We start from the raw sequence: 144,179 nt of genomic DNA, 5'->3' as shown, positions 1-144,179 counted from the left end.
TACAAGCATGTGCCACCACACCTGGCTCATGTATATTTTAATTCAACTTAGAGGGCCAGCAAGGCCGAGATTGGAGCCTGCCTTGCTGCAAGGCAGGTGCCAGAGCATCCAAGACTGGGATCGGAGCCTGCTGTGCAGCGAGGCTTGGTGTCAGGGTCTCTGAGGCCGGGATCAGAGCTTGCCTTGCGTTGAGGCCGGTGCCGGGGCCTCTAAAGCCAGGATAGGAGAATGCTGGGTGGCGAGGCTGGTGCCAAGGCCTGTGAGGCCGGGATCAAAACCTGCCATGTGATGAGGCTGGTTTTGGGGCCAGTGAGGTTGGGATCAGATCCTGCAGTGCAGTGAGGCCGGTGGCGGGGCCTGTGAGACTGGGATCAGAGCCTGCCAAGCAGCGAGGCCAGTGCCAGGGCCTGCAAGGCCAAGATCGGAGCCTGCCATGTGGCTAGGCCAGTGCTGGGGCCAGCAAGGCCAGGATCGGAGCCTGCCGTGTGGCGAGGCCGGTGCCAGGGCCTTTGAGAGTGGGATCGGAGCCTGCAATGAGGCATCCACCGGGAAATATCACAAAAAATAAAAAATCAGATGCTTTCCCTAATATGCAAAAACTAGGAAGAAATGGGTAATAGGAAGAACTCTAGTTGAAGAAGGGGCCCTATAGAGGAGCAATTAAGGTGACCTATCTGAGGGCATGGGAGGGGGGAAGATGGAATCTCTTTAAAACACATGATGTACTTAAATATATCAAGGTCAATCACTAAATCAAGCATGAGATCGAGGGAGGGGAGAGGGAATGGGATGGGAATTGGATAAAGGCTAATTGGGTAATGTGTGCTTGTATATCCTCACAAGTCTTGTATTCCATTGAGATGTCTGATTACAATGCACCAATAAAATATATATATATATATATATATACACACACACATATATATATATATATATATATATATATTTTTTTTTTTTTGGTGGTACTGGGGTTCCTGGAAGCCCTTCTACCTCCAGGCTACACTCCCAGAACTATTTTTACATTTTTATTTGGAAACAGGGTCTCCTAAGCCAGCACGCGTGGCTGGCTTCGAACCTGCGCGATCCTCCTGTCTCTGCCTCCCAAGCGCGGGGATTACAAGCGTGCGCCACCACGCCTGGCAATAAAAATATATTTTAAAAAATAAAATGCAGCCAGGCGTGGTGGCGCACGCTTGTAATCCCTGCATTCAGGAGGCTTAGACCAGAGGATCGCAGTTCGCGGACAGCCTCAGCTACTTAATGAGGCCCTCTGCAACTCAGTGAGACCCGGTTTAAAAATAAAGAATAAAAAATAGGGCAGGAGGTGTAGCTCAGAGGTGGAATGCCCCTGGGTTCCACCCCCAGACCCACAAAAAATAAAATAAAATAAGATACAAAGATAAAAAAATAAATTCAACTTAGAGACTTAAATTCAACTGGAGAGCATCTCAGGCAGTCTCCCCACTAAATAGCTAAAACTCTGATATGATGAGAAGGTAAGGTGGCCAGGAACAGGACGGAAGTGTCACCAGGTTTAACTTCTAGAGAGAAGCAATAGGGTTCCAAGCGCAAGCCCCATGCCAAACACAAGAGCTGATCTTCTGAAGAGCAAGGATCCATTACATTAGGTCTTTTCTATGTAGCTAGTGAGAAAGTACAGGGATAATTCTCGCAAGTACTTCGGCAGAGACTAGCTAGTATATCTATGTGTAAACCTCTCCATGACAGTCAAGAGCACATTTTGAAGCATCTGACACTCTGTTCAATAATTTAAAAGTACCAATCCAATTTTTCTGAGCATGAACAAGAATGCACCAAAGGATGGAATTGATATTGTAATTTTATAAGAATATAACATGGCCAAGTCTGAAAATGGACGATGGCCTAATAATATATGACAGTAAACTCAGACCCACAACTTCTGCATCAGCCAGGTTTGGAAGACAAACCACAACCTTTGCAGTAACCGGCTCAAAATGCCCAGGACTTGGTTGGTGACTGCCAGCTTTCCTAGTTTTGCCCCACTTCCAACTCAGGACCAATCAGAGAAAACCAAATATGTTCACCAAACCAATCATAGATTCCAAGCTCAATAGATTCCATCAGCTCACTTCCACCCCTCCCATACCAACCACCTCAGAGCAGAGTATACCTGGTCCCTTTTTTTCCCACCATAGTTTTCCCACTCTGAAAAACACTAGCAATGAGGCTGACACCCTTGCTGCAGCGAACTCTGAATATTCAAATACCCTTTGTTTGTTCTGATGTGGGTTCCCTTTATTTCCACATAGCTAAACAATATTTTTAATTTTTATACATAAGTGAATCAGAATGAAAGGTCTGTGTGTTCAAGTGTTTTTCCAGGAGCTGGGTGGCAAATCAACATGCAGGGATGTACAAGACCATCCCCTTACTGCAGTCCCTGGACAGGAAATTTAGAAACGTGGGATACAACATTTATCTATTATTCACTTCCATTCTCCTTTTGATTATTGCTAATTATCTTTTCTTTTTGTCAAATCATCCGAACTATACTATATAACAACCACCCTCTTCTGTATTACATTTAACTAGAAAACCACATTTTTCCTACTTCATAACTTAATAGTTCATACTTTTTAAATACTTTGTAATATATTTATTACTTTGTAATATATTTATTTATACTTTGTAATATATTTATTAGGCAATTTCTTAACTTATCCAAGATAGCTGCATTCTGGACCTGCTGGTTTAGATTTCACTGTCAATATATTCAGTTGCTTTGTTTCTTGCATGTACCAATAATTCAATTGTTAGCCCTTCCTTAGTTAAAGTTTAAAAACTGTACGATGCTGTGATTTTTTGAACAGTGGTAAATGGTTTTAGGATGCTGTGATTTTTTTACAAGAATAATTTCTTCTTTTTCTCTCATCCTCTTGTCTCCTTTTATTCTTCTTCCCCTGTTCTCTTCTTTAAAAAAGATAAATTTAAGACCTAAGGGATTTAACCTGCATCTCTTATAGTTCCAGCACCTAAAAACAAAGCCTGACATGATCTAGTAAATGCTCAATAAATTTGATAAATGAAAACAACATATTTAATGAAAAAACATTTAATGAATAAGCATTGTACTATTAAAAATCATTAAAAAATTTGGTCAAAATACAAGATCTCAAAGTTTCAGTTCCCAATCAAGTATCAGTGGTCACATACAAAGAAAGAGAAAGAGAAAGAGAAAGAGAAAGAGAAAGAGAAAGAGAAAGAAAGAAAGAAAGAATCCAGTAGTTGGATTTACCATTTGTTTATATGTGATCAAAAGAGCAATAAGTGTCCCTCTAATAAACAGGGGACAGCAGACCTAAAACATCCTTGATGCAGGAGAAGGCAGGAGCAGGAAGGGAGCCAAGACTAAATATTTATTGTCAAACAGCCACCATTTTAAGCCATTCTAAATCCACTAATGTGGAATGAACATATTTTAAGCCCCTCTGATTCTTAGTTTATCTGGGGAAATTTTTACAGATAATAATGGCACCTCCCACAGAGTTGCCCTTAATGCAATGAGATAAAGTCTGCAAGGCATATAGTTTAGTGCCTGGCCAAATTAAAAAAATAGCCCACCAGCCATGCATAAGTAAAAATACCTGTAATTCCGGTACTTGGGAGGCTAAGGCAGGAGGATCACAGATTTGAGGCCAGCCTCAGCAACTTAGCAAAAGACCCTCAGCAACTTAGTGAGATCCTGTTTCAAAATAAAAATGACTGGGAGTATAGTTCAGAGAAAGAATGCCTTGGGTTCATTCAATCTCAGGGATTGGAAGAAATACTAGCCACCATCAACAGATATGTGGAAACATGTTAAATTGGAGTCCCTGTCTCAGAATTCCACAGCTCTTTAGTCGTCATGCACGGTGTCTCTGTAAGGTTAGTGCAGATACTGGAGCACTAAAGGGAGGTAAGAAAGAACAGCCCTGCCCCGGGACAGTTGCACTCCTTAGGAAATGATTCAAGAGCACTTACAGAGTAACTTGAAAATGAGGAGCATACATTTCCCTGGTAGCAGAGGAGAAAAAAAGGATTTTCCTGTCAGTATCCTTGACACCGCCTCATTTTCACCGATGATAAAGAAGAATGATTTGACTTAGAAGCCCCTCTCTCTGCCTATCACATGCCATGCACCTAACCTGACCTGGATAGAGAAGTGACAGGGACAAGGATGGCAAACGCAACTGTGGTCCAGAATAAGTAAGTGATGGAGACACAGACATGGGTCGGAGGAACTCACCGACTAATGAGGAAAACATAAAGCTCTGATATGTGATAATAACAAAGTACAACGGGGTCCGGCTGCAGTGAGGATGGGAAGGACACATCAGCCTGGAGCAGAGAACTCAAAGGCAGGGAGAAGGGAGGCATGCTGGGAGGGAATAACAATCTAGAGAGAAAACAGCATTGGCCAAGACAAGGAGGGAAGGGAAAATGGATCATGGTACAAACTCCAGGTAATGAGAGGGACACAGAAAAGGAGGTGATGTCTCAATTTTAGTTCTCTCAAAAACAACTAAAACAGAAGTTGCTATGATACCACTCAAAAAAAAAAAAAAGAAAACTGAGATGTGGATAAAGTTTATCTTATCACATAACATCTAATCATTATTGTTTCAGCAATTTCTGTATATTCCCACATGAGACACAACGCTAAAGGAGATAGGTAAAACTGTTTTATCCTTAAGAAACTTGCTCATGGTAGATGACAAGAATTTAATAAGACATATAAAAATGTTCCAAGAAAGGGCATTTAGTGTTCTAGTGAAGGTAAGAATTTCATCTTGTTGGCGAGACCAAAAAATGATTCATGAAAACAAGCTAAAGATTAGCTGGGTTTTGATGGAATTTAATACGGCAAGGGAAGACAGAAGTGAGAGAGATCACGTGGGAAGTTCAGGGAACAGCAAGGAGCCTTGTTTGGCTAGAACAAAGCATAGAGTTAAACGGTGAGAGAGACTGCAAGAAGTTAGGACCATTCAGAGATCCATTCAGAGAACTAGGCCCAGAGGGGAGCTCTGGGTAGCCGAACTACACCCCTTTCGTCACCAGCACTCGCCTGCCTTGTTTCCACTGTTCATTCCACTTCTCTGGCTCCAGAGCCCATGGTGAGGAAGCCAGGAGTATAGAGCCCTTGGGCAGGTAAACACAGATGGCCACAGCACAAACCAGGGCCTGCCAATAAGGTGTTCTATTAGCAGGCATCCGGGAAAACAGTACACCCTGGCAAGCCAGCTAAAATATTGTAATTACCAACTCTGAGTAATAACTGTTCCCCAAATTTATTCTATATACACTTTAAAAATTAAGTAAGGGAATACTTCCCCTATTTGGCAATGTCATAGCCTATCAACATCAAATACACAAAAGCTAAATTTACTTTTTTGAAGAAAGGCCAAAATCATCATAGATGAGTCTTTGGTGCCTCCTTGTGGGGCATTTTGGTGTGGTTTTTTGAAATGTTCCTTTATGCAGAAATAATAATGGGCATTTCCATCTTTTAAAACGTTTTAAAGCATTTTATATGCATGTTACACTATTTTAACTGAATACAATTTAAAATAAAATCAGGAGCATAACATTAAGTGTCAGAAATATTCAGCAAATTTCTGTGCCACAAATTTGACAATTTTGCTTTGTGTAATAAATTAAGCAAATGGGTAATTATAAATTAGGCAAAGGTAATGGAAAAAATTAGCTTTACCCAGTGCCATGTCAATATCAAATATGTTTTCTCAACAGCATTTCAACCCTTATTGCTAAGAAATCCAAAATTAAACTTAATTCTTTAAATAGCTGGCATAAATTTAAACATTCATATTTGTATACATAGGAATGCCAGTATAAAATGATCAGATAACTCTTAAAGTGCAGTTTCTCTTTGTATTACTTGCCACATGTTTCTGGCCATTTTTCTAGACTAGGAGGTGAGAACCAGGAAATATCTGTCTTTCCTGGAACCATGAAGTCAAATAGAAACATTTGTGCATATTAGCTGCCACAAGCTGTCAGAGGAACAGATCATGGGGCAGGGTGGGGGGGTGAGATTGAGAGCTTCATACCCTTAATCAGAGAAGACCAAGCATGAATTGGTTTTTTCCTCTGAACAAATATCCATTCTTTTCCTCATGTCCTTTTAAAGAAGTGACACAAAATACAAAACAGAATGCCAAATGTGATGCTTGCTCTTGTTTGGGAACTTCCTTGGGAACAGAGTGCTGCTATAAATAACTGGTAAGTAATTCTTACTGCCTTTCCTCCCCCAGTAAGCAACCTAAAAATGTAGAAGCAACTGAAATGGGGTAATACTTATTTTTGTTTTCATGCTCCTGAGACTGGAACAGTGGCTTTTCCCTTGAACTATGCTCTCAGATTATAGTATATTCACTTTTTTTTGGGGGGGGTACTGGAAATTAAACCCAGAGGCATTCTACCTTCTAAGCTATACTGCCAGCCCTTTTTTATTTTGAAAGAGAGTCTAAGTTGCTGAGGTTGCCATTTAATTCCCTTATATTTCAAGTGATAAAATTGTTTAAACAACTCCTGAGCTAAGAGACTACTTTATTCAAAAAGAATTATAAATTAGATTTTTCCTGGTAGTCCAACAGATTTTCCTTAAATAGCAAAACAATCTGCCATTTAAGATCTTGTATTATATGTAATTATGCTGAGTTCACCAACAGAGTTGTACAAAGAATTCTGTTATTACTGATAGTAGACAGCTTCTGCTGGAATCCTGGTTCCTACTTCCTGCCTGTATGATCTCAAATTATTTAACCTCAGTTTCCTGATATATGAAATGAATAAAATAATAACTTTCCTAGAGAATCATTATGAAGAATAAGTTAGCTATTCACACATAAAGGGCTTAAAAGAGTGTCTGTACATGGTAACTGCTCAATTAATAATGTGTTCTATTTCTTTTTAGCCACTCTTTGCAAGCAGATTAGAAGCTGACTTTATCATTTCATTCAGCATGATGCCAATGATATCAAGATCATATGTCCTATCACCACCCATTCATATTATTCCATTCATATTCAACCAAATATATAGCAACACAAATTGGTATGACACCTCAGAGCTTCCAGAATGATTTTGCAAAATAAATAGGCTCTGAATCAATATGGAACCTGCATATGGGCTCAGCTAACAAGCAGTCTGGTTAAAAAGCTTACTAACAGCTGTCAAGCTTTTTTACTCCTAACCTAGTGCTCCATCTATTATCCTAATTGGTTCTAAGAAGAATCAGCTAAAAGAATGAGTAGAATAAACAAATTCACTAAGTATGTTTAAATGGAATTTAAGAAGTCATTTAGATCCTACTTTTGGGTATTAAAGCATTAATCAGTGAGATCAAACATTAGGAAATTAACAAATTATTAAGACATATATATATATAGTTGTGTGTGTGTATGTGTGTGTGTGTGTGTGTGTGCATGTAACTGAAGATTAAACCCATGTGCATTCTACCTCCTATTTTTTATTCTTTATTTTTAAAACAGGGTCTCAGCCAGGCATGGTGGCACACGCTTGTAATCCCCGCGCTTGGGAAGCTGAGACAGGAGGATTGCGCAGGTTCGAAGCCAGCCTCAGCTACTTAGTGAGGCTCTCAGCAACTTAGCGAGACCCTGTTTCCAAATAAAAATATAAAATAGGTCTGGGGTATATAGCCCGGAGGTAGAAAGCCTCTGGGTTCCACCCCCAGTACCACAAAAAAATAAAAATAAAAAAATAAAAAATAAAACAGGGTCTCACTAAGTTGTGGAGGGCCTCACCAAATAACTGAGGCTGGCCTTGAACCTGCGATTCTCCTGTCTCAGCCTCCCAAGTACTGGAATTACAAGTATGCACCACTATGCCCAGCAAGACATAATTATTTACTTATTATTTATTTTTTTATTTTTATTTTTATATTTATTTATTTATTTATTTATTTATTTATTTTTTGGTGGTACTGGGGTTCCTGGAAGCCCTTCTATCTCCGGGCTACACTCCCAGACCTATTTTTACATTTTTCTATTTGGAAACAGGGTCTCCTCTGCTAGCGCATGCACCTGGCTTCGAACCTGCACGATCCTCCTGTCTCTGCCTCCCAAGTGCGGGGATTACAAGCGTGCGCCACCACGCCCGGCCTTTACTTATTATTTATAATGGTTTACTTGGTTTAAAATTATCAATAGCACTGAAAAATCCACTTGTATTCAATAAATACTATCTAGCACCTTCTACCTGCCTGAGGTAGAATGCTTGGTGATAGAGATGCAATGGCATTTAAATCAAACATGATATAGTTTAGGACTTCAGAGAGCTTACAGAGAAAGTAAACAAGTATTTAAATACAGAGAACTAGACAGCCAGCCTGGTGGCGCACACTTGTAATCCCAGTGATTGGGAGGCTGAGACAGGAGGATCGCATAGGTTCGAAGCCAGCCTCAGCTACTTAGGCTCTCAGCAACTTAGTGAGACCCTGTTTTCCAAATAAATTATAAAATAGGCCTGAGGGTGTAGCCCAGATGTAGAAAGCCCCTGGGTTCTACCCCCTAGTATCAATAAATAAGTAAGTAAGTAAGTAAGTAAAAAGAACTAAGTGCTAAGAATGAGGCTATACAGAATGCAATGGAAGTACAGAGCTGGGATAACTACTCCAGCTGGTTATGACAATACACAGTAGCATATTAATTAAGATAGAACTAGCTGGACGTGTGGCACACACTTGTAATCCCAGCATTTGGGAGAATGAGACAGGAGGATCGCAGTTCACGGACAGCCTCAGCCTATTAGAGAGACCCTTTGCAACTCAGTAAGACCTTGTTTCACAATAAAGAAAAATAGGGCTAAATAATAAAAAATGACAATAGTGATTTTACGGATGGCGAGGGACTTTGCTTCATAAAGCTGAATGTTAATACTGCATAGTTTTCTTCCAGTTAACCTATCTACCTCCTGATCCCATCACAAATATAAAACCAATCAAACAGCAACTTACCTTTTGAATTTCTACTCTGGTCTTTTTTCTTCAGGAAATTTTATTATGAAATCATTAAAACATGTGCCCTTACACTATTTCATTCATATCAACCTGATCAAAATACTTAAATCCCAGCCGGGCATGGTGGCACATAATTGTAAGCCCAGGATTTGGGAGGCGGAGACCAGAGGATCGCGGTTTGTGGACACCCTCAGCTACTTAGCGCGAGGCCCTTTACAATTCAGTGAGACCCTGTTTCAAAAAATAAAAAGGGTGTGTAGGTCGGAAGTAGAATGCCCCTGGGTTCCATCCTCAGTACTGAAAGAAAACAAACAAACAAAAAAACTTAAATCCCAAGTCAAACCAGAAATATAGAAAAACTTCAGCTCCTGTTGTCTAAGATACATGAAGTAGAAGAAAACATGTTTATTACTTATTTCTAAAATAAAATGTGCCTGAGCATAGGGGCATACACTTGTAATCCCAATACTTGGGAAGCTGAGACAGGAGGATCACAGTTTCGTGGCCAGCCTCAGCTACTTAGTGAGGCCCTCCACAACTTAGTGAGACCCTGTTTCAAAAAATAAGGAATAAAAAATAGGGCTGGGGTGTAGCTTGGAGGTAGAATGCATTTAGGTTTCATCCCCGGTACTGTAAAAAATAAGAAATAAAATATTGTAAAATCTACTTTTTTTGCAGTAAGTAGCTGAGGCTGGCCACAAACCTACGATCCTCCTGTCTTAGCCTCCCAAGTACTGGGATTACAAGTGTGAGCCACCACACCTGGCTAGATCTGTGATAAAAGGCCACTTAGAGGATTATCTTTAGATCAGGCAGAAGGTTTAAAGCAAAAATGTTCATATGACAGATGAAAATATAATATGATCTGAGCCCTGGAGTGGCCAAAGGCAAGTAGTTTGAATTAAATAAATCAAAGAAGTAGCTTCATCCATTAAAGAAAATTGGGACTAGAATAAACTTTCTAAAAGTAAACTTTTTTGATGGAGAAAAAAAAGTTAAGCCCAAAGTAAACAAAATTAGGTAGCAACCTGACTTCCACCAGACCCAAGGTGAAAGATGTCTTAGGAAACAGACATTGAAAACTGAATTTGCTTAGAACCAAGGAAATCTGAAAATTCATAAAATTAAGGGATTGTCTAACTTTTATTAAATACAACTCACACTTTACTCATAGTTAGGTTTTATCTCCAAAAGGCCTTTGTGGAGTCCACAGAGATATAGATAAACCTTAATATGCAGCAATTAATCAAAATTTGACAGCATGTTAAGCAATAAATTAAATTTGATGGCAGATTTAAATTATTTTATTAAAATACTGTGTAAGAATTACATGTAAATCTGTGTATATAGTATGAATATGAATATGTACACATAGCAATTACTTAAAAACAAAAATTATTAAACTATTGGCAAAATTTCCCCTCATTCTAGTAATTTGTTTAGCATTAATACTTACTTGCCGGGCATGGTGGCGCACGCTTGTAATCCCCACCCTTGGGAGGCAGAGACAGGAGGATCGCACAGGTTCGAAGCCAGCAGTGCTGGCTTAAGAGACCCTGTTTCTAAATAAAAATAATATAAAATAGGTCTGGGAGTGTAGCCCAGAGGTAGAAGGGCTTCCAGAAATCCCAGTACCACACACACAAAAAAAGACTTACCTTTTCTTTTCTTTTTGCTCCTGTTCTATAAATGTAATATGCAACCAACCTAATATCAGTTTTGGAAAGTGGTACATTATAAATATACATTATAAACCATAATGTACATTATACTCTGTAAATTTTCTTATTTAAAAAAGCTATCTTTCCAACCAGCCCAAATATGACAAAATCGTAAACTTGGCTATATTGAATAAATGGAATCTGTAACTATAGTACTAGAATTTTTTTTTTTTTTGGTGGTACTGGGGGTTAAACCTAGAAGCATCTACCTCTGAGCTGCACCCCCAGCCCTATTTTATTTTTATCTTAAAATAGGGTCTCACTAGGTTGATGAGTTTCACTATTTGCTCAGGCTGTCCTCAAAACCTGTGATCCTCCTGTCTCAGCTTCCCAAGTACTGGGAGTACAGATGTGAACCACCATACCCGGCTTAGTCCTAGAATTAAAAAAAAAATATCGCCGGGCGTGGTGGCGCACGCTTGTAATCCCCATGCTTGGGAGGCAGAGACAGGAGGATCACGCAGGTTCTAAGCCAGCCGCGCGCGCTGGCTTAGGAGACCCTGTTTCCAAATTTTAAAAAAATGTAAAAATTGGTCTGGGAGTGTAGCCCGGAGGTAGAAGGGCTTCCAGGAACCCCAGTACCACCAAAAAAAAAAAAAAAAATTATCTGCATTGTGTTACTGATACAGGTTATCAATTGACTAAGACTCCCATTATAAAAAAATAGTCTCCATAATTCATTTTTATATCTTTCAGGTTATCAATATTGAGAAAATTTCACTTAGTTGGAGTCTTGGCCAAAATATGCCAAATAACAGAAAGATTGAAATTGTGGGGTAAATTCAATAGAACTTCTGAAAGTGTTTTATTTATATTTTATTTCAGACAAATACCTATTTTCCAAATATGTAAGTCCACTGGTCTCAAATTCAAATTTTTAAATATTATTTGGAAAACTATTTTTTAAAATGATTGAAGAACATTTCAGCATATAATGATGAAATGCACAAGTTCAAATGTTACCTGAAATAGTAAAATATATGACAACAGTGAAATTCTTTATTTAAAATACTATGTTATTAAAATGGGTAAAAATTACAGTAAAACTTTTTCAAAACATCACTTTAAGGAAAACATACAATGACATGGGTTATAATATATACAAAATAGGAAATAAATCATCATCTGTAATTAATGGGAAGACTTGCATGTGTTCACAAAAGGCATAATTTTTAAGTCTGACAAGTAAAACATTATATAGGGGGAGTGCTTCTTTGGTATTTAGTCTTTTTAGAGGCGTTTTAAATTGCGCTTACTCTGAGCACTTCCTGGGAGAGCATCCTTCCTACTTCTTGGCTTTGCTGCTCCTTTACTACATTCTTCAGACCCATGATAAGCACACAAGCACAACACGCAAAAGTCAAAACCACAGGCTGGACGGCTACACACTCCCCTTTTCTTATATGGCTGGTACTTAGCAGGGGATTGGCACTTTGGACAAGGTTTTAATGCTTCATCAATAAAAAGTGTTTTGGCAACCTGTAGTGAAAGCACACACACTAAATCTTCTGGTGTCATATCAAGAATCACTTTACTTCAAACTGTCAATGTTTTATTTCTAATAATTTATGCTAAATACTTACCTTCACATATTCTTCCTGTTTACTACTTAGAGGAGTAAATGAAGAGCTTGCTATAGGTGTCAAAACTTCTCCCCAAGGAGATAAGGTTGGAACCTGCTCTTTCTGAGAACTGGGTGTCTGAGCTTGTGCTTGCACTGATCTCAAAGCTGAGCGGTTTAAAAGATGGAGCCGGGTGGCAGCATCTTCAACATTTAATACAGCCCCCTGTGGTAAAAGACAAGATGATTCAATGCCACAATATAAAAAGGTCCCAAGGTAGGACAGCTTTCTGATGCACATGGATTTTAATACTTAAAAGTAGTTTATATACACCACCAAAATTTTCTTAGACCATTTCTTCCTATTAAAAAAAAATCTTTTTCTTGCCTAATCCTTGAAGTACAGCCAAAGAAATATAAGAAAGAAAATTAAGACAATAAATTCTAGCTTTTTGCATGATCAGTTATTAAGCCTTGGTTTGGAAAACTTCTCTTGAAAAGAAGCATATAGTATATATTTTAGACTTTGAAGGCCATACAGTTGCAGCTACTCAGTTGTGCAGTTGTAGATTAAGCAGCTGTAGACAAAGAGTAAGTTAAAGATAGGGGCTGTGCTCCAAACGCACTTTCTTCAAAATACAGGAGATAGACAGGGCTTGGCCACAGACTGCACTTTGCAATAATTATTTTAAGCCAAGGTCTAAGAAGGGGAGAATCTTTTGAAAGTATATTGTAGGATGTCAGGGAACTCTCTGATCTCAGAACATATCTCAGAAGGACAATGGGACTGATTAAACAAGAAAACCCAATTTCTTTGGCTGATTTTTGCAGATACCTGGTACTGATTCACTTCTACAGTAAAGTAAATTAAAAAAAAAAAACTCTCGTATCTGAATTGAATTCCCACATTATTCAAATGTTCAGTCAAGAAATATGTTAATTAGCTTGTCAATTATACTCTAGCAATACTGGAAAAATAGAGATAATTAAAAACAGAAAAAAATCTTCAATAAGTAATCTTTATGCCTTGTGTTTTGTTAAGGTGGATAATGGAAAAAATAGTTACTTTTTTTTTTAAAAAAAAGCTGATGTTCTTAACCAATTAGCAAAATAAAATATATTATGGGTGAATTTCCTTACATATCCAACTATAATTGTATTTCTTCTCTCTCAATAGTCTCTTGTGCTATAATTGGCTCCTAACTGCAGAGAGAGTTAAAAACACAAGAAATTATAGAGGACAAGTATAGGATAGGAAGTTAATAAATAGGTCATGAAAAATTCTGTGATTAACAGTTCAAAAATAAAAGAGGTGTGGTGGTGCACACCTTTAATCTCATTTGGGAGGCTGAGACAGGAGGATCTCAGGTTTAAGGACACTCTCAGCAATATAGTGAGACTCTCAATAACCTAGTGAGCCCCTGTATCTAAACCAGAAGTAAAAAGGGCTGGGGGTGCAGCTTGAAGGCAGACTGCCCCTGGATTAAATTCCCCAGTAAAACATACACAGACACACACACTACATGCATAAGAGTAAAAAATAAATATTGGTCTTCACAAATTAGAATGAATACAATTGAACATGTTAAACTTATCCAAAGACTCAATGCATCTTTTTTATTACATTTGTATAAATGATTTGCAGCCTAGGGCACAACACAGAGCCAAGAGCACACTAAAAGAATACCCTCTGGATTGAGTTGGTAAACACAGTGTGCACCCTAAAAATGAATAAAGACATGTTGGTGAAGTAAATTTCAGCAACAGAAGAACTACTCATTCATTTAATAGAATGCCTAATGGAGGCCAAATGAATAAAACCATCTGATCCTCGAGCTCAAAATATATGCTTCTATTTTTGAACAAGAGGCAAAGCAGTCAACAAAAGGACATACTCATGAGTGCCCAAATTTTTCAAAACAGTTATCATCACATTTACAGTTAATACTTAAAAGTGAGACTGGAGTCATTTAATGGCCATTCATTTCCATGTGTTTGAGAGAACAAAGATGAATCAATTAAGAAATTCAATGGAATAGGTGTGGTATTTCTATTCTAATGCTTACTCTCACTGTTCCAAAGCAAACAGATGAAACTGACCTCCTCTTACATACACTTGGACCTGTGCTTTCTAATTTTTTACCCATACATGCTTTCAGTGATGTTTATACAAGCAAGTATGAGGAAAATACCAAACAACTTTGTTACATAATTTTTCTGTTTTGGTTAGTGATACATTAAGACAGGTCAGGAAATAAGGTAACCAGTCCCTATCAATACAGAAGAGCAGGGGCTCCAGGAAGGTTATTTCTGAGAAAAAGAAAAGGTAGAATACCTGATTTGTTTGGACTTACACAGAAGAGACTTTCAGTTCTGGTAGATAATGAGAGATGAATCAGGGATCTGTACAGAGAAACACTAAGCAAAAAAAAGAAAGAAAGAAAAAAGAGAAACTGGGCAATTATTAACTCTGGGGGAAGAAATTACACAGGAAAAATAAATGTAATTGTAGTGTACAAGTCATAATACTCTTGATACAGTCATAATGTCATAATGATGTCAACGCGAAATTCTAATTCACTCTGAAATTGTGATCTAATTACAATAATAAGAAGAGAACAGGGGAAAAGGAATTGAGAGTGGGGAGTAGCTATGTAAATGGTAGCAGTGGTCAGAGGTTAGATATCTAGCCTAATTTCTCTACAGAAAAAAAAAAATAGCCAGACGTGGTGGCACACCCTTGTAATCCCAGCATTCAGGAGGCTGAGAGAGAGTATCGTGACTCACCGTTAGCCTCAGCTACTTAGTGAGGTCCTCTGCAAGTTAGTGAGACCCTGTTTCAAATAAAGAATAAAAAATAGGGCAGGGAGTGTAGCTTGGAGGTAGAATGCCCCTGGGTTCCATTCCCAGACCCGCAAAATAATAATAATAATAATAATAATAATAATAATAATAATAACAGTGAAAAGTTGGATGTGGCAGCACACACCTGTAATCCCAGTACTTGGGAGGCCCAGATGGGAGGATCATAGGTTTAATACAGCCTCAGCAACTTAGCAAGACTTCCCAGAAATGTAGCAAGACCCTGTTTCAAAAAAAAAAATCAAAAGGGGGAAGATGTATCCAGAAGTAGACTGCCCCTAGCATGTAGGGCAGCACTCTTAAAAAGATCAATGAAGAAGGTAGTTAGCATCTTCACTCTCAGCAGCTCCAGAAGCCTGCAGCTGCAGCAGAAAGTAGCAGGAGCACTGATAAGTCATAAGGCAACATCGCAGGTGCAACTTTTCTTCAAAGTCAAATTCTGGTTAACAGGAGTCCCTATTTCACTAAAATGAGAAACCTATTGGTCTGTAGTTAGGTGTTCATAATGTTCATGTTATATTTTATCTCAATTTAGGAATTTGCATATGGTATGTAGCTACATACTTTTTAGTAGAATAAGACTAAGTAGCAAACTCTCAGAGTTTCTTTTAGTATTGATGCCTAAGGAAAAGTATAAAGGTTGAATCTACAAATATGGGTGCCAGTAATCAGATGCCCTTTACAGAAAGCTGTGTCCCTATGAAGAATTCATCAGCTTTAGTAGGACTTTTCTTGTAACTTCAAACCAGACCTCAACTCCTCAAAAGAGTACAAGTTTATGGTGCTTCACAAGTACTAATCTGCCAAGTTCACTCACTCCCAGGACTCTACAGAGTCTATTCCCTCTGTTGAAACGCTTTTTCCTGTCTTCAGGTCTACAGAGATGCACTGTTCTTGTTTCCCAAGTATCAGTCCAGCACTCCTTTTAAATGTCCAGTGGAACTCTGCGTCCTCAAACACACTTGTACCATCGTCACCTGTTTACTTGTATGTTTTCCAGAGTAAGAGCCCCAAGAGAGCAGGGATCAGGTCAGAAATGTCCATCTTTGTAATTTGAGCAACAGGTAGGGTTACTGGCATGTAATCTGCACTCAAAAGACTGAATAAAAATACTATAAGGATATCTAATTATGAATAGGATCCAATAAACCATTGGTATTCAAATGTTCTTAATATCAAATCTGCATAAACACAACAAGACGTTCTTGATGCTCAGTAGTCTATTCCTTTTTATATATTGGGTGGAAACGGCGTTTGGAAAAAATAAAAAAATTAGGAGTGAATGTTTTCTAAATTAAAAATAATAAAAAGTTTAGGAGTGAATGGTAAGTGGGAAAGATAGCAGGAAAGCCAATTAGATTTTTTCAGCAATGTGGAATTATTAGATACTTATAAAAATCCATTTTAGAAAAATGTGTTACCTCAGAATTTGCTTTCAGTTGTGCAATATAACATTTCCTCCTCCGATTTGCTTTTTTATCTTGTACAACAATTTCACGCCAATTTCTGCTGACTTTCCAAACACTAAAACAAAAAGATCAGTCCTTGTATGTACTCCAAAAGATTATTATTTTGTGTAGAATATTAATAATACTTGCTTTAAAGAGCCGGGCGTGGTGGCGCATGCTTGTAATCCCTGCGCTTGGGAGGCTGAGACAGGAGGATCGCACAGGTTCAAAGCCAGCCTCAGCTACTTAGTGAGGCTCTAAGCAACTTAGTGAGACCCTGTTTCCAAATAAAATAGAAAATAGGTCTGGGAGTATAGCTCGGAGGTAGAAAGCCTCTGGGTTCCACCTCAGTACAACAACAAAAAAAAATAAAAATAAATAAATGCTTGCTTTAAAGATTTAGGACAGTAAGTTTAGACTAAAATTTACATTAAAATACGACCAGGTCAAAATCATTATTTCATATTGATTCACCATATGAGAGAATTCCTATTAAAATATTAAGTATAAACCGGGCGTGATGGTGCACGCTTGTAATTCACGTGCTTGGGAAGCCAGCCTCAGCTACTTAGTGAGGCTCTCAGCAACTTAGCAAGACCCTGTTTCCAAATAAAATATAAAATAGGTCTGGGAGTGTAGCCCGGAGGTAGAAGGCCCCTGGTTTCCATCCCCAGTATCACCAAAAATAATAAAAATTAAAAATATTAAGTATATATTTCATTTTTTGTATGTGGTATTTGAAATCAAACCTAGGGACTTGCACATGCTAGGCAAGTGCTCTATTACTGAGAAACTTCCATCCTATTTTATTTTATTTTAGAGACAGAGCTTCCCTAATTTACCAAAGCTAGACTGGAACTTGCAATCCTCCTGCCTCAGCCACCCAAATAGCTGCAATTACAGACCTGTGCCACCACGCCCAACTTATTCCAGAATTTAGATAGATTACTATTTTATAACTGATCACAGAAAGCCAAAATAAGCCCACTTGGAGATTAACATGTGACAGTAAGATTAAAAATTTGGGGTATAACATGTAGCAGAAGATTATTATAACAAAAAAATTTTAAATATTTTCTCCTATTACTATATTTAATAAATATCATTTCATCTAAATAATCATAAGAACAATGAATCCTTCAGTGGAAGTAGTAAGCGCCAAATAACACTACTTGAGTAACACCACAAATTTTCTATTTTATTCACTAAAATTTATGAGAATGAAGTAGCTAAAGACACATTTTTCATTCAGTGATTATTTATCAATAACTTTGATTATATTAATTACTAAATTAAAATCAATCCAACTTTAATCTGACATTTTTATTGCTCTACTTTAACATGTAATTTGAAGGGAATAAGGATCAGAAGAAGGTTGAATAAAAAGAAGTCATGTGTAGCAGGGCGTGGTGGTACACACTTGTAATCCCCATGCTTAGGAGGCTGAGACAGGAGGATCACATAGGTTCAAAGCCAGCCTCAGCTACTTAGTGAGACCCTGTTTCCAAATAAATTATAAAATAGGGCTAGGGGTGTAGCCTGGAGGTAGAAAGCCCCTGGGTTCCAGGACCACCAAAAAAAAAGAAGTAGTCACATGTTTAAGAGGGCAAAGGTAATGCTTGAGTTCTCAGTGCTACTATTCTTGTTACCATGGCCACTTCAGTTGCCACAGCCTCTTTCTAAGTCAATATGTGTGTCATACATCAGACAGGAGAGAGATAGGCAAATATAATTTAGTATTCTTTTTATTAAGTGGTACTGGGAATTGAACCTAGGAGCATCCTACCTCCAAGCAATACCCCCAGCCCTATTTTATTTTATTTTATTTTGTTACTGGGGATTGAACTCAGAGACATTCTACCTACAAGATACACCTCCAGCTCTATTTTTTTTTTTTTACTTTTTTTTTAGGTACTGGGGATTTAACCCAGAGGCATTCTACCTCCAGGATACACCTTCAGAACTATTTTTTATTCTTTTTTTTTAGACAAGCTCTCACTAAGTTTTGGAGAGCCTAAGTAGCTGAGGCTGGCCGCAAACCTGTGATCCTCCTGTCTCAGCCTCTCAAGTACTGAGATTACAAATGTGCACCAGCATGCCTGGCTTTTAACTTTTATTTTGAAACAGCTTTCTCCCTAGGTTGCTGAGTCTAGCTACTTGTAGAGGCTGTCCTTGAACCTGTGATCCTCCTGTCTTAGCCTCCCAAGTACTAAGATTACAGAGGTGTGCCACCACACCCTGCATAATTGGGTGTTTTTCATCCCATTTCAACTGATCATCAGCCTTTACAATACCAAGAAGAGCACTGCTAAGATTATATATACTGCAGTACAGATACTATAAATTTGGAGAGTGGGCAGGGAGGTCATTGTTGAATTATGACTATCAATTGCTCACATAAGGGAGCACCCTATAGTGTCACCCAACTTTTTAACTGATCTGTATCCAAATACTCAACATATAAGAAATAATATTTAGCCAGGCATGGTGGTACAAGCTTGTAATCCCTGTAATTAAGAAGCCAAGACAGGAGGGTTGTAGGTTCACAGCTAGCCTCAGCAAATTAGTGAGGCCCTCCACAACTTAGTGAGACCCTGTTCCAAAATAAAATAAAATAAAATATGACTGGGATATAGCTCAGAGGTAGAATGCCCTGAGTTCAATCCCTAGTACCACAAAATAATAATAAAAACAACAACAGTATTCATATGTGTCAGGCATCTTCTTAATTTTTTAAAACAATTTGTCACTTGAGAGCTGGGCATAGTGGCATAAACTACTAATCCCAGTACTTGGAAGGCTGAGACAGGAGGATCACGAGTTTGTGGCCAGCCTCAGCTATTTAGTAAGGCACTTTGCAACTCAATGAGACTCCGTTTCAAAATAAAGAACAAAAAATAGGGATAGGGATATAGCTCAGAGGTAGAAAGCCCCTGGGTTTCATTCTCAGTACTACAAAAAGAAATTGTCATTTGAACATTTTCCAAAGGCATATACTAACTTGTTATCTACTTGGGTTACACCAAATATATCCTTTATTATGTCTATTCTGGAAGGCCTTAACCCCTAAGAGTTTGTGGGAAAATACTGGATGTAAAAATCAGAAAGCTGTAGGCCTAAATCTATTCCTGTCTTCTTGAGTGACTGCTGGCTGGTCACTTAACTTCACTAGAACTATTTCCTCATCTGGAAAATAAGAAGTTAGACTAGATGTCTCAAGAGACATCCAGCTGTGAAACTCTACAATTCTCTATAATAGCCAACAATTATTGTAAAGAGGGAAAATGAAAAAGGACTTTAGAAGTAGTGGCCATAAAAACAGCAAGGACTATATGAACCAAACTCTTGACAAATTCCCATCAACCAAGAGATTCTCTCACTTCCTGCATGTTCTCCCCAGACACCACCTTGAAGAAACCCTCTTCCATGAGATGAGACTTCCGGCCTTCCTAGCTATCACATTCCCAAGGGGCCTGTCTCCTGATAGTTCTGCAATTCCTACCATCTCCAGCACGAACAGTCTTGCCTTAATCTTTGTAATTCTAATTCCCTCCCTCAGTACTCCTAAGTGTCTTCTTACTTTCTTATGGAGCAGCACTCAATCTACTGGAATATTTGTGAACACAAATTCTTTAGTTATTAATTTCCCAAAAGTAATTTGTTGCCTTTGATATGTTAGCAATGAGAATGAAATAATACACGTTTTCTTGGGCTCTGGAAAGACCAAACCCTACAATGAAGGCTAACCATTATTCTTGGATTCTAGAACATGGATTAAATAAATGGTATCCATTGCATCTGGTCATTTCTCAGTTACCACAATACTTTATATTCTTTCTGACCAAGTGTTTTAACTTTACTATGATTTGCACCCAACAATAGGAGGTGAACTCTTAAATAAATCATTAAAAAATCTGTGCAATAAAGCCTGTCATCTTTAAAATGTAAAATACAACTTTTAGAAACTTTGTTTCTAAACAACAGTAATTAAAACCTTTGTTCAGACACAGATGGTATGTTATTCCTAAAGCAGGCTTTTAAGCAGAAAAAAACTATACTAGCAAGCTCTACAGGGAAGGTCACTTAAATCACCTTCTGTGTGTGTGTGTGTGTGTGTGTGTGTGTGTGTGTGTGGTACTGGGGACTGAACCCAGGAGCATTCTACCTCAAGCTACACACTAGCCCTATTATTTATTCTTTATTTTGAAACAGGATCTTATTACATTGCAGAGGGCCTCACTAAGTAACTGAGGCTGGCTGTGAACCCAAATCCTCCTGTCTCAGCCTCCCAAGTACTGGGATTACTAGTGTGCGTCACCAGTCCAGCAACTTGAACCACCTTCTATATAGTGTAAGACGAAGACAAAACAAATAAAATACAGGAAAAACACTTAAGTCATAGAAAAACATTCCAACTTTTAACAAAGATTAAGTTTTATTTCATATACAACTTTCATTTCTTACCTGTATAGGCTCTCTGCAGTCAAGGAATCTAAAACCATAGCAAGAATATGCTTTAAATTTCTACATTTTAATTCTGTTAAGATGTCCAGTTGTTCTATACCCATCTTCTTGCCAATCAGTCCGGCAAGAACACACTGCAGTAAAGCTATTTTTCCCTCATCTCTTTCTTCTGAGAAGTCATGAGCCTCTTTTTGCTGTAATTTTTTCCTTTTGCTTTTCATAAACAGCTCATGTACTAGTTGCAAGGCCGGAGTGTTTGATAAGTTCTTAAAGCTTAAATTCAAATCCTCACTCTTAACCTCACTGCTCTGCTGGCTCTCTGAGGTGTCTGAGGCAGCTTCCCATCTTGTCTCAGAGTTAGAGTGGACCATCTGCTTTTCCTCTTCTGTCTCTGACTGTGAGCCTCGCTCTCGAAGTGTGGACAGTCTTCTCGACCTTCCAAGATGCCTTGATTTTCGTGTGGTGTCCCCCACTTTCAGAATCCCCTTACGTTTCTGAAGTAGTTCTTGAAAAGAACCCTCATAGTCAGATAAGGAATCTTCTGACTTATCCAAACTAAGTGAGTTAAAACCACTGTCTTCAGGTGTTGAGATATTGCCTCTCACTTCAGCGGAAGGGAAGAGTGTCTGGCTTGGATTAAATTTAATGTTGGCTACAAGATTACTTACAGGAGTCACGAATATGTCCTCATCTGTCCCACGAGTTGTTCCACTGCCAGAGGAGCCCAGAAGTTCAAGATATGCATTTTCGTCATTAAGACTTAAACTGCTGTCACTGAAGTCATGTGTGATAGAATCTGTAAAATTATTGCCCTGAATTGGAGATATGCATTCAACCTCAAATAGGCCACAATCATCTTTAGAATCATCAATTGTGGAAGCCTTATGTTGAGAAAAATTTTGTCTCAAGTTTTGACTGCTGGAAGTCACTTCGGTTTTTAAGGTATTAGAAACTAATGGGCTAACATTATTCTGCCTTGGAAAATCTGGAGCACTGCTTGGGATATTTTTTTCTAAGTTGAGAACTTGACTTACACTACTTTCTAGAGCACTATTTTGTGAATCAAAGTCCCTCTTTAGAAGAGAGAAAGATACATCCAACCTTCTGCGCAGTAAACTTTTTTTCCCTCTGATTTTAGGAGTATCACAAAGTTCTGGGGTTGAACCCTTTTCCTGCCTAGGAAAGACAAATTTCTTTCTTTGAGTGGAAGACTCTAATAGATGTGTTAAGCCTAGGCTTAAAGTTTCAGGGTGCTCGTGGATTAATGTTGGGTCTTTTTCTTTCTTTTCAAAAACTTCTTCATCCGTATTATTAAAGTTGAAAGATTCTGACAACTCGTTATGGCCATGAACTTGAAAAGAGGATGTGGAACAAAAATCTCTGAGGCTGGCGCACTTGAAGTTTCTCGCAGGAGACTCCACCTCACTTCCTGCACCAGGGCTAGACTGACCTGAGTGTTGTTGTGACATCTTCGAACTCTGTTTCTACAAAGTGAAAACAGATTTATTCTTCCTTTGAAATGAGTACCTATGTGTTTACACCAGAATATATTACTTGAGTACAGGTAATAACAGAAAATGGTACAACTTTTTAAAAGTTACTTTAAAAAGCAATTCTACCCCGTAATATACTAATGCGTATCCTACTTGAAACAACTTCCTGATATGATAATTCTAAAACTTTGATTACAAATATTCACAGACTACTTGATCCACCATAGAACAAGTACCATGTACAAATATTTTCTTAAACTACTCTTAAAAAAACTACTAGCTTCATTTTTATTTTGTTAATTTTTAGTTTTAGAGTTTATATGCTACTTTTAAACGTATATTTGGGCTAGGTATACTGACACACATTTGTAATACCAGTACCGAAAAAAAATCCTGAGAAGATAAATTCTCGCTGTATATAATGGGATAGCAATCTATTTATGTCTACATTATATCAAGTATATGAGTGAATAAGCATATCACAAAAGCAGATTGCTAGAAAGAGTAGTGATGGGGGGGGGAGAATCAATGAAGGAAACACTGCATTGCACTGAAGTGATGTCCATATAACAAAGCCCATCTCAGTATCATGTATGGGGAAAGGGAAAGAGAAGTGGGGAAGAAGCTCACCAAGTACTGTGTGCATGTATGTCCCTGTAACTCTGAACTACATAATGATGTGAGATTACAATGCACAAAAAAGTATATTTTCTGAAAAACAAACTGTTACACTAAACAAAAAAAATTGTTTCTTTTTTTTTTGGTGGGCTACACTCCCAGACCTATTTTATATTTTATTTGGAAACAGGGTCTCTTAAGCCAGCTGAGGCTGGCTTCGAACCTGCACGATCCTCCTGTCTCAGCCTCCCAAGCGCTGGGATTACAAGCGTGGGCCACCATGACCGGCCAAAATTGTTTCTTTATTGTATAATGATCATTATATCATCTTTACTGGGGAAAATATCTAACCTTTATATATGTACTCCTTTTTCACATGTCCCTCTGTGATCACTCCTAAATTCTGCACATGTTTAGGAGCCTAGATTATCAAACTTTACTTTCTACAACTTGCATTGAATTTTAAAACAATTTTGTCTTCTAATATTAAATTAATATATAATGTGTTTATAAATTAAATCTCCACCCATGACTCTTTACCCTTTCTCTCTCTGAGAATCATTCTATTAAACAACCGTTTTCGTTTAATTTTGGTAAAATTAAGGGTAAGGAATTTTTAAAAATTAAAACAAATTATTCTGCTACTTAACCACTAGGTGTCTCGCGATGCAAGAACTTGGGAAACAGGCAAATTGTTACACACAAAGTGGGGTCGCAGATATTCTGAAATTCACGCAAAATCAGACTGTCCCTTGATTTACCATACTGACTCGACAGCTCACTGATGAAGCAAACGTGTCTCTTGATGATAATCATTTTAAAAATCAGAGCCAAACAGGCGTGGTGGCGCACGCTTGTAATCCCCGTACTTGGGAGGCCGAGACAGGAGGATAGCGCAGGTTCGAAGCCAGCCTTGCTGGTTTAAAAGACCCTATTTCCAAAATAAAAATATAAAAAATAGGTATCTGGGAGTGTAACCCGGAGGCAGAAGGGTTCCCAAGAACCCCAGTACCACCACCAAAAAAAAAAAAAAAAAAAAAAAATTAGAGCCAGAATTGGTGGTGCACACCCCTAATCGCCCCTAATCCCAGTACTTGGGAGTCTGAGTCTGGAGGATCATAGGTTTGAGCCTCAGCAATTTAGAAGTTATTGTTTCAAATTTTTAAAATAAATAAAATGGAGCTGGGCGTGGTGGTGCATGCTTTTAATCCCAAAATTCAGGAGGTTGAGACAGGAGAATCACGGTTAGCGGACAGCCTCAGTTACTTGGGCCCTTTGCAACTCTGTGAGACCCTTGCAACTCTGTGAGACCCTGTTTCAAAATAAAGAAAAAAAAATAGGGTTGGGGATGTATGTAGCTCGGAGGTAGAATGCCCCTCGGTTCTATCCCCAGTACCGTTAATAGTAATAATAGTAATAATAGTAATAATAATAATAATAATAATAATAATAATATAAAAAATAAAATGGGGCTGAGAGTGTAGTTCGGAGGCAGTAATATTCCCCCCAAATCAGTCTCCTGACACAAGGACTTGGAACACGTACCTAAAGGCTCTTTTTCTAAAGCGCCTATTAAGTCAGTGAATTAATACTTATTCAACTATACTGAAACTAAATTTCCTCTATATGCTAAGGTGGAAAGTCTTACCATAAGAAAATCTTGAGCTCTTAGATGTCAAAAGTAGGCTTCCAAGCAAGAAAATCTCTCAGGAGGGAGATTCCTTTGAACAGTCAATTGAAAGGCGCAGCAGCACCATGAATGCCACAGTTGGAAGGGCGAGCCCCCAAGTGCGCGCTGCGGGGTTGCGGGTAACACTTGACAAGGCCTGAGGGTTGGGGCTGCCTTCAGCGCCGGAGCTGGAGGATCGCTCTGCGCTCGGCCGGGAGCCACTTTCCCAGCTGGGTTTCTGGGCTGGGGCGGCCTCGCCCGCGGAGTAGCCCGGCGGGTAACGGTCCCACCCGAGCCTGCGGCCCGCGAGCCGCCCGCAGCGGGGACCTTAGGGCGAGGGCCGAGGGCGCAGGGGCAGCGCACATCGGCTAGGGCGCGGGGACCTGCGCGGCAGCGGGAGCAGCGGCCTCGCCCCCCGGAGGCCGGCTATGGCAACCCCACGCCAGCTTCGCTTGGAGCCGCCCCTTCCCTCTTGGGTTTTGAACTGCCCGCCCCCAGCAAACGCTCCGCGCCGCCCCGCCCCCGGGCCTGCGCAGGAGGAGCCTCCCGGCCTCGCCACCACCAAGCCCGGCCTCCACCAAGCCCCTGCCTCCAGCATGGCGAGGGCCGCGCTACACGCGCACTGTGGAAAGTACTGGTTTCTTTTCTTTCTTCCTTCCTTCCTTTCTTTCTTTTTGTGGTATTGGGGGTGGAACTCAGAGTCTTTTCTACCTCCAGGTTATCCTCCCAGACCTATTTTTTTATATACTTTATTTTGAAACAGGGTCTCACTAAGTTGCTGAGAGCCTAAGTAGCTGAGGCTGGCTTCGAACCTGGGTGATCCTCCTGTCTCATTCTCCCAAGTGCTGGGATTACAAACGTGTGCCACCACGCCCAGCTTGGAAGTACTGTTTTTTGTTTTTGTTTTTTGCCGTACTGAGGATGGAACCTATATCTTCAGCCCTATTTATATTCTTTATTTTGAAACAGGCCTTACTAAGTAGCTGAGGCTGGCTTCGAACCTGTGCGATCCTCCTGTCGCAGCCTCCCAAATACTGAGATTACAAGCGTGCCCCACCACCCCCGACTGGAAGTACTGTTTTCAAAGGCCACTGGGTCTTACTGCGGAATCCCATTAGAAATATATAATGCAGGAGGGTATTCCCTGAATGTTCCCTGCTTTCAAGTATAAAGGCAGGTTACAAACGGAATGAGCCCTCCCTCTTAAAAGTATAACACAGGATGAGTATGGAAAGGTATATGAGTGACTTGGTTACTGTATCTTTAGACAGGATTATGCCTGGTTCTTGTTAGTGATTTTTTAGCCAAATTTGGTGGCACATGCCTGTAATCCCAGGAGGCTGGAACAGGAAGATCGCAGGCTTGAGGAGAACCTCAACAATTTAGTGAATCCATGTTTCAAAATAAAAAATAAAATAGGGCTGGGGTGTAGTTCAGAGGATCCCCCTGGGTTCAAACTCCAGTACCACCCCATTCTACACACAACTGTCTTTGTTTATCTATGTTTTCCTCTGTTTCTACAGTGAATGGATGTATAGGTTTTGAAATTAGAAAACTATCAATGAACAACAGTGAAATGTGCTATTTACAAGCACAACTTTATGGTATCACAAACACCCCAGTACCTTCAATGCCAAATATATTTGTTAAACCTTAATTTTCATTCAGTATTTACCTGGCACTTATCATGTGATGCACATACTCCTACTGCTCTTGGCAGCTTCCTCCTGGCCTCTTTTTCCAGGCTGTTCCCTTGGCCTGCTCCTTAAGTGAAATGTCCTTCCTCACCACTTCTCTTAGGTTATCATCCTGGATTGAAAAAAAAATCATGCATAACCTCAGTCATCACTCTTGAGCCAGTAACAGCTGCCACCTCCACTCTCCTCTGATGCCATTTCTCTGTCTGGATCCCCCTCAGCCATCCTAAATGCAGTAACTCCCAAATCCACCTCACCAACAAGAATATGCTCAAACTATGGTGCCAATAATTGGTCTACAATCATTGGAAATTGGAAAACAAAAATGAGTAAGGCGTAGTCACTGCATAAACAAGCGTAAAGCGCTCGTTGGAAGTACAAGGGCTAGGATAGAATCATAGTGGCACAAGAGGATCAGGGGCACCACTAACTCTACCAGAGAAGTTACAGCACTAATTTCCCAGTGACCATGATGTCAGGCAGATTTTGATGAGCAAGTAGTCATTTAAAAGGCTGAAAACTAGCCAGGCGTGGTGGCACACCCTTGTAATCCCAGGATTCGAGAGGCTGAGACCGGAGGATCACAGTTCGCAGACAGCCTCAGCTACTTAGGCCCTCCACAACTTAGTAAGACCCTGTTTAAAAATAAAGAATAAAAAATAGGGCAGGGGGTGTAGCTCGGAGGTCAAATGTCCCTGGGTTCCATCCCCAGACCCCCCCCCAAAAAAAAAAGTTGTAAATAACTTACTGCTGGTTACTAAGACATACTGGGGGAATGGGCAAGAGGAAACCCCTGGGAAGGGGTTGAGCCACGTCAGGAGGTATACATGTAGAGGAGTCTGAAGTTTATCCTCTAGGCAATCCAGAGCATTTTAGAATGATGGCAGGATGGAGGACACGAGGAGAGAGGAGGGTGGTGCAAGAAGGCCGGTAGGAAGCGCCTGCCTTACTCTGGAGAAGACCTGAACTAGGCACACTCGGCAGAATGCACAGTCTGAGGCTTGGGGTGAAGAAGTGAAGAGACCAGGCTTGGGGGAAAATGAGATGAATTTAGTTTGAGGTTGCTGAGGTACCCGTAGGACTTATGTGAAGAATTACACATTCTTCAAGAGCACTTATATGAATTCTTCCCTGCACTCCTCCTGCCTAGTTAGTAGCACCCTCCTTAGCTCTTTAAACAAATCTGTCATGGCCATTTTTGCTTTTGCTGCTCAGCATTTGCAATCCCCACTCTCTGCTGAACTTTCTCTGTGAATTTTATTGCCTTTTAAAATCTAGTTATTTTGTTTAATGTCTGCTGATCTCCACCCCACTGTAAGTGGGGCAGTAATTTTATTTTATTTCACTTGTGGTTAAATCCCCAAACATCATTTAAACATTGCCCTTTTCTTTTATTTAGCACTTAATTTTTCTTGAGATTTTTTTATAAGTAAAGAATAAAAGAACATATCATAACTGCTTTATATCATTCAAAACAGAATAATTTTCATCCTTCCCTGCACACACAAAAAAATGGAAGATACGCAGGAACATGTAGGTTGCAGTCACCTTCACTTATATACCCCAGATATTAGCCACTAGATTATATATAATGAACCCAGGGGCGTGCTGAGTTACACTCTCTGGCATTTATTTGTCCATTAATTCATTAAGTCATTAATTCATTAGTACTGGGGATTGAACCCAGAGACATTCTACCTTCGAGCTACATCTCAAGCCCCGTTATTCTTTATTTTGAAACAGGGTTTCACTAAGTTGTGGAGTGCCTCTAGCTGAGGCTGGCCACGAACCTGCAATCCTGTCTCAGTCTCCCAAGTGCTGGGATTTACAAGCATGCGCCACCATACCTGGCTTACCTTTTATTTCTTAATTTTGAGACAGGGTCTCATTAAGTTGTTGAGGCTGGCCTCAAATCTATAATCTCCCATCTCAGCCTCCCAAGTACTGATGTTACAGGCATGTGCATGTGGTCACATTTTGTTGGTGTTTTTTGGTTTCTGCAGTCCTAGGGACTGAACCCAGGACTTCATACATGCTAGGCAAGGGCTGTACATCCCCAACCCTGTGCGTGTTACTGGGGATTGAACCCAGGGCATTTCCTTTCTGAGCTACACACTCAGCCATCATAGGTATATAAATATGCTTTATTATATATATTTATATGTATATATTTTTAAATTTTGAAACAAAGCCTCACTAGGTTGCAGAGGCTGGCCATGAACCTGCAATCCTTCTGCCTTAGCCTCCCAAGTACTGAGATTACAAACACATGCCACCACTAAGCCCAACGCAGCTCCGAAACCTATATTCTTTATATACTTATATACTCCAGATATGAGCCACTGAGCTATATTTTCATATTCTTTTACCCACCAGGGTCTTTTGCTTCCCTTTATTCAATTGGGCATCATCTCATTATTGAGTTAACATTCTAAAATTCACCTGCTTTCACCAGGTCTAATGCTACCTTTTGTGACAATCCAATAAAGTATAATGGACTGTTTTCCCAATGACCATGACATTAAGGCTAAGCAGATACACTTAATAATTATGATCAAGGAAAAAGAGATTCAGGGAAAGAATAGCAACTCATATCTCTATAACCATATTATAAGGAGTTAAAAGCCCTAGTATCCAGGATGGTAAGACACCTGTCCTCATTAGAAGAGAGGAAAGCAGTGGTGCCTGGCATGTAGTAAGTGAAGAAAGTTAATGTTATAATTGATCATTGGTAGCTTCCATGGAGCATGCTCCATAATGATCCTAAAACCACTGGTTTCCAATGATAGGAAAGGGGATATTCCATTGAAAACTAGCACCAAAATGTACTCTTGTGGAAATTCTGGACTTCCTTGCTATTTGTCATTACTATAGTGTTCTTTAAGGCCCCAAGATTCGTTTGTGTTCCTCATGTTTTTTGTTTTGTTTTGTGGTATGGGGGATGGAACCCAAGGGCATTCTACCTTGAAGCTACACCCCCAGCCCTATTTTTTATTCTTTATTTTGAAACAGGGTTTCACTGAGTTGTAAAGGGCCTAAGTAGTAGCTAAGGCTGTCTTTGAAGCCGGATCCTCCTGTCTCAGCCTTCCAGATACTAGGATTACAAGCATGCACCCGGGTTTCTTCATGTATTGATCCACTATGATCTCCATAGATTGTTTTGTTCCAGAATCACCTTGATACTTGGAAGTGTTAGTGTCCAAGATAACTTGCAATGTCAAAAATTTCACTTTGGGGATCACTTTATCATCATTCTCTGAGAATAACTATGTTTTTTTCCCCCTAAAATTCTTGTAGAGCCAGGCATGGTGGCACATACTTGCAATCCCAGAACTTGGGAGGCTGAGACAGGAGGATTGCACAGGTTTGAAGCCAGCCTCGGCTACTTAGTGAGGCTCTCAGCAACTTAGTGATACCCTGGTTCCAAATAAAATATAAAGTAGGTCTGGGAGTAGACCTACCTGGAGGTAGAAAAACTTCTGGGTTTTGCCCCCAGTACCACAAAGAATAAATAAAATTCTTGTAGAAAAGCCTATTGCATCCCTTTTATTGGATTACCTCTCCTTTTTCATTGAGAGAAGTATTTTTTAACAGGACTAAGGATCAAAATATTTATGTTGTAAGCCTGTGGGTGGAAGAAGAGCAGAAAATTTCTGTTTCTCTGGATATGTCTATTTCTGTTTCTCTGGATATGTCTATGTCTACATTTTATTTATTTTGCAATACTGGGACCTGAACCCAGGGACTTCCACATGCTAGTTAAGTAGCTGTACCACTGAGATACATCCTCATCCCTACAATTATAAATCAGAATCTAGGAAGACTAGAAAGATCAAATTAAATCTTTTAAGCTGATCAGTGGAGATGCAACCACAGCTTGAACTCCTGAAATGAAAAGTGGAGCTCAAAATTCTCAAGTCACTGAATGGAGAATTGGAAAAGATAGTATAGCTTGCTTACTAAGATACCAAAGACATAGTGAATGTCAGGAGAAAGAAAGCCTGCTTCTCGGATTAATTTTAAAGTAGTTATTTTTTTAATCTGAGGAACTTAATTTTCTTGCCAGGTGTAGTGGCACATACCTTCTCCACCCTACTTCAAATATAAGTAAAATATCTGTTGTAAAAGAAGCAAATAAAGTCAACTCAGGAGTGGTGATGCATGCCTGTAATCTCAGTGCTTTGGAGACCGAGACAGGAGGATTACAAGTTTGAGGCCAGTCTCAGAAACTTAGCGAGATTCTCAGCAACCCAGCAAGACCGTTTCAAAACAAAAAAAATAAAAAGGGCTAGGGTGTAGCTCAGAGGTAGAATGCTCCTGGGCTCAATACCCAGTACCACAAGAAGAGGAGGAAAAAGAGGAGGAGAAAGAAGAGAAAGGAGGCAGAAGAAATGAAAGTAAATGTTCTAAATCCTTAGATATATTAAGTCCCTGAATGTTTTTTAAAACTAGGGATTGAGCCCAGGGGCATTCTACCTCTGAGCTAACCCCCCAGCCTTGTTTTGTTTTATTTTCAAACAGGATCTCACTAAATTGCTGAGGCTGGCTGCAAATCTGTGATCCTCCTGTCTCAGCCTCCCAAATCCTGGGATTACAAGCGTGAGCCACCACTGGCTTCTCAGCGAAATTTTGATCTTAGAAAAATTGTACCTCTGTCAAACAGGTCATTTTATTTTGTCTATGAATGAATACATGGGATGGGGAGGATCCGAGGAAAGCTAATGCTACCCAAACCCCTTAGGTTGAAGTGGGTGTAATGGATGCAGCTGCCTGCGAGCAGGCCTTTGTTTTCAAAGGAGGTATAGAGTCAGGCATGGTGGCGCAGCACGCCTGAAACCTCAGTCTTTAGGAGGTTGAGACAGGAGGATCTCAGGTTCGTGGCCAGTTTTAGCAACTTATGTTCTCTGTCACTAGTGGTACAGTACCAAAAGACTAGCTAGTTTTTTGTGGTACTTGGGGTGGAACCCAGAGGCTTTCTACCTCCGGTCTATACTCCCAGACCTGTTTTCTATTTTATTTGGAAACAGGGTCTCACTAAGTTTCTGTGAGCCTCACCATGCCCGGCGGAGACCCTGTTTAAAAAAAAAAAAAATAGAGCTGGGCATGGTGGAGCACGCTTGTAATCCCAGCATTCGGGAGGCTGAGACAGGAGGATTGCCATTCACAGACAGCCTCAGCTACTTGGTGAGGCCCTTTGGAACTCACTGAGACCCTGTTTCAAAATAATAAACAATAGGGCTGGAGGTGTAGCTCAGAAGTAGAATGGCCCTGGGTTCCATCCCCAGTACCTTAAAAATAGTAAGGTCCTCTGCAACTCAGTGAGACCCGGTTTCAAAAAAATAAAAGAATAAAAAATAGGACAGGGGGTGTAGTTCGGAGGTCAAATGCCCCTGGGTTCCATCCCCAGACCCGCAATAAATAAATAAATAAATAAATAAATAAATAAATAAATAAATATCGGGCTGAGGGTGTAGCTCGGAGACAGAATGCTCCAGGGTTTAATTCCCAGCACTACAAAAAAAAAAAAAAAAAAAACCCACGCATTGCCTCGAGACAGGAATCATGTAATCTGGAAACATAATCTAGATAGTGTTTTGATACGTGAAAATCTCTGGTGGAGTCGATTCATTGACGTCAGTCCGAGTGACTTCAGCTTCAAGATTTCGCCGGCTCCTCACAGCTTCCCTTCTAACCAGCTGCCCTTCCCGAAGAGTGTCCCTTCCTGTCGACTCCATTAGTTAGAATCACGAACCTCCATCGACCTGTGGAACCGCTGAAATGCTGCGTTTTCTTGAAAAATGAAAGTAGCTAGGGGCGAAATAATACGTCAGACCACGCACTGAACAGCGCTATCACCTCAGCACAGCCCGGGTTCCCAGAGCACACCGAGGCGGAAGGGGCGGGACTCCGTGCGTCACACCCGGCGCCGGAAGTTGGGCGCGACGCCGCGACGCCTGGGCTTCTGTTTGGGAGCGTGCGGACGGCTCTACGCTGCGTAGGTAGGCTGTGGGTGGTTTGGGATTCCGGGGTGCGTCTTTGCGCCAAAATAAGACAGTTGAGGTTATAAAGTTCTTGGTTCAGGTCGTTTAGTCTGTTCTGTTGAGAGATAATTTCTTGGTTTTGTCTGGCTAAAATTTGGAAAACTGGAATTTGTTCAGCGAGAACCGGAGCTTTTAGATCTCAATCCCTCTGCCTTTTAGTTGCTGTGCGATACTACGTAAATTAACTTTTTTTTTTTTTTTTGGTGGTGGTACTGGGGTTCCTGGAAGCCCTTCTACCTACGGGCTACACTCCCAGACCTATTTTTACATTTTTTTTTTTTTTAATTTGGAAACAGGGTCTCCTTAAGCCAGCACGCGCGGCTGGCTTAGAACCTGCGCTATCCTCCTGTCTCTGCCTCCCAAGCGCGGGGATTACAAGCGTGCGCCACCACGCCCGGCGTAAATTAACTTTTCTAAGTGTCAGTTTCGCTATCTGTAAAGTGAGTGATACCTCCTAGGATTGTTGTGGTTATAATGAAATAATATGTGTAAAATTTTTATTATTGTGTCCGTGTGGGGTGCTCAGTACTGTGTGTGTGTGTGTGTGTGTGTGTGTACACGCGCGCGCACTACTCTATAGAGTGGGGGATAGGTACAGATTAGAAGTTGGCATCTTTTTAGCTTCTGAGAGAAATGGGGTCTAGTTGGTGTTTGTGAGAAGCCCCGCTTTTACTCAGTATTTGAGTTTGTGATTTCAGGAACTAACGATGGACACTCAGAAGGACGTTCAACCCCCGAAGCAGCAGCCAATGATATATATCTGTGGAGGTGAGAGTGGCACTCAGATAGAGTAAGAGCATTTTATTTTATTTTATTTTTTGGTGGTACTGGGGTTCCCGGAAGCCCTTCTACCTCCGGGCTACACTCCCAGACCTATTTTTACATTTTTATTTGGAAACAGGGTCTCCTAAGCCAGCACGCGTGGCTGGCTTTGAACCTGCGCCATCCTCCTGTCTCTGCCTCCCAAGCGCGGGGATTACAAGCGTGCGCCACCACGCCCGGCCTATTATTTTTTTTAAATGCTGCATTTCCTTAAACGAGTTACTGATATTCTTAACTCTTTTGAGTTATTAATATTTAGAGTTATAAAATGGAACACTGTGACAACCATTTATTTAAAAAAAGAAACCCTCACATTAAGATTTCAGTTTTTCACCAGGAAAACGCATTGCTCACAACTCTTTCCTTTTCTTGTCTGTAATATTTTCCTTTTAGGCATTAAGCAAATGTGTTTTCTTTTCTAGACTGTCACACTGAAAATGAAATAAAATCCAGGGATCCAATCAGATGCAGAGAATGTGGATACAGAATAATGTATAAGAAAAGGACTAAGAGATGTATCCTTTTAAGTATGTTGTATAAGTATGAGGAGAAAATGAAAAATAATGCTGTGGTTTATACAAGCTAAGCTCAGTTAAAATAGTAGTAACTTTTGGATTACTTGTTTATATTTTTGTGGTACTGGTGATTAAATGGAGGGGCATTCTACTTCCAACCTATACCCCTAGCCCTTTTTTTTATTCTTTATTTGGAAACAGGGTTTCACTAGGTTGCTGGGAGCCTCACTAAGTAGCTGAGGCCGGCCTCGAACCTACACAATCCTCTTGTCTCAGCCTCCCAAATACTGGGATTGCAAACATGTGCCACCACGCACGTTACTTAATTTAAAAACAAACACTGACACTGACGTTGGATGTGGTGTCCTACGCTTGTAATCCCATTATTTGGGAGGCTGAGACAGGAGGATTGCAGATTCAAGGACAGCCTTAGCAAGTAGTGAGACTTACCAACCTAGCAAGACCCTCTTTCCAAATAAGAAATAGGGGTGTACCTCATGTGTAGAATGCCTCTGGGTTCAATCCCCAGTACCACCAAAAAAAAAAAAAAAATCACTCCTGACATTTTCGTGGACCAATATTTAGACTGTAAGTAATCTAAATTGTAGTTAATTTTGGTTTTCTTAAGTATATATACAAGGAGAAATATAAATAGTACTACGTAATTGAATAAGCAGGAGTTACAAATTAGCCCAGATATTTAGAGTAAACTGTTGGTTTTCGAACTAACATGCTTAAAGATCACAGAATTATCACCTTAATATTCTGTGTTTTTATGCATTGGTCTTTTACCATAGAATCGATACTCAAACTGATTTTTTTAGAACTCCAGCTGTCATAGTAAATAGTGATTTCCATTTTAATGCATTTTAACTTAAATTAGTGTATTGCAAAAAGAAAAGTACTTTCCTGAAAGCCTTAAATTTGTAGAATTTATAGAATAGCATTTTTTTCTTAACTCAGTTTAACACAGTGGTGGTTTTTGATGCTCGATGAAATATGGGAATTCAGAAGAATGTCTTCATTTGTACTTGGATTTGCCACGTTGATGTTTCTCATTGTATAGCTTGTGATTTTAGCATACTTATGAATACAACTATATACATATGATTTCATTTTCCAAATCAGATTTTATTTAGGTATCTATTAATACTCTGTATAAATAAATGTTTTGTTCATAGGGCTTTTAATTTAACTTTGTTGTATTATGTACACAGTCAAACACAGTGTTTAAATTGATTCCCCAAACCACACTTTTAATCAAAGGCTTGTTAAAATGCAGGTTTCTAGAGCCCTCTAAAGGTCTGTTTAAATAAATTCCTTGGAAACCACTATTCTGCGTCATGAACTCTTTGTAAATTTATCAGCATTTAATACAGATGATACTAGTATACTTGCTGTCAGTGTAAAGTTATGAAAAATTAAAAAAAAAATAGATGAAATCATTTAGATATATAGATGGCTGAGAGGCATAAAAACAAGTTGCTTCCTCATATATACAAGTATACACATCTCTGTACTGAAATAAATTCTATAGAGAAAATTAGTCAAAAGTATGTGATCCCAGCATTCCGGAGGCTGAGACTGGATGATCACGGTTTGCAGACAGCCTCAGCTACTTTGGCCCTCCACAACTTATGAGACCCTGTCTCAAAAGAAAGAATAAAAAATAGGGCAGGGGGTGTAGCTCAGAAGTCGAATGCCCATCCCCAGACACACACACACACACACACACACACACACACACACACACACACACACATTAGTCAAAGTGGAGTGGTCAGTTGAGCAGAAGACTGGAAAATGAAAAGGATCTAGCTCTAGCAAGATAAGGGGGAGAAGCATTACTGAAATAAAAGAAACAGCCAGTGTGAAAGCTCTGGGGTAGAATTCAAGCTTGTTTCTCACTTCAAAATGAAGCCAGGTAGCTGGGTGTGGTGGCGCACGCTTGTAATCCCAGCATTCGGGAGGCTGAGACCTGGAGGATCGTGGTTCGCTGCCAGCCTCAGCTACTTAGTGAGGCCCTCTGCAACCCAGTGAAACCCGGTTTCAAAATAAAGAATAGAAAAAAAAATTAGGGCAGGGGGTGTAGCTCGGAGGTCAAATACCCCTGGGTTCCATCTCCAGACCCGCAAAAAAAAAAAAAAAAAAAAAAAAATGAAGCCAGGTGTGGTGTATGCCTGTAATCCCAATACTTGGGAGGCTGAGCCAGGAGGATTGCAGATTTGAGGCAAGCTTCAGCAACTTAACAAGACCCTATTTTAAAAAGGAGGGCAGGGAGTATAGCTCAGTGGTGAAATGCTCAGTACCTGCCTCCCCATAAAATGAAACCCTGTGACCTAAACTTCAAGACTAGGGAGACGGGGTGGGGGGGAGAGGTTGCAGAGGTGGACAGAGGCCAGTTCCCTTAGTGTGCTGCGTTGGAAAGCCATTGAGACAGTAAGAAGGAGAGTGACATGGTATAAGACTTAAAAAGTTATGCAGGCTGTTGTGTGAGAATGGACTATATAGGGACAGGTGGCAGCAGAGAAAATACCATGGGGCCATCTATAGTAGTTAGTGCTAATTGCTGGGCCAGGGTGGTAGCTGTGGAGGGATGAGTTGCTGATCATGGAATACATTTTGAAGTGGAATCAATAGGACTCATTGATGAATTGGATAGTAAAGACTATAGTAAATGGTTTGGGCTTTGTGTAGGCTTTGAGTCCAGATACCTATACTGCCCCTTGTTAGCTGATTGTGTGGCCTTACCATGCCTCCCATATACATATATACATACACATGTTCTTCTTGAATGCACTATTTTAATCTCTTCAATGACTAGAAGACTATAGTGGTAATTTTCATTTACCTACACAGTATTTCTTTCGATGTGTTTTTTTTTACCTTGCTCTTTACTCAGCATAACTGTATCCATAATTTTAAGCAGAAGAAAACATTATGAGTAAAAGGGAAATTAGAAGGCATGTAGAATTAAAACTATTCCTCAAATACTAAAAGAATTTCTTCCTCTGCTGGAAATATAATGATGTGACATTACAGTGGGCTGAGTGACTTAGGGCATAATTTTGGAATAAGTTTTCTTGCTAGCCTAAGATGAGAAATGACCACAGGACCTGGAACATTCAATGCTGTTTCTCATGACAATCTACTAAGGCAACCAATGGATTATTCCATGGTTTCAGTCTACATCTATAAATGTGCACATTTCACATTCTTCCGCAGTGGCAATGGAAGAAATAATCATAGTTTGAGCATTGTGGGCTTTTTGTTTTGTTTTTGCAGAAGTGGGAATTGAACCCAGGGGCATTCTACCTCCAAGCTACACCCCCAGCCCTTTTTTTTATTCTATATTTTGAAACAGGGTCTCACTAAGTAGCAGAGGCTGGCCGCTAACCTTGCAATCCTCCTTTCTCAACTCCCAAGTACTGGGATTACAAGTGTGTGCCACCATGCCCAGCATGAGCGTTGTATTTTTAACCACTGACAATTCCTGCTAACAAAACTGCAGGTATGTAAGTGCAAAAGGGGGAGAGAAATACAGTGTCAAACTCTCATTATGTGTGAAGCACTGTACTCAGTGCTTTGTTAGTCTATTTTAACTAGTCTGACATTTATTTAAAACAAATTTCTGGGCTGGGAACATAGTTCAGTGGTTGAGTGTGTGTGAGTTCACTCTCCAGCACTGTGAGAGTACTGAGATGCAGGCTCCTGCTTGAAGGGTTAACAGAGCAACTCCGGCTCCTGAGAAGCAGCTTGGAATGCCAGGCTGGGAGGCAAGCATACTTCCTCTAATCAGTGAGCTGAGTCTTGCCGAGTTGCCTTCAAGGTTGGAAGCAGCTCCAGCTCTCTCTCTCTGAATGTCCTTCCCAGCATAGACATCTCTCAGAAAACTTATTGGTATGATAAACAGCTTGAGATGTTATGAGCAGTCACAGGTGTTCTTTGCTTCTAATTGTAAAACAAAAGTTGCTTTGAGACTCGTCCTTTGGCTTTACTCACACACATCCATTGTTGCTTTAAGATAACCTTGTAATGTCTAAAATAGTTAATTTGTCTATGGATCCCATAGAAGCTTTCTCTATAAAAGTCTGATTGCTCTTTCAATAAAACATGCAGTGTACATGAAACCTGCATCCCCTGTGCCCCGTGAATCGGCTTTACCCTTACATCTCCAGTGCACTAGACACTGACAGGTGTCGCCTTCGAACAGGGACCTAAGAAAAAGGTGTTTCAGGAAAGCCGGAGGTAAGTAAATACTATTACAGGGTGATGGGACAAGCTAAATCTACTCCTTATGTTTCTATCTTACAACAACTTCTTAAATCTTATGGAGCTCCAGTTTCTACTTCTGATCTTGAAATGTGTAAAGAAGTAATAGAAAATTATAACCCATGGTTTCCAGAAGAAGGGACGTTAGATATAGAAACCTGGGAGAGAATTAAAGTTAATATAGAAGAGGCCATTAGGCAAGGGGAATGTATACCTGTTTGATTTTGGTCTATCTGGTCTTTAGTATATGCTTTGTTCAAACCTATGTTAGAAGAGAGAAAAATATATCATTGGAAAAAGGAGGCTTCTCCATCTGTACAAAAGTTACAGTTAGAGGAAGGAGTTAAAGGAGGTATTTTAAGGGAGCATGATAAGAGTATTCATGAATATGACACTCCTGAGGCTGTTATGACTAAAAAAGAAAGCTCAAATAAAGAAATTGATTTTAAAGAAGAATTAAACATGCTAAAAGCTCAAATACAAAAATTACAGCTAAAAAAGGAAGGGCAACAGTGCAATACAAAAATAAAAGTAAAAACCATACAGCCTACCGCGCCTCCATTAACTGCTTTTCCAGTAAAACATAGAAAAAAAAACCTCTCCATTCTATAGATTTAGGGTCTAAAATTATAAATTTAGACAGTGATTTTAGTGATTCTACAGAGGATTATGATAGATATGTTTGCTTTTGATACAAGGGACTAGACATGGATTTAATGGGTCGCTTAAAAAAGGCAGTAATGTTATATGGGCCACAATCGTTATGTCAAAGAATTACTAAATGGAGCTACGTGACATTATAACAATTATGATATATTGTATGCTGGCCCAGATAACATAGAGTTACAACAAATCCTACAAATATTACCAGCTCATTTTGCACCTTTTGGTCTTTTAATAGCTCCTGAAAAAATCCAAAAGCAACAAGTTATAAATTATTTAGGGTATGTAATAGATAGAACTTAAGTGTGTCCACAAAAAATAACACTAAGACAAGACCATTTAAAAACATTAAATGACTTTCAGAAACTCCTTAAAGATATTAATTAGATGAGGCCTAATTTAGGAATTCCTACATATCAATTACATAATTTATTTTCTATTCTCCAAGGTGATTCTAATATAAACAGCCCCTGTATGCTAAGGAGGCAAAAAAGGAATTAGAAATAGTAGAGGAGCGAATTAAACATGCTTTTCTGTCTCGAGCTTATGAAAATGAGCCTATTGAATTAATACTAATATTTTCCTTTATGTATCCTACTGCTATTTTAGCTCAAAAAATGGAACCTTTAGAATGGCTGTATACTAAACACTCATTTAGCCGGACTATTACTGCTTATCCTCAGATGATTGCCATGCTCATTCAAACAGGAAGACAGCGTGCTGTAACTCTTGGTGGTTATGATGGTTCATATATATGTTTTCCTTATAACAAACAAGTAGACTTTTTAATTAATACAGTAGATGAGATGCAAATAGCTTTGGCTGGATTTACAGGAGATATAAAATATTCTTTGCCTAAAGGAAAATTATGGGATTGTTTTAAAAAGCAACAATTTGTTGTCTCTGATATTATAGCAACTGAGCCATTAAGTAAGGCTCTGACAGTTTTTACAGATGGGTCTAAAACTAAAAGTGCCTATTGGGTAGGTAGTAAATATTGGGTTAAAGTAACCTCTTTCAACTCATTTCAACAAAATGAACTTTTTGCAGTTTTAAGAGTATTACAAGACTATCCTCAAGATATAAATATAATTGCAGATTCTGCTTATGTAGTTGGAATAGTACAATCAATTCTCACTGCTGTTATCAAAAATTGTGGGAAGCCAGGGTGTGGCACGTCAGCCCAAGATGGCGCCCGGGCTGACTGCCAAGGATGGTGGTCTTGGCTGGTGCATGCACTGTTGGTCTTGGCTGACGCATGCGCTATTGTCAGTATCACGCGCCTCATGCATGGACTGTGACGTAATGCCTCGTGGTTAGGCCAGTACGCCTATGAGGCTCTGCTGGTCAGAGCCTTAGGGTCGCGACAAAAAATACTAAAAATAACATTTTTTCACTATTTATAAAAATTCAACAATTGCTTAGAAATAGACAAGGCTGTGTATTCATTACTCATCTTCGCTCTCATACTGGACTTCCTGGGTATTTAACTAAAGGAAACCAAGAAGTTGATAAACTTGTTTGTTTCACTTCAGCAGAAGAAGAACATGTTAAATTACATACAAATGCCCCCTGGTTACATGTACATATAAAATCCCTTACCGACAAGCTAAACAGATTGTTATTAATTGTCCAATTTGTCATCCCCTACATCTCTCTCAGATTGGGAACATCAGGAACAAATCCTAGAGGACTATCTCCAAATGAGTTATGGCAAATGGATGTGACCCATAGACCTGATTTTGGCTCTGAAGCCTTTGTTCATGTCACTATGACACCTAGTCCTCATGTATATGGGCAACTGCTCTTGAGAAAAAACAAAACACGTTATTACACATCTAATAGAAGTGTTCTCTGTTATGGGTTTGCCTTCACAAATAAAAACAGATAATGCCCCTGCATATAAGTCTCATGCTTTTCAATAATTTTGTAAAGAATATTCTATTGATCACATTACAGGTATTGAATATAAACCACAAGGACAGGCCATTATTGAGCGGGCCCACGGTACATTAAAGCTTCAAATTAAAAACTTAAAAAGGGGAAATAGGGAGAGTATTTTACACAATTACAAAAGCCCTCGTATGATTTTACATCAAGCATTATTTGTATTAAATTTCCTAAATTTACCACAAGGAGACATTTCATCCAGAGCAGAAAAACATTTTTCCCAGATAAAGCCATGACACAGCCAGCCCCTGTATGGGTAAAAGATCAAGTAAATGAGATTTGGAAACAAGCGGAGCTATTAGTCCCCGGGAAAGGGTATGTTCTTATCTCTTTTCAGGATGGTCGCCAACTTTGGACACCAGGGAGGAAAATCAAACCCCGACCAGGTGACAAGAACGGGAGTGCAAAGAAGATATGATGGCCCCGGGGAAGATCCTGAATTGCCATTGACAGCCATCGCCAGGGTCCAGCCCTAGCAAGAGTCGAGAAAGCAAAGGCATAGCCATGAAAGCAGGGACTCCAAGAACAGGAAAAGTTTTAAAACCTTCAGGGCAGGGTGTCAGACATTTAAATAATCGTAGAGAGTATGCTTTGTCTCACTTCACAAGGCTAACTTGAACTTAATCTTTTGTTGTTTTTCCTATGTATAAAAAGTTTATTCTTATTACATATTAGTTCATGTGGCTTAAATTTTTAAAGGTTTTAGTTTGTTGGAAATTTCAAAATTGTCATTAAAGTTTAACACACTTTGTTTTCTTCAGGCTAAGACAACTACCACTGGCTTCCTGGTAATAGATGTTTAAATTGTAATGTCATTCTGAGGATTTATTTTTTTTAAATGATGGCTTAATCTATTGGCTGGTTATTAAAAGAGTATAAAACCAAAAAACAAAATGTGCTCGGGGTCCATGTACTGAACCGCTGTGTCGGTTTATGTCAGGCACCCAAGCTTAAGCTTAAATAAAGGCTCTCATTTTTCACAGCTGTTTCTGTTGAGCCAAGAGACCAGACTCGAGTCTATAATAAACTATAAATTTAATATTGGCTCATGGTGACTCTCATGGATGCATCCCACAAGATTTGAAGGCCCCAGCGAGATTTCTCACCAAGAGACCTCCTGTGGTCCCTGTCTCGGGTTCCAAAGGGGACTGATCGGTAGAGTTCTCTCCAAATTAAAAATTTGCCTTCAGTCATTCAGAAAGTCGTCTTGTGCACTAAGGATCGATCTCATTAGGTAAGACGGGCCTGTCAACTTGGTATTTGTTTTGGGGAATGTTCCTTTTAGGGACTTGAGGAAGGCGGGACGCCGCAAACTTCCCAGTCCATGCCCTCTGCCGGACGCCGGCTAGAGTGATTCTAAAATTTTGTCTGTTTTTTTTGTGTGTGTGTCTGGTTTGTGTGTTCATTTTGTCTTCTTTTGCTTCCTTGGTCCGTGTTGCCTGTGTCAAAAATGGGGCAAGGATCGTCTTCTCCCTCAACCCCATTAGACTGTTTTATTAAGAATTTTGCTGACTTTCAGAAACGTGCCAAGAATTATAGTTTCTATAAATAAATTGGGCTAATATAACTGATAATATTGATATTTCATTACCCAAAATCAAGATTTTTCTTATGTTAAATTAATATATACTCCATTTGTGTGGGAAATTGCTTGGGAAATTTTTTTTAAAAACTTATACAAAAAACAGGGTTAAATGTTACATAGATTCATTGGGACCCTTTTGGACAATTTATAAACACATGTTCAGAATGGGATATTACTGCCTGTGATTTGTCTAATATTACTAGGATGATTCAACCCAAGAATGAGACCATCTCGGGACCTCATCTGATGGCCTGGGGAGACGGCAGAGTAGCTGATAATCGCCTGGCCCTGACAGAAATACCATCAGCAATTCAAAGTCATATTTGGAACATTCCTGCCGCTCTCAAACCTGTTGGACTATATAATGTTTCTTTTTCTGGCACTGCCTTCTCTTCAGCTACTTATAATTTTCCTTTATTCTGTACATATAATGTTACTACATGTATTCCTCTTCCTTATGTTTTTCTGGTTGGAAATTTTGATTTTACCAATGGAGTTACCTGTGTTAATTGTCAGCTATTTAGTTGCTTAAATAATTATGTAAGTTTTAATGATCAAACTGCATCTATAATGATTTTACAACAACAAACACATATTTGGTTGCCTGTAAGGCTAGGAAGAAGTTGGTCCCAAAATCCTTTTGATCAAGTGTTATGAGTTTTTCTCTAAGTTACTAAAAAGAACAAAACACTTTTTAGGAGTTGCAATAGCTACAATTCTCAGTCTAATTACAATAGCCACTTTGGCAGCGGTTTCAGGAACTGCCTTTCATCAGTCCATTCAGACAAAACAATTTATAGAAGATTGACATAAAGATTCTCAAATTGTGGGCACAACAGGCTAATATTGATGCTCACTTAAAAATAACTGTATTAAAACAAACTGTATCATAGTTGGGAAAAATTATAAATATTGAAGAAAGAATGTTCCTTCAATGTGATTTGAACTCTACTACCTTTTGCATTACTAATCTTCATTATAATGAATCTGAACAAGATTAGAATAAGATTAGTTCGTATCTATATGAAACGATTCTGTCAGAAAGGACATTGAAATGTTAAAATATCAGATATATGATAGTTTTGCTAAACAATTTCCATCCTCCGATGCTTCTGATATTGCTACCATTTTAGCAGATAAATGGCTTAGACCCCAAAGGCATGTTACAATCTTTTACTCACACTAGTATTGAAAAAGGAGTAGTTATTGTAGGAATAGTTTTGGTCTTTGTTCTCATATATTTGCTCATTCTTAAACCTTATAGCCAATATTTGAATATGCTATGGACTGCTCTTCTTTTTCAAAAAATAAAAAAGGAAGGAATATGTGAGAATACTGAGATGCAGGCTCCTGCTTGAAGGGTTAACAAAGCAACTCTGGCTCCTGAGAAGCAGCTTGGAATGCCAGGCTGGGAGGCAAGCATACTACCTTTAATCAGTGAGCTGAGTCTTGCCGAGTTGCCTTCAAGGTTGGAAGCAGCTCCAGCCCTCTCTCTGAATGTCCTTCCCAGCATAGACATCTCTCAGAAAACTTATTGGTATGATAAACAGCTTGAGATGTTATGAGCAGTCACAGGTGTTCTTTGCTTCTAATTGTAAAACAAAAGTTGCTTTGAGACTCGTCCTTTGGCTTTACTCACACACATCCATTGTTGCTTAAAGTGAGCAAGGTTATCTTAAGATAACTTTGTAATGTCTAAAATAGTTAATTTGTCTATGGATCCCATAGAAGCTTTCTCTATAAAAGTCTGATTGCTCTTTCAATAAAACATGCAGTGTACATGAAACCTGCATCCCCTGTGCCCCGTGAATCGGCTTTACCCTTACATCTCCAGTGCACTAGACACTGACTCAGCACCAATAAATAAATGAATTTCTCCACAAATGATTTCTTGTCTTTGTTCATTTGAGTTGGATTATATCTTACTAACCTTTGCATTTCAGTGCCCAGGAGAGTGCCTGGCTCATAGCCTGTACTGAGAAATGTAAAATGCATGAAAAGGAAGAGAGGATCTTTTAAAGGGGAGGAGGTAAGTAATGGTTGTAGTGCAGACTGAGATTTTAATTACATTTTTATAGATAAGTAGTAAATATCAATTTAACTTAGGAATGCAACAGTCCAGTATAATATAACAGCAAAGCCTTTTTACTGTTGTTGGTTTTGTACTGGAGATTGAACCCAGGGCATTCTGCCTATTTTTTATTTTGAAATAGGGTCTCACTAAGTAGCTGACGTTGCACATCTGTAATCTCAGTACTTGGGAGGCTGAGACAGAAGGATCGCAGGTTCATAGTCAGCCTTAGCTACTGGTGTAGCTCAGACATAGAGTGCTCCAGGCTCAATCTCCAGTTCTGTATAAATAAGCAGATAGATAGATAGATAAATGGAACTGAAGATCAGCGGAAAGGGGAATTTTCACACTTCAATTCAACTGCAGTGGTCATTTATGCAGGTGAGCCAGAAGCTGAACCTGTATGGCCAATCAGCGAGGTGGCAGGCGGGGGTAGCCAATCACCGCGCAGCAGAACTAATCTCTGCCCGCGAGTGGCCAGAGGCCTCGCCCTCCCTAGGGCCTGGGCGACACGCCCCTCCTTCCACGCTGGTGTCGGAGCTTAAGAAGAGGCGGTGCACTCCGCAAGCTGCGGGGTCTGAGGACAGGGTAAGTGCTGGTGTGCACTTGCCAGGGATAACGGACATCTCATAGAAGTCGGGGAGCGGGGATGAAAGGTAGACGCAGAGAAGCCCTTGGCCCCAGCGTAAGAAGCAGGTGCAGTGGGATGAACGTCCTTCCTGGTCGGGGGAACCGAATGGACATTTCCAAGTGGCCCTGGGCCAGGGCAGATGCTGCCGCACCGGAGTTCCTCGGCTTGGCCAACCGTATCAGCAGTGGTGACCAAAGTTGGGGGCTGGGGAGCGACTTGAAGTTGCCTGTATATCTCACAGGCCAGGCCCAAAGACTGATACCCTCTCAGGCCCCACTGTACATAGAAACCGTTGCCATGGCTGGAGGATGCCATTTTAATTTGGGTCTCGGGCGGCAGGGGGCGCTCGGCCCCATAGATGCTAAAAAAAAGAAAAAAGGTGCCTCAGTGAGAGACAGGCTTTTTGTTAGTTACTATGGTTACCATTCCCAGTCCGTGGCAGTTTTCACTGGAGGTATTGGGGAAGTGGACGTGGAGGAGCAGGATGACGAAAAGAAAGCATATCCAGCTAGGACTAAAGATTTTCCTAATCAGAGACAAAAACTACAAAGGTGTGGAAGAAATTTCAAGACAGCAAACTATAACTTACTTTTTGGAAGTTAACATTTAGTAATCTTGAGAATGTGTATCCTAGAGAAAAAAATTAAAAATCATGGTAATTCTCAAAATGGATGTTCAAAGAAATTCTAGAACGGTATTCAGAATGAAATTGAGCAGGTAAGAATGGCTCCATCATCTGTTTTTCATTACACTTTACTCAAATCTAGGTCTCAGTGATGGCTATAGTCAACTCAAAGTACTCAGTTTAATTCATTAGGTACATAATTCTGTTCCACAAAAGATCATCCAGCTCTTTGGAAAAATTCTCCCAAGGCAATCTATTCGTTTCTGCATACTTATCAATAATCTTAAAATTCTTTGTCTTTCCTGTACTTTCACCCTTCAGAATATTTTTGTGGTGGGAGCCATTTATCATTCTGATATGGTGTAAAAGCCACTGTCTGATTTTTCAGCCCTGTCTCTCCCCCACCCCCTCACTCTCTCTCTCATGTGGGGGTTGAACCTAGGAGCATTCATCTCTGAACTACAACTCCAGCCCCTTCTTTAATATTTTTCTTTTAAATTTGAAACTGGGGAGCTGAGCATGGTGGTGCACACTTGTAATCCCAGTACTAGGGAGGCTGAGACAGGAGAATTGGAGGTTCAAGGCCAGCCTCAGCTACTTAGACCATCTGCAACTGAGATCGTTTCAAAATGAAGAATAAAAATAGGGCTTGGGGTGTAGCTCAGAGGTAGAATGCCCCTGAGTTGCCAGGTGTGGTGGTACACACTTCTAATCCCAGTACTTGAGAGGCTGAGGTAGAATCACAGGTTCGCGGCCAGCCTCAGCTACTTAATGAGGCCCTCTAACTTAGTAAGACCCTGTTTTAAAATTAAGATTAAATAATAGGGCTAGGAGTGCAGCTCGGAGGTAGAATGCCCCTGGATTCAATCCCTGGTACTGCAAGACAAAAACAATTGAAGCTTAGTCTGGCTAGGTTTGTTTTGAGAGCCTCACTAAATTGCTGAGGCTGGCCTCAAACCTGTGCTCTTCCTGTTTCACCTCCTAAGTACTGGGATTGTAGGTGAGCACTACCACGCCTGGCTTCAGCAGCACTGCATCTCATCCTAAAGCTGAAGAATTGTCATCTGCGTTCTACACCCAAGTCAAAGCCATGGAACATAGAGGAGAAGCTGATAAAGTGTCCTTTTCCTCTGTAAGAGGTCTGATATATGACCCAGAGGGCAGTCATGCTGAAAGTAATATTTTTTTATTTTTTGTGGAGCTGGGGGTGGAACCTAGGGGCATTCTACCTCCAACCTACACCCCTAGCCCTCACTAAGTAGCCGAGGCTGGCCATGAACTCATGAGTCTCCTGTCTCAGCCTCCCAAGTACTGGGATTACAAGTGTTCACCACCATGCCCAGCACTCCTTTATGTTTTTAAAATGATCACCCAATAGGTTTTAATGCACTGGTGTTTTAAAACGTTGACAGGCCAGGTGTGGTTCAAAGCCAGCCTCAGCAACTTAGTGAGACCCTGTTTCCAAATAAAGCATAAAATAGGTATGGAAGAAAAGCCCCTGGGTTCCACTCCCAGTACCACCAAAAAAAAAAAAAAAAAAAATCTCATTACAAAACAGTACTGATTGCTACTCACTAAATTGATTCCACAAGTTGCCACTTGCAGTTTGAAAAGCACAGTTAGGGTGGTCCTATGGACTCTGTAAGCCCACTAAGATTCACACCCTCGGTTTACTTATTACCTTATATGAAATGGGAGTAACTATTACTGTCTTATTCGGTAGTCCTAGGGATTGACTTATTTATTCATAGTCCTAGGGCTTGACCCCAGGCTCTTGCCCATGTTGGGCATGTGCTCTATCACTGACTGCACCCCAGCCCTAGGAGTAACTTTTGTTCTTTTCTTACTTTCCTCTGTGTGTGTGTGTGTGTGTGTGTGTGTGTGTGTGTGTGTGTGTGTAACTGGAGACGGAACCCAGTAACATTTTACCTCTGAGCTATACCCCAGCCCTATTTTATTTTTTATTTTGATGTAGTGTCTCACCAAATTGCTGAGGCTGACCTTGAACTTATAGACTCATCTGTCTTGGCCTCCCAAGTACTGGGATTACAAGTATACACCACTAAATACAGCTAGGAATAATTATTGATATCCATCATGAGGGTGGTTTTGAAAATAAGTAGCATAATCTATGACACATGGTAATTTAGTGCAATCTATGTTTTTTGTTATTATTGCTCTCTACATCAAATAAAACCCACCCGATAGAGCAGTTGGAAGACTAAATGAGGTCATATATGTAAAGTATATCCACATCCTTAGAATGGTGCCCAGCACGTACTAAAAAATGCACATTTGATGTTACCAACATCATTAGCCAGAGTATCATTGTCTATGTTCTTCTCCTTATTCTCAAATCTTTTTTCTTTCTTTCTTTTCTTCTTCTTTTTTTTTTAATGTGGTGGTTGAACCTAGGAGCATTCTACTTCCAAGTCACACCCTCAGCCCTATTTCATTTTTATTTTGAAATAGGGTCTTGGTAAGTTGCTGAGGGTGTCCCTAAATTGCTAACACGAGCCTTGAACCTGCCATCCTCCTGTCTCAGCCTCTCAAATACTGGGATTAGAGGCACCACACCCGGATGAAATATTTCTTAAATGGTATAAAGCAGCACTTAATGTTAGTCCTGGAACTATGAGGATGAATAATCTCTCTCATAACCTGGAAGGAAAGACAAAGTGACACTACTAAAACGTGTGGAGCTCTGTGACTGGTGTGTGCAGAGCGTTTTAGATCACAGACGGGGAGCTATTCACTGAGGACTTGGGGGGAGTATAAGGAGGCAAGATGATAGACAGGATTTTACGTTTGTGCTGAGTCACAAGGATGACTGGGATGTTGACAGATGGTAGTTTAAGTATCATCATCTGCTAAAGATTCTAAGTACAGACTAAGTGAAGCCAGATGTGGTGGTACAGCCCTGTTATTTTAGTACCTTGGAGGCTGAGACAGGAGAATCACAGATTTGAGGCCAGTCTCAGCAACTCTGAGGCCCTGTTTCAAAATAAAAAAGAAAAGCCGGGCGTGGTGGCGCACGCTTGCTTGGGAGGCTGAGACAGGAGGGTCACACAGGTTCGAAGCCAGCCTCAGCTACTTAGTGAGGCTCTCAGCAACTTAGTGACACCCTGTTTCCAAATAAAATATAAAAAAGGTCTGGGAGTATAGCCCGGAGGTAGAAAGCCTCTGGGTTCCACCCCTAGTACCACCAGAAAATAAAAAAATAAAAAAGAAAATAGGGCTTAGGGTATATCTTAAAGGTAGAATACCCCTAGGATCAATTTGCCGAGAGAGAGAGAGAGAGAGAGAGAGAGAGAGAGAGAGAGAGAGAGAGAGAGAATCCAGTGCGTGGCACACAGTAATTTAACTCTGTAAATGTTAACTGTTGTTATCAGGAAGGGAGAGTTTGAAATGAGTAGCTTTTCCCTTGGGGAAAAAAACCTCTACCTCCTTCTACAGTACTATCCAGATGGTTACTAATATCCAAATTGAGCACTAAATATTTTAGGTTTAGCTGGGCATAGTGACACGTATCTGTAATTTCAGTACTTGGGAGGCCGAGACAAGAAGATCACAGGTTCAAGGCAACCTTGAACCCATAATCTCAGCTCAAGCGAGACCCTCAGAAATTTAGTGAGACCCCACTTTAAAATAAAAAACAAAAAGAGCTGGGGGTCTATATCAGAGGTATAATGCTTCTGGGCTCAGTTCCGAGTACCAAAAGAAAAAAATATATATATGTGTAAATATATGTATTAGGTTTATATCTGTTTTCCTATATTGTGTTTCAGCTATGACTGCCAAAGATTATCCATCACTGTGGGGCTCTGGGACAACAAAGACATTTAAAATTCCCATTGAACATTTGGATTTCGAATATATTAAAAAATGTTCAGATATTAAACATCTGGAAAAAATTCTTTGTGTGCTAAGGTAAGCATTTAAAAATTGTTTGATGTTTCAGTATGCCAACTATAATATGTGGTTGCCTTCTAAAAGTCAAACAAAAATAGAAATGTGGGAGAAAGTTTTGCCCGTGGTAGATTCCAAAATACTGGGTTGTTGTTTTTTTTTTTTTTTTCTTGATTGTTGTTGGTTTTTTGTTTTTGTTGTTGTTTTGTTTTTGTCCTGGAGATTGAACCCAAGGGCACTCTACCTCTGAGCTATACGCTAACCCTAATTAATTAATTAATTAATTAATTTGTGGTATTGGGGGTGAAACCCAGGGCCTTTTTACCTCAGAGTTATACTTCTAGACCTATTTTATATTTTATTTTATATTTTATTTTTTATTTATTTATTTTTGTGTGTGTGGTACTGGGGTTCCTGGAAGCCCTTCTACCTCCGGGCTACACTCCCAGACCTATTTTATACTTTTTATTTGGAAACAGGGTTTCTTAAGCCAGCAAGGCTGACTTTGAACCTGTGTGATCCTCCTGTCTCTGCCTCCCAAGTGCGGGGATTACAAGCGTGCGCCACCATGCCCAGCTCGACCTGTTTTATATTTTATTTGGAAACAAGTTCTCACTAAGCTGCTGAGATCCTCACTGGGTAGCTTAGGCTGGCTTCAAACCTGCATGATCCTCCTGTCTCAGCCTCCCAACTACAGGAATTATAAGCATTCTTTACCATGCCCAGCTTTATTTTTTATTTTTTAAACAGGGTCTCACTAAGTTGCTGAGGGCCCCACTAAGTTGCTGAGACTGGCCTCAAACCTACGATCTTCCTGTCTCGGCCTCCCAAGTATTGGGATTACAAGTGTGTATCACCACGCCCAGCTTGATAAAAATAGTGTTTTGATCCTTTGGTTAGTTCAAAGAGTTTTACCAAAGTCTGCATCCAACATGAGACTTGGGCTAATGACTATCCAAAGGGCCTTTTTCTTGCTTCCTCTACGTTTTTAGGAAAAGGTCTGGCAGCCATTAGGAAGTGAGGTTTCTCACCAGCCTGTGCTCAACAAGTTCCCTGGCACTCTCATGTCCTAGCCTCTGACCACTAAGGACCCAACTCGTTGTAGGCTGGTCAATGGAGGATGTGGGGAGGCCCCAAGGTAATGGCAGATGGTGCAGGGGAGCAAGGCCTTCCCAGACTAGAGCCCCAAGGGGTGACTATGAAACCTTAACATATTTAAGTTGTGGTTGTAAAAATACAAATCTGAGGGCCTCATTCCCAAGGTTTTGTTTCATGAAATCTGGGGTAGGGTCCAGAAACATGTTTTTTTTTTTTTTTTTTTTTTTTTTGCGGGTCTGGGTATGGAATCCAGGGGCGTTTGACCTCCGAGCTACACACCCTGCCCTACTTTTTATTCTTTATTTTTTTTATTTTTTATTTTTTGGTGGTACTGGGGTTCCTGGAAGCCCATCTACCTCTGGGCTACACTCCCAGACCTATTTTTATACTTTCTTATTTGGAAACCGGGTCTCTTAAACCAGCGCGGCTGGCTTCGAACCTGCGCGATCCTCCTGTCTCCACCTCCCAAGCGCGGGGATTACAAGCGTGCGCCACTACGCCTGGCTTTATTCTTTATTTTGAAACCGGGTCTCACTGAGTCGCAGAGGGCCTCACTAAGTAGCTGAGGCTGACCACGAACCACAATCTTCCCATCTCAGCCTCCCAAATGCTGGGATTATAAGCGTGAGCCACCACGCCCGGCCAGAAACATGTTTTTTTAAACAAGCAAGCCGATTGTTATGCAAGGGGTCAAAGAACCCACTTTGAGAAACACTACTTAATGAAGTACCAACCTGGGCTGCCTATTTTGGATTTCTTGAGCTGATTTGATTTGGAGAGCAGAGCTCTATTGCTGAAGGCATGGGGAGGGGGGTGATCATAAACCCTTCTGTCCAGGACTCAGGAGTGTTCTTTTATCTCTAAAGTAGTTCTTCCATTTTTTTTCCTCTGACCCTCTTTTTTTTTTTTGGGTGGGGGTGGAATTGAACCCAGAGTCATTCTACCTCTGAACTACATCCCTAGCCCTTTTTATTTTTAAACAGGGTCTCCTTAGGTTGCTGAGAGCCTCACTAAATTGCTAAGGCTGGTCTCAAACCTGCCATCCTTTTGTCTCAGCCTCCCAAGTACTGGAATTATAGGTGTGTACAGCCATGGCAGGCTTCAGTTATTCAACTTTTATTAGTGTGTGGTAAAAACTGGTTTCTCTGAAGTTCCTTCACTGAGTCACTCCAAAGATTAACAAATAAAAATGGAGGTTGTGCTGGGTAGGCCATCCATCCAGCCTTCTGCCTGGTGCAGCCCTTGAGATTTCTGCAGAACTCCTGAGCCCCAGGTTGCAAACCACTGGTCTGTAGGATCTTTAAATAAGGTGCTAAATCTAAAATTATAATTTTTTAAAGGTCTGGTGAGGAAGGATATTATCCTGAACTTACAGAATTTTGTGAAAAGCGCCTTACAGGCTTGGCTCCTGAAAGCAGAGCCTTGAGGAAAGATAAACCTGCAGCGACGGCATCCAGTTTCACAGCAGAAGAATGGGAAACAATTGATGGTGATATGAAGGTATGCAACAATACCAGCTGTTGACAAATATTGTAGCAACCTTATATATGTTTCTTTTATTTATTTATTTATTTATTTATTTATTTATTGGTGGTACTGGGGGGTGGAACCCAGAGGCTTTCTACCTCCCGGCTATACTCCCAGACCTATTTTATACTTTATTTAGAAACAGGGTCTCACTAAGTTGCTGAGAGGCTCACTAAGTAGCTGAGGCTGGCTTTGAACCCGTGTGATCCTCCTGTCTCAGCCTCCCAAGTGCAGGGATTACAAGCGTGCGCCACCACGCCCGGCGTCAATGCTTCTTAGGATATGAGAGAGAGACTGACACTAAATGAATGATTTAAAATCTTTATGCTAACGTGTGGAGTAGGAGCACTTTTAGCCCAACCAGGAAGTTCAGGGAAAACTTGCTGGGGACGAATGATAAGATTTTGCCAGATAATAAAAGGAAGACAGGTAACAGTCTAAATATTTTTAATAAGACTGACTGTACACTAAAAATGATTAAGAAAGTAAATTTTCTTTTATGAGTACTTACCACAATTAAAGTGGGAGGGTGAGCTGGGCGTGGTGGTGCCTGCTTGTAATCCCAGCCCTTGGGAAGCGGAGGCAAGAGGATCACAGGTCTGAGACCAGGGCACAGTAACCAAGTGAGACCATATTTTAAAATAAAAATAATAGGGCTGGGGGTATAGCTTGGAGATAGAATTCTCCTCGGTTCAATCCCAGTACCAAAAAAAAAAAAAAAATTAAAAAATGTAAGAAGGGTATTCAGGTAGAGAGAATGTCATGATCAAATTGTTACCTAAAAAGCTGGTGTGGTGGTTCATGCTTGTAATACCAGAATTTGGCAGGCTGAAACAAGAGGATTGCTGTTCACAGCCTCAGCTACTTAGTGATGCCCTTTGCAACTCAGTGAGACCCTGTTTCAAAATAAAGAACAAAAAAATAAGGATGGGGGTGTTTCTTGGAGGTAGAATGCCTCTGGATTCCATCCCCAGTACTGAAAAAAAAAAAAACCCGCCAAAATTGTTACCTAAAAAATGGAGTCATGCTAGACATGGTAGCATACATCTGTAAACTCTGAACTTAAGAGGCTGAGACAGAAGAGTCACAGGTTCACAGCCAGCCCCAGCAACTTAGCGAGGCCCTCCACAACTGAATGATACCCTGTTTCAAAATAAAAAATAGGAAGCCAAGCATGGTGTCACATGCCTATAATCCTAGTACTTGGGAGGCTGAGACAGGAGGATTGCAGGAACAAGGACAGCCTCAGCAAGCAGCGAGACTATTCTTTCTAATGCTTGGTTAGTTATTTCAAACTATTAGCTTCAAAATATTAACTTCTTTTTCTTCATTCTTCACAGAGTTGGGTATCAGAAATTAAAAGAGAAGACAATAGAATTCACTTCCACGAAACAGAAACATTTCCAGGAACAAAAGATCATTGGCCTCCAGTTCGTGGCTCAAACAGCCACCTCCACCTGGGCAAGGTGGGCTTCTGGCGGCGGGCAGGCAGGAGAGGGCCGTGGCCACGGAGCCATCTCATCTTGGCAGAGCTGCCCAAGTGCGGGTCCTCCAGAGGACAGAGGTGTTTTCAGGGTGTAAAGACACCAGAGTAGGCTCCATCTCATCCCTTGGGAATTAAAACAAGCGGGATTTTCCTTGAAGACTTAAGTCTTGGGTTTATTCCCTTCCTTCACAGTTCTTTTCTTTTCTTTGCTTTTTGTAGTGCTGGGGATGGAACCCAGGGGCATTCTACATCCGAGCTACACCCTCAGCCCTATTTTTCATTTTTTATTTTGAAACAGGGTCTCACTGAGTTGCAAAGGGCCTCACTAAGTAGCTGAGGCTGGCTGCGAGCCATGATCCTCCGGTCTCGGCCTCCCGAATGCTGGGGTTACAAGCGTGCGCCACCACGCCCGGCCCTTCATAGTTCCTTTGGTGTCCTCTTTTGCCATCTTCCATGAGCACATAAGGTCTCATTCAGTGTGTGAAACTGTCAGTATAAGTACAGTGGATATGTCTTATTATTTTATTTAACTAGTTAGAGATTTAAGATGGTTGACAGAAGCCGGGTGTGGTGGCGCACACTTGTAATCCCAGCATTTGGGAGGCTGAGACCAGAGGATCGCGGATGGCGGACAGCCTCAGCTACTTAGTGAGGCCCTCTGCAACTCAGTGAGACCTGGTTTCAAAATAAAGAATAAGAAATAGGGCAGGGAGTGTAGCTCAGAGGTTGAATGCCCCTGGGTTCCATCCCCAGTCCCACAAATAAAAAAAAAAAAAATGGTAGACAGAGGCCAGGCATGGTGGCCTCCCCTCCCTCCCTCTTTCCCTCCCTCCCTCTCTTCCTTCTTGTCTTCCTTCTTTTCTCTTTACTCTTCTTTTTCTTCATTTACTTGGAAGGCAAAGACAGGAGGATCGAAGGTTCGAGGACATCCTCAGCTGTCAAATAGTGAGACTCTCACCAACCTAGCAAGATCCTGTTTCCAAATAAGAAATATATCAGAAGCCGGGTGTGGTAGCACACGCATGTAATCTCAGCATTTGGGAGGCTGAGACAGGAGAATCATGGCTTGTGGACAGCCTCAGTTACTTAGTGAGGCCCTGTGCAACTCAGTGAGACCCTGTTTCAAAAATAAAGAATAAAAAATAGGGTTGGGAGTGTAGCTCGGAGGCAGAATATCCCTGCATTCCACCCCTAGTACTGTACAAAAAAAGAAATATATTGGGCTAGAGGTATAACTCAAAGGTAGAATGAGTACTGAGGGTTGAACCAAAAAATAAAATGGTAGACAGATACTCTCAAGTGCTTACGGATGTTATTCCTCTTTATAGCACGTTTGTTTTTCTTTTATCCTCATATTTCTGTGTTTGCTCACCATTTTGTCATGTAGACTTTTTTTTTGTGTGTGTAGCACTGGATATTGAACCCAGGGGCACTCTACCTGTGAGCTGTACCTCCAGCCCTATTATATTTTATTTTATTTATTTATTTTGGTGGTACTAGGGGTAAAACCCAGAGGCTTTCTACCTCCGGGCTATACTCCCAGACCTATTTTTATATTTTATGTGTAAACAGCGTCTCACTAAGTTGCTGAGAGCCTCACTCAGTAGCTGAGGCTGGCTTCAAACCTGTGCGATCCTCCTGTCTCAGCCTTCCAAGCGCGGGGATTACAAGCGTGCGCCACCATGCCCAGCCCTATTTTATTTTGAAACGGCGTCTCACTTAGTTGCAGAGAGCCTCACTAAGTAACTGCAGCTCTCCGCAACCCTGCGATCCTCCTGTCTCAGCCTAGTACTGGGATTACAAGTATGCGCCACCACAGCTGGCTTAGACTTTTCCTTTTGAACCCATGGGTTCCACAGAGAAAAGGCCTGTTGGAGTTCCAGGTCTATCTACCTAAGTCCAGGTTGAAATGGGCCTCTCGGCTTCCAGCTGACGTGACTTCTGACCCAAGTTGAGCAACATCTTTTCATTCTCGGTTAATCATTCTTGCTATTCTTGTCTTTGAATCCTCAATTTATTTTTTAAAACCTCCATAACCTTCATCACTCTGCTTTCTGATAATTTACCTTCCCGGGCTTTTTTTTTTAAAACCCCTATTAAATAGAATCATGCAGGTAACAGAGGACATCACTACCTGTAATCAGAGAATTCATATTTAGTAACTGAGCACTATGTGCTAATTTGGAATAGTATTTAGACTTTGCCCTCAAGGACCTTACAATACATTGTGGTAGACTAATTAATGGTACAGAGGTTATCAAAGTTCTTTTCGGGATCCTTGAAGCCCAGGGAGTCAAAAAAAATCAGTGCTATGCTACCTCCTTCCTCCCCTCCTTCCCTCCTTTCTTTCCTTCCTTCCTTTTCTCTTCACTCATCTTCTTCTTCCTCTCTCTCTCTTAATCTCCCCTCTTTATTTCTGCAAAAGTTTCTCACTATGTGACCCAGGCTGGCCTGGACCTTCTGGCCCAAACAACACTCTTGTCTCATCCTCCCAAGTAGCTAGGACTCCAGGTAGGTGCGTACCACTATACCTGGCAATTCTAGTTTTAAAATGTTAATTCTTTGTCTTTTTCAGTGTATTGACATTAGTACATCAGTAAAACTGCTGGCATCATAAAAATACCTTTGATGAAAGAACAAAATATTTACTTTCTTAAATCTTGGGGGGATATGTTTTTAGTGTTTTGTGTGAAAGAATGGGAAGTATGTGGAAAGCGCTGAAAGCAGTCTGAAAAGTGATTTGTTATCTTAAGCAAAGCATATGTGAGCTGGGCGTGGGCGTGACGGTGCAGGCCTCTAATCCCAGGACTTGGAAAGCAGAGATAGGCAGATTGTACATTCAAGGCCAATCTCTGCAAGTAAGTGAGGCCCTCAGCTCTGTGTATGTTTTGTGTGTATGTTTTACTGGGAATTGAACCTCGCAGGGGCATTCTACCTCTGAACTATTCCTCCAGCCCTATTTTATTTTTATTTTGAAACAGGCCTCACTAAATACCTGAGGCTGGCCACGAACCCAGATCCTCCTGTCTCAGCCTCCCAAGTGCTGGGATTACAGGTGTGTGGCACTGTGCCCAGCTCCCATCTCCTTGTGAGACCTGAAGGGAGGATTCCTCCCTGCTCTTCCAGTTTCCAGCAGTGCCAGGCACTTCTTGGCTTGTGTGCAACATTCTAATCTCTAGCTCCACCTTCGTGCTGCCAGCTTCCCTCTGAGCCAGTTTCTTATCTCCCTTTCATAAAGATGGCAACCATATTGGATTAGGGTGCACCCTAATTACCTCATATTAACATGGTTACACCTGCAAAGACCCTATTTCCAAAATGAGGTCCCATTCACAAGTACCAGGGATTAGAACTTTACCATTTTGTGTGGTGGGAGAGGTGTAATTCAACTAAAGAACTTTGTCTATAAGTAGGAAAACAAGTCTAAGCTCAAATGATACTTCTGAAGCGTGCATAGCACTCCTTCACACTTCTTCCTAGAGATTCTCAGTCATCTATTAGCGAACACAAACTTAGTGACAGTAAAGACATGTGATGATGAACAACACATGAGCACCTACTTTTTATCATAAGTTCTGGTTTGTTTTTGCAGTACTGGGAATGGAACCCAGGGGCATTCTACCTGAGTGACACCCCCAGCCCTATTTTTTTTATTTATTCTGAAACAGGGTCTCACTGAGTTGCAAAGGGCCTCACTAAGTAGCTGAGGCTATCTGCGAGCAATGACCTTCCTGTCTCAGCCTCCCAAATATTGGGATTAAAAGTGTGCACCACCATGCCCAGCTTCATATTATACTGTTATATTATTCTGTTATACTCCACGTGGAGAACGTGCCTTTGTACCCCATCCTCAGCCTGGGCCTGGGACTTAAACTGGGCCACTTTACACCATGCGAGTGCTTGGTTAGGGGTGGGCACATGTCGCGTGAGCTAGCCAATAGAGCCCATCCCTGAGATTTCTCTAGCTGAAGGCAGAAAGAACACTCACTGTTTCCTCTCTGAGGGAGAGGCTGTGAGATTATGATTATAATCCCAGGCCACTGTTTCCTACTACATGGAGAAAGCAAGCAGCTGTAAAGGACATGAGACTGTAGGCAGAGAAGAACAGAGATTGGGTGAGTAGAGAAGGAATGAGAGAGAAGGGCAAAGGGATCCCTTTATCTGCAGTACTCCGCCCTCTCATCAGCTTCATCATATAAACCTATACTTTATTCTTTTATGATCTAATTAGTTTAGGTTGGGTATCTCTCATTGCAACCAAACCTATCTGACTAATATAGCAAACTAGTTATTCTTGTTTCTCCAATGCCTAAGGTGTGTGTGTGTGTGTGTGTGTGTGTGTGTGTGTGTGTGTGTAGTACTGGGGGTGGAACCCAGGAGCTTTCTACCCCTGGGCCACATTCCCAGCCCTATTTTCTATTTTATTTGGAAACAGAGTCTCACTAATTTGCTGAGAGCCTCACTGAGTAGCTGAACCTGGCTTCGAACCTGTGGGATCCTCCTGTCTCAGCCTCCCAGGTACTGGGATTAAAAGCGTGAGCCAGCCAGGCGTGGTGGCACAGGCTTGTAATCCCTGCGCTTAGGAGACTGAGACAGGAGGATCGTACAGATTCGAAGCCAGCCTCAGCTACTTAGTGAGACCCTGTTTCCAAATAAAATATTTTTAAAAATAGGTCTGGGAGTATAGCCCAGAGGTAGAAAGCCTCTGGGTTCCACCCCCCAGTACCACCAACAAAAAATAAAAATAATAAATAAAAGCATGCACTACCATGCCCGGCCAATGCCTAGGTTTTATTTATTTATTTATTTATTTATTTATTTTTTTTTTGTGGTACTGGGGGTGGAACCCAGAGGCTTTCTACCTCTGGGCTATACTCCTAGACCTATTTTATATTTTATTTGGAAACAGGGTCTCACTAAGTTGCTGAGAGCCTCACTAAGTAGCTGAGGCTGGCTTCGAACCCGTGCAATCCTCTTGTCTCAGCCTCCCAAGTGCGGGGATTACAAGCATGTGCCACCACGCCCGGCGTCAATGCCTAGGTTTTAAAAGAGTAAATCGGCCAGATGTGGTAGCACAGGCCTGGAATTCCAGCAGTTGGGAGGCTGAGACAGGAGAATCACAGATTCAAAGCCAGCCTCAAAAATTTAGCAAGGCTTTCAGCAACTTAGTTTGCAAATAAAAAATAAAATAGAGCTGGGGGTGTATATCAGATGTAGAATGCCCCAGGTTCAGTTGCCAGTACCACAAAAACAAAAACAAAAAGAATAGATCAGAGAGTTGAACATTTTTATCATATAAAAGTCATTAATAATCATGTGAGTTTTCTGTGTGTGTGTGTGTGTGTGTGTGTGTGTGCTCAAAAGCCTATAGATTGTTCACTGAATTAGCTATAAATTTAAAATCCTTTCTCTTGCCTGTTATGTGATACAACTGAGCTGATATAATTGTATGTTATAACTTCAAGGCACAATTTTTCTGGTCCTTTCCATTTGTACGTCTTAATCAATACTCTACATTCCATTTACAGTAAAACATAATCATAGGCTAATTATTTCTCAATAAAATATGATTTCATTCTTTCAGGAAAAATATTCTAAAAGTGGAACTGCTAAAAAGAAAATTCCAAGGGATTATGCAGAGTGGGATAAGTATGTTTTATATGTCTTTATATAAATTTTGTCTCTGAAAAGGTTTTTACCATTAAATACTATAATACATTTTTTTGTGTGTTGGGGTCTAAGGGATGGAACCCATGGGTATTCTACCTATGAGCTATACCCCCAGCCCTATTTTTTTTTTATTCCTTATTTTGAAACAGGGTTTCACTGAGTTGTGCAGGGCCTAAGTAAGGTGAGGCTGTCTGCAAACTGAGATCCTCTGGTCTCAGCCTTCCAAATTCTGGAATTACAAGTATGTACCACCACACCTGGCTAAATACTATAATAAATTTAAAATAATCACTATAAACCTAAACATCTCAGGAGTACCAAATTATTTTAGTAGATTACTAACAATATGTAGTCTAAACACTTTCGATTTTTTTTTTTTTTTCAGTACTGGGAATAGAATCCAGGGGCATTCTGCCTCCGAGCTATACCCTCAACCCGATAATTTTATTCTTTTTTTTTTTTTTTTTCGGTATTGGGGATGGAACCCAGGGGCATTCTACCTCTGAGCTACACCCTCAGCCCTACTTTTTATTCTTTACTTTGAAACAAGGTCTCACTAAGTTGCAGAGAGCCTCACTAAGTAGCTGAGGCTGGCCATGAACTTGTGATCCTCCTGTCTCAGCCTCCCAAGCGCAGGGATTACAAGTGTGCGCCACCACGCCCAGTGTCTTAAGCATTTTGGATTAAGAGATATTCATCTTATAATACAAATAGAATTCAATAATAGATTTTATTTTCTGCTTATACTATATTCTTTCATCTTTTTTTATTTAAGATTTGATGTTGAAAAGGAATGTTCAAAAATTGATGAAGATTACAAAGAAAAGACTGTAGTAGACAACAAATCACATCTGTCTAAAATTGAGAAAACAGTAAACACAGCAGGTAATAGGGGAAATAAAGATAAGTAAGTAGTCTTTGTTTATAAAATTAAATGAAAACTATTAGTATAGAAGACATTGTCTTTGAGTGCTTCAGATTTCCATTAAAAGTAGTGTTTGGATAGTTTTCTGAGGTTGATCCCCCTAACAAATTTATTTTTTAACTACTTATTTTATGTGAATATGGTCATACTAATTAAATATAAGTTTTCAAAATATAAGTATTTTTTCTTATCATAATTTTTTTTTAGAAAATCCTATTTTTAAAATTTTTGTGGTACTGGGGATTGAACCAAGGGGTGTTCTACCTCTGAGCTACACCCCTAGCCCTTATTTTTATTTTTGTGTGTGGTACTGGGGATAGAAACCAGGGGCTTTCTATCTCTGGGCTACATGCCCAGATTTATTTTGTTTTGTATTTTACTGGGAAACAGGGTTTCACTACATGGCTAGGAGCCTCCTCACTAAGTAGCTGAGACTGACTTTGAACCTGCACAATTTTCCTGTCTCAGCCTCCCAAGTACTAGGATTGCAACTGCGGGCCAGCACGCCTGGCCTATTTTATTGTTTTGAAACAGGATTTTGTTAGGTTACTGAGAGTTTTTCTACATTGCTGAGAATGTCCTTAAACCTGTGATCTACCTGTCTCAGCTTCCCAAGAAATGGGATTATAGGTGTGCACCACCGCACCTAGCAGAAAATTCTATATCTTTTGCCTCATGACAAAAAGATGAGGCAGTTTTTTATTTGAAATCCATAGATGACCTTTAACATAAAAATCTATAAATTCTCAAAATTATGAATGATTGAAAAAGGAAAACAAATTGTTAAACTTAGGAAACCTTTAGTTTAGTTTATTCTGTTTTCTACTTCAGTAAAATAAGCACTTCCCAGGGGCGGGGAGAGGGGACCAGGGTATGGCTCAGTGGAAGTGCTTGCCTGGCATGTTTGCGGTCCCGGCACTGCAAAAAAAAAAAAAAAAAAAAAAAAAAAGCACACTTGTTTGGAAACGTCTCAAACATTACACTACATTTTATTTTTTCACATATAGCAGATAATATTTATCTCTAGGTCTAACTGAGAAGGAAAGGGGTTTTCTTGCTCTTCGTGAAAAAGAAAAAGGCAACGAAGCTTTCAACTCAGGAGATTATGAAGAGGCCATCATGTATTACACAAGGTGAGCAGATTTTTGTTGTGGTTTAAACTTGCCATTTTTAGAAAGGAATAACGTTTTAACGTTGAAGTGATATACGTAAGCTAAATGGCTGTGTTGGAATCACTTACGATGTTGCTCTTATCCCCGTTCACTTGTGTCTGTGTTGCTTTTCAATGCTTTCTCAAGCTGCTCAGCTTCCACTGCCTCCATCTTTGACAGAAGACCTAGCTTTCCCACTTTACAGAGAGAATAGAAACATTCTGAAAGGAACTGGACAGAAAGTCTACATAGCATACAGGTTAAGAATTTGGAGATCAGATGAAAAAGGAAATCCTACAGAGGAGTAAACAAGGCAACCTAAAGGAGGAGAAAGGAGGGGGGAAGAGGAAAATCTCTAAAACACACAATGTACTTCAACATATCGAAGTCAACCACTAAGCCAAGCAGGGGAAGGAGGGACAGGGAGGAAATGGGGTGGGAATTGGGTAGGGGTTAAATCAGTGATTTGTATAAGTTTTTTACCCCAATATGATATATGAATATAATGCACCAATAAAAAATTTTAAAAAATAAGTTCTATACCCCCCAAAATTGGAGACCGGTATGGTGGTGCATGCTTGTAATTCCAGCATCAGGGAGGTTGAGACGGGAGGACTGGGTTCAAGGACAGCCTCAGCTACTTAATTTAGTGAGGCCCTCTGCAATTTAGTGAGACCCTGTCTCAAAATAAAGAATAAAAAATATGGCTGGCGGTATAGCTTGGAGGTAGAATGGCCCTGGATTCAATCCCTAGTACCACAAAAAAGATAATAAATAATGATAGTGCATAAATACATTTTCCTCTAGAACTTAACCCACGCCTTACTTTATCAGAGAACGTTTCCCTAACCTCTCAGACTAGGTTAAATCTTCACCGTACTCCGTCTACCCTCCCCCAGTTTATATAGGCTCTTTCAGCAATGTTACCACTCCTTGGTAGCATATGTCAAAGCTACAGTAAATCTGTGTGAATTTAGCTGGGCGTGGTGGCGCACACTTGTAATCCCCGCGCTTGGGAGGCTGAGACAGGAGGATCGCGCAGGTTCGAAGCCAGCCTCGGCTACTTAGTGAGGCTCTCAGCAACTTAGTGAGACCCTGTTTCCAAATAAAGTATAAAATAGGTCTGGGAGTATAGTCCAGAGGTAGAAGGCCCCTGGGTTCCACCCCCCAGTACCACCAAAAAATAAAAAATAAAATAAACAAATAAATCTGTATGAATTTATACCAACTGAAATATAAGCAGGGTAGAACCCTGTTGTCCAATTTTTTTTTGTTTTCTTTTTTGTGTGTTTTTTTTACACATTTGTAACTTTGATGCCTAGCAAAGTACCTAGATCATAGTAGGTATTCAATAAAGACATAAATTTTTGAAGTTTTTACAGTCTGTGAAAAGTGTAGGAAAAACCTCAAATATTGTTACAGATAAACTGTGCTCATAAAATCACTAATGCCACCTTAGAATTAAACTTCGTATAGCCGGGCATGGTGGCGCACACTTGTAATCCCCGCGCTTGGGAGGCAGAGACAGGAGGATCGCACAGGTTCGAAGCCAGCCGCGCGCTGGTTTAGAAGACCCTGTTTCCAAATAAAAATGTAAAAATAGGTCTGGGAGTGTAGCCCGGAGGTAGAAGGGCTTCCAGGAACCCCAGTACCACCAAAAAAAAAAAAAAAAAAAATGTATAATCTTCCTTCTACCTTTGTAAGAAAGGTGTGTGTGTGTGTGTGTGTGTGTGTGTGTGTGTGTGTGTGTGTGTGTGGTGCTGGGGAGGAACATTCTACCTCCAAGCTACACCCCCAGCCCTATTTTTTATTCTTTATTTTGAAACAAGGTCTCACTAAGTAGCTGAGGCTGGCTGTGAACCCGGATCCTGCTGACTCAGCCTCCCAAATGCTGGGATTACAAGCATGTGCCACCATGTGCTGAGTAAGAAAGATTTTTTAGAGACACACACAGAGAAGTTTCTCTAAAGAAATGTCTCTGAAAAAGTCTGTGTGTCTACAGAAGTTTGTCTCTGAGTGTGTAAGTGAACACAGGTGAGAGGGTATGTGGTGAACGTTCCCTCAGTGCAGTCTCCCGTGTTCAGGAAGGTGGCTGTCAGCACTGAGGCAGGTGGCTGACACTATTTCTCTCTTCTTGGTTTTCACTAGTAGAGATCCTCTTTTCTATTACAGGGAGCAGCATTGTCTTTATCTTCTGTTGAGAAGTCATAGTGTTGACTGCATTTTTTTTTCTCCCTTGGTACTAGAAAAATTATTCCCAAGGAGTCAAAGAATGTTACTGAAATTTAATGCTTTTTTTAAAAAAAAAAAAAGAAGATCTATAGATATTTAAATTCCTATGTCAAGCCAGGCATGGTGGTGCATGCCTGTATTCCCAGTACTTGAGAGATAGGAGAATCATAGGTTCAACGCCAGCCTCAGCAAATTAGTGAGGCCCTCAACAACCCAACAAGATCCTCTTTCCAAATGAAAAATAAAATAAAGCTGGGGGTGTAGCTCAGAGGTAGAATGCCCCTGGGTTCAATCCTCAGCACCACACACAAAATAAATTCTTATGTCACCTCGAAAGCCTCTGTTAACTTTAAGCAAACTATTTAAGCATCTATCTAGATACAGATTTTCTATGTAAAATAGTATTTTATTACTTTTGATGGTTTAGTGTTAGTTTGAGAGGTTGCCATCACAAAGTACCACAGATTGAGGAGCTTAGGCTAGAAAAGCTAACCTTCTCATAGCTCTGGAGTCGCAAGCTTGAGGCCGAGGTGCAGGCAGGGCTGGTTTCTTCTGAGGCCGCTCTCCTGGGCCTACAGGTGTCAGTCTTCTGCTGTGTTTACACGGTGTGTGGACACGTGTCTGAATCTCCTCTTCCTATAATGGCAGCAGGGCCCACATCAGTGACCTCATTTTAACTTAATAACCTTTTGTCTGTTTTGTTTTGTTTTTTAGTAGTACTTGGAAATGAATCCAAGGTGCTCTGCCTCCAAGCTACACCCCCTGCCCTTTTTGTTTTGTTTTGTTTTGAAACAGGGTCTCACTGAGGTGCAGAGGGCCTCACTAAGTAGCTGAGGCTGGCTTACAACCTGCGATCCTCTTGTCCCAGCCTCCCTAGTAATGGGATCACAGGTGTGTGCCACCAGTCCCAGTTTAATAACCTCTTTAATGTCCCTGTTTTCAAATATATTCACATTCAGAGGTTACTGGGGGGTTAAGACTTTTTCTTTTTTTTTTTTTTTTTTTTTTTTTTTTGGTGGTACTGGGGTTCCTGGAAACCCTTCTACCTCCAGGCTACACTCCCAGACCTATTTTATATTTTTAATTGGAAACAGTGTCTCTTAAGCCAGCCAGGGAGGCTGGCTTCAAACCAGCGCAATCCTCCTGTCTCTGCCTCCCAAATGCGGGAATTACAAGCGTGCGCCACCACGCCTGGCAAGACTTCAAAGTTTAACTTTTTTGAGGGACACAGTTCAATGCATGCACAGGCTATAATTGTGGCATTTATGACTTTAGCCAAGTTCTCTCTATTTTCTTTTTTTCTGTAATACTGGGATGGAACCCAGGGCCCTTCTACCTCTGGGCTACACTCCCAGACCTATTTTATATTTTATTTGGAAACAGGGTCTCACTGAGTTGTTAAGAACCTCACTAAGTAGCTGAGACTGGCTTCGAACTGTGTAATCCTCGTGTCTCAGCCCCCCAAGCTCTGGGATTACAAGTGTGCGCCACCACGCCTGGCTGAGTTCTATTTTTTTTGGGGGGGGGGTTGTCTGGGGATGAAATCCAGGGGCATTTGGCCTCCGAACTATACCCCCTGCCCTATTTTGTATTTTTTATTTTTATCTACAACTTCACTAAGTTGCACAGGGCCTCATTAAGTAGCTGGCTTTGAACCCTCCTGTCTCAGCCTCCCAAATGCTGGGATTACAAGCATGCGCCACTATGCCCAGCTTTGAGTTCTCTCTATTCTAACATTGACTTTAGGCATATTTGTTTCTAATAAGTTCCTCTCCTACAGGAGTATATCAGCCCTTCCCACCATCGCTGCCTATAACAATCGCGCTCAAGCAGAGATCAAACTGCAGAACTGGACTAATGCTTTCCAGGATTGTGAAAAGGTCTTGGAGTTAGAACCTGGAAACATAAAGGGTAAAATATTCACTGAATGCTTTTACATTCATAGCAGAGTTTGTTAAATACCATTTGTAGATACTTGATACATTTATATTAAGAATATTTCAAACTCAGTTACTTTTCATTTTAAATTTAAGTCAAAAATTAAGTCCCTGATTATTTGTACTGAAGTATCTTATAATTCCCGCCAGGCATGGTGGTGCACGCTTGTAATCCCCGCACTTGGGAGGCTGAGACAGGAGGATCGCACAGGTTCGAGGCCAGCCTTAGCTACTTAGTGAGGCTTTCAGCAACTTAGTGAGATCCTGTTTCCAAATAATATATAAAAAAGGTATGGGAGTATAACCCAGAGGTAGAAAGCCTCTTGGTTCTACCCCCAGTACCACCAAAAAAAAAAAAAAAAAAAAAGGAAGTAGTTTATAATTCCAAAATATTGAATCAGATGTTGGGATTAGGGGAATCAGATCAAAGATATACAGAAACTCTCTGTACTGTCTTTGCCACTTTTCTGTAACTACCAAATTATCCCAAAGAAGTTAAAAAAAAGAAAAAAGGTAATTGTTATTTCCTTTTGGAAATCTGAATAGCAACAGCAGTAGCTGAAGTATACTTAAAACACAGTGTTTAAATTTTGATTAGAGTTATGATAAGAATAATTTAGGTTTTCAAGGCTAAATCTAAGACTAAAGAAAGTTGATTAAATTTATAACTTTGTTTTTAAAATATGTCAGATATAAATATCTCACTTTTCAGATTTACTAAGCCTGCTTTTCCCAAAATATTGACTTATTATAATAAATTTTCTCATTATCTAATGGAAAATGATGGGACCAGAAAGGCATTTATTTTTAGTATTAAATAATTATATGATTATGCCAATCCTAAAAAATCTGATGCAAATTACCAAAGTACTCAATTTCTGAACCCAGCTAACTTATTACAATGCTATCAGTTCTTTATGCTTAGTTACTCTTCCAATCACTTTAGGATGGCTAAGGAAATTTCACTAAGGTACCATATTCTGAGCTAGATGTTGGTCAGTAGAATTTCAATGAGGGATTTTCTAAGTTCTCAAGAAGTGATGGTAAAAAAAATTAGTGATACTTAGTAAAAGAAAAACACTGTTCAGTGAAGATCTTCCCAGGCCTGCAGCGCAGTGTGGAGCCTGTGAAGGGGGAAGTATGGAGTCTCTCAGCTGGAGGGGGATCTAGTGGCCGAGGCAGCCAGTGGGGCCAGGTTGTTAGAGGAGACAGTTGCCGGGTGCAGCTCCTTCTGTTTACTACAGGACCATTTTCTATCCATTCAACTTGAAAATGGGGCTACATGACTTTTGTATGATTGCATCCTACAGTGTTTGGTACTGTTATTATTTTTCTACTTGCAAAATAGTTATAACCATAATGCCATATGTTAAAAACAGGACTTTTATTTTGGTAATTTTTCAGCTCTCTTGCGCCGTGCCACTACATATAAACACCAGAATAAGCTCCAGGAGGCTGTAGAAGATTTGAGGAAAGTGCTGCATGTTGAACCTGATAATGATTTGGCCAAGGTAAGTACAGAAAGTGATTTGTCACCTAGTTCTATAATTTCCTGTTTCTGAGTTTATGTAAAAATGGTATCAATCTTGCTGAATAAATTATGTTGAGGATTAGGTCTCAGCTTTAAAAAGTGGGTTTCTGCCGGGCGTGGTGGCGCACACTTGTAATTCCAGTACTTGGGAGGCTGAGACAGGAGGATCCAGGTTCACGACTAGCCTCAGCTACTTAGTGAGGCCCTCCACAGCTTAGTGAGACCCTGTTTCAAAATAAAGAATAAAATTGGGCTGGAGATGTAGCTCAGAGGTAATATGCCCCTGGGTTTAATCTTCAGTACCGCAAAAAATTTAAAAAATTAAAAAGATTAAAAAAATAAAAAGTGGGTTTCTTAGCTGAGCATGGGGGTGCACACTTCTAATTCCAATACTTGGCAGGCTGAGACAGGAGAATCACAGATTTGCAGCCAGTCTCAGGAACTTAGTGAGATCTTATTTCAAAATGAAAAATTAAAAAATGGCTGTCAGGTGTAGTAGTATAGCTTGGAGGTAGAATGCCTGGGTTCAATCTTCAGTACCAAAAAAAAAAAAAAGTCTGCAAAAGTATAAACCTACCAATACAGGACAGATACTAAATTTTTCTCTTTCCCGTAGTGCTGCAGGTGATGCTTTCCTCTGAATTAACCTCACTTTATTATGCAGAATGACATAGATTTTTCCTCGGTGGGATTGATGAGGGGTGGGCTCCATGGCCACAGAAGAGTGTTTTTGTCTGAGGCTAAAATGGTAAACCTATTGCTGCCTGACTTAGTGGAGTCTGACTATGCAATTAAAGGGATCTGTATTAAAGCCTAAAGAGTAGGGGCAAGTTTCAGGGACTGTGAAGGGTCTGAGGTTTCACTCTCCTTGCAAATTACCAAAGGGGCTCAGCAGAGGACACCGGATATTCTGGGTAAGACCCAAAGGACTTTGTTAGTCATGAGTCACGGCCCACCAAGCTGATGATCTTCACAGTCACGACGGCTCCTTCTTGTTCCCGAGTGAGGCAGAATGATCCAGGTGGATTTCGCACACTCAGTGGGGGTGTGTGGGGACTGAGGAAGCAGAAGTTTAGGAAACCCCTTTTATGATGGGCTAGAAGCAATTGCTCAAAATCTGCTTCAGAGTGGAATACCATCTTTATTATACTGGAGAGCAAACAGCCTTGCCCTGTCTGCTAGAGGGAGATGCTATTTCTATTCTCCAGGGCTATTCTCAGTACAAGCATACTTACAGATAGTCAAGAACAAAGGTAACATAATGCCTCTCTGTTCACAATACCGTCAGAAATGGGAGAAAAGCATGGTGAACTGCCTTCCAAAGGTCAGTTGCCCCTAAATTTTAACACACACACCTATTGGGTTATCTACTGCTCTCTCCCTGTATTTCCTTTGAATAATAGTTGTATTGATTAAATGTTAATTTAACAAAATTATAAATCACACACACACACACACACACACACACATATATATATATATATATATATATATATATATATATATTTTTTTTTTTTTTTTTTTTTTTTGGTGGTACTGAGGGTGGAACCCAGAGGCTTTTCTACCTCCAGGTTACTATACTCCCAGACCCATTTTATATTTTATTTGGGAACAGGGTCTCACTAAGTTGCTGAGAGCCTCACTAAGTAGCTGAGGCTGGCTTCAAACCTGTGCAATTCTCCTGTCTCAGCCTCCCAAGCGCGGGGATTACAAGCGTGCGTCACTACGCCCGACATTAAAGAAATATTTTAAAAAAGAGAAACTACCTTTAATTGTAATACCCAACACAATTTTATGTTTACATATTTATTTTGAGGCCTTATCCAAATGCATTTTTGTCATAACTACATGAAAACACTAACTCAAAATGGTTCATATGCCTTGTGAATGTGAAATATGTAATAACAGTTCTAGAAGAGAACATAGGAGAAAATCTTTATGACCTTTTTTTAGACAAATATTTCTTGCATGTGACACAAAAGGCACAAGCCATAAAAGAAAGGGTTGAGAACTTTATAAAATTAAAAATTTCTACTTTTTGAAAGGCATTGTTAGAAAAATAAAAAGATAAGAGCAGAGCGTGGTGATGCATACTTGTAATCCTAACATTTAGGAGACTGAGACGTGAGAATCATGGTTCATGGACAGCTTCAGATACTATTTAGTGAGACCCTGTTTCAAAATAAAGAATAAAAAATAGGGCTGAGGGTGTAGATTGGAGGTAGAATGGCCCTGGGTTCCATTTTCAGTACTGCAAGAAGAAGAAGAAGAAGAAGAAGAAGAAGAAGAAGGAGGAGGAGGAGGAGGAGGAGGAGGAGGAGGAGGAGGAGGAGGAGGAGGAGGAGAAGGGGAAGGGGAGATGATAAGCCACACATTGAAAGAAAATATTTGCAAATCATATATTCAAAAGAGGACTTGTATCAAAAATACATTAAAAATTATTAAAACTGAAGCCAGGCATGGTGACGTACGCTTGTAATCTCAGCATTTGGGAGACTGAGACAGGAGGATTGTGTAGGTCTGAAGCCAGCCTCAGTTACTTAGGCCCTTTGCAACTCAGTGAGACCCTGTTTCAAAATAAAGTGGGGTGTTGGTCAGAGGTAGAATGCCCCTGGGTTTCATCCCCAGTTCCGCCAAAAAAAAAAAAAAATCAAAACTGAAAAATAAAACAAACAGCTAAGTTAAAAATAAGCAATTCTTTGTGGGTTTTTTTTTTTTTTTTTGAGGTTTCAACCCAGGGCCTTGTGCATGCTACTCAGGCACTCTACTACTAAGCTATATCCCCAGCCCCGTGCAAAACATTTGATCTGATACTTTACTAATAAAGAGATACACAGATGGAAAATAAGCACATGAAAAGATGCTCAATAACATTAGTCATTAGAGAAATGTAAATTTAAATCTACAATGAGATGAAAATGACTGTCCATACCAGTTGTTGGTGAAGATGTAGAGGAACGAAATCTCTTGGGAATATAAAATGCCATTTTTTTTTTTTTTGGAAAAGCATTTGATGGCTGGATAGATTCACACATGATCCAGCCATTCTACTTTTAGGTTACACAAGAAAAATGTAGTCATATGTCCTTACAAAGACTTTTTTAAATTTATTTTTTTATATTATGTGGAATATATTGAAAATGTCATACATTCAGACTGTGCTTGGTGCCCTCTCCCCCTACTTTCCCTCCCCCTCCCAACAATGAGTGTCCAGGTTAACCATGCTATATTTGTAATAAAACTGAAAGCTGCCTAAAATGTATATTGGTAGGTGAATGGGTAAACAATTGGCTATATTCTACAATAGGATACTATTAATCAAAGCTGGCTCTGCGCACCTGTAATGCCAGTACTTGGAGGGATGAGACAGGAGGATCACAGGTTCAAGGCCAGCCTCAGCAATTTAGGGAGACCCTGTTTCAAAATAAAATATTAATAAAAGGTCTAGTAGTATAGTTCAAAGGTAGAATGACCCTGGGTTCAATCCCAAGTACTCTTCCCCCCAAAATACTACTCAGCAAAAAAAAAAAAAGAAAAAATAGACTATTGATTCATACAGTAGCATGGGATAATTTTAAAATAATTATGCTGAGTGAAAGAAGTTGGGCAAAGAATAGGCATAGAGTATATGACTATAAACACAAACTGGCCTATCACAATAGAAATAATGGTGACTAAGGAGAGAGTAATGTTACAAAGAGATGGGAAGAAATGTTTGGGAGTGATGGATATGTTTATTATTATGTCAAAACCTTCAACTTGTGCACTTTATGGACATTTTTGTGTCAATTATACCTCATTAAAACTGTTAAAAATGAGCCTGGTGTGGTGGCGCGCGCTTGTAATCCCCGGGCTTGGGAGGCAGAGACAGGAGGATTGCGCAGGTTGGAAGCCAGATGCACTGGCTTAAGAGACCCTGTTTCCAAAAATAAAATGTTGAACTTGCCACAGAAGTATGTTCTACTGAACCCTCAAAAACAAATACCCCAAACCGGGCATGGTGGCGCATGCTTGTAATCCCCGCGCTTGGGAGGCTGAGACAGGAGGATCACACAGGTTCAAAGCTGGCTCAGCTACTTAGTGAGGCTCCCAGCAACTGAGTGAGACCCTGTTTCCAAATAAAGTATAAAATAGGTCTGGGAGTGTAGCCCGGAGGTAGAAAGCCACTGGGTTCCACCCCTAGTACCACCAAAAAAAAAAAAAAAAAAAAAAAAAAAAACCCACAAAAAAACAAATACCCCTCTCCCATGGCATGATTTCATTTGTATAAAACTATTTGGCTACATATCTTCTTGTGTGTGCGTATGTGTATCTATACCATCTGGGAAGATTATCAGAATGTAAATAGTGTTTTCTGAATAGCAGGATCTCAGGTGAGTTTTTTCTTTCTTTCTTTTTTTTTTTTTACATTTTTTTTATACATTTTTTTTTACTCTAGGGTTTTTGTTTGTTTGTTTTTTGGTGGGACTGAGGTTTCTGGGAACCCTTCTACCTCCGGGCTACACTCCCAGACCTATTATATATATATATGTATTTTTATTTGGAAACAGGGTCTCTTAAGCCAGCGAGGCTGGCCTGAGACCTGCGCGATCCTCCGGTCTCTGCCTCCCAAGCGTCGCCGGGTGTTTGTTTAGTTTTACAGCAAATGTGTACAGTTATCATCAGATAAAACAATAAAGTTTGTTTTAAAGGAAAAAACTACCATCATAAAGAGTTATTTTTAACTTTACTCATTTATCTTTACTCATTTAATATCTTACCATTCTTATCTAAAAGAATGGTTGTACATTTTTCTTTTTTTCTTTTTTCTTTTCTTTTTTTTTTTTTTTTTTGATGGTACAGGGAATTGAATTCAGGAGCTCTCTGCCTCAGAGCTATACCCCCAGCCATATTTAATTTTTTTATTTTGAAACAAGGCCAGAGGGCCTCACTAAGTAGCTAAGGCTGGTCACAAACTGTGATCCTCCTGTCTCGCCCTCTCAAGTACTGGAATTACAGGCATGTACCACTACACCTGGTTGTATTTTTTATTAAAATAAAAATTTTCATTAATTTAGTGATTATGTTGCAGAAAACCTTGTCAGAAGTTGAAACAGATCTGAAAAATTCTGAACCTGCATCTAAGACTCAAACCAGAGGGAAAAGGATGGTTATCCAGGAAGTAGAAAACTCCGAAGACGAAGCCGGAAAGGGAAGTGGAAAGAAATGTGAAAATGGCGACGGAGATAAGAGTAAAATGTCTTTGCTATTTGGGTTATGCACAAAAGTACCTGATTATATAATGAGCTACTTCAGTTTTTCTATCTGTATGGAATTTTTTTTTTTTTTTTTTTTTTTTTTTGCAGTACTGGGGATGGAACCCAGGCGCATTCTACCTCTGAGCTACACCCCCAGCCCTATTTTTTATTCCTTATTTTTGAAACAGGGTCTCACTGAGTTGCAAAGGGCCTCGCTAAGTAGCTGAGGCTGGCTTCAAACTGTGACCCTCCTGTCTGAGCCTCCCGAATGCTGGGATTATAAACTTGTGCCACCACACCCGGCTTGTACAGAAATTCTTAATCTGCCAAATTTCTGGCTTTACTCTGCAGATCCAAAAGGAAGCGGGGCTCATTGTTTTCTTGATACGGCTTAATACAATCTTCCAAACCTGTTTTTCTCTAATTTGGCACTTTTTTTCTAGTGCTCAGTTTAATGTTCACCTAATTATCTAATTATCACCTTTAATATAAAGATCTGTGTCTATATGACACCAACATTTTGCAAATTCACCTTAAATCTTACTGCTAGGTGGTTGTATATATCCATTTGGTCGCAAACAAATGTGTTGGCTTCATATAGGGTTGGGGTGGGGGTGGGGTGGCCCATTTATATCCTTAAAGTGGCTGCATTGTTGGAAAATTACTACATATCCTCTCAAATTTTTTTCTTCTTTCTTTCACTCTCTCCCCTTTCTTTCTTTCTTTCTTTCTTCTTTCTTTTTGGTGTGTGTGTGTGATTAAGGGGATTGAACCCAGGGGCATTCTACCTCTGAGCTATATACCTAGCCCTACTTTTATATTTTATTTTGAAACAAGGTCTCACTAAGTTGCTGAGGGTCTTGCTAAACTGCTGGAGCTGGCCTTGAACCTGCAATCCTCCTCTCTCAGCCTCCCAAGTACTGGGATTACCAGCCTGCACCACCACACCCGTCTATTGAAAAACAAAAAACAAGCCGGGTGTGGCGGCACACACTTGTTATCCCCAGGCTTGGGAGCCAGAGACAGGAGGATCGCGCAGCTTCGAAGCCAGCCGCGCTTGTTTAGGAGACCCTGTTTCCAAATAAAATATAAAAAATAGGTGTCTGGGAGTGTAGCCAGAGGTAGAAGGGTTTCCAGGAACCCCAGTACCACCAAAAAGAAAAAAGAAAAAAGAAAAAAAGAAAAAAAACAGAGTCTAGCTAGTTTGCTGAGTCTTCACTAAGTTGCTGAAGCTATTTCCGAATCTGTTCTCCTACCTCAGCTTCAAGTACTGGGTTTATAGGTGTACACCACCATGACTGGCTACACATTTCTTAACATGCAAAAAAGAATAGCTTCAAACTGGGCGTGGTGGCGCCCGCTTGTAATCCCAGCATTTGGGAGGCTGAGACTGGAGGATTGCGGTTAGAGGCCACCCTCAGGCACTTAGTGAGGCACTTTTCAACTCAGTGAGACCCGGTTTCAAAATAAAGAATAAAAAATAGGGTCCGGGCGTGGTGGCACACACTTGTAATCCCCACGCACACTTGGGAGGTGAGACAGGAGGATCGCGCAGGTTCGAAGCCAGCCTTAGCTACTTACTTAGGCTCTCAGCAACTTAGTGAGGCCCTGTTTCCAAATAAAATATAAAATAGGTCTGGAGTATATAGCCCGGAGGTAGAAAGCCTCTGGGTTCCACCCCCAGTACCACAAAAAAAAAAAAAAAAAAAAAGAATAAAAAATAGGGCCCGGGCGTGGTGGCATACACTTGTAATCCCCATGTGCGCTTGAGAGGTGAGACAGGAGGATCGGGCAGGTTCCAAGCCAGCCGCGCGCACTGGCTTAAGAGACCCTGTTTCCAAATAAAAATATAAAAATAGGTCTGGGAGTGTAGCCCAGAGGTAGAAGGGTTTCCAGGAACCCCAGTACCACAAAAAAAAAAAAAAAAGAATAAAAACTAGGGCAGGGGGTGTAACTCAGAGGTCGAATGCCCCTGGGTTCCATCCCCAGACCAGCAAAAAAAAAAAAAAAAAAAAGAATGGCTTCAGTTTTTAAATGCATTTTAAAAGAATCACAGATAAAGCTTCATCTTCAAAAGGTAAAACAATGAAAGCTCTGCCAGCTATGAGGGGAAAGATCTGTGTACACACTGACCAGGGGATAAAAACTCTTCCCTCTTCTTGAGAATCCCTGAGCAACCACAGGGAAATATTAATTATTACATTGACTCTCAACTTGTAAGTAATCTAACAAAATATTTTAATTTTGAGAAATACAAAATGTTCATCTTACTGAACTTTAAAAAACAGACAATAGAGTGCTGGGCGTGGTGGCGCAGGTTTATAATCCCCGCGCTTGGGAGGCTGAGACAGGGGGATCGCACAGGTTCGAAGCCAGCCTCAGCTACTGAGTGAGGCTCTCAGCAATGTAGTGAGACCTTGTTTCCAGATGAAAAATAAAATAATTTTTATTATATATTTATTTTATCAAATTTGGAAACAAAGGTGTTGGCTTCACTTAGGGTTGGGGTGGGGGCCTCAAACCTGTGATCCTCCTATCTCAGCCTCCCAAGTACTGGGATTATAGCTGTCTGTCACTGCGCCCTGTTTATTCTTATTAATTATATCTTTCATAGACCAAAGTATTTTTATTTTGTTGGGGTAAAATTTATCCTTTTTATTTTGTATGTTACTAGGGATGGAACCTACAAGCATTCTACCTCTATCCCTGTTTTATTTTTTATTTGGAAACAAGGTCTCACTAAGTCTCTGAGGCTGGATGATGCAAACCTGCATCCTCCTTTGTTAAGCATGCACTTAACAATGATACATATTTGATGACTATTTTACCACAAGTCTTTTTGTCATATTACTAAAGTTTACATTTCTAGTCATTACAAAACACAAGTGACTTTTTTCTCTATATGCAACTGTAATATATAGTAGAGTAAAATGATAGGATGGCAATTATGAAGCAGTAAAACCAATTTCCTTTTTTTTTTTTTTTTTTTTTTTTTTGTGGTACTAGGGGTGGAACCCAGGTGCTTTTCTACCTCCAGGTATTACTCCCAGAGTTCAATCCCTAATACAATACTCCTATTTTTTATACTCTACTTGGAAACAGGGTCTCACTAAGTTGCTGAGAGCTTCACTAAGTAGCTGAGGCTGGCTTCGAACCTGTGCGATCCTCCTGTCTCAGCCTCCCAAGTGCTGGGATTACAAGTGTGCGCCACCACGCCTGGCTTAAAAATCAATTTTCTTAGATGTAAAAAATGATGCCTGGAATATAGAAATACATGGAATTAATAGACCAGTTTTGTGGAGAAATGACATTGTAACCATATGGAATTTGTGTGTGTGTGTGTGTGTGTGTGTATGGTAGGGAGGATAGAACCCAGGGGCATTCTACTTCCAAGCTACACCCCCAGCCCTATGTTTTAAGTTTTATTTTGAAACAGAGTCTCACTGAGTTGCAAAGGGTCTCACTAAATTGTAGCTGAGGCTTTCTGCAAATGGTGATCCTCTTGTCTCAGCCTCCCATATGCTGGGATTACAAGCATGTGCTACCATGCCCGGCTACCATATGGAATTTTCTAATCCATGAGCATAGTATGTCTGTTTGTTTAGGTATTCTTTGATTTCTTTCATGAACATTTTGTGGTTTTCAATATACAGACACTATTCATACTTTGATAGATTTATCTTTATATATTTCAACTTATTATAAATAGTATGTTAAGGTTTCACAAATTAAAATTTTAATTCATTTCTAGCATATAGAAATATGATTGATTTTTTTGTATGTTGACCTCATGTTGCAATCTTGCTTATTCATTTATGTGTTCAAGATTTCTTATTGTAGATTCTTTGGAATTTTCTTCTTAGATAACTGTGCTGTCTGCAAATAAGGGCAGTCTTATTTTCTCATGTTCAATCTCATCCCCTCCTCAATTAGATCTAGTTGATAATGGTGTTGCTCATATCTTTGAGGATTGTTTACTTGCATTTTTGATGGAGAGAAGAGTAGTACAGTCTACAGTTGTTGATTTGCCCATTTTTTCTTTTAGTTTTATCGGGTTTTTTCTCCATGCATTTGAGATACTTTATGTGGGTTTACAGTTGGATGGCTGTGTTTTGTTGGCCAATAGAGCCTTTCACCATTATGTAACATCGTTCTCGTCTCTGGTAGTTTTACTTTAAGTCTTCTTTGTCTGATATTAATATAGCCACTTTGTTCTTTTTTTGTGAGTAGGGGGGTCTGGGGATGGAACCCAGAGGCATTTGACCTCCAAGCTATGCCCCTGCCCACTTTTTTATTCTTTATTTTGAAACCGGGTCTCACTGAGTTGCAGAGGACCTCACTAAGTAGCTGAGGCTGTCTGTGAACCGCGATCCTCCAGGTCTCAGCCTCCCAAATGCTGGGATTACAAGCGTGCGCCACCACGCCCAGCTAATATAGTCACTTTGGCTCTCTTTGGACTAATATTTGCATAGTGCTCTTTTGTTTTTGCGGGTCTGGGGATGGAACCCAGGGGCATTCGACCTCCGAGCTACACCCTCTGCCCTATTTTTTATTCTTTATTTTGAAACCAGGGCTCACTGAGTTGCGGAGGGCCTCACTAAGTAGCTGAGGCTGTCCAGGATCCTCCTGCCCCAGCCTCCCCAGTGCTGCATAGTGCATTTTTTATCCTTTTGCTTTCACTTCTCTGAGTCTTGTTTTATCTATTCTTACTAATTCCTTTCTGTAACAGGTTTATTTATACCACCCATACTTAAATATTGATAGGTTGCATTTAGATATTTTTCTGTTTCTTTGTTTTTTTCCCCTACTGTTCCATTTTCCTGTTTTCTTTTGGAGTATTTTCATATTGTTTATTTTTTACTTATTTATGTAGCTGAGGTAGTATGGCTTGAACCCGGGGCCGTGCACATGGTGGGCAAATTCCCTCCACTGAGCTTCATCTTTATCCCCTTTTCATTTTCTTTTCTTTTCCTTTTTATGTTATCCAAAAATAACCTTTTTGTTTTGTTTTGGTACTAGGCATTTGACCCATGGGCATGCTTGCTTCCTCTTAGCTACACCCCAGCCATATTTTACTTTTTATTTTGTTTTATTTTATTTATTTATTTATTTATTTTTGGTGGTACCGGGGTTCCTGGAAGCTCTTCTACCTCCGGGCTACACTCCCAGACCTATTTTTTATAGTTTATTTGGAAACAGGGTCTCCTAAGCCAGCGCGGCTGGCTCCGAACCCGCGCGATCCTCCCGTCTCCGCCTCCCAAGCGCGGGGATGACAAGCTGCGCCACCACGCCCGGCTTTACTTTTTATTTTAAAACAGGTTTTAAGTTGCTGAGGATATCCCTAAGTGGCCAAGGCTGTCCTCAAATATATGATCCTCCTGTCTCAGCCTCCCAAATACTGGGATTATAGGCGTGCACCGCCATGCCCCGCTTTTACCATGTTAAGTGTAAAGTAAAAGCCTTAATAGCCTCCTTTTTCTCCTTCTTTACGTTGTAGTTATCATACTTATTAAATCCATATTTGTTGAAAACCCCATCAAGCAATGTTTCCTTTTAACCTTCCTAGTGTTTTAAAGAATCTAAGAGGAGACATTTACCATTTTTACTGTATCTCTTTCATTCCTGATGTTTCAAGTTTCCTTCTGATGTCTGTCTTTCTTTCTTTCCTTCCTTCTTTCTTTCTTTCTTTCTTTCTCTTTCTTTTTCTTTCCTTCCTTTTCTCTACACTTCTCTTCTTCTCCTCCTTTCTTCATTCTCTCTCTCTTCTTCCCTCCCTCCCTCCCTCCCTTCCTCACCTGTGCCTGGTAAGAAAGACCAGTGACCACACCTCTAGCACTCCTTAGCATTTCCTATAAAGAAAGCCAGCCAGAAATAAGAAATGAATTCTCCTAGTTTTTCTTCCTTGCAGATGTTTTCGGTTCACCTTCATTTCTGAAGGATGTGCTCACCAGCTGTATAATTCCCGGACTGACTGTGTGTGGGTTTGACAGTAGAAAAAACAGGGTGGAGTGTGTTTACTTCATCTTAACTAGAATTTCCCTCCCCATCCTGATTGTGTGTGGGGGCAGGATGATTAGCACATTTGAAGAACTATGGATGTGCTTTACAAATATTGTTTTATGTAATCCTTGACTAAGCTATAATTACCCAGACTTTTAAGGTGAGTTACTTGCCGTATTTGCACAGGTTAAGTCACGTGGTTGGGATATGGCCCAAGATCTACGTGACTCCAAAGTCCATAGTCCTAAGTCTTTTCTTTCTTTTTCTTTTTCCATCCATCCATCCTTTCTTCCTTCCTTCCTTCCTTCCTTTCTTTCTCTCTCTCTTTCTTTCTTTCTTTTCTTTCTTTCTTTGGTACTGGGGATTGAACCTGACACATTGTACTCTCAACTACACCGCCAGCCTGTTTTATTCTATATTTTGAAACAGGGTCTTGCTAAGTTGTTGAGGACATTGCTAAATTGCTGAGGCTGGCTTCCAGCCTGTGATTCTCCCATCTCCACCTCCCAAGTACTGAGATTACACATGTGTGCCACCATGTCCAGCTCAAAGTCTGTTGTTTTTCTTTTTTTTTTTTTTTTTGTGTGTGTATGTGGTTCTGGGAATTGAACCTAGGGATATTCTACCTTTGAGCTATGCCCCATCCCTTTTTATTTTTGAAACAGGGTTTTGCTAGGTTGATGAGAGTCTCAGTACTTGCTGATATTGGTTAAAAACCTGCAACCTTCCTGTTTCAGCCTTCCAAGTACTGGGATTACAGGTATGCACAACCTAACTTTCAAAGTCTATATCTTAAAAGTGGTTACTGGGTGCTAACTAAGAAAGTATACAAAATCTTGGCCAAACATTTGCAAAAATATAAGATAAATTTTTGCACTTTTGTGTTCACTGATATATCAGAACTTTTATCACTTTTTTTTCTTTCTTTATTTTATTTATTTATTTATTTATTTATTTATTTATTTATTTATTTTTGGTGGTACTGGGGGTGGAACCCAGAGGCTTTCTACCTCTGGGCTATACTCCCAGACCCATTTTATATTTTATTTGGAAACAGGGTCTCACTCAGTTGCTGGGAGCCTCACTAAGTAGCTGAGGCTGGCTTCGAACCTGTGTGATCCTCCTGTCTCAGCCTCCCAAGCGTGGGGATTACAAGCACAAGCATGCGCCACCACGCCTGGAAACTCTTATCACTCTTATCAGAAACTGAACCTATACTGAGGAGCAAGGCAGTTAAAGATGATCAATGATTAGCTGGACATGGTGGCACACTCCTATAATCCTAGTACTTGGGAAGCTGAGGTAGCAGGGTTGCAGATTAAAGGACAGCCTCAGCAGTAGTGAGATTGATGAATCTAGCAAGACTCTATTTTAAAATAAAAATAAAAATAAAAATAGGCCGGGCGTGGTGGCGCACGCATGTAATCCCCACGCTTGGGAGGCTGAGACAGGAGGATCTCACAGGTTTGAAGCCAGCCTCAGCCACTTAGTGAGGCTCTCAGCAACTTAGTGAGACCCTGTTTCCAAATAAAATATAAAATGGGTCTGGGAGTATAGCCTGGAGGTAGAAAGCCTCTGGGTTCCACCCCCAGTACCACCAAACAAAACAAAACAAAACAAAACAAACAAACAAAAAAATAAAATAAAATAAAATAAAATAGGAGGCCTGGGGGTGTAGCTCAAAGGTAGAAGGCCCCTGAGTTCAACACACACACACACACACACACACACACACACACACACACACACCATGGTAAGCACAATCATTTTGTAAACTAAGAGACCTTTCTTCCATATAGTGATAAACAGATTAGGAAAGGGCTAGTAATTTTTTTTTAATTCTAAAGTTCTGTGATTAGAAGCCAGGTATGGTGGCACATGCTTGTAATCCCCGCGCTTGGGAGGCAGAGACAGGAGGATCGCGCAGGTTGGAAGCCAGCCGTGCTGGCGTTAAGAGACCCTGTTTCAAAAATATAAAATAGGTCTGGGAGTGTAGCCTGGAGGTAGAAGGGCTTCCAGGAACTCCAGTACCACAAAAAATAATAATAAAGTTCTCTGATTAGAAATCTAAATCAGGATGATTGTAGTATAATATTATTTGGCTAACTACTAAACTGTTTCCTTCTGAGGTAGTGGTTATCTCTAAGGCGAGTCCTGTACAGAAGCATCATTCCCATACAGAGCTTTGAGAGAACCATTTCTGATCCTGTCATTCATATCCACCCCATAGTTATTTATAAAGTCAGAAATATATAGAATGTTTAGAAAAGAAAAAATTTCTTGATTAAAAAAATAAAAATTTTAAGATCAGTCAGTTTCTTTTATCAGGAAAGCAAATCAAGATGAGGTAAATAACTAGCTAGAAACTTGAAAATAGTCTTTTCATCCTAAAATGAAATGAAGTCAGTTGAACTAGCTTATGCTCACCTCTACCAAAGTACATTGTTGGATGACATATAAAAAGAAGCCCCGGAGCCTTGGACAAGAAAGAAGCAATCTGAGTCACTTTTAGGAAAATGTTACAACCCAGAAGGAAGTTATCAAGTTGGAATCTTTGCATGTAGTTCCCCATCCCACCACATTCCAAGAAAGAATTCCTAGTCATTATGGGGTATGTTCTAGGCAGCTGTGAGGGCCATGGAAAGATGCAGCAATTAGTGCTTTGTAACCTTGGCTGCTACTGCTGCTCCTTTCTAAGCTCCACTTGGGTTGGCCGGGCCCAGCTCATCCAGACCGAGGTACAGCAGCGCCCATGGCCTCAACAGCTGGTGGTTACTGAGCACATGCTGTGGCAGGTATGGGCATAGAACATTTGATGTGCTTTCTTCACCTGTAGGCCTGGAATTACAACTGTGGATGCTTCGATTTTGTTCTTTTTATCCCCAGGATCATTTTGGTTATTTTGGGCTTTTCATAATTCCATATGAATTTGAGGACTGGCTTTTCCATTTCTGAAAAAAATGTTTTGACAGGGACCATATTCAACCTGTAGATTGCCTCGCGTACTATTGATATCTTAACCTTAACAGAACAGGTCTTCCCTACAATGATTTCAGGACAGCTATAATTTATTTCAAATTTATATTTATAGTCAGGGGTGGTGGCGTACGCTTGTACCTCAGACAATTGGAAACCTTTTTATAACAAGATTAAAACATTGGAAAGTTTCTACAAGAGATTTTTGTAAAAAACTCAGAACAAAGATACCAGACATAAACCAAAACCGGGTATGGTGGCGCACGCTTGTAATCCCAGCATTTGGGAGGCTGAGACTGGGTTCCATCCCCAGACCCGCAAAATAAAAAAAAGAAATATATATATATATATATGTTGCGGGTCTGGGGATGGAATTCAGGGGCATTTGGCCTCTGAGCTACACCCCCTGCGCTATTTTTTATTCTTTATTTTGAAACAGGGTCTCTCTAAGTTGCAGAGGGCCTCACTAAGTAGCTGAGGCTGTCTGTGAACCGCGATCCTCCAGTCTCAGCCTCCTGAATGCTGAGATTACAAGCGTGCGCCACCATGCCCAGCTCTATAGTTTTATATTTTGAATGCAATTATGAATGTAATTATTTTCTTAATTTATATTTTAGACTACTTATTGCTGGGATATAGGAACACACTAATTTTGTGTGTTGGCCTTAGACCTTACAGCTTTGCAAAATTTTTGTCTTAACTTTAGTAGGTTCCCTGTTCCACAGTGAATTCTTTGAGATTTTCTGTGTATATAGGGTCATGTTGTTTATGGATAGAGATATTTCTAGTGTATGCCTTTTTCATTTTCTTGCCTAATTGATTAGGCTACAATTTCTAGTACAGTGTTGAATAGCAACGGTGAAATTAGATATCCTTGATTTGCTGCTGATCTTTGGGGGAAAAACTTTAATTCTTCCTCCATTGGTTATGATGGTAGCTATGAGTTTTTCACAAATGTTCTTTATCATGTTGACCAATTGCACATCTGTTTCTGATTTTCTGAGTTTTTTTTTTAATCATGAAAGGGTGTTGGACTTTGTCAGCTGCCTATTCAGTATCAATTTGGGAAGACCAATGTATTCTTTCTCTTATTCTTATTTTGGTGTGTTAGTATTGACTTTCTTTCTTTCTTTCCTTCCTTCCTTCCTTCCCTTTTTTTTTTTTGTTAATGAGGATTGAACTCAAAGGTATTCCACTTCTGAGCTACACTCCCTGCCCTATTTTTTATTTTGAAACAGTGTCTCACTAGGTTGATGAGTCTTACTACTTGCTGAGGCTGTCCTTGAACCTGTAATTCTCTTGTCTCAGCCTCCCAAGTACTGACATTATAGGTATGTGCCACCACACCTGGTTTTTGATTGACTTTCTAATGTTGAACCGCCTTTGCATTCCTGAGATAAATCCCACCTGGTCTTGGTATATAATCTTTTATTATGCTGTTGAATCAATCATACTCTTCAAGTATTTTCTTGAGTTTTGCATCTACTAACCATCTAAACTATACCACCCAAGACCATACTAATGACCCTTCCTTTTTTTTTATATTTGTTATTGCTAACTGCTTCCTTCTCCCCACACTCCTGGCTTCTGAGGACATTCCCCTGGCTCTTCTCTCATTTCTACCCAAACTCTGATGATCCTTTAGATGCCGTCAACTCCCAAGTCAATGTCTCTGGAAATGGCCACTCCTCCTGAACGGCCCTTCTGCATCATCCCATGGGGAGGTCAGACCACAAAACTCACAGGTCTTTCATGTTCTGCTTACCTCTCCAGAGACTGCCCAAGTTGTCCAGGGACATTTCAGTCTTTAGCTCAAATCCCATTTGTGCTAGTCTCTAGCTCTCTCTGTGAATTCTTTGAGTGAATTCCTTGGCTTCTTCCTTGTGTCTCTTTTTCCTCACTTGTAAAGTGGGAATGATACTACTTGGTATGAGGATTCATGGTAATGTATTATAATAAGGTCTAAATAAACTACAGCAATTTAGTTAGTAGTAGTACTGGTGAGAGAGAGAGAGAGAGAGAGAGAGAGAGAGAGAGAGAGAGAGAGAGAGAGAAACTACGTGTCCATATTTTTTTTTTTATGCTTTGGCTGATTTGGGGTGAGGGCTTGAATAGCAGATAGCAGCGAAAACTGGAGCCTTGCTCTAACTTGGTCCAATCTGGGGGTTTATTTCTAAAAAAAAATCTTTTTTATCATGTTAATAATTGAGCCCTTTTTTGGTTGGTGATCCAAATTGGATGTTATTCTGCTATTAATGAAAACTGCTCTAATTAGTATGTCTTTATTGCTTGCTTTAAGGTGATTAATCATAGACTAATTTTCACTTAGATAATTATGGTTTCTGTTTCCTGTTTATGTCCCCCAAATACTTGCCTTACCACTCATAAAAGGGAATGGAAAATATAGCAGCTAAAAATCAGATTTCAACTTAAAAGAGAGTGCTCAGAAATCTTGATATTTAAGTGTGTTTCAACAGTGCTTGAACATTAACTGCCTTGTTTTAAATATTTGTGACAAGCCAGGCATGGTGGTACACGCTTGTAATTCCAGAATTTGGGAGGCTGAGACAGGAGGATCCAGGTTCACAGCTAGCCTCAGCTATTTAGTGAGGCCTTTCTCAACTTAGTGAGACCCTGTTTCAAAACAAAGAATGAAAAATAAGGCTGGGGATGTAGCTTGGAGGTAGAATGCCCCTGGATTCCATTCCCAGTACCACAAAAAAAGAAAAAAAAGATACTCATGTTCATCATTTTCATATATAAAAGTAATAGATTTAGCCAGGCGTGGTGGCACACACTTGTAATCCCCGTGCTTGGGAGGCGGAGACAGGAGGATCGCGCAGGTTAGAAGCCAGCCGTGCTGGCTTAAAAGACCCTGTTTCCAAAATAAAAAAAAAAGTATAGAAATAGGTCTGGGAGTGTAACCCAGAGGTAGAAGGGTTTCCAGGACCCCCCCCCAAAGTAATAGATTTAATAATCAATTATTAAAGTTAATACAACAATCTTTCAGTAAAATGCAAAATGACTTTTTTTTTTTTTTTTTTTTTTTTTTGGTGCTAGAGGTTGGACCCAGGAGCATTACCTCTAAGCTACACCCCGGGCCCTATTTTATTTTTTATTTTGAAATGGGGCCTCATTCCATTGCTGAGGCTGGCCTCTCAAGTACTGGGATTACATGCTTGTGCCACTATGCCCGGCACAACGGAATTTTTAGTTTGAATAAGGCATTAGGATGGAAAATTTGCTGTTTTTAAGACTTCTTTTAAGCTTAAAAACCAGGTACCTATTTTATCTTTGCTAAATTTACTTTGAAATGGCCTAAAAATCACTTTGATTTTTTCTTTCAAATGACCATTTTCTCCCACTCTTTTGAAATAAGGACTCTTGCCCGGGGTGATGGTGCACACTTGTAATCCCCGAGCTTGGGAGGCTGAGACAGGAGGATTGCATAGGTTCGAAGCCAGCCTCAGCTGGCTTAAGAGACCCTGTTTCCAAATAAAATATAAAATAGGTCTGGGAGTGTAACCCGGAGGTAGAATGCCCCTGGGTTCCATCCCCAGCACCCCCCCCCCCCAAAAGGGACTTTTTGGTGTGTGTGGCACTGGAGATTGAACAGCTAGGAACATTCTATCCTGAGTTACACCCCCAACCTATTTTACTTTTTATTCTTAAACAGGGTCTCTCTCGCTAGGTTAATGAGAATGTCATTACTTACTGAGGTTGTCGTCCAACCTGAGATTCTCCTGTCTCAGCTTCCCAGTACTGGGATTACAGGCGTGCACGCAGAGGGCTCATTTTATAATACAGTAAAATAAAGGTACCCTATGTTCCCTAGGAGAAGGTAACGGCAACAGTGGCTGCATTCGCCATTCTAGCAGGTGACCTGCACGTTCTCAGGTTGGCTAAGAGATTGCTGTCATTTGAATGTGGCCAATACACTGTAATATAAGTGAAATAAGGGCACCTTTCCTTCCGGCGCAGCCATCGTGTCCACCGAGGAACTTAATTCATCACTGCTTTGCCGGCGTAGCTGGTGGGCCTTGGCCGGCCGGCGCTGGGCCCAGGGATGCGGGTCCCTGGGAGGTCCGGCCTGAGTGCCCCGCCCCCCTGCCCCCTGCCCCTCCCGCGTTCCCGACCCCTGCGCCCCGCCCCTCCGCCCTCCGCCCCGCCCCTCCGCCCTCCGCCCCGCCCCTCCGCCCTCCGCCCCGCCCCTCCGCCCTCCGCCCCGCCCCTCCGCCCTCCGCCCCGCCCCCCGCCCCGCCCCGCCCCGCAGGCCCGGCGGGCGGCGGCCGGGCTCACCGCTCGCTCGCTCCCTCCCTCCCGCAGCGGCCGCGCGCGCCATGGGCAACATCCAGAAGAAGCTGTCGGGCCGCGGCGAGGGCGGCAAGCGGCGGAAGGGCCGGGCGCCGGCGCCGCGCGCGGAGAAGCGGGGCGCCCCGCGGGCCCCGGCCGCCGCGGGCGACGGCGCGGCGGGGCAGGCGGGCGGCGGGCGCGGCGCGGGAGACCCGGCCGGCCTGCGGCGCCGCGGCAACGAGCTCTTCCGCGGCGGCCAGTTCGCCGAGGCCGCGGGCGCCTACTCGGCGGCCATCGCGCAGCTGGAGCCCGCAGGTAGGACCCCCGCGCCGCGGCGAGGCCCGGCGGACCCTGGGAGGGCGCGCCCGGGCGGCGGCCGGCGGGACGGGGGCGAGCTGTGATTTTTTTTTTTTTTTTTTTGCTACTGGGATTTAACTGTCTTCAATGTGATTTTTAGGAAGCGAAAGTGGAGATGACCTGAGTGTCTTGTATTCAAATAGAGCCGCGTGTTATCTAAAAGAAGGAAACTGCAGTGGCTGCGTTCAAGACTGTAACAGGTAACCGCACGTCCTCAGGTTGGTTAAGAGATTGCTGTCATTTCACTGTGATGAATACAGTATCTCCCCTTCCTGAATTTTCTGCATAAGGATCCAATTTCCCAATACACTTTTAAGGTATTTTAATTGATGCTAACAGTTTATGTTTCGCAGTACACAAATATCATAAATTATCTATTGCACATGAGAACAGTTATAGAAAATCGTGCAAACTTTTTCCACCTCCCCTCACCCTCGATTCATGCTCTTTTCATTACTCCTAGACTATTGGAGAAGCCCAGTAACTAGTCAGTCCACTGAGGCATCAGAAGCATTATTTTGCTTTCTTTCCAGCAGGACTTCAGTGGCTCGGTATTGTCTTCCAGTGGATCATAAACATCTCTGAGACCACATTGCCCCCTAAGCAAGCTTTCTGTCCCATTTAGTCTGCTAGGCCACTTGCTTACACTCTCCAAGCCTGTGCCCCCCGTCCCCCATGTCAGTAATGCACCCTGCATCTTTGCTTCTGAAATCCTTGCTCGCCTTCCCCTGGTCCCGGGTTCTGGGGTCCTCTGTACATCTGTACCATCTGCACTGACTTGGTCACACCTGTACGTCCCTGTGTCATTCACTGTAGTAGACTGGAACTCTGGACTGTGTCTTAACACAGCTTTGGCCCTTTGGAGCGCAGTACTGACTGAAGGTGCTCAATGAGTTTCCTGCTGAAGTGGATGAATGCATTTACATGAATGAGATACACTGTTTTCTTTGCCCATTAAGATATGAACCTTAAGCCAGGCCTGGTGGCTCAAGCTTGTAATCCCAGCATTTGGCAGGCTGAGACAGGAGGATCCCGGTTCTCCTACAGCAGTTACTACTTAGGCCCTTTGCAACTCAGTGAGGCCCTTTTTCAAAAAATGAAGAATAAACGTAGGGCTGGGGTGTAGCTCAGAGGTAGAAAGGAAGAAAGAAAGAAAGAGCGAGCCTGCTTTAGAAGCGCTTTGGGAGGACATTGCAGTTAATGCATCTAAAAAATAAGAAGTCTTGGTTTGACTAACACAGTCCTGGTTTACTCCTGGTGTCTCTAATTATTGTCACCTGTTTTCACTCTCAGAAGTCTTAGTTTAGGCAATAAATGTGTGCATACTTCATAAGGTGTTTTTTATTGTTCTCTTATTGGCATTATCAGTTTATTCATAGGATAAAGCTTGCTAGTATTTGTGCCAACGGTTTAAAGGAAGGTCTTGAGTTCCTTAGATTTTCTGCAAATCTTAGAGGTTCAAAATTAACATCAGCATTTATATTTTGGCTTCACCCAGTGTATGGCCGTTCTGGCTTACACCAGCTAATTGTTATAGTTTGGGGATTTTGTGAGGTGATGGATAGCAAGCTGGCAGCTTGAAATCTGCCATGGTGCAAGTACAAATACCTTGCACACTGGCAAATGCCACAAATCACAAGTTGTGGCTTTTCTTCTTTTTTCTTTTCCCTGAGCTCATTGTTTTGCTTTGTACTGGGGATTGAACCCAGGGACGTGCTACCTCTGAGCTACACTCCTCCCATGCTCTAGTCTCAGCTCTCACCTGACCCCACAGCCTATTGTGAAGCATTTATCACTGCCTATAACTAACTTACAAAACCATGTGAACTTATTAGATACAAAGCATGTCATGACTGGCAGCCAACATCCTTTCAGCTGAAGCGTCTGTTTCTAATACATTCCCCTCCAAACTGGCCGTAGGTTTTTCTAAAGTGAGGTCAGGATTTGTTAGTTCAAACTTGAGACCTGAATGAAGTTCAGGCTGCTGCCAAACAGTGGATTCACTTTGCATTAAGTGAGATTGTTTAAGGAGGTGGGCATTTACTGGCTAATCACTGAGTTTCAGTGTAATCCTGAAGGAAATCAAAGATGGGTACTCCAGCTGTGGTGTCCAGGGAGACTGGAAAGGGGGCTGGTCCTCCGGGAGAGGAGGAGTGTCCTGCCGGGAAGGGATGTGGGCATGGGTTTAGTGGGGTGTCTTTAGATAAGAGCTGTGTTCCAGGCCAAGGAATCTGGCTGTGCTGGTCAGTGCTGACCTCCACAGTGGCCGACCTACTTAGATGTTTTCTTTGATAGCTGGTGTATGAGCCCCAGCAGGAGGGGTACAGAGATGATGCCCAGGTGGGGGTAGGGTGATTTTACTCTAAAGCTGTCATTCTCAAAGTTGATTTCATGCCAGCAAAGCCATGATGTACCTTTGTGAATACATGGAAATATGGATGCATCTAAATCTGTACCAACTAGGGGTGAGTTTTTTGCAGATGGTATGACTATCTTTTTACCCCCACAAAGCTGCATTCATTATTAAAGTTAGCTGCTTTTTTAGTGTTTCGGTTAGTTATTTTGTTCTTTAAAGTGTGAGCGGGGCATGGTGGTGTACGCTTGTAATCTCAGCATTTGGGAGGCTCAGACAGGAGGATCACAGTTTGCAGCCAGCCTCAGCTACTTAGGCCCTTTGCAACTCAGTGAAACCCTGTTTCAAAATAAAGGATAAAAAATAGGGCTGATGGTGTAGCTCAGAGGTAGAATAAATAAATAAGGAAAGAGAGAAAGAAAGAAAGAAAGAAAGTAAGTAAGTTCTGTGGAGTTCTGTGAGCTCTTATTACTAGACAAGTAATACCATGAGTCAGGCACTGAAAAAGGAAAACTCTTGAGGACAAAATTGAAAATAAGGGGAAGAGAGAAACTTTCATCTGCAGCAGTGCTTTTTTATGACTCCTCTGCAGGAAGCATTAGTGTTTCCTGGGTATGTTTGATTGCTCTTGGAGTGGTAGGGATGGCAAGGAAGGGGCTCCAGCCCTGTCCATTCCCACACCACAGCTTCTTTGTTTCTATATTAGGGCTTCAGGTGAAACGATGTTTTGATGCCTAAGCAAAAGTACCATTATTTTAGAGATTATTTTTATTCTTATAATTGTTTATCAGCTAAAAAAACTTTCATTTTCCCCCTTTGTCAACCTTTTTTATTACTTAAATCACAACAGAATCTTCAGTCAACTTTCTATTGAGGATATTTGATAAACTAAATACAAATGAATGTTGCCTAGTCATTCTCTGCTTTGGCTTATCTTTGCTGCTTTCTGACCAATTTGAAATTTAAGAAATTCTTTAGGGCCTTACTTGAACAAACAGGTCCTCTTACAAGCTCTGGTTTGAAAGTTCTCTGTAGCCGGGCGTGGTGGCACATGCTTGTAATCCCAACATTCAGGAGGCTGAGACTGGAAGATCGAGGTTTGCGGACGGCCTCAGTTATTTAGTGAGGCCCTCTGCAACTTAGGGAGACCCTATCTCAGAATAAAGAATAAATATAGGGCAGGGGGTATAGCTTGGAGGTCAAATGCCCCGGGTTCCATCCCCAGACCTGCAAAAAAAAAAAAAAAAAAAAAAAAAAAAGTTCTCTGTGCTTGTTAGTTTTTTTTTTTTTGCTTAATGGATTTTTCATTCATAAGCTCATATTCACTTTCAGGATTATGGTTAAAGGGAAAACATCTTGCCGTTTTTTTCTTTTTCTTTTTTGCGGGTCTGGGGATGGAACCCAGAGGCATTCGCCCTCCGAGCTACGCCCCCAGCCTATTTTTTATTCTTTATTTTCAAACAAGGTCTCACTGAGTTGCAGAGGGCCTCACTAAGTAGCTGAGGCTGTCCGCTAACCGCAATCCTCTGGTCTCAGCCTCCCAAATGCTGGGATGACAAGCGTGCGCCACCATGCCCGGCTACATTTTGCATTTACTATTCAAGAAAGTGCTAAAAATTAAATGTTTCATGTTATCAATTATAGATCTCAAGCTTGGCTCTGGGTCGTCTTGCTGATAAATGGCACCGTGCACATTGGGGGTGCCCACTGGAGAGAGAGAAATGATTGTTAAGTGGCACTTTCACTTTTAAATCTCTTTTCTCATAATTAATGAGCCCTCAGCAGCAGACAGTCTTTTGACTGTAGGTTTTATTACAGAATATAATGAAAGTACATTAAGTGCTGAAGTATGTTTAAACTGTTACTTTATTTATTTATTTTTGGTGGTACTGGGGTTCCTGGAAGCCCAGACCTATTTTTTAACTTTTTTTTATGTGGAAACAGGGTCTCATAAGCCAGCGAGGCTGGCTCCGAACCAGCGCGATCCTCCTGTCTCCGCCTCCCAAGCGCGGGGATTACAAGTGTGTGCCACCACGCCCGGCTAAACTGTTACTTTAAACAAACCCAAAGAGCACAACCTTGAAATACATCTTTAGTGATATTGGTAGACTAAAAGGTACAGGATGAAAATTCATAATTTACAAAAGATTATTAAGTGACTTGATTCCCTTAGTCTGTTTTTGATGCATTTTTGCAGCACGTATAGCTTAATGAATTATTTAGAATGCTGATTTTTAAAACTTTCAATCAGAGCCGGGCGCATGCTTGTAATCCCAGCATTTGGGAGGCTGAGACAGGAGGATCCGGGTTTGTGGCCAGCCTCAGCTACTTAGTGAGGCCCTCTGCAACTCAGTGAGACCGTTTCCCAATAAAGAATAAAAAATAGGGCTGAGGGTGTAGCTCAGAGGTAGAATGCCCCTGGGTTCCATCCCCAGTACCGCAAAAAATAAATAAATAAATAAATAAATAAATAAATAAATAAATAAATAAAAAGAAATAAATAAAAATTCAAGCAAATTTTTGTAGTTCTGTACTAAGGTGCCTTATTAAGCACATAGTCGAAAACAAGAATTTTTGTCTTACTCTGTCAGTAATATAAATTTGTTGAATCCCTGATCTGTGCCTGTGGTCATGCCAAGTGCGGTTAGGGTGCCGAAGAGGCTGAGGCATGCTACCAGGGAGCTCATGCCTCAATGGGGTAATAATAAATGACAGAGGGCTTTGATACTGGCTTCAAAGAACGTCACTGGTATCTTGCCAGGTCCCCGAGATGAAATAACAAATATGTATAGACTTAAGGGTGTGGTCCTATAATATATATTTAGTTAAGTATAAGTTAAAAAGTATTTTTCAAGGTATGATATATTTTTGTCTCCTTTAGGGCTCTGGAACTTCATCCATTTTCAATGAAACCTCTTCTGCGACGGGCAATGGCCTATGAAACTTTAGAGCAATATAGGAAAGCTTATGTGGATTATAAAACAGTGTTGCAAATAGATTCTCGAATCCAACTAGCAAATGACAGTATTAACAGGTAATCTAATCGGAGGCAACTAATGTCTAATAGTTTTATAATGGAATTGATTTGTCCTCTTCTTCAAGAACAATGTCAAAGTGTAGACATGTTGTCAGTTATTTAATTTACATGAACTATTGCCTTCTTTCACTCTACTAAACCAAATGCCTCTCACTCTCTCCTCTTCCTCCTCCTTCTCCTCCTTTTCTTTCTACTTTAATTTCTAACTATTGTTTCATACATTTTGGGTTGTCCACTAACACCTTTGTTTGTTTCCTGGTCCATTTATTACTGTGCGGTGTTTTATTTTTTTCTTCTTTTCAATAGCAGAGGATATGGCTTAAATGTGCTGCTTGAATATCTGTGGTGTTAGGAAGGTGTTTTCATTAATGTCATAAATCGGTGCTAATGATGGGACAGGGTGCACAATGCAGCAGAAAGCGTCACATTGAATCTTCTCTGAGGGCCTACAGGTGTTCACTGGCATCGTGTCTGTCAGCAGAAGCATCTCTGTTGTTTCTGTTCCCAAGAATGGGTGTCATCACAAGCCTACTAGATACTTGTGTTACCTGTCCTTGTAAATTAGGACAGATAATAACATCATCATCATCATCATCATCATTATTATTATTATTATTATTATTATTATTATTATTATTTTGTTGTGGTGCTGGGGATTGAACTCATTGGCATTCTACCTCCAAGCTATACTCCCAGCCTATTTTTATTTTGAAACGAGGTCTTGCTAAGTTACTGAGAACCTCACTAAGTTGCTGAGGCTGACTTTGAACCTGTGACCCTCCCGTTTCAGCCTCCTAAATACTGGTATTACAAGCATGTGCCACCATACTAGGCTCGGGTATTTTTGTGTGTATGTGTGGGTTTGGGGTTGGAACCCAGGGGCATTCGACCTCCGAGCTACACCCTCTGCCCTATTTTTTATTCTTTATTTTGAAACAGGGTCTAAGTTGAGGAGGGCCTCACTAAGTAGCTGAGGCTGTCCACGAACCATGATCCTCAGGTCTCAGCCTCCCAAATGCTGGGATTACAAGTGTGCACCACCATGTCTGGCTCAGGAGTATTATTTTATGATGGTGAAATAGCAAGTTTGGATCTAATTTAAATTATGATCTGTTTACCTCCTGAGGAGAGTGGGAAGGTAAGCATTTCTAAACTTAGGGGTGGGAAGATATAGCTCCAGTAGAAGCATTCATACTTGAGGCCCTGGGTTCCATACCCAGCACACCAGCCACCACTACCACCCTCAGGACACACAGGCAGGGGATCTCCAGACTTCATAAACTACTTTCAAGGTGAAATTTGAGGGTGAACAGTTGGGTAATATTCCCTTCCCTTCCTTCTTTCCTTCCTTCATTTTTCCTTCCATACTGAGGCTTGAACCTCTGTGTGCAAAGCTTCCACTTGGTGGTCGCACAGGACCTGTCTGATCCCAGCCTAACTAGAAAAAAGACACACACACACACACACGTTGAGTATCTCTAATTCTTAAAACCTGAGATCCAAAGTGCTCCAAAACCTGAAACTTTCTGAGCACCTACATGACTCCACAAGTGGAACGTTCCACACTTAACCTCCTGATGGGCCAGAGTCAAAATGCAGGCACACTGGAGGTATTATATAAAATGACCTTCGGAATGTGTGTGTAGGTGTGTGAACCAAACGAATTCCCCAGATATCATATTTTATATCTATATGCAAATATTTCAAAATTTGGGAAAACCCCCTCAGATTGCAACCATTTTGGACAAGGGACTCCAGCTGTATTGGTTGTTTGCAGCAGAGGGACTGCAGTCAGCCTCAGGCTCAGGACAAGAGCCTCCTTGACTCTTGTGAGCTGATAAATCAGCAGTCTAACCTGGTGCTGCCCAGCTGCATCCCAGCCTGGTGTCAGCTGCACTTCCGTTTGCCCGAAGGCCTTGTCCCCACTTGGTCTGGTTAATTCCTTCTCATCCTTTAGGGGAGGACCTTTGTCTTCTCTGACCACCAGCTCCTGTACGTGGGCCTCAGGTTCCCTTTCTCAGTGCCCCATAACTGGCTCTCTTTCATTCCACAAAAGCACCCTTGCAAAATTCTTTTCTTCTCCTACTGAGATGTCCTTGAGATCAGGAATTGAGGTCTATCCATCTTCATGGCAGCACACATGCTCAATAAAAATGTATCCAATGTATATGTTCTCCAGCAGGGAAGCTTGGTGTGCTCCTCTGCTCTGGGGCTGTTTTTAATTTGCCCTGTCCTCTGCCTGCTGGTTTTCTAGGTGGAGAAAGGGGGATCTTCTCACAGTGAGAGGTGCTCATGAAACATTAGTGGGATGACACTTGAAGCATCTGATAGAGAGGAGGGGCCTGGTAAGAAGGTCTTTCAGGAAAACTAGTGAGAAGCTGAATGGTTTATAGAAATTAGGCTGAATATGTTAAAGGAAGACATGTCTAAGAGTCCATAATAATGCCTGATTTCTCAACTTTCTGCATTATCCTGTTTTTAAAAAAATCTGAGCCAGGCATGGTGGTACACGCTTGTAATACCAGCATTTGGGAGGCAGAGACGGAGGATTGTGGTTCACGGACAGCCTCAGCTATTTAGCAAGGCCCTTCGCAACTCAGTGAGACCCTGTTTCAAGAAAATAAAAAAAAACAAAAAAAAAAACCCCAACAAACAAAACCTGAGATGAAATGCATGTATAACACAAATTAACAGCCTTAAAGTATGCGCTTTAGTGGTTTTAGTACATTTCTAGTCTTATACAACTGCCACATCTTGCTCATTCCCACACCCCAAAGGAAACCTGCTGCCATTAGGCAGTCACTCCCCGGCTCCCCTGGGAGCCACCAGTCTACCTTCTGTCTTAGCTTCCTGGGTAGTTTGCATGAGTAGAATCGTAGACTGTGACTTTCCGTGTTTGACCTCTTGCACTTAGCATACCATTTTCAAGGTTCATCCACGGCATAGCATGTATCAGCACTTTGTTTCTTTTGATGGCTGAATACTATCCCATCATGTGTGTCTATATCACTGTTTATCCATTCATCCTTTGATGGACATTCTAGTGGTTTCTACCTTTTGGCTGCTGTGAATAGTGCTATTGTAAGCATTCATGGCTAAGTTTTTGTTTGCATACTTGTTGCAGTTCCCTTTGGTATATATGTAGGAGTGGAATTGTTGGTTCAGAGCTAATTCTGTGTTTAACTTTTTGAGGTTTGTATTATATATTTTATACATGTACTTAAGATTCTTTCATATTAATTTCCTTTAAAGCTCAGACTTTTTTAATGGAATGGTTTATGTTGAGATTTGTTTTTTATCAGATGAGAAGGCTCTATTTGGTTTTGTCATTCATTTTTTAATATAAAATATCCATTTTTAAAATTTCATGATTCCTTTTTGTGACTCCAATATTTATGCTTGCTTTTCCATCTGTTTCAGTTCATTATGGAAAATTTAGCACCAGCAACTTTTTTTTAAACCTTTGTGCTTATTTTGTTTGTCTTCCATTAACCATATTCCTCTCTTCCTCTCCAGGAATCTTAATATGTTAAAATTTCCCTGCATATACTTACTTACTCCCTGGCAACACATCATCTCTTTTCAGCTGCTTCTTCCTTCCTCTCTACTGGTAATACAAGTTTTGCTTAAAAATTATTTTTTCAAAAGCTACTTTTTCTTCTGAAATTATGGGTGGTTATACATTAATTTTTAATTTTATTTTTTACATAAAAATGAGAGTTATTATAACCAAAGATTGCTATTGAAATTTCAGTTTACAAAACTAGGAAAAATATGTGTATTGCAATTATCTATATATAAATATAAATTTTTTTACATAAAAGTACATGAGACTATAGAGTTAACTAACTTCCATGTATTCTAATTAGTTAATTACTAATCTTCTCAGTCTTGAAAAGTTTCTTTTTAGAACCAGATTCACCCCAAAGACATTAGTTTTATTTTTAATCTGAGTATGAGATTTCATATTTTTAAAATATTGAGAAAGTGATCATTGAGGATGGTAATCTGAAAGTTATGATGGTCACTAGTAAATATCTTTAATATAAGGGTCCTTATAGTAGACTCCAGTATCCTATTTTCATATGAGAAGAAAATAAATGTATAGTTTTAAAAGTGAAAAAAATACAAGGTAAGGCTATTTTAACCTTTATGTTTTAAGATGAAACGATGAACAGTTGGGCATGGTAGCACATACCTGTAATCTTAGTACTTGGGAAGCTGAGACAGGAAGATCATAGGTTCAAGACCATCCTCAGCAACTTAGACTCTCAGAGAACCTGTTTAAAAATAAAACATAAAAATGGCTAGGGCTGTAGCCTAGAGGCAGATTGTCCCTGGGTTCAATCCCTAGTACCTACTCCCATACACATACACACGAAGAAGCAGAAAAATCTCAAATTCAAGGGCAGCTTGGGCAATATATTGAGACTGTGTCTCAAAAATAAAAGGTCTAAACTTAACATCATTTTTTATTTTTTAGTACTGGGAATTGAACCCAGGGGAGTTATACCTCTTAGTCATACCTCTAGACCCTTTTTTTTTTTTTTTTTTTTTTGGTGGTACTAGGGATGGAACCAAGGGGCATTCAACCTTCAAGCTATACCCCCCAGCCCTATTTTTTATTCTTTATTTTGAAACAGGGTTTTTATTTTTGAAGAAGGCCTCGCTAAGTAGCTGAGGCTGTCTGTGAACCACGTTCTTCTTGTCTCAGCCTCCCAAATGCTGGGATTACAAGCATGCGCCACCACACCCGGCCCCAGCCCTATTTTTATATTTTAGTTTTAAACCAGGTCTCGCTAGATTGCCAAGAGTCTCACTACATTGTCAAGGCTGTCCTCAAACCTGCAATCCTCCTGTCTCAACCTCCCAAGTACTGGGATTACAAGAGTGCACTGATTAATGGCACCTTTTTTTTTTTATGGTACTGGGGATTTAGGGTATTCTACCTCTGAGCTATACCCCCCAGTCCTGTTTTGTATTCTTTATTTTGAAACAGGATCTCACTAAGTTACAGAGGGCCTAAGTAGCCAAGGCTGGTCGCAAACTGCAAGCCTCTTGTCTCAGCCTTTAAGTATTGGGACTACAAGCATGTACCACTATACCTGGCCGATTAATGGCAACTTTTAAATGCCCTTTCAAAAATATTTTATGTGAATAGAAAATAACTCAAAGCCAGGCATGGTGATAGATGCTTGTAATCCCTGTGCTTGGGAGGCTTGAGACAGGAGGATCTGGGTTCACAGCCAGCCTCAGCTATTTAATGAGACCCCTGTTTCAAAATAGAGAATAAAGAAATAGGGTTGGGGGTGTAGCTCAGAAGTAGAATGCCCCTGGGTTCCACTCCCAGTACTCTCTCTCTCTCTCTCTAACACACGCACACACACCAAAAAATCCCTTCAAGATTGTATGTTTTCTACAAGGAAGTATTCTTAGGCATAGCATTAGTCAGTCTTACTCTAGATCTGACATTAGTACTATAAAAAAGGGAGTTGCAAGATCAATAGAGAACATTCATTTCATTTTTTTTAGAATAACAAGAATTTTAATGGAGCTGGATGGACCAAATTGGCGGGAGAAGCTGTCACCCATTCCTACTGTACCCACTTCTGAGCCATTGCGAGCTTGGCCTGCCGCACAGACCACCCCAGACGAGGGAGGCGATCCCAGCCACAGTCGCCTGTTGAGCAGCACAGGTGGAGAAGCCTGAACTTATTTCCTCTGAAGGGGATCTTGAGCTTTGTTGGTATTTTCACAGGAAAACAGACAGGAGAGCCTGAACTTTGGCATCAGACCCAGGTTTAAGACCCTCTTCTCCCTCCTCTTAAGAGGAGGGGGAAATTAGGAGTTAACTTTTTGTGTGTGTGTGGTGATGGAACTGGGGATGGAACCCATGGACATTCTACCTCTGAGCTGCACCCCCAGCCCTATTTTTTATTCTTTATTTTGAAACAGGGTCTCACTACGTTGCAGAGGGCCTCAGTAAGTAGCTGAGGCTGTCCACAAAACTGCCATCCTCCTGTCTCAGCCTCCCAGGTGCTGGGATTACAAGCGTGTGCCAACATGCCCAGTTTAGGAGTTAACTCTTAGGTTAAGTGCTCTTAAGAAGTTGTTTCATATCCACTGTGTCCTAGTATAGAAGAAAGGGGGAGAAATATAGCCAGATGTGGTAGCACACACTTGCAAGGCTGAGACAAGAGGGTCACAGGTTTTTACAGCCAGCCTTTACTTAGTGAGGCCTTCCACAACGTAGACTGAGAGTATAGCTCAGAGGTAGAACACCTCTGGGATTCAATTCCCAATACCACCAAAAACAGGAGGGATATGAATATCTTATGAAGTGGTTCTCAAGAATAAATGAAGATATGTATATAAAATGCTAGGCACATGTGCTGACTCTGTAAGCCTATAATATCCTTTTAATAATTGTTATTAATAATAAGAGAAACTCTTTAGTAGACCATGTATGTGACAAGGATGAAGGAATAGATTGACATGCTTAAATAATACATTATAAATATATAGCAGGACTTTGGAGTGCTGGTTAGACATCCACTTGAGGCTTTAAGAGATGTGCTTGAGAGCCAGGTGTAGTGGCACACGATTGTAATCCTAGTCCTTGGGAGGTTAGGACAGGAGAATCAAAGGTTCATTGATAGCCTTAGCTAGTTAGCGAGACTCTAATCAAACTCATGAGACCCTGTTTCAAAATCAGAATAAAGACCCGGGCATGGTGGGGCATGCTTGTAATCCCCACGCTTGGGAGGCTGACAGGAGGATCACACAGGTTCGAAGCCAGCCTCAGCTACTTAGTGAGGCTCTCAGCAACTTAGTGAGATCCTGTTTCCAAATAAAGTATAAAATAGGTCTGGGAGTATAGCCTAGAGGTAGAAAGCCTCTGGGTTCCACCCCAAGTACCACACACACACACAAAAAAAATCAGAATAAAATAGGGGTGAGGGTATAGTTTGGAGGTAAAATGCCTCTGGGTTCAATCCCCAGTATATACACTTTGTGGATAATACCACGAAGTAGTAATGGAGCTGAACACTGGAGATAGTTGCATCTCCATTTTCTAGACTAATTCTGCAATACTTTCAGCTTGATGAGAGACCCACAGGGCCCTGTACTGTTGTAAAAGGCGCTGTGTGAAGCAGCGTGGGTTGAGGTTACAGAAAATGCTGCAAGGCTTGCTAGCTCAGATGAGTCACCAAGGTCCTGGTGTCCTTGTTTGACTCGATTCTCTCTGTCCCTCAGGAAATTAGGCTTCTGTTAAAATCTTCATAAGCCCAGTAGAGGAAAGAAGGCACACCAATATGGATAGCATGGCAGAATTTTCTGTGTTTTATTTTCTAATTTGAAAATAATAGTTTCATTATTAAATAGTTATTTTTACTTATGCTCAGTTTATTTTTTAGTTTGCCTATAAAGCTTTGTAGCAATTAGACTAGTTCTGCCTGGTATGTGATCATGTTAATTTGCAATATTAGACTTACCTCTAGCTGTACTTGGGATCTTGTATAGGTGCTGATGTGAATATTTCTTGTTATTTTTTCCTTTTTGTCCCATAGATGAAAATATGTTTAAAACCCTTAAGGAAGAAGGAAATCAATATGTAAAGGACAAAAACTATAAAGATGCTCTTAGTAAATACACCGAGTGCTTAAAGATTAACAAGAAGGAGTGTGCCATATATACTAACAGGCAAGTTCTTTGTAACTTTATGTATTTCTCATGTTAATACTTTTGATTATTTTAGAAGTATTTTTAAAATAAATTATCCATTAATAATACTAATTGACAAAAATTAATTGGTTGCCAGGGTTTGGGGTCATGGGTCTAGGAATATACATGGCATGTGTCCTAAGGTAGTGTTTCTGAAAGAGGTGGGCCAGAGCAGCCATGGGGTGCTGGAGGGACAGGCCTGCTGTCTGTGCTCCCAGGTTCCCAGAAGCTGTGATTGCTGCTTGGGTGGCTGCTCTTTGAGTTGGCACGTCCCGGCTGCCTGGCCTCACTGCAGCTGGCCGAGCCTGGGCCTTGCCAATGGTGGGAGGAGAGGGAACCAAATGGCCTTCCAAAATAGTGTTTTTTATTAACAAATGCACTTTTTCTTCTTGAAGTACTGAGGGGGGGAAAATCCAGCATCTTTTTTTACTGTGCAGTAGGAATTGAATGGTTTTTCTAGAATGGTGCTCATGTGGTAAAGGATACCTATCTAAAATGGAGTGATTTGGAGATTGTTAGGGAGTAGGTAGAGTCTGGGGTAGTAGGAAGAATAAAGGATAGGTTCCAGGCATTTTCTTAGCTAGTTTAGATAAATTATTTCTTTTTTAAAATATACTTTTATTGGTACATTGTAGTCTCACAACCCCAGCTCACTCTACACTCTCTTTCTCCACATGATATTGAGATTGGTACTGATAGATGATTTTTAAATTTTTTTATTTTTTTTTAGTATTGGGAATTGAACTTAGGGGCATTTTACCTCTGCTGTACCCACAATGCCACCTTTTAAAAATTTTGTTTGGAAACAGAGCCTCTCTCGGTTCCTGAGAGTCTCGCTATTTGCTAAGACTGTTCTCAAACCTGCAATCCTCCTTTCTCAGCCTCCCGAGTACTGGAATTATAGGTGCATCACCATGCCCAGCTGACTGGTGCATTCTTTTATTTATTTATTTATTTATTCATTTATTTTTATGATACTGGGGATGCAACACAGGGGCATTCTACCTCCTAACCTCACCCCTGTTTTTATTTCTTTATTTTGAAATGGTCTCACTGAGTTGCAAAGGACCTCACTAAGTAACCGAGGCGCCCTCGAACCACGATCGTCCTCTCTCGGCCTCCCAAATGCAAATGCTGGGATTACAAGTGTGTACCACCATGCCCTGCTGATAAATTCTTGATCTTAACTCCCACCATGTTTTTGTACCTGTTCTCTTGTGGCAACCTTTTTGCCAAAAACATTGTCACTAACTCCAACAGATCTTTCTCTGTCCTGTTAAGTTAGGCAGGACTGGACATCAGTGGCCATTCCATTTTCAGTGAAGGCCCTTCTCCCCGGCTGCAGTGGTGAACAGCTCACTGCCTGTCTCTCTTCTTCTTCTTCAGGCTTTTCTTACTGTGGTATCTCAGGGCTCAGAAGGTCTAAATCTCATTTTCAGTTAGAAACTCCTGTGGCCGTCTCAGCCCTCCCTCAGTCAGCTCCATTTAGGCTCTTTCTGAAGCTGGCCTTCAGAACACCCCCAAGCCGGGCGTGGTGGCGCACGCTTGTAATCCCCGCGCTTGGGAGGCTGAGACAGGAGGATCGCACAGGTTCGAAGCCAGCCTCAGCTACTTAAGCTCTTAGCAACTCAGTGAGACCCTGTTTCCAAATAAAATATAAAATGGGTCTGGGAGTATAGCCCAGAGGTAGAAAGCCTCTGGGTTCCACCCCCAAAAAAAAAAAAAAAAAAAAAAAGAACACCCCCAAACCTCTGCAGCAGGGTTGCGTATCACCCCAACCTCCCTCCAACTCCTTCTTTCTCCACATCCCCTCAGTGTGACCTGTCTGTCCCCCTCGCCAGCACACCCCGGCTCGGGGCCTCTGTCATCTCCTTAGATGTCTGCAACACCCTCTGTGGTGTTCCAGCACCGTCTTGTTCCTTCTTATCTTCTAAGTTGGAGCTAGAGTGATCCTACAAATACCAGGCAAACATGGCAGCCCCTGTTAGAAACCTCCGGTGGACTTCTGTTAAGCTCAGGGTAAAGCTCAGCCACCTTGCCATGACTGGCAAGGCCCTTTGTGATCTGTCCACTCTTCAGCTCATCCCTGCACTCCAGCCCTGCAGTGCTTTCTTAACTGTTCAAGAGCACCATGCTGCTCTCACCGTAGGTCCACATGCATGCTGCCCTTGGCCTTGGCTCTCCCCTCCCTTCCTCTCCACTCCTCTACCTCATGCCTCAGAAGTGCCTCATTGTGCCAGGCGTGGTGGCGCACGCTTGTAATCCCAGCACTTGGGAGGCTGAGACAGGAGGACTGCACAAGTTCCAAACCAGCCTCAGCTGCTTAGTGAGGCTCTCAGCAACTTAGACCCTGTTTCCAAATAAAATATAAAATAGGTCTGGGAGTATAGCCTGGAGGTAGAAAGTCCCTGGGTTCCACCCCTAATACCCCCCCCCAAAAAAAAATTAAAAAATTAAATAGCTGTGCTATAGAAGCAGACTAGTTTTCTGATTTTTACTAGCTGCCTCAATGTATAGGTACGCCATCTTTACATTTCCTAAGACCATGTCCCCTTGCATCACAACAGAGCTCTCTGTTACTTGAAGCTGTGCCAGTTTGAAGAGGCAAAGCAGGACTGTGATCAGGCTCTTCAAATCGATGGCGGGAATGTGAAGGCGTGCTATAGACGGGCACTAGCTCATAAAGGACTCAAGGTGAGGAGACCTGCATTCTCATATGCGAATTTGAGCAAATCAAGTGATTTTCATGAACACAGTTTCAGGATCATGGAACAGGAATTATATGGAATTTCATCCTCACCATCCTAAAACCTTGAGTAAGCTTCAGAGTTCACCCCTATTATGTTGAGTTAGGTCATTTCTTTTCTTTTTCTTTTTTCTTTTCTTTTTTTTTTGGTACTTGTGATGGAACCCAAGGCATTCTACCTCTGAGCTATACCTCCAGCCCTATTTTTTATTCTTTATTTTGAAACAGTGTCTCACTGAGTTGCAAAGGGCCTCACTAAGTAGCTGAGGCTGTCCACCAACAATGATCCTCCTGTCTCAGCCTCCCAAGAGCAGGGATTATAAGTGTATACCACCACGTCCGGTGAGTTAGGTAATTTCTTTCTTTCTTTTTTTCTCTTGGTGGTACTAGGGGTGGAACCCAGGGGCTTTTCTCCTTCCAGGCTATACTCCCAGACCTATTTTATACTTTATTTGGAAACAGGGTCTCACTAAGTTGCTGAGAGCCTCACTCAGTAGCTGAGGCTGGCTTTGAACCTGTGCAAGCATCCTGTCTCAGTCTCCCTAGTACTGGGATTATAAGCGTGCCCCACCATGCCCAGCTGAGTTAGGTAACTTCTAAGAGTCCTTCCAGCTCAAAAATTATGAGTTATTCTAACTTTTCTAGGAGTATTATTAGTTGCAGTAGGTTCACTTTAAAGGACAGGAAGGCTTGCTTGTTACTGAGTTGCTGCAAGGCTCCAGTAGTGCCTCTGGTTCCTCCAGTAAAGATTGGGGTAGGAGGTAGGGTAAGGGAAGGGCTCGGAAGGTGGGTCACCCAGGGAAGTCGACAGAGACTGAGCAGAGACGGGGAGCTTCAGCGGCTGATGGGCAGCATGAGGCCATGGAATGGATTCTTCTCATTCTTTTCTCATACCATTTGTTTAGAAGGAAGAAAGAGGGTGCTGTGCAATTGGACTTTTCCTTTTGCAAATATCTCTGCATGGAAATCTTGATGAATAAAGTGTTTATATATGTAGAAAATCAAAAACCCAAAAAATATTTAAAAATGCATTTTCTTTTTTTTTTTTAATTTTATTTTATTGGTGCACTGTATTCATACATCATAGTGGGATACAAACTTTTGTAGACATACATGCACACATCGCCCAGTCAGCCCCCACCCGATCCCCACCCCATTCTCTCCCCATCCCTCCTTCCCATGCTTGGCTTAGTGGTTGACATCTAGTATTATAGCAATTTATCCAAAATTAAAAATGATAATCTCACATAACAGTTTCATTTGTCTGATACCAAGCTTTTGATGATTTAAAGATAACATTTCAATATTTCTTTTTGCTTTCTTTCTTACCAGAGCATATTTTTTTCTATTTTTTTAGGTGAAACTATCATATATTTATATATTTATTTTTCAGAAAAAAATCTATCCTAATATGGAATATGAATTCTAGATACCCAAAACGATCTTGAAAAAGAACAAAGCTAGCAGATATATATTTTCTGATTTCAAACCATATAAAGCTACAATTATTGAAACAGTGTAGTACTGTTCTAAAGGCAGATATATAGACCATTGGAGTTAAATACAAGCCTAGAGCTAAATTCTTCCCTATATTGTCAAGTTATTTTTGACAAGGTTTCCACGAACATCTGGTGGGGGAAATAATAATCTTTTAACTAAATGTTGTTGAAAAATAATAATTACATGGAGAAGAATAAAATTGGACCCTTACCTAATCCCACATACAAGTATTAACTCAAAATAGATAAAAGACCTAAATATAAATCTTAAGACTATAAACTTTTAGAAGAAAATCTGGGTCATAAAACCTCACAACATTGAAATTGGCAGTGATTTCTTGGATATGATTTCAATGGCACAGGCAACAGAAGAATATACAAACTCCCTAAAAAATAAAAGATAATATTGTATATCCAAAGACAATGTAAACAGAGTTAAAAGTTACTAATAGAATTGGATAAAATATTTCCAAATGCTATATCTGAAGGTATATTAATATTCCAACTAGAAATCCTAAAAATTAACAACAATAAAGGCAAACAATACAATTTAGAGATAGGTAAAAGTCTAACATAAATAATGAATCTCCACAGATAACCAATCTTAGTTGTCTGTTGGATGGAAAATCTTTTTTCTCTGGTTCTGGTGAGTGTTACCTATTTCTTCTTTGTAGTTAATCTCTTTGAGTATTTTCTCTAGCACTGGTTTTGAAGACATAAATTCCTTCAGTTTCTGTTTGTCATGGAAGCTTCTTATTTCTCCATCTAATTTGATAGAAAGTTTTGCTGGATAGGAAATTTTTGGCTGGAAGTTGTTTTCTTTCAGAGTTTGGAATATGTTACTCCAAGCCCTTCTGGCTCTCATGACTTGGTTTGGGAAGTCTGGAGTGATTCTAATTGGTTTGCCTCTGAATGTCAATTGGCCCTTTGTTTTTGTTGCCTTTAAGATTCTCTGCTTGGCTTCCACATTGGTCATTTTGACAATTATGTGGCGTGGTGATCCTCTTCTCTGATCCTGTCTAAAGGGAGTTCTATAAGTTTCCTGGATCTGTGTATCAACCTCTTGCTCTGTATTTGGAAAATTTTCTGTTATTACTTCCTTGAAGAGATTGTTGATCCCTTTGGTATCACTTTCTTTTCCCTCCTCTATTCCAATTATTCTTAGGTTAGCTCTCTTAAAATGGGCCCATATTTCTTCAATATCAGATTCCTGCTGTCGGATATTTTTTTCTAGATTAGAAACTATGCGTTCATTTTTGGATTGCTCATCTTCTAAGAGCGAGATTCTGTTCTCCATGTGGTCTAATCGGTTGTTTGTGCTTTGAATTGAGGCCTTTACTTCATTAATTGCATCCTTTATCTCTTTTTGGCTCTCTCTGAGTTCTTTTCGAAGCACCTCTATTATTTCTACAGTTATTTTCCTGATTTGATCTTCTAGAAATCTCTGATTTTCTGTTTTATCAGGTTCTGATGTTGTGGGGTTGTGCGCATTCATTACTCCAGTGTTATTCCTCTTTCCCATGATTTCGGAGGTTTGTGCCTTCTCTGGGTTCTTCCCTTGGGTCACTATGGCTTCACTTAAGATGCTCTGGATCTCGAGTCTGTATTATCTCAGACCCCACTACTCCTTTACTGGGTTGTATCACAGAGTCTCCGACCCAGGGAGTCGATAGAGGCTGCTTTAAACTATGGGGGGTGCCAGGTTGCACGTTCTCTTATGGTGTGATATCTCTGCCACCACCACTCCCTCACTGGGTCAAGTCCCAGGAGGCACAATACTGGGATTTCTCCTCTGTGGCCCGCAATTTGACTCACTGTTCTTGAGTACACAGATGTAGCTGTACTGGACTCAGTGAATTCACTGCTGCTGCCACCGCCCGGTGGCAATATGGCGCCGCTGCCACGCCCTCGGCAATGAGGCTGGCGTATTTTTTCTTCTCTGGTTTTGATTTCCACTCTGAATCCCTGCAGCGTGTGCTGAGCTCAGCCACTGGGAGTTTTATTTTTATTTATTTATTTTTATTTTATTTTATTTTATTTTATTGGTGCACTGTATTCATACATCATAGTGGGATACAAACTTTTGTAGACATACATGCACACATCGCCCAGTCAGCCCCCACCCGATCCCCACCCCATTCTCTCCCCATCCCTCCTTCCCATGCTTGGCTTAGTGGTTGACATCTAGTATTATAGCAATTTAACCAAAATTAAAAATGATAATCTCACATAACAGTTTCATTTGTCTGATACCAAGCGTTTGATGATTTAAAGATAGCATTTCAATATTTCTTTTTGCTTTCTTTCTTACTAGAGCATATTTTTTTCTGTTTTTTTAGGTGAAACTGTCATATATTTATTTATTTTTCAGAAAAAAATCTATCCTAATATGGAGTATGAATTCTAGATACCCAAAACGATCTTGAAAAAGAACAAAGCTAGCAGATATATATTTTCTGATTTCAAACCATATAAAGCTACAATAATTGAAACAGTGTAGTACTGTTCTAAAGGCAGATATATAGACCATTGGAGTTAAATACAAGCCTAGAGCTAAATTCTTCCCTATATTGTCAAGTTATTTTTGACAAGGTTTCCACGAACATTTGGTGGTGGAAATAATAATCTTTTAACTAAATATTGTTGAAAAATAATAATTACATGGAAAAGAATAAAATTGGACCTTTACCTAATCCCACATACAAGTATTAACTCAAAATAGATAAAAGACCTAAATATAAATCTTAAGACTATAAACTTTTAGGAGAAAATCTGGGTCATAAAACCTCACAACATTGAAATTGGCAGTGATTTCTTGGATATGATTTCAATGGCACAGGCAACAGAAGAATATACAAACTCCCTAAAAAATAAAAAAAATATTGTATATCCAAAGACAATGTAAACAGAGTTAAAAGTTACTAATAGAATTGGATAAAATATTTCCAAATGCTATATCTGAAGGTATATTAATATTCCAACTAGAAATCCTAAAAATTAACAACAATAAAGGCAAACAATACAACTTAGAGATAGGTAAAAGACTAACATAAATAATGAATCTCCACAGATAACCAATCTTAGTTGTCTGTTGGATGGAAACTCTTGTTTCTCTGGTTCTGGTGAGTGTTACCTATTTCTTCTTTGTAGTTAATCTCTTTGAGTATTTTCTCTAGCGCTGGTTTTGAAGACATAAATTCCTTCAGTTTCTGTTTGTCATGGAAGCTTCTTATTTCTCCATCTAATTTGATAGAAAGTTTTGCTGGATAGGAAATTTTTGGCTGGAAGTTGTTTTCTTTCAGAGTTTGGAATATGTTACTCCAAGCCCTTCTGGCTCTCATGACTTGGTTTGGGAAGTCTGGAGTGATTCTAATTGGTTTGCCTCTGAATGTCACTTGGCCCTTTGTTTTTGTTGCCTTTAAGATTCTCTGCTTGGCTTCCACATTGGTCATTTTGACAATTATATGGCGTGGGGATCCTCTGCTCCGATCCTGTCTAAAGGGAGTTCTATAAGTTTCCTGGATCTGTGTATCAACCTCTTGCTCTATATTTGGAAAATTTTCTGCTATTACTTCCTTGAAGAGATTGTTGATCCCTTTGGTATCACTTTCTTTTCCCTCCTCTATTCCAATTATTCTTAGGTTAGCTCTCTTAAGATGGGCCCATATTTCTTCAATGTCAGATTCCTGCTGTTGGAAATTTTTTTCTAGATTAGAAACTATGCATTCATTTTTGGATTGCTCATCTTCTAAGAGCGAGATTCTGTTCTCCATGTGGTCTAATCGGTTGTTTGTGCTTTGAATTGAGGCCTTTACTTCATTAATTGCATCCTTTATCTCTTTTTGGCTCTCTCTGAGTTCTTTTCGAAGCACCTCTATTATTTCTACAGTTATTTTCCTGATTTGATCTTCTAGAAATCTCTGATTTTCTGTTTTATCAGGTTCTGATGTTGTGGGGTTGTGCACATTCATTACTCCAGTGTTATTCCTCTTTCCCATGATTTCGGAGGTTTGTGCCTTCTCTGGGTTCTTCCCTTGGGTCACTATGGCTTCACTTAAGGTGCTCTGGATCTCGAGTCTGTATTATCTCAGACCCCACTACTTCTTTACTGTGTTGTATCACAGAGTCTCCGACCCAGAGAGTCGATAGAGGCTGCTTTAAACTATGGGGGGTGCCAGGTTGCACGTTCTCCTATGGTGTGATATCTCTGCCACCACCACTCCCTCACTGGGTCAAGTCCCAGGAGGCACAATACTGGGATTTCTCCTCTGTGGCCCGCAATTTGACTCACTGTTCTTGAGTACGCAGATGTAGCTGTACTGGACTCAGTGAATTCACTGCTGCTGCCGCCGCCGCCGGTGGCAATATGGCGCCTCTGCCACGCCCTCGGCCATGAGGCTGGCGTATTTTTTCTTCTCTGGTTTTGTTTTCCACTCTGAATCCCTGCAGCGTGTGCTGAGCTCAGCCACTGGGAGCTTTAAATGCTGTCTGCGCTGAAAGATCCCGCCTGGCTGTTCCGCAGCGGCTCTCCTGGCTTGCTGTAGCCGTCCGTTGAGTTCGCCGCTGCTGCCGGCAGTATGGCGCTGCTGCTGCGTCCTTGGGCGCGTGTGTCTCCTCTGTGGCCCTGAGCTCTGTTATCAGTCCGCTTTCTCTCTGGAGCCTGGTGGTTTTTTTTGTTTTTCTGGTGATGGTGTTTTCTGGCTATGAAAGGCGCTCTTTTTGTGGTAATGGAGATTGGTTGTTAGCGGGACTCTTAAGCCCCGCTTTTCTCGGTCGCCATCTTCCCGGAAGTCCACTGGGAGTTTTAAATGCTGTCTGCGCCGAAAGATCCCGCCTGGCTGTTCCGCAGTGGCTCACCTCGGCTTGCTGTAGCTGTCCGTTGAGTTCGCCGCTGCCGCCGGCAGTATGGCGTTGCTGCCGCGTCCTCGGGCGCGTGTGTCTCCTCTGTGGCCCTGAGCTCTGTTCTCAGTCCACTTTCTCTCTGGAGCCTGGTGGTTTTTTTGTTTTTCTGTTGATGGTGTTTTCTGGCTATGAAAGGCGCTGGTTTTGTGGTAATGGAGATTGGTTGTTAGCGGGGCTCTTAAGCCCCGCTTTTCTCGGTCGCCATCTTCCCGGAAGTCGAAAATGCATTTTCTAAAATTTATTTTAATTTTTTCTGGTACTGGGAATTAAACTCTGGGGCATTCTATCTCTGAGCTACACCCCTAACCCTATTTATTTTTATTTAGTTTATTGTATTGATGTCTACAATCCTCCCATCTCTTCCTCCCACGTATTGGGATTACTGGCATGTGCCAGCTTGAAATGTATTCTTTAAACAATTTTTTTAGGTCTAATTCACACATTGTAAGGGTGCAGGGTATTGACTTTTTTTTTTTTTTTTTTTGATACTGGGGATTGAACCCAGGGGCATTCTACCAACCTACATACCCAGCCCTATTTTTTAATTCTTTTTTTTTTTTTTTTTTTTTTTAACAGAGTCTCACTAAGTTGCAGAGGGCCTCACTAAATAGCTGAGGCTGGCTGCAAACCTGAGATCCTCCTGTCTCGGTCTCCCAAATACTGGGATTACAAGCATGCATTGCCACGCCCAGCTTGGACATTGACTTTTGATAAATGTATTTCTCCTTGTAGCCACCATCCTAATCAAGATATAGAACTTTTCTTTCTAGAAAATTCCCTGTGCCCCTTGTGATCTCTTTCTCTCTGTCCCTTCCCTAAGCAACCATTCATCTAATTTGCATCACCATAGCTTTGCTTCTTTCTGACATGACTATAATAAGTGTGGAGCACTCCATTCTTTGGCTTCTCTCAGTCAGCATAACCTGAAATTCATTCATGTTATGTGAGTATGAGGAGTTGTTCCTTACATCACTGAATTGTTTAGAAATACCGCAGTTTACTCCTCAGCTGACAGAGCTGCCGTGCCTTGCACATTTCTTATGGACTTTTCATGAACTGTATAGTTGGAGGCCAGGTATGGGTGCGAGTGAGAAGGGCGAGAAGGTCAGATCGTGTGGGGCTGGGGGCCATGCTGGGGAGACTCAACTTGACCCTGGAGGTGATGGAGCCACTGAAGGGGGGTGGGGTGAATGTGCCATGATGGATCCGATTTGGGACAATGTAGAAGACAGATCAGAGATGGGTCCATCATGGAATAGGAAAATAAGCAAGAAGCCACCAAGGTGAGAAGCAGATGCCCAGAGGAAGGTAATACAGAGGAAAGGGAGAAGATCTGTTTGTTTGCTACAGCTGCCATAACATTGTGCCTCAGCCTGGGTGGCTTAAACAACAGAAATATATTTCTCACTGTGCCGGAGTTCTGCGATCGAGGCAGGGTCGGTGTTCTGAGGCCTCTCTGCTTGCTGTGCAGATGGGCATCTTCTCTGTGTCTTCACAGGCCTGCCCCGGTCTGTGTCCAAGTCCCTACTTCTTATATGGACACCAGTCACACTGGAATAGGGCCTACCCTCTGAATAAATTGAAACTCGATTGCCTCTTTCAAGGTCTAGCTCCAAATATACTGACATTCTGCAGTGCTGTGGGTTTGAATTTCAACTTGCATTGGGTGGACAAATTCAGACCATAACAGAAGGCAAGGGGTTGATTCATGGTTGTTTGATGGTAACTTTGGCGGGACATAGTGAGGAAGACATTGTCTGGGGGAAGGTGGGGGTGCCTTCCAGGCTCTGGGGGGGTGCTGAGTGGTATGGTGTGAAAATGGAGGGTACACAAGAAGCGGGGGCAGCATTAGGGGGCAGTTTTGACCTTTCAAGTTTGAAATAGTTCTTTTACTCCTGCCCGTCACTGAAAGGGAGCTATCTGGGTCTTGGAGGGCAGCGGTGATGATGTTGCATAATGCACCAGATGAGCACCATGATGTGCACAGTGCCCAGGCTTTTCTAGATCACAGCTCTGCTCAGGCTGAAGCAGGGTCGTGCCTGCGCTTCCCACCAGGACACCGATGCTGCCACCTGAGGGAGTCACGTAGCTGCACCATTTTAGGGTGTCATTGTCCATATGACCCTAACAGCCCTACCCCCCTTTTTAGTACAAGACTCTTTTTTTTTTTTTTAATTTTGAAACAGGGTCTCACTAAGTTGATGAGTGTCTTGCTACTTGCTGAGGCTGGCCTCAAACCCATGATCCTTCTGTCTCAACCTCCCAAGTACTTGGAATTACAAGCGTGCGCCACCACACCCAGCTTCCACAACACTCATTTGTAAAAATCACATAGAGATTTTCTAGTTGGCACTATGAATTAAGAGACCCCATCAAAATTTGCTTAATTCTCGGAGTGAATAGATTTGGGTAAATGTCAGTACATCTGTACAACTCATGAGTACATGTGTGTCCAAGCTCTCAGAGCAGGTCTACCCCATCCTGCTAGCCTATCTCTTAGAACCTGTGTATCTGACTAAAGATTGAGAGCTGCACATCATAATAAGGAATAGAATTTTATATTTCCTTGGAATGAATTCTAGAAATTCTAGTAGGATGCAGAAAAATAGTCCCAAATTTGAGTGATCCCATTCCGTGAGATTATGAGGCTTGTAGCTTGTTTTTCTCTGGTTTTACTTTTTATAGCCTAATTTATTTGTCCAGCAGGTTGAGCTGTGTGCCAGGCAAATTCAATTTCAGGCTCTTCAGAGGCTGCCACCATTTATAAAATGCATCAGAACTCGGCTGGATCCAGTTGCTTAGTGCGAGGGGGAAGGGCGCAGGGGCTCACTGGCAGCAGGCGCCCTGCTGGTGCCTCCCGGCTGAGCGGCCTGCTTGCTCAGATCTTCTGTTTGTTTCCTAGCTGCTTTTAGCAGGGTGTGGGTGTGCATGTGTGTGCCCGTTTTGAAAAATATGTACTACTGTTCTTTACAAAAACAGGTATCTGAACATTTTGCTTTTGCTTATTGTTTTTTTCTTATTGAGTGCCAGTTATATGCTGGGTATTGTCAGTACGGAGGTGAATAGGACATGAAGCCTTCTTAAAGAGCTTTCAGCCAACAGGGGATGCTACAAGGTGAAAAATATAAAAAAGAATAATATCTTATAAAGTAATTATTACTTGTATAGTTTAAGCATGTCTATTAATAGTAAATATTATCACCAGCATATGTGATTAAACTCTTTTTCTTGAAAGGCTTACTGAGGTTGTTAGCAACTTTTTTTGGGGGGTAATTGGGATTGAACATGGGTGAACTCTGCTTCTGAGCTATACCCCTAGCCCTATTATATTTGTCTTTTCATTTTGAAAGGATCTCGCTTAGGTTGCTGCATGCTGGCCTCATGCCTGCGATCCTCCTGTCAGCCTTCTGAGTCCTGGGATTACAGGCACGCGCCACCACGCCTGGCTTGTTTGCAACTTTTAACGTTCTCCACACTTTGAATAAGCTGTGTTCTTTCTACTTTGCATGGTGGCGCTCTCCTCAGGTTTCTAGTTCTGACAACTGTAGCAAAAGGAACTTCTCCCTTGATCACACCCATCCAACCTTTGCTTTTCTTACATCATGACAGTCTGTGATTGTTTTACATATTCATGTGTTCACTTGTTTCATTTCCTCTCCTCTTTTTTTTTTTTTTTTTTTTTTTGTGGTACTGGAGATTGAACCCAGGGGCATTCTACACCCGAGCTATACCCCAGACCAATTTTTTATTCTTTATTTTGAAACAGGGTCTCACTAAGTTGCCGAGGACCCCACTAAGTAACTGAAGCTGGCTGAGAACCTGTGATGCTCCTGTCTCAGCCTCCCGAATGCTGGGATTACAAGTGTGCGCCACCACGCCCGGCTGTTTCCTCACTTTTTTTGCTTCTTCTGTGGGATGTAAGCTTGCATGAGGGCCCATAGATTGTGCTTTGTCTTCCCAGCTCTGCAGGCAGGGACTGCGTAGTGACCACTTGGGAAGTGCACCCTGGCCGCCCTTCCTGCCATTCTGCCCTCTCCTCACCCTGCCTGCCTCCCTCTTAGCACTTACCAGGCTGCTCCCTATTTTTTCACCAGACTGCTCTCCAGCAGCCTTTCTTGAACGAGTGAAAACGATCACATCAGCTCCTGTGTGTGGGACTCCACTCCTGGGGCCACAGCTCACGGGGTCTCCATTTCCAGAGGGTGTTGAGTTCCTCACTGCAGTATCATGCACCTCCAGGCACTGCCAAGCAAACACCCCAAGCCTTATTTCTTTAGGCTGCAGGTGCCTTGTTTTTAAAATGGAAACAGTAAACGTTAATATTTATAGGGTTATTATGGGTAGATGAATACTTGTAAAATGCTTACAGTGAGTTTGCTGTCAGCCGCCTCACTCCTTCCCTTTCATGTATGGGTCCCCACCCCAGGACATGCATAAATACAAGGTCATTTTTTTTCTAGTACTTCCATCTGGACTGTTTTAACACAGTGGTATGTGGAGATGTTACTAATTGTATATAATGTCCTATAATTTGTATACAATTTATCTTTTTTTTTTTTTTTGGTGGTACTACGGGTGAAACCCCAGAGGCTTTCTATACTCCCAGACCTTTTTTTTTTTTTTTGGAAACAGGGTCTCACTAAGTTGCCGAAAGCCTCACTAAGTAGCCGAGGCTGGCTTCGAACCCATGCGGTCCTCCTGTTTCAGCCTCCCAAGCGCGGGGATTACAACCATGCGCCACCATGCCGGCAACAATTTATCTTTTTTTCTTTATAAATTAGAGCGGATTTAAGAGGATCCCATCCAACAATCGCTGTTGATCTGGTGTGCTGCTGAGGGATAGGGAGCCGTGTGGCATCGCTGCTGGCCTCCTGGGCATGGCACGAGCCACAGCTCAGCTCCTCGGCGGCCCAGCCTTCCATGCTGGGGTCATTACTGTGCTATGACAGGCATACATCATCACGGTCCCCTGCCGCCTCACAGTGTGGCTTCATCAAAATATATGTCTAGCTTGAAGTCCTAGAACGTGGCCTGTCGCAGGAGACTGATGGTGGGCACCTGTTTGCTACCAGATTCGGTGGCCATATCTTACTGATCTTAGATTCCTTCTCTGCTTCTACCTTTCCAGTTATGACTAACTCAGAAATGAAAGGTTGATGCTAAGCCTGCTGCAGACACAAACCACTCTGAAGGGTTTTATGGAGCAAGAATATTATAATAATGAACCGGGCGTGGTGGCACATGCTTGTAATCCCTGCGCTTGGGAGGCTGAGACAGGAGGATCACACGGGTTCGAAGCCAGCCTCAGCTACTTAGTGAGGCTCTCGGCAACTTAGTGAGACCCTGTTTCCAAATAAAATATTTTTAAAAAAAGGTCTGGGAGTACAGCCTGGAGGTAGAAAGCCTCTGGGTTCCACCCCCAGTACCACCAAAAAAAAAAAATTATAATAACTCATTTGTATATATTTTTGTAGTACTGAAGATTGAACTTGGGGCATTTTACTTAGGAGCTATACCCCTAGCCCTGTTTTATTTTTAGTTTTTAACAGGGTCTCACTAAGTTGCTGAGAGTTTTATGACTTGCTGAGGCTGTACTCAGACCTGTGGTCCTTCTATCTCATGAGGCCTCTCAGGTACCAGGACTATAAACATGTGCCACCACGTCCAGCTCCTTTATAGCTTTTTTTTTTTATTACTAAGTTATGACTGGCTTTATTTTTTTGTTTTATTGGTGCACTATAGTTTCACATCATAGTGTGGATCGTATGGATGGTGTTTGACAGTGGCACACATTCACACTGTGCTTGCCCCTCTGCTTCCCATCCCCCCCAGTGAGTGTCCAGGCTGACCATGCTATATTCACACTTAGTCACATATTCTAATGTAGCTCCCCCATTAATCACCCCAGCCTTCTTCCTCTCCTACCCTTCCATTCTAGCTTTGCTTCCTTTATAGGTTTTAAACTATTAATTTTATTTATTCATGAAACCTTATAAAAATTAGAAGAGGGGTTCTATTATATTGTAAAAATGAGAAAGATGAAGCTTATCTCTCTCTGTTGCCCAGGCTGGCCTTGAACTCCTGGCTCAGATGATGCTCAGGCCTCAGCCTCTTGAGTAGCCAGAATGACAGGTGCCACCACCACACCCAGCTTAGGCCCTGGTTTACGTTTCGCTGCTGGGAGGTGCCAGTGTGAAGCTGTTCATTCTTTAACTTACTTTTCAGCAGACAAGTGCCTACCAGATATTAAGGAGAGGGAAGATTGTGGAGATAGATTGAAGTTGAGTTTACTAACTCTAGATCCTGTGCTCTTTCTTCACTAGTAGGTATTTGCTGCATCGTGGGTCATACTATTTCAGCTGTAGACTCACCCAAGGGCAGACTTTGCAAGAGTGATAGAATGAGAACCCCTGCACACAGTCGCATAACTCACTTTGTGACTTTGGCTACTGGAGGCCCTGTTTGTTTTTAGTTATAAAAACTATTTTCTGAGTCGGGCGTGGTGGCGCACGCTTGTAATCCCGGCGCTTGGGAGGCTGAGACAAGAGGATTGCACAGGTTCGAAGCCAGCCTCAGCTACTTAGTGAGGCTTCAGCAATTTAGTGAGACCCTGTTTCCAAATAAAATATAAAATAGGTCTGGGAGTGTAGCCCGGAGGTAGAAAAGCCCCTGGGTTCCACCCCCAGTACCCCCCCTCCACAAAAAAGCTATTTATCTGTATTTCTACTTTCAGAATTATCAGAAAAGCATCATTGACCTCAATAAAGTTCTCCTACTAGACCCAAATATTGCTGAGGCAAAAATGGAGCTGGAAGAGGTAACCAGATTGCTCGATAATAAGAGTAACACAGCATCACTCAACAAAGAGAAAGAGAGACGGAAGATTGAAATTCAAGAGGTATTTGTGTTTGGTTATCTTTTAAAGTACTCTTGGATATCTTATACAGAGTCTAAGGTCATATTCCTGTGAGTTCTACAAAAGTTTTTTATTCTGATGAGCAGTGAAAACTTACCAGTGACAAGGAAGTCCTTTCAACATAATTAACCATGTTATTTCGTGTGTGTGTGTGTGTATGTTACTGGGGATTGAACCCAGGGGCATTCTACCACTGAGCTACATCCCCAGCCCCATTTTATTTATTCTTCATTTTGAAACAGTCTCTCTAAGTTGCAGAGGGCCTCACTAAGTAGCTGGGGCTGGCTGTGAACCTGCGATCCTCCTGTCTCAGCTTCCCAAATGCTGGGATTATAAGCGTGTGCCACCATGCCCGGCTAACCGTTGTATTTCTTGGCATACGTAGGTCCACGGATGGTATTGTGTGTTTGCATTACCTAAGTTCTTCCTTTCTAGGCCCATATCCAAGGCCCATATCCAAGGCCTGTGACTGGTAGAGCTTCCACTCCAGAGCTGGTGGGAGCCTTGGCCATCAGGTCTGTTTCAGGGTAGACCTGTAGAATGCTGACACACCTGACACACTTTCAGGGGCATTGCAAGCTACACCCCATGGAGATTTTTCAGACCTTTTTAACATTCTGAAATTAGATCAGGCCTTTAGAGATCTTGGACTACCCCGGGCTCACACCTGCCTTTGTGATTTGCAGTAACTAAACCATTTTTCTTTGATATTAATGAGGAATGCCAGACCATAGATTCCTGTACATTCATGAATGCTAATATCATACAATTTATGGTCTTATTTTTCCACTAAGAGGATAACAGATGAGAGGAACTAGGAAGCTGTTTTTCTTTAAGCAAGAAATAAAAATGACTAAGGAGAATTGAAAAAATAAAAGCTCACTTTTCTGTTAAATGTAAGAAAATAAGAGCAAATATAAAATTTATCATGAAAAAGAGAAAACTGTTATAGGTCTTCATTTTGTGCAACATTTTTATTCATGGAAAGCATTAAATATATAGAACACTTTTATAAATTTGATCTTTACACCAAAAAAAGTTTTTTTTTTTTTTTTTCAGGGGCATTCGACCTTTGAGCTACACCCCCTGCCCTATTTTTTATTCTTTATTTTGAAACCGGGTCTCACTGAGTTGCGGAGGGCCTTACTAAGTAGCTGAGGCTGTCCGCGAACCATGATCCTCCGGTCTCAGCCTCCCGAATGCTGGGATTACAAGCGTGTGCCACCACACTTTTTCTAAAAAAGTAAAGATTTTACAGTTTAGTAGAAGTTACAGATATTCTGCTTAGAATTTGATCAAAGTCCAGTCTACCTGTGGTTTTCGATTCCCGATTTGACAAATGTAACTTAGGACATCGTGGTAGTCTTGGTGTCACCGTATACTTTTCTCTTGTGAAGGTGAATGAAGGCGACGAAAGGCAGCCGGGAGGAGCCCTGGGGGCGGCCTCCACTGCCGGCCAGGCTGCTCAGGAGGGCGAGGAGAGCGGGCCCCCCGCACACTCGGAAAGGCTTCAGATCTCCAAGCCGAATAATGCCTATGAGTTTGGTCAGGTTATGAATGCTATCAGCACCAGAAGAGATGAAGAAGCCTGTGCACACCTTTTAGCTATCACTGCGCCAAAAGATTTGCCAATGTTGTTGAGTAACAAACTCGAAGGGGATTCATTCCTCCTCCTCGTTCAGTCCCTGAAAAATCATGTTATTGAAAAGGACCCCTCCTTAGCGTATCAGCATCTTCTGCATCTGAGTAAAGCTGAAAGGTTTAAGGTAAGCGGCAAAGTCTTTTATTAATAGCCATAGGCTTTTAGGGTTTTTATAACTCTACAAATATTACTTGTGTTAATATAATTCTTTCCCTTTTTTTAGATGATGCTGACACTAATTACCAAGGGCCAAAAAGAGCAAATTAAACAGCTGTTTGATGATCTTTCAGACACAGCAAACAACCACTTCACTTTAGAAGATATACAAGCCCTGAAAAGGCAGTATGAGCTTTGACTCGCAGCTACTGTCCGGTGTCTTCCATGCATGTATGTGTTCAAGTCATGCTGGTGAGATGTTTCTGTAATCGAGTTGCATGGATAAAATCTGGTTTAGAAAAGATCCCTTGGTCTGGACTATAAAGCATTTTACTTATTTTTATATACAGAACATGTATATTCTATGGTCTGCTTTTTATTAGTTGTAAATATTTTCCTATATATCAGAGCCAACATCTTTATATTTAATAAGTATGTTTGGAACTTGTTAAAATACATTTTAATTTATAGTATGCATTTTCTTTTAATAACTCGTGTTAAAACTTTGAGTTAAGCTGTAGTTCTTTGGGCTATGAAGGAGATCTCTTAATTTTGATAGAAGTGATTTCTTTAAAGTTCTTTTTCAAAAGTAAAAGTCATTAATGGTGATTATTATATCACTTTATATCCTGAGAAGAAAAACATAAAACTCATTTTATACTCCTAGTGAATTTTAGTCAGTTAAAATGAAATGCAACACTGAAGTCCCTGGTGAGGTAATTATTAAATAAATTGTGTTTGTTAATTTACAGCCATTACGGCAAACTTATTTATTGTTTTCTATTAGGAAGTATCGCCTGATGATTAAGAACAAAACTTGCCACATTAATGCCACTCTTTCTAGGTTTAAAAAAGTTACTTCCCCTTATATATTGCTCATATAAGCAGAACAACCACTACACAAAAACAGGGCATTTATATCTGGATTGTGACCTGCATAGTGTTCCTCATACATTTAAATCATTTTTGAAAGAGGGTCTCACTGAGTTGCAAAGGGCCTCATGAAGTAGCTGAGGCTGTCCACAAACCTGGATCCTCCTGTCTCAGCCTCCCAAAAGCTGGGATTACAAGCGTGTGCCACCATGCCCAGCTTCTCATTTTCGTTTTCTGTGATTTTCATGATTATATTTATTTCTTTACTGTGAAAAATGAGGACTCATGGAAAGTTCTTTTGTTAGCTGGGTCAAAATAAAATATTGAAATAAAATAAAATATATTTGAAATAAAATGTGCAGGTCTTGATCAGTGTGTAGTCATTTATTCTTTTTTCCTGCAGTACTGGGGGTTGAACCCAGGGGTATTCTACCTCTGAGCTATGACCCCCAGACCTATTTTTATTCCTTATTTTGAAACAAGGTCTCATTAATTTGTGGAGGGGCTCACTAAGTAGCTGAGCTGGCTTTGAACCTGCAATCCTCCTGTCTCAGCCTCCCAAGTGCTGGGATTACAAGCGTGCACCACCACGCCCAGCTCATATTCTTAAATTTTTATAAAAGTAAACAATGGGCCGGACATGGTGGTGCATGCTTATAATCCCAGCATTTGGGAGGCTGAGACAATAAGGATTGTGGTTCACAGCCAGCCTCAGCTACTTAGTGTAGCCCTTTGCAACTCAGTGAGACCCTGTTTCAAAATAAAGAATAAAAAAAAATAGGGCTGGGTGTAGCTCGGAGGTCGAATGCCACACACACACACACACACACACACACACACACACACACACATATTGGTTTGTTGTAGCCCCATGTCATAGTGTAGTTTAGAGTAATAGGGACGCACATGCACACAGCACTCGGTGAGCTTTCTATCCCTGGCTCCCTCCCCACCCCCTCTCCTTCCCCATAAATGATCCTGAGACACACTGAGAATTTTACATGTGTGCATAACGTCAGTAGAAGCGTTTTGTTCATTTCTTTCCCAATTTGTCCTTGTTCTGAGGGTAAGCCAAGATACAAACCAGTGTGCATGGGAGGCCAGCACAGGCTGGTGAGTGCTTAGCAAGTATCTGTTGAATGAAGGAATCTAGAGGGCCCTGCCTGAAAAGGTGCCTTGTGTCCAGAGCTGCTCGTGCTATCTGAGATGCTTGTGACACTAAATACTTCTCACATACTCATTCTTGGAATAGCTGCACAGTCACTTGGGAGTCTTTATCTTAAGAGTCTGAGGGGTTCAGAATCTAAAAATAAGCTCTTTATTACCTAGGAGGTTGGAATTTATGACCCACTGGCCAAGAACCTGAGTGTGTAGTAACTTAATTATCATCTGAATTCCATAAGCATTTAAGTAAATTCAGCTGCTTATGATCTGTTGAATAAAGTATTGGGGGGTGGCAGCCCCTGCCTTTAATAAGCTTATGCTTAATTTTGAAAAAAAAAAAAAAAAAAGGCTGTAACACCAAGTACAAGAATCTGTAATAGAAAAAAAAAGTATCAAGGAACTATTCAGTGGTCACATTAAAAGGGCCAAGTAAAGTCCATCAAGAATGTCTTCTAAAATATAAGCCAGGTTCTGAATAGACTTGGGTTGATGAGAAGGAAGGAGCTTAGGAGGACCGGGTTACTTTGCTGTAGACTCTCCAGTATCAGTACACACCAGTGACATACCTGTCACTGTGCCCAGGCGGAAGCCCGCAAGGGAGACTAAAAGCAACCAGTGAGTTTCTGTGTTTCCTTAGGATTTTGATAGTGCCCGAAGTCATATCCAAAAGTAGCTGAAAATTTGATCTTACTACCTGCTTTATGACCTCTTGTAAAAATCAGTTTCTGTCAGGCGTGGTGGCGCATGCTTGTAAATCCCAGCATTTGGGAGGCTGAGACAGTAGGATGGTGGGTTCGCAGCCAGCCCAGCTACTTAGGCCCTCTGCAACTTAGTGAGACCTGTTTCAAAATAAAGAATAAAAAAAATTGGGCTGGGGGTGTAGCTCAGAGGTAGAATGCCCTTGGGTTCTATCACCAGTACCACAAAATAAATAAATAATAAATAAATGAATATCAGTTTCTTAACCTGTAAAACCGAACAATTTGCTCTAACAAGGCAGTGGGTGACTAGGTGACTATTACAATAAACACAATTTTAATCCTAATTCATATTTGTGTTAAAACAAGGGGAAAGATTTTACTAGGATGGCTATAATAAAAGAGCAAAAAGCATTAGCAAGAATGTGGAGAAATTAGAAAAGACATACATTGTTGATGGGATTATAAAATGGTGTAACTGCTTTGGAAAACTGTTAGTTTCTAGCCAGGGGTGGTGGTGCACACCTATAACCCCTATACTTGAGAGGCAGAGACAGGAGAATTACAAGTTTGCAGCCAGCTTCAGTATTTTAATGAGGCCTTCTGCAATTCATGAGACCCTGTTTCAAAATAAAAAATAAAATAGGGCTGGATGTGTAGCTCAGAGGCAGAATGACCCTGGGTTCAACCCCCAGTAAATACACACATGCGTGCGCACTCACACACACGAGTTTCTGTCTGATCCATAGATCCCAAAACAGTATTCGACCCAAGGAAACCAAAAATACAAAAACGTATACATAGATGTTCATAGTAGCATTATTCATAACAGCCACAAGGGGGAACAACCCAAATGTCCATCAACTAACTGATAAATAAGTAAAAATGTGTTATATACATAAAATACTAGCCATAAAAGAATGAAGTAGTGATAGCATGCTTCATGGATGCACTTTGAAAACATTCAGAGAAAGAAGACAAGGCCACATTTTATGGTCCCATTTATATCAAACATCCAAATGGACAAATCCATAGAAATGGAAGGTAGATCAGTGGCTGCCAGGGACTGAGAGGAGAGGTGAATGGGAACTGACTGCTAATGTGGAGAAACCGGTTTCTTTTGGGTCTGATAAAAATGTCCTGGAATTAGTGATTGTACAACCTTGTGAATACACTAAAACTAATGAATTATACATTTTTAAAAGTATGAATTTTATGGTAGGTGAACTATAGCTCAATTTTTTTAAATGAGAGAAAACAAAAGCAAATCACCCAAGATAGTGAACTTATCAAGGCAAACTCTGAGGTCCTCCAGTCAATCCTGAAAGGATACATATTTCAGTCTGTCAGGTACTTCCCAGGAATAATAAAGGCTAAGGAAAAATAAAAGACTAAACACCTTCACCCTATGATTGGAAACAAGGTAATACCCACTCTTAACCGTTCTTATAACACTGCACTGGAGTTTGAGGCCAGTATGTTAAGGCCTCAAATAAAACAAAATGTCATCAAAGGCATCCAGATTGAGAAGGAAGAAACAAAACTATCTATATTTGCAGACATAATTATCCATGTAGGAAATCCTACTAGAATCAGTGTGACAAAAGTTTTAAGATTCAAAGGCAATATACAAAAATCAATTGTGTTTCTATACTAATAATCATAAATTGAGATTTTTAAAACATCTAAATATTGAAACTCTGAAATATCACTGAAATTTAAAAACTAAGTGAAAAGATAGATGTGTTCATTGATTGGAATATTCAATATTACTAAGATGCCATATTTGTGTGTGTGTGCGTGTGTGTGTGGTACTGGGGATGGAACCCAGGGGCTTTCTACCTCCGGGCTACACTCCCAGACCTATTTTATATTTTATTTGAAAACAGGGTCTCACTAAGTTGCTGAGAGCCTCACTAAGTAGCTGAGGCTGGCTTCGAACCTGTGCGATCCTCCTGTTTCAGCCTCCCAAACTCTGGGATTACAAGCGTGTGCCACCACGCCCGGCTTAAGATGCCATCTTTCTCCAATTAAATATATAGATCCAGTGGAATTTTAATCAGAATTCTAATAGGCTCTTTGGTAGAAATTTAAAACAGATTCCATTTAAAGGTGGCATTCAAGTTGGTAGGAAAATAAACAGTATAATCAAAAATGGCTTGTAATCTGGAAGAAAATAAAATTGGAACTTTTTTTTTTACAATAAATGCCAAGATAAATCCAAGGTAGGTTATAGCAAATGTAAAAAAATTAAATAAAAATCTCATAAGAAATCTAGGAGACTCCCAAGTATAATTTAGGACCAAGGGAGACCTTAACTTGACTAGAAGGTCTGAATATCACAATTAGATAGATTAACAATATAGCTATTTTACTGCAAAAAAAATGATGTAAAATACATGGATGAAGAGTATGTGATAAATCTCTTTACTACTTTTCTGTAAGTCCAAAAATATTTCAAAATAAAAATTGTAAGAGTATATTAGAATGTATATATATGTGTGTGTGTGTGTGTGTATCATATGTGTATGTATATATATACATATATATACATACACACACATACATATATATATATATATTTTTTTTTTTTAACAAGGTCTCACTAAGTTGCTGAGATCCTCACTCAGTAGCTGAGGCTGGCTTCGAACCTGTGCAATCATCCTGTCTCAGCCTCCCAAACTATGGGATTACAAGTGTGTGCCACCACTCCCGGTAGAATGTATATTTTTAAATAGTTAAATGATAAATGATTTGGGGAAAAGGAACCAAACTGCTAACAGCTATAATATACAAAGATCTATTTTAAACCAATAAGGTGAAAACAACCCAAAAGAAAACAGGGAAAGAATATAATAGCTTTAAGTTTGCTTGGAAAACAGCAAATTTAAATACCCTCTCCATCCAAAAGATAAAACATGAAAAAGCATACCAATGTAATAGGGAGAAAAATGTAAAATCAGATCGTAGGTATTACTTTATACTAAACAGTCCTGCAAACATTACAAAGTTCTAATACCTACTGTTGGTGAAATGCAGGAATAAGGGGACTCATGCCCCATTAGCAAAATATAAATTCTGATAACCTTCTTTTGGAAGAAAACTGGTAACCTTATTAAACATTTAGATATATGAACTCTCAGCCAGGTGTGGTGGCACAAGCTTGTAATCCCAATACTTGGGAGGCTGAGGCAGGAGGATTGCCGGAGCCAGCTGGCAAAAGTATAGGTTCTGAAGAGAGGGGTGAGGATAAAAGAATTCAATTCTAAGAATTTGATTCAAAGAATATTTAATTATAGCATGGAAGGATTTCCAGTCTACTCCTGGGTCTATATCTCTACTGGCCGATCCCGAATTTATCTCTCTCTTCCTATTTATAGAGTTCCAGGTCAGTCAATCCCTCATGCCATCACCACCTGTGCGCATAACGGTCAGGTGAATCAATCCCTTGTGCCATCACCACCTGAGCTTCTCTCAGACCTTTTACTTTGAACTTTCTATGATCCCAAACCTTGTTGACTCTGGGCAAAGGACAGTCAGCTGAGTCAGAAATATTCTTTTAGGGGAAAACCTTAATGGCTCCCCACAGAGGATCATGAATTTGCGGCCAGCCTCAGCTACTTTAGTGAGGCCCATCAAACTAAGTGAGACCCTGCTTCAAAAATAAAAAATAAAAACTCGAACTGAGGTATCTCAGAGGTAAAATGCCCCTGGGTTCCATTCCGAGTACCACACACACACACACACACACACACACACACACACACACACATATACACACAAAAACTAACCTGCCTATTTTTTTTTCCATGAATCTATCACCTATAATTGAAACTATCAAACCAGGTGGGGTGGTGCACACTTGTATTCCCAGTACTTGGGAGGCTGAGAAAGGAGGATGGCGGCCTGAGCTACTTAGTGAAGCCCTTTGCAACTTAGTGAGACCCTGTTTCCAAATAAAGACTTGAAAAAAAACAGATTGGAGGTGTAACTCAGAGGTAGAATGCTCCTGGGTTCAATCTCCAGTAACCTCCACTCCCCTTCCAAAAAAAAACCTATCAGAAAATAAGGACTTATGTATTAGGATATTTCCTGCAATTATTTATTTATTTATTTATTTATTTATTTATTTATTTTTTGTGGTACTGGGGATGGAACCCAGGGGCATTCTAACTCTGAGCTACACCCTCAGCCCTATTTTTTATTCTTTATTTTGAAACAGGGTCTCACTGAGTTGCAAAGGGCCTCACTAAGTAGCTGAGGCTGTCCGTGAACTGCAATCCTACTGTCTCAGCCTCCCAAATTCTGGGATTACAAGTGTGCGCCACCACACCCAGCTGCAGTGTTTTATGATAAGCAAAAAAAAAAAAAAAAATAAGACACCAAGTGAATGCTCATCAATATGAGAATGTTTGAATAATTGTATATATATTATACAACTTTAATATAGCCATTAAAAAGAATAAAGTATAGCTATTATAGTTGACCTGAACATATTTCCTTAATCTATTTTTGTCCCTTAATTCTAAATATACCTATAAAATTTAAATATATATAATATAGTTATTAACAGACTATATATATATATATATATATATATATATATATATGATTATGGTGTTCAGCATATTTTAATGCATCTGTCAATTTTGTTAAAATATTTGCAGAATTGAAAATGAGACTTAATGGGTTAAGGTATTAAGAAAGTGAAAAAAATAATCAATGTATATATGCATGCTTTCTCCATAAACATGGACAAAACTATGGCACTCTACAAACTTGGACATTTGCATTAGTTATGATGGAAGGTAATATGAAAAGAGGGGCAAGGGAAGAGAAAGGTGAGAACCTAGAAAAGGGGAAGGAGGCTGAGACAGGAGGATTGCAGGTTTGAGGCCAACCTCATCACCTTAGCAAGACTCTAAAACAATTTGTCACCCCTAAGTCAAACTCACCACCTTTGGGAGAGACTCTTGTTTCAAAATAAATAAAATGGGGCTGGTAGTGTAGCTCAGAGGTAGAATGCCTGTGGGTTCAATACCCAGCCCCCCACCACACGTACACAAAAGGGGAGTATAGGGGATGATGGGAAAAAGGGGATGGGGAAATAAATTTCTTTTTCTTTTTTTTTTTTTTTGGTGGTACTGGGGTTTCTGGAAGCCCTTCTACCTCCGGGCTACACTCCCAGACCTATTTTTATATATTTTTATTTGGAAACAGGGTCTCTTAAGCCAGCGCGGCTGGCTTCAAACCTGCGCGATCCTCCTGTCTCGCCTCCCAAGTGCGGGGATTACAAGCGTGCGCCACCACGCCCGGCTGAAATAAATTTCTTTTGTGCACATTTACTTTGGGATGGGAACTGGGGGCATGGCTCTTTCATTCACCCTGAACAAAATCAAGATATATGATTACATTGCACCAAAAAAAAAACCAAAAAAACACAAAAAACCCACTTTCAATAGTAATTGCCTCTAAAACAGTTTACTTTTATGTATATATTTTGGACTTGGGGATTGACCCAGAAGCATTCTGCCTTCAAGCTACACCCCCAGCCTAATTCTATTCCTCACTAGGTTGCTGAGAGCCCTGCTAAGTTCTTAGCCGAGTCTGGCTTTGAAACTGCGATCCTCCTGCCTCAGCCTCCTAAATACTGGGATTACAAGCATGTGCTACCATGCCTGCCTCTTTTGCTACCTTTAAAGCAACAATTTCTTTACGTAGTTGAAAGTATTTAAGTTGTTTTAAACAACTTATTTTACCGTACAATATTATGAAGAGACAAGTCACCAACTCTGAGGTAATTTACAGACACCCCTGCTCCCTTTGCCCATTCTTCTGTCCTATAGCAAGTATATCCTTGATTTCCTCTTCCAATATCAGGAGAACACATTAAATACAGGGGAAGGGGAAGGAGATAAGGCCCCTGCCCTCAAGATCTTAAGAGTTTAAGATTTCTGTTTTCCTAGTATCTTGAATTCAGAATTTAGAATTTGGAGTCAGGCCTGGTGGCACACACCTGTAATCCCAGTACTTAGGAGGCTGCCACGGCCCGCTTTCCTTGATGTCTGCGTGTGCCCCCATGCATGACTGACGTGGCATCTCAAGGAGAAACCCCGAGGGAGCGTTGCCTCTGGCCAAAGTACTCCATGCTCTTAGATATAAGCTATTATTCTTTTGGTAAGAATTCTATAGTAATAAGCTCCGGTGATGTAAGATCAGGACTGTGGGAGAAACTGAGTCCGTAGAAAATAAATTATCTAGTAATTTGTCTAAGCCTCTAAATGCCCTCGGCTTTGCTCAAAGATGTAAATCTAGTCAGAATTCAGATGCTGTGGAAGCATTCCAGCTACAGCAATTACAAATGCAGAATTCCTATCTCTGACCTTCACTCTAATCATTAACCTATAGTAAAAGCCTTAAGAGTCAGCTGAAGCCATTAGCCCTAAAAACTTGCAAGGGAGGCAACCGGTGCCTCTGCTTACCCCCTCTCCTTGTGATCCGGCCTAGATATAGAGAAGATAAACTTTGTGTGTGACATCAAAGCAGCCTAGTTGATGAGCAGCCAATACTGCCCAATACAATAGAACCGAAGGCTAGGAAGATTCTTGACCTTTACACCCAGTATGTGCGCTGCCTGAGACAGGGAGGTGCCACGTGGTTAAGAAAAGAATATGTCAGAACAAAGGACAGATATAATCAATGTGTAAGTGTGAAAGAAAGGAAATATGGTGAGAATAAGAAAGCATTTCTGTATGAAGAAGAGCTTATCCTAAGACTGTCCCAAATGGGAAAGAGAGAATCAGGGTAATCAGAAAAGAAAAGGAAGTTGCAGAGGGTTTGTGATAGGAAAATGGATTATTAAAAGAGGAATAGCCTTCTAATAAGCCTATCATTGAGGAAAAGTGCTCAGCAGCTAGAGAAGTACATCTGACAACTAAATCTAAAAACTTCATGTTACTTTTTGGTGTTTATCTGCTAAACTGTGTTGTGAGCTTGTTTAAGCTTTCAGACTTTAGATGGCAATGCAGATGAAATCCGGGAGACCTCCATCACAGCCCCTTGGATCACCCTATCTCCCCATGCCTGCCATATGGACTAAGCCCTAGAAACAGAAAGTTCCGAAAAAAGTTAAAGGAGAATCCATGAGAGACAGTATTCTCCAAACCCTGGGCATGCCTGTGTCTTCTGGAATTTGCCCTCTGGAGCCGCCTGTCTGCAAGGGCAGGGGGCTGGACTTTTACTTTTTTTTACATGTCCTTCACTATTGTTTTGCGGTGATTACACTTTTCTTTTTTTTTTTTTTTTTACTATTAATCTCACTGGTGAAGGATATAAATTTTCTTGGGTTCTTGTAATAAAGTGTCAATTTCACAAGAGGCATTTGTCCATGTCAGATTTTTTCCTGGAGAGGAATCTCCACTTTTAGCTTTGTGAACAGGAACTTAAAGGAGTTTATTTCATAAAAAGGGAAAAAATCGCTGCAGATAAGTGGCTGCAGTACTGCAACCGAAGCCTTTGCCCACCTTTCTGAGAAACTCGGTCCTGAGTGGACTCAGTGCTCAGTTGAGCCAGTCTGCCGCAGGAGGCTGAGACAGGATGATCATAGGTTTGAGGACAGCTTCAACACAGTCAAACTCTCAGTAACCTAGAGACTCTGTTTCCAAACAAAATTTAAAAAGGCTTGGGTGTATTTCAGAGATAGAATGCCCAGTATCATCAAAAAATAAGTAAGACAAAGTAAAAAATTAAAATTAAAAAAATGGCCGGGCGTGGTGGTGCACGCTTGTAATCCCGGCGCTTGGGAGGCGGAGACAGGAGGATCATGCTGGTTCGGAGCCAGCCTCGCTGGTTTAAGAGACCCTGTTTCCACATAAAAAAGTAAAAAAAAAAAAAAGGTCTGGGAGTGTAGCCCATTGGAGTGTATCCCGGAGGTAGAAGGGCTTCCAGGAACCCCAGTACCACCCCCCCCCCCAAAAAAATGGAGGTACCTGGTACACATGGTGTGGTGTAATTTTTTTTAATCTCCACGTAGTACAAGATATAGTAAAAATAGGTACTTACCCCAAGTTAACATTGGAAACACCAACTTTTCAAATAACATATTAAGGAAATAAATCAATATAGAATTGTCCCCTTGCGCCCATCCAGAGCAACTAATAAAGTTCAACATACTTCCCAAGGTAAGAGCTCTTGGAAAACTAGGAGTTAGAAGTACCTATAAAATTATCTACAGCAAGCATCAGAGATAACAGTTCAAACACCAAAAGGTTTAAAACTCTTTAAAATTATTAAATCAACAGTGCCCTCTATAGCCACCATTCGGCACTATATCCTAGAAGTCCTAGCCAATCAAATGGGCCAGAAAATAGAAACTGTGTAATGAAATATGAGGAAGAAAACCAACTTGAATCCCAGCCTTGCCACTTTACCAGCTATGCAATTCCAGGTAAAGTATTTAATATCTGTGTTTTAGTTACTTTACCTTTAATACAGAGGTGATAATAAGTGTACTCCTTTCAGGGAGTTCTTCTGAGTAAATTTATTTATTTTATTTTTTTTTTTTGGCGGGTCTGTGGATGGAACCCAGAGGCATTTGACCTCCGAGCTACACCCCCCACCCCGCCCTACTTTTTCTTTATTTTGAAACAGGGTCTCACTGAGTTGAAAGGGCCTAAGTAGCTGAGGCTGTTCGTGAACCGTGATCCTCCGGTCTCAACCTCCCAAATGCTGGGATTATAAGCATGCGCCACCACGTGCAGCTCCCGTAAATTAGTATTTTTAAAAGTGTCTAGAATGTATCTGACACATTAAAGCACTGTTGAAGTGCTTTTTAAATAAAAATATCCATACACAATAATTGCCTACAGAGAAATCCTAAAAAATCTGGTAATAAAACTATTGGCATTAAAAGGGTAAATTCCAGACGGGCATGGTGGTGCACACTTGTAATCCCAGCACTTGGGAGGCTGAGACAGGAGCATTGCACAGGTTCGAAGCCAGCCTCAGCTACTTGGTGAGGCTCTCAGCAACTTAGTGAGACCCTGTTTCCAAATAAAATAGAAAATAGGTCTGGGAGTATAGCCCGGAGGTAGAAAGCCTCTGGGTTCCACCCCCAGTGCAACACACACACACACACACACACACACACACACACACACAAAGGTAAATTCCCCAGATACAAAATTAGCATTAAAATATCAATGGTATTTCTATATATGATTAGTAACAGGAAATGACTTTTTATGGTACTGAGGACTGAACTCAGGAGCATTCTACCTCTGAGCTATACCCCTAGCCCTATTTTTTGTTTTATTATTTTTTTAATTATTTATTTTTGGTGGTACTGGGGTTCCTGGAAACCCTTCTACCTCTGGGCTATTATCCCAGACCTATTTTTATAGTTTTTATTTTGGAAACAGGGTTTCTTAAGCCAGGGCAGCTGGTTCCGAACCTGCACAATCGTCTCCGCCTCCCAAGGGCGGGAATTACAGGTGTGTGCCACCACGCCCGGCTATTTTATTTTGAACAGCATCTCATTAAGTTGCAAAGGGCCTAAGTAGCTGAGGCTGGCCTAGAACCTGTGATCCTCCTGTCTCAGTCTACCAAGTACTGGGATTATAAGCGTGCATCAAGCCTGGCTAGGAAATGACATTTTTAAAAAGACTGCAATGGCATAAAATTATCAAGTACATGGGAATAAAATGACAAAGAGGTGAAAGGCTTCAACAGAGAAAATTGTATATTCAATGCAATCCATCAACATTGGTAGAACTTGATGATGGAAACATTAAGTGCCAAGAATAGTTAAGGCACTCTCCAAGAATAGCAAGGTGACAGACTTAGCAGATGTCAAACTCCAAGGTGGATGTTTCTCTGGTCCATTAACTTATCTTGCAGATTTGTTTCTGAAATGTTGCCCACAGGGCGTGTCTATGCGGTCCCTTACTAACTTCCTTTACACCTTTGCACAAATAACCGGGAAGTGGAAACTCTCCCTGTCCGCCCTGTATATACATAGACTGCTTCTCAACATTCCCAGGAACTTTTGCATTTTCCATAACAATCTGTGTGTATTACGACTGAATCCATGGGTGTCGGGAATCCAGCCCGACAGCTGGCAGGGCTTGGCGAGATGATGAGTACCGATGACTCGAACACAAACCCACGAGCCGGGAGTCAAGTCAAGCAGGATCTCCCTTATTTCTCTCCAAGCAGTTCTTTATATAGCACCAAGCCACGAGGGGAATTTCCATGAGGAATAGCCTAGCCTATCCAGGATAAAGATCACTAGCACGTAGTTTACGGCCAATCCCAGGCCAGTACATGAGCCATTCATGTGTGCGGAAAGCTCCTTTAAAGGTAGAAAGGGAAAAACCGCTCAGTCTCCCCACCCATAATGAATGGGGAAACCACGCCTTCCTAGCTTCCTCCAGGTGCCATCTTGACCGTTTTTTTGCTGCATCACTTTACTTAAAGTTTTGCCTTAGGCCGTAGGCCGCTCAGGCCGAATCTTCTTAGGCGCTGTATAGACACACCCCATCACATGGGGGCTCTATCTCTCAACTATACCCCCAGCCCTATTTTGCTTTTAACTCTGAAGTGGGGGTCTTGCTAAATTGCTGTGGTTGGCCTCACACCTGTAATCCTCATCTCTCAGCCTCCCAAGTACAATCTGACACTAAATTATATTTACTTTTGTCTTTCTCACATCTAATAAGCGCTTTGAAGTCAGAATGTATGTTTGATGTGGGGCATGGTGGAGCACATTTGTAATTCCAGAACTTGGGAGGCTGAGATAGGAGGATCGCAGGTTCTTGGCCAGCCTCAGCTACTTAGTGAGGTCCCCTGCAACTTAATGAGACCCTGTTTCAAAATAAAGAATAAAAAAAAAAAAAAAAAAAAGGGTCTGGGGATGTAGCTCCGTGGTAGTTCAATCCCTGGTACCACATACACACACAAAAAAGAATGTATGTTTGGCATCATGCTGTATCTTTAGCACCTCTGTTACCCGAATGACTAAAATTCTGACTAGCATATGAACTACATGTAGTGATTCAATTTGAACTAAATTTACAGGATCATTAATCTATTAAACAATGGCTACCCAAATAACTAAAATTTTGAATAATTTTAGCAAATCTACCAATTGGCTTAAAATTAACCCATATGTAAGTACTAGCCTTTAGACATGAGATTCCTTAAATGAAGGAAATAAATGAAACGAACCCACTAAAAGGAACCATATAAAAATGTAGCATTGAGAATGTAGATGAGTGTGGAAAGGCAAAACAATTTACAGAGCAGAAATGTTATTTTGCTCATGTCACATAGAGTATACCTTGTCCTTTGATGACCCAAGTCTATATAAGCAGATAGTATGCAGTGGAATTGAACCAAACCAGGAGCATTCTACTTCTGAGTGACACCCCCAGCCCTTTTTTAAAATTCTTTATTTTGCGGTACTGGGGATGGAATCCAGGGACATTCTACCGCCGAGCTATACCCCCAGCCCTATTTTTTATTCTTTATTTTGAAACAGGGTCTCACTGAGTTGCAAAGGGCCTAAGTAGCTAAGACTGGCCGCAAACTGCGATCCTCCTGTCTCAGCCTCCCAAATGCTGGGATTACAAGCATGATCCACCATGCCTGGCTTTATTCTTTATATTAAAATAGGGTCTAAGTTTTGGAGGGCCCAAGTAACTGAGGCTAGTTGCAAACCTACGATCCTTCTACCTCGGCATCTCAAGTATTGGGATTACAAGCATGTGTGACCAAGCCCGGCTCTATTTTTATTTTGAAACAGGGTCTAAATTGCAGAGGGCCTCACCAAGTTGTTGAGGCTGGTCACAAACCTACAACCCTCTTGTCTCAGCCTTCCAAGTACTGGGATTACAGGTAATAGTTAATAGCTCTAATAGTGCTGGTGGTTTTCAACATATACCTTGTCCTCTGATGACCCATGTCTCTATATAAGCAGAGGGTATGCAAAGAAATTGAATCCAGAAATATTCTGAGCGACAACCCCAGCCCTATTTTTTCTTATTCTTTACTTTAAAATAGGGTCTAAGTGACACCACACCTGGCATTTGAGTAGACTACCTTTAAAATAGTCTTTCAAGATCTTTTTACTTTTCTGAAATGGAGATTTAATAATATTCATCTATTTTCACAACTTAATGATATTTCTATTTACTAAAGTTAAATTCAATCATTAAAATACAATTATGTTGATGAATAAATCATTACATTCCTTCTAGGGAAAAGCATGAATTAAACAGGAAGCAAAGAGTTTTTCTTTTTTTTCAGTGGTACTGGGGTTCCTGGAAACCCTTCTACCTCCGGGCTACTCTCCCAGACCTATTTTATATTTTTATTTGGAAACAGGGTCTCTTAAGCCAGCGTGGCTGGCTTCGAACCTGCGTGATCCTCCTGTCTCCACCTCCCAAGCACAGGAATTACAAGCGTGCGCCACCACGCCCGGCGAAGCAAAGAGTTTCTAACAACTGTTGTTTGAAAAGCTCAGCAAATGCTTCCTTTTGGGCTAAGATCAGAAGGCAGAATCATCTCAATGGCTTATAATATTTATGAGTATCATCACAAAGCAAATGAGTACTCAATTCTTATAAAATAACTGCGCACACACCAATACAGAGTAACACATTAGTATTTACATTTATTTCACATGTGCAGTTTACACACTCATTACTGAACAAAACTGGAATGCAAACAAATATACAAATACCATAATAAGCATTATCAAATAAAATAACTGGCACTAGTGTTATAAGCATATTAATGGACCTGGTGAAGAAAAGTGATGGAATAAGACTGCAGCCCATGACATTTTTCTTTTTTATCAAAAGAAAATGCTCAGTAGCACCATAACTGGTAATACTTAAAAGAAATACATAAGATGGAAAATTTAACTGTTACCATTGAGGTTAACCTGCTTTATTTAATTGAATTATACAGAAAATTAACAGAACAGGCAGTATTTTGGTCAACTTCTACTATGTCAGCTGAACATATCCCATAAACAAAAGGAAATAATGCCAACCATACATGGACCTTCAGTACTTGTAGAAGCTGTGCACCAGGGCTGTGATTTCATGGTTGGAACAGATACTATGTGTGTTAAAAATTGAGGTTATGTACAGTTATTCACTAAAGCCTGAGTGTGTCTTTGGTAGGTTAATACTTTTCATCATTGTTATTAATCACATTCATATCTATTTCCTGTATTTTTCTATATACTCCAAGGTGACTATAGAAGACATTATTGAAAACAATACATCAGAATCCTCAAATGATGAGGCTCTTAAAACTCAATCTATCCCAAAGGCACCAAGAATCAATGGGGTGTAAATTTCCCCTTAGTAAAAGATGACTTTTAAAAATAATACTTATAACCTAATGGGACTTTATCTTGCTGTTTTACATATTTGATGCTGTGAGTACACTTAATTACCTACCCTTTACATTTTTCTTCTAAAATGGCATCAACAATATATGAGATATACAGAGTACCAGGTATTTCTATTTCAAGTTGTGCAAAAACTGCCACAGTCTTGCTCAAAGTGTCTAAGTATCCAAATGGCTGCAAATGGGCTGCATTAAGCTTTATACATCCACACTGCATGTGAAAAAAGAAAAATAAGATTTAAGCCCAGTTAAGAATAGAAATGTTACAAAGAGTATCATATACTGAGAATAACCTGCCAAGTTCTTTTAAACAGAATCCCCTAGTGGTTTCAATAAAATGTCACTAACCACTGAGCCCCACCCAAGCCTCAAGTTCATTAGTATTTTATACTGATTATAAATTAAGCCAAATTTCTATCTAAGTACACAGTATGAGCATCAAGCAATGTTTTGTGACAAGTACACAAAACATGCTTTACTCTTAAGATTTATTCTTACATTAATGCACTTTTAAAGCCTTCATTTCATAGTTTGGTAATTAAGATTCACATGAAACACAATGCTTTGCTGAACACAAAAATTGTATCTACAGTATGAACAGGAAACCTGGCTTTTGCTGGTAACTTGAAACTTGAAAGTAGTCACATAGTTCAACCAGCTCCAAACAAGGTTGTTCAGTGGTAATTATTTTGCAGCATTTATGGGCCTAAATTTCAGTCTGAATTGCAACTTTTAATTCCATTGTCTGATGTGAGTGGTTGTTATTTGTTTCTTTTAGTGCATCACCAAAATATGAATCAGCATTAGGTTTTATTCCATTGTTACCATGTTCGTCAGCAATATGATTCAGTTGTGGAACTTCTGAACATGAAGCAGTTTTAGTAAGCAGAGAAATGCTGCACTGATGTGGGGAATTTTCCAGCCGGTCATTTTCTACCTCAGGAAGAATGTTAACAGTAGCAAAGCGAGCATGATAATCACTGGAACCATGACTACAGGAAGTTTTCATGCTTTCTAGGTCAGAGCAACTAAATTCAGAGAAATGGCTAGAGTGGGAATCAGCTACAGATGGCATACTGTCACTCAGGGATGGAGCCTCGAATTCGCTTGAGTTCGTGCTCTGTTGTTCTAACAACTGTGCGTCCATGTCCTCTCGGGTCTCATTTATCTTCATGTTACCTTTTTTCCTCAATTTACCACTTTTTGATTTTTTTCCTGTCGTTGCCTCTTTGGACCACTTGGTGGCACTGGATTTACCTTCAGGCACGCCACTGGACGAGCCACCAGCATGGCTGCGGGTGGCACTGCCGTCGTCCACACTACTGCTTCCACTGTTGTGCCTGAATTTGGATGGCTTTGACTCAATATCTACTTGCACCTCCATACTGTTGCCTTCTCTGAAACATAAGAGAAACAAATATAAAATTTCTGACTTTTCATTTTTATTCAGATAAGAGCAAAACAGAAATGGGTTTCTGTGTAAAAAATCCAAATCCTATTAGCATATATTATCACAAAATATATTCTACTAAAATAAAATTACTTGAAATAGAGGAGTATCTTTATAAGACTTCTGTTTGTTTCAAACAGTAGTAGATATATTTATTGTGTAAGGTATTCCTGTCCTTTAAAGACAGCTTTACTGAAACATAATTTGCATATTACAAAATTCACCTGCTTAAAGTACACAATTCAGTGGTTTTTAGTATCTTATGAATTGTGCGACCATCGCCACCACCTCACTTGAGAACATTATCACTGCCAGAAGAAATCCCATGCATCAGTCCCATTTTCCCTTCCTCCCAGGTCCTGGAAACATGAGTCCACTGTTGGTATGGAATGGACTGGCTTCCTCTGGATATCTCGTTATTTTCTTTTCCCAGAGAACTTAGGAGTTAGTGACCATTACTCACTGGTAACTTTGCCCAGTGACAAGAACACTTCCTCTGAAACAACTTTTAAGATTTTTCGCTTTATAATAGCTTTCCTTACTTGTCCAAAGGGGTGTAGGAATTCAGTATGGAGCCGGCCATTGCTTTGGTGCTGGCGTTGTCACTAACTGTTCCCAAGCTGACTGTGCCAGATTCTCCACTTAAACTGTACCGTTCCTTCTGTACATCTGCTTGTACTTCCAACCTTAAAGAGGAGGAGATCAGATAAAAAACAAAATTTATTTATAATTCAGAACTACTCTAACATGTATCTTGAATAATTCAGTTAAGAGCCTTAGTAATGAAGCCAGGTATGGCTGCATACACCTGTACTTGGGAGGATGAGGCAGGAGATCCTAAATGCAAGGCCAGTCTTGTTTCAACTCAGCAAACTCTTGTCTCAGAATAAAATAGAAAAAGGGCTGGGGATGTAGCTCAGTGGTAGAGTGCCCCTGGATTTAATCTCCAGTATCCCCTCCTCTAATAAACACCTTAGCAATAAAAAGCTATTTTAGCTTTTTTTTTTCTTCCAGTACTGGGGATGGAACCCAGGGGCATTTAACCTCCAAGCTACACCCCTGCCCTATTTTTTATTCTTTATTTTGAAATAGGGCCTAAGTTATGGAGGGCCTAAGTAGCTGAGGCTGTCTGTAAACCGCGATCCTCCTGTTTCAGCCTCCCGAATGCTGGTATTACAAGCGTGTGCCACCATGCCCAGACTATTTTAGCTTTTTATAAACCATTACCTTTTCAGTTTTCTCTTATTTGATTATTCAAATTATACTGCAGCACACCAAACAGTACTGGCCACCCAAATGGAATGAGAAAAATGAGCTACCTGCCAAGTGAGGTAGTAAGAGAACCACATAAAAAGTACTCAACAGATTTTAACCTAAATATGTTCCATTGTTTCACTCAGATGTGGCACTCTGTTATGTTTCATAATAAAACACAAAGTCAGGATACATTTATCAACCATTAAACACGAAAGATCAGTGAGTCTAAAGGTCATGTATTCAAGATGGTCCTATAAATAAAACCTTTCTGTCTCTGCAGTTCTAGGAATGGAACTTCACTGCATACTAGCATGGCTCATGGCTCCTGAAAGTTAGCAGAGGCAAGTGCTTTACCATATAAATACTGCAACAAGCAAGATAAAGAGACAAACAAAAGCCATGCTAATTTCTCCTAGTTTCCTATACTATATGGCTGTTGGTAAAGGCTTGGTGAGAGGAGTCCTAATGCCTTAGGGCTGAGGCAGACTATCCTGGCCCCACCTGTTGCCTGGGCGTCGACAGTCTCATCTCCTAACATACCAACCACTGCTATTACCCCCAGAAGGAAGGTCTAGGCTAAGCACTGCCTTTTCTTCAATGTATACTTAAGCAACTTTAGCAATGATTCATCAAAATCTGACTAGTACAATGGGAAATTGGCAGAATGCTATTTCTCAGACTGTTTTATACCTGCATCATGAATATACTGTGACAGGAAATCCAAACACAGTAAAAATCTTACTGTGTACCACTAAATCCCATTACACATTACCATTAGGATTTCACCATGCTATGTGTTCAAAGTTCTCATCTAATTAATGTACTTAACAGGAGGCAGAAACAAAACACATCAAAACACTTTCATTCTCACCTGTTAAAGCAGTTGACCATGGCGCTTCCTGACAGACTCCCGGTTATGCTGGCTCCAGCTAGAGCCATGGTGCTGGCTGTTTCACTCAGGTTGTCTCGAATGGCTCCTATTCGATCCATGTGGCTTCCACTCGCACTCAAACTGCCGGTGAGACCACCAACACTCCCCTCCCCTATGCTAGGGTTGTGTCTTGCTTCTGCTACTGATGTTGTATCTAAATGCAAAGAATTCAAAGAATTTAAATGATTACTAATTTCCTTTTTAAATTCCTCCATGATTCCAGGTAGAACATTATGGGGTAAGAGTAAAGGGAAATATTTCAGAAAGAAAAGCTGAACCAGGGACCTCAATTTTAAATGGCTGCTTTTTAAAAAAATCACAAAGATTTAGGAATTCTATGGCAAACCAATTATTTAAAAAAATCAGCTTATTTTGAAGAAGTGGCACAAGAACTTCCAATAAGGGGTCATTTGTTTTTGTTTTTTATGGTGGTACTGGGGGTGGAACCCAGAGGCTTTCTATCTCCGGGCTATTCTCCCAGACCTTTTTAAAAATATTTTATTTGGAAACAGGGTCTCACTAAGTTGCTGAAAGCCTAAGTAGCTGAGGCTGGCTTCGAACCCGTGTGATCCTCCTGTCTCAGCCTCCCAAGCACGGGGATTACAAGTGTGTGCCACCATACCCGGCTAATAAGGAGTCATTTGAAAAACTTATTATCCTCTAGGTCAATAAGAATGCATCAAAAGTTGACTTCTAGATATAGCTGACAGTTCTAATGGTCTTTAAGCTATTACAAGATGTGGCAACTCAATGCTCTAATCTCACAGTACTTTTCACATGCTCTGTATTGACATTCACTTATTTATGGCAGTCATTGAGCTATTATATACCTAACTGTATGGTGATAAAGCTATGAAAGAATAAAGCAGAGGTAAAAGGAATGAGAGTGTTAAGTATATGTTTGTATATGCCGGTGCACCATTTTATATAATGTAATGGGGAAGGCCTCTTTGATAAGGCAACATTCATAGAGCCTCAAAAGAAGTAGAGTGAGGCATGAAATTATCTGGAGGAAGAATATTCCAAGAGGAGAGAATGACAGTTAAAGAACCCATAACCAAGCCGGGTGTGGTGGTATATGCCTGTCATCCCAGTACTTGAGAGGCTGAGCCAGGAGGATGGTAGATTCGAGACCAGCCTTGTCACCTCAATAACAAGGTAAGCAAGGCCCTCACAGCAACTTAGTGAGACCCTGTTTCAAAATAAAAAGTAAGCCAGGCATGGTGGCGCACACTTGTAATCCCTGCGCTTAGGAGGCAGAGACAGGAGGATGGCGCAGGTTCGAAGCCAGCCACGCTGGCTTAAGAGACCCTGTTTAAAAAAAAAAAATGTATAAAATATGTCTGGGAGTGTAGCCCGGAGGTAGGAGGGCTTCCAGGAACCCCAGTACCACCAACAAAACAAAACAAAATAAATAAAATGTGAAATGGAGCTAGGCGTGTAGCTCAGAGGCAGAACTCCCCTGGGTTCAATCCCCAGTACCATGGAGAAGGGGGGAAGCTGAAGCAGGAGCATGACTGGCCAACTTAAAAAGAAGGGAAGCCAGGTGTGGTGGCGCACGCTTGTAATCCCTGCGCTTGGGAGGCGGGGACAGGAGGACTGTGCAGGTTCGAAGCCAGCCGTGCTGGCTTAAGAGACCGTTTCCAAATAAAAATATAAAATAGGTCTGGGAGTATAGCCCAGAGTTCCATCCCTAGTACCACCAAAAAAATAAAAATAAGGAGGGAAGACAAGAAAGATGAATCAGAAGCAGAGTCAGTGTAGATCACGTAGGGCCTTGTGGGCCAAAATAAGAACTCTGACTTTGCTTTTCCCCTCAGTACAGTCAGTGGGGAAGTTTTGACATAAGACAGGCACAATATGACTTATGTGACCATGGCTGCACTGTGAAATAGTGAATATGAGCTGAGAAGCTGGCCAATGAATTAATTAAGAGGCTATTTCAATAGTGGAGGAGCAAAGAAGATGCAGCTTGGACTAATGCAAGAGCAGTGGAGGGAGTAAGAAGTAGTTGGATTATGGCTAAATCCTAAAGGAAGCAGCTATTCTTGCTTGTAGATCAGATATAGGATATAAGGAGTGTCAGCATAAGTGACTGCTTTTGATCTGAGCAGCAGGAAGGACAAAGAAACTACTTACTGAGGAGAGTATGACAGAGGAAAGAACAGGTTTTGAAGCAAAGAATTTGATTATAGAAAAGTTAAGCCTGAAATTCCTGTTCCATATCCAAGCAGAGATTAAAGAGGAGTAGAGTTAGATATACAAGTCTGATGTACAGGGAAGAGTTCTAGCCTAAATATGAATTTATAGAGATCAATCTGTCAATCAACTGATCAATAGATGAAATTACCTAGTGAGCGTGGATAAGAGAAGTAGTGCGAGAACTGGGCCCTGAGCCTCAAAGAAGACTGAGAGGGGTAGCTAGAAGATACGGTCAAAAGCAACTTCCCAGAAGACAAGTAAGAAGTGTTTCAAGGAGGAGGGCATGATCTATCACATCAGGTATATTGTTTATCAGGAGGAAGACAAAACTGACTACTGTATTTGGTAACAAGTCTTTTTTAGTGCAATGGCAGAGGTAAAATTTTGCAGTAGTAGGAACAAAATTTTATTTGGAGTTGAAGTCAAGAGAGAATGGGAGATAACAAAGTGGACATTATTTTTTTAATTAATCAGGTAAATTATTTTTTTAATTTGCCTGATTATTCCCCTAAGACAAATTTATAAAACAAAGTTGCTAGAATATATTTTTTTAGCTTTTTTTTTTGTGTGTGTGTGTGGTACTGAGGTTCCTGGAAGCCCTTCTACCTCCGGGCTACACTCTCAGACCTATTTTGAAACAGGGTCTCTTACGCCAGCGAGGCTGGCTTCGAACCTGCGCGATCCTCCTGTCTCTGCCTCCCAAGCATGGGGATTACAAGCGTGCGCCACCATGCCCGGTGTGCTAGAATATATTTTTAAAAGTTCATTAAATTATATTCCTATTGACAGTCTATGAAGGTCTTTATATTTTTAATCTTTGCAGTTTAGGTTCTAATTCACATTTCTTTGAAAATCACTGAGTTAAGTTTTTGGTTTTTTGGGGTTTTTTTGGTGGTACTGGGGATTGAACCCAGGGGTATCTTACCTCTGAGCTACATTCCCCAGTCCTATTTTATTCTTTCATTTTAAACAGGGTCTCACTAAATTGTGAGAGCCTAATTACTTTACGTAGCTGAGGCTGCCTGCAAACCTGCAAACCTCCTGTCTCAGCCTCCCAAGTACTTGGATTACAAGTGTGCACCACCATTCATAGCTAGGATTTCTTTTTTATTTTTGTGTGGTACTGGGGTTTGAGCCCAGGGGCATTCTACCTTCAAACGACATCCTCAGCACTATTCTAATTTTTATTTTGAAACCGGGTCTTGCTAGGTTGATGAGAGTCTCATTACTTGCTGAGGCTATCTTTGAACCCAACGATCCTCTTGTCTCAGCCTCTCTTTTACTGGAATTACAAACATGTGTTACCATGCCTGGTTAAAAGATTGGATTTCTAAGGCATCATATTCCTGTTAAGATACCTAGAATTATTCTACCCTCTTTCATCCATACATCTTTCATTGGCAGTTCATTTCACAGAGATGTTTGTTTACAGATGAACACTATCTGTCCTTGTAAGATGATGAAAATTCTAATTTGCATGTTATCTATGGTCTCACCCTACTTGAAACTATGAATAGCAATTTTCTACTTCTCCTTAAAGGACTTACCTATAGCGGTGTTAGTTCCACCAACATTTATATCATTTTCATCATCAAACTCAATCCTGACTCCTTTTCCATTTCCTGTTGAAACTCCACAACCTCCACTTCGGCAGAGAGAAATTGGAACAACACCATAGACATAGGCTAACATAATAGGAACACCAATGCCTAGAGAGGAATTAAATTAGTTATTATGAGCCAAAAACAAAATCACAGAAACATTAAGTCTAGAAAAAAATCTTTTCAAGAAAAGGTGTACAAGAGAAAAGTGCTAGGATTGTGAAGATTTGGCTGGCATACTTGCAAGAAGTGGATTTCCCCAGCTCTTAAAGGATACAAGCAAATTCAGGCTCCCAGCTTTCAGGTGACACACAGGGGGGAGGGGAACGGTAAAGACATGTAACCCCCCCCCTCCAGTATTGGGTGGGTGCTCTACCTCTGAGATGACCCCAGCCCTATTTTTTATTCTTTATTTTGAAACAGGGTCAGTAAGTTGCAGAGGGCCTCACTAAGTAGCTGAGGTTGGTTGGGAACCGTCTATCCTTCTGTCTCAGCCCCCCAAGTACTGGGACTAGGAGCATGCACCGCCACACCCAGTTAGCCTTTTCTTTTTAAGTGCAGGCCTCTGAACTGAAATGGGGGGAAGGGACTACCAGTCACTAATAATTTGTCAACTATTCTAAGGATGGGCTCTTGAATCTATAATACTTTTAACTAGTATGGCTACTGAATGAGAGACTTTGTAGGTTCAACTTAAATTATCCTTAAATAAAATTAAAAACCCTCATCTAACAATATAATATTTTGTTTAAAAAAATCCTTCCACAAAACCACTTAAAATCTGAGGCAACTACTATTTTAAAGCATTTTCTTACCTACAGTCACTGCAGCTACCACTGGAGACACAATTACAGACAAGGTCACACCACCTGCTATGGCCAGATTCCGTTTGTGCTTTGAAACATCCTTGCCTTCATATCGATTGTGAATCTTGAATAAAAATAAAAACCAGGTGGAGAATTAAAACGAAAGTGCATCACATATTTAATTTACATGAAACAGACCTACATGTGTAAGAAATTTAAAAGTGATTTATCAACAATTTTATTATCAAGTATCCTAATTCAAGGTAAAGCTATTACTGTTCTTAAACCATATTCTTACAACTAACTTGCTTCTTACTAATAAATCTGCTTACATAAAGCGGCAGTGTGATTCAATAGATTTTTTCTTTAATTTTTAAACAATTTTGAGTAAAAATGGCTTTTATGTAGTTTTATTAGAAGTATACTAAACTGAAACTGGTGGCACATGCTACCATAAAAATTAAGAGACTGAAATATCTAGGTTGTTTGAGGTTAAAAAGAATTAGAATACATAACACATCTGCCGCATAGTACAAGCCCAACAACAAACAGGTTAGTTCCTTTTAATAAATTGCTATCCTTTATTCTTCTTGGGTACAGGATTGAGACAGGATAATTTCTATAGTTACTTCTAAATTCTGAGATTCTTTTAATTTAGACATCACCAGACTTCTCAGCACATTACAAATTATCCCATTAACTTTTTAAAAAGTATCATTTGCTTAGCTAATAAAACATAATTCATTCAAAAATCCTAGGCCAGTAGGTATCATTAATAGTGTGCTTGGACTTCCGTAAGATTCTTATTATCTACAAAGCAGTGCATTTACTAGTCTACAGGAGTACAAGTGTGTGTGTGGGAAAGGCTTTAAGCTGAAGTGGAAAGAACTGAAGAACCGGTCAATTATTCTTTACCTGAGAGAATGAGTTACTTAGCTATTTAACAATCCATAAGCCTGATTTTATTTTCTTATTTTTTTATTTTATTTTTTGGTGGTACTGGGGATGGAACCCTTCTATCTATGGGCTACACTCCCAGATCTATTTTATGTTTTTATTTGAAAACAGGGTCTCTTAAGCCAGCAAGGATGGCTTCAAACTTGCACGATACTCCTGTCTCCAACTCCCAAGTGCAGGGATTACAAGCATGTGCCACCACGCCTGGCCATAAACCTGATTTTAGATGGATATACTCATAAGAAAAACATCAGGCATATCCTGAAATTTTATAATACTTTATACGCAAAATTAAATAAGTTATACTTAAATACTTAATACTTTATACTCATTTTATTAACACTTTTTTTTTCTTTTTTGTGGTACTGGAGGTGGAACTCAGGGGCTTTCTATTTCCAGGCTATACTCCCAGACCTATTTTTTTAAATTTGGAAACAGGGTCTCACTAAGTTGCTGAGAGTCTCACTAAGTAGCTGAGGCTAGCTTTGAACCTGTGTGATCCTCCTGTCTCAGCCTCCCAAATGCTGAGATTACAAGCGTACACCACCACGCCCAGTCTAAAGTTCATTTCATAAGAAATTTTATTAAATTTTTCAGATTCAGATAATTTTAAAGCATGACTGCTTTTTATTTTTACATATTAGCTTAACAAACATTACCGGTTTGCTACCTTAGGAAAAATAGCAACTGTTTTATAATGAAGAAACTAAAAATAATCTTTGAAAACAAAAAACAAAGCAAAAACTTATCAACAGTAAAGAGATACACCTCAATTTTTAGAATAAGCTAACACGCTAAGGAGGAAGTATGCACTTTACCTTCCGGCCCACATATACAGGAATGCCAATAATCATTGCAGGGATAGCAATGCCTGCTATTAAAGCAATTCCAACAGGAGCACCAACAAGGGTTCCCAGCTGCCACAAGATTTTCTTCTTTCGGCTCCAAGGTTTCTTCCCCCAAAAAGTACATCCTGACGGACTTAATGGGAAAAAATTATAATGTAAATTGACTAGTGCAAAATATGACATAAATTACAACACATTAAAACAATGACTGTCACAGAACACTTCTCAAACTTATTTTTGCCCTTTTCCTTGAATTCTGAGTTTATTTAGAAGCCAAAAAGTAAATGTAAAATTTATGACCTAGTATAATTACACCGGATATTAAACACTAGCATTCTAGTCTGACAAAAAAGAAACAAAAAGGAAACCTCCATTTCTGATTTGGACTAGGAATTAATTAGAAATAACTAGCATGGCCAGGTGTGGTGGCGCATGCTTATAATTCCAGCATTTGGGAGGCTGAGACTGGAGGATCATGGTTCGCGGACAGCCTCAGCTACTTAGTGAGGCCCTCTGCAACTCAGTGAGACCCGGTTTCAAAATAAAGAAGAAAAAGTAGGGCAGGGGGTGTAGCTCGGAGGTCAAATGCCCCTGGGTTGCATCCCCAGACCTGCAAAAAAAGAAGAAAAAAAAAAAAAAAAAAAAAAGAAATAACTAGCATAAGCCTGGCATTACGGTATGTGCCCATCTCAGCACTTAGGGGGACCGAGATCACTTGAGCTCAGGAATTTGATATTAGTCAGCCTGGGCAACATAAGGAAACCCCGTTTCAAAGCACACAAAACCCACAAATGACTTTACTTTTTCCAATAGGAGTTCTTTTGTCTTAAAATATAAAATGTTTACAGCTCTCCCTTTAAAAGCTTACCTTAGATAATGTAAATCAGAGATTTCTTTCATACACAACCAACAAAACTCACAACCGCAGACAGCACATG

General features: G+C 40.7%; 3 protein-coding genes across 3 annotated transcripts in view; 1 reads left to right on the top strand and 2 right to left on the bottom strand.

Annotated features, from left to right (window-relative positions):
* Positions 1 to 11,970: 11,970 nt before the first annotated feature.
* On the bottom strand, positions 11,971 to 22,544 carry FBXO43 (F-box protein 43; the record flags this gene model as incomplete). Its single annotated transcript, XM_080693530.1, has 4 exons — positions 11,971 to 12,219; positions 12,324 to 12,527; positions 16,585 to 16,687; positions 21,076 to 22,544. 4 exons carry the CDS (start codon positions 22,542 to 22,544, stop codon positions 11,971 to 11,973), a joined length of 2,025 nt encoding a protein of 674 aa, XP_080549656.1.
* A 26,973-nt stretch (positions 22,545 to 49,517) lies between these two features.
* SPAG1 (sperm associated antigen 1) lies at positions 49,518 to 117,231 on the top strand (the record flags this gene model as incomplete). Its single annotated transcript, XM_080693730.1, has 18 exons — positions 49,518 to 49,657; positions 52,075 to 52,234; positions 53,602 to 53,727; positions 59,332 to 59,396; positions 60,193 to 60,302; positions 61,370 to 61,475; positions 65,506 to 65,636; positions 67,067 to 67,173; positions 72,265 to 72,424; positions 85,733 to 86,014; positions 86,157 to 86,256; positions 91,291 to 91,443; positions 96,979 to 97,142; positions 99,018 to 99,150; positions 101,739 to 101,865; positions 115,052 to 115,216; positions 116,632 to 117,000; positions 117,100 to 117,231. The coding sequence occupies 18 exons, from the start codon at positions 49,518 to 49,520 to the stop codon at positions 117,229 to 117,231; spliced, it is 2,730 nt and encodes a 909-aa protein (XP_080549856.1).
* Positions 117,232 to 133,895: 16,664 nt separating this feature from the next.
* The window catches only part of RNF19A (ring finger protein 19A, RBR E3 ubiquitin protein ligase), a gene marked incomplete at both ends in the record, with an annotated part of 21,689 nt that continues 11,405 nt past the window's right edge, over positions 133,896 to 144,179 (bottom strand). The window contains 7 exons of the mRNA XM_080694370.1: positions 133,896 to 134,586; positions 135,182 to 135,325; positions 136,768 to 136,981; positions 140,577 to 140,738; positions 141,446 to 141,560; positions 143,212 to 143,374; positions 144,110 to 144,179. The exon at positions 144,110 to 144,179 is cut by the window's right edge and continues 75 nt beyond it. Of these exons, the coding sequence (XP_080550496.1) occupies positions 133,896 to 134,586; positions 135,182 to 135,325; positions 136,768 to 136,981; positions 140,577 to 140,738; positions 141,446 to 141,560; positions 143,212 to 143,374; positions 144,110 to 144,179 (1,559 nt within the window). The remainder of the gene's footprint in view (positions 134,587 to 135,181; positions 135,326 to 136,767; positions 136,982 to 140,576; positions 140,739 to 141,445; positions 141,561 to 143,211; positions 143,375 to 144,109) is intronic.

The sequence above is a fragment of the Muscardinus avellanarius genome (assembly GCF_963383645.1).
Source record: "Muscardinus avellanarius genome assembly, chromosome: 4".
Lineage (NCBI taxonomy): Eukaryota > Metazoa > Chordata > Mammalia > Rodentia > Gliridae > Muscardinus > Muscardinus avellanarius.
This window is presented reverse-complemented; position numbering and strand designations above follow the sequence as displayed.